Source organism: Cyprinus carpio, chromosome B7, assembly GCF_018340385.1.
Source record: "Cyprinus carpio isolate SPL01 chromosome B7, ASM1834038v1, whole genome shotgun sequence".
In the NCBI taxonomy this organism is placed as follows: Eukaryota; Metazoa; Chordata; class Actinopteri; order Cypriniformes; family Cyprinidae; genus Cyprinus; species Cyprinus carpio.
In genome coordinates, this window is record NC_056603.1 from 23134531 (window position 1) to 23278709 (window position 144179).

At 36.9% G+C, this 144179-nt stretch overlaps 8 protein-coding genes across 22 annotated transcripts in view; 4 read left to right on the plus strand and 4 right to left on the minus strand.

The window, feature by feature from the left end:
• The first annotated feature begins 1834 nt into the window (after positions 1-1834).
• Positions 1835-5061, plus strand: LOC109094274 (troponin I, fast skeletal muscle-like). Of its 2 annotated transcripts, none has more exons than XM_019107988.2 (7): positions 1835-1937; positions 3324-3410; positions 3682-3718; positions 3819-3947; positions 4143-4232; positions 4314-4490; positions 4613-5061. In XM_019107988.2, exons 2-7 carry the CDS (start codon positions 3403-3405, stop codon positions 4700-4702), a joined length of 531 nt encoding a protein of 176 aa, XP_018963533.1. In that variant the 5' UTR covers positions 1835-1937; positions 3324-3402; the 3' UTR covers positions 4703-5061. The 2 variants fall into 2 exon arrangements, with proteins under 2 accessions (XP_018963533.1, XP_018963532.1); XM_019107987.2 differs by having other exon boundaries at positions 1844-1937; positions 3270-3410.
• Positions 5062-5960: 899 nt separating this feature from the next.
• On the plus strand, positions 5961-23679 carry LOC109094262 (lymphocyte-specific protein 1-like). Of its 3 annotated transcripts, none has more exons than XM_042728003.1 (14): positions 5961-6239; positions 8422-8559; positions 9059-9506; positions 9648-9757; positions 10726-10791; positions 10865-11081; positions 12583-12621; positions 13390-13433; positions 14000-14081; positions 14507-14641; positions 15669-15686; positions 16369-16461; positions 16733-16823; positions 22773-23679. In XM_042728003.1, the coding sequence occupies exons 1-13, from the start codon at positions 6181-6183 to the stop codon at positions 16814-16816; spliced, it is 1533 nt and encodes a 510-aa protein (XP_042583937.1). In that variant the 5' UTR covers positions 5961-6180; the 3' UTR covers positions 16817-16823; positions 22773-23679. The 3 variants fall into 3 exon arrangements, with proteins under 3 accessions (XP_042583937.1, XP_042583935.1, XP_042583936.1); XM_042728001.1 differs by having other exon boundaries at positions 5962-6239; positions 15669-15767; XM_042728002.1 differs by lacking the exon at positions 12583-12621 and having other exon boundaries at positions 5962-6239; positions 15669-15767.
• On the minus strand, positions 17673-24858 carry LOC109094254 (mucin-6). The gene is made up of 3 exons (XM_019107949.2): positions 24747-24858; positions 24452-24482; positions 17673-22529 (listed from the first exon to the last, which is right to left on the minus strand). Exon 3 carries the CDS (start codon positions 22519-22521, stop codon positions 18160-18162), a length of 4362 nt encoding a protein of 1453 aa, XP_018963494.1. The 5' UTR covers positions 22522-22529; positions 24452-24482; positions 24747-24858; the 3' UTR covers positions 17673-18159.
• Positions 24859-27417: 2559 nt separating this feature from the next.
• tnnt3b (troponin T type 3b (skeletal, fast)) lies at positions 27418-39980 on the plus strand. 8 transcript variants are annotated; one of them, XM_042728005.1, is made up of 14 exons: positions 27418-27570; positions 28981-29020; positions 29116-29126; positions 29913-29927; positions 30812-30985; positions 32695-32712; positions 33633-33651; positions 33807-33852; positions 33951-34067; positions 34871-35062; positions 35178-35290; positions 35397-35487; positions 37547-37587; positions 39635-39980. In XM_042728005.1, exons 2-14 carry the CDS (start codon positions 29001-29003, stop codon positions 39669-39671), a joined length of 894 nt encoding a protein of 297 aa, XP_042583939.1. In that variant the 5' UTR covers positions 27418-27570; positions 28981-29000; the 3' UTR covers positions 39672-39980. The 8 variants fall into 8 exon arrangements, with proteins under 8 accessions (XP_042583939.1, XP_042583943.1, XP_042583938.1 ...); XM_042728004.1 differs by lacking the exon at positions 37547-37587 and adding an exon at positions 36982-37022 and having other exon boundaries at positions 27419-27570; XM_042728009.1 differs by lacking the exon at positions 32695-32712.
• Positions 39981-40589: 609 nt separating this feature from the next.
• On the minus strand, positions 40590-84368 carry LOC109093831 (otogelin). The gene is made up of 55 exons (XM_042726830.1): positions 84033-84368; positions 83490-83547; positions 82964-83024; positions 79575-79647; positions 78839-78937; positions 78570-78727; positions 77358-77479; positions 75621-75829; positions 74799-74929; positions 74581-74687; positions 74300-74409; positions 73209-73295; positions 72921-73029; positions 71314-71500; positions 70218-70350; positions 69153-69330; positions 68918-69042; positions 68609-68821; positions 67985-68150; positions 65431-65505; positions 65194-65237; positions 64896-65061; positions 56480-56587; positions 56009-56147; positions 55777-55911; positions 55323-55466; positions 55071-55190; positions 54428-54544; positions 54175-54331; positions 53936-53962; positions 53668-53835; positions 53186-53464; positions 52971-53088; positions 52781-52860; positions 49991-52395; positions 49669-49846; positions 49412-49560; positions 49190-49279; positions 48860-49046; positions 48513-48733; positions 48280-48418; positions 47979-48167; positions 47684-47893; positions 47165-47269; positions 46965-47069; positions 46545-46646; positions 46165-46263; positions 45924-45964; positions 45715-45790; positions 45414-45592; positions 45233-45337; positions 44738-44857; positions 44377-44422; positions 41608-41687; positions 40590-41523 (listed from the first exon to the last, which is right to left on the minus strand). The coding sequence occupies exons 1-55, from the start codon at positions 84259-84261 to the stop codon at positions 41323-41325; spliced, it is 9459 nt and encodes a 3152-aa protein (XP_042582764.1). The 5' UTR covers positions 84262-84368; the 3' UTR covers positions 40590-41322.
• A 1884-nt stretch (positions 84369-86252) lies between these two features.
• LOC109094267 (solute carrier family 22 member 18-like) lies at positions 86253-90885 on the minus strand. The gene is made up of 10 exons (XM_019107972.2): positions 90129-90885; positions 89593-89690; positions 89301-89446; positions 89081-89213; positions 88597-88706; positions 88198-88308; positions 87668-87768; positions 87458-87559; positions 87199-87319; positions 86253-86863 (listed from the first exon to the last, which is right to left on the minus strand). The coding sequence occupies exons 1-10, from the start codon at positions 90222-90224 to the stop codon at positions 86679-86681; spliced, it is 1203 nt and encodes a 400-aa protein (XP_018963517.1). The 5' UTR covers positions 90225-90885; the 3' UTR covers positions 86253-86678.
• Positions 90886-94293: 3408 nt separating this feature from the next.
• Positions 94294-126677, minus strand: LOC109092589 (receptor-type tyrosine-protein phosphatase eta-like). 2 transcript variants are annotated; one of them, XM_042728014.1, is made up of 31 exons: positions 126435-126677; positions 116278-116299; positions 115913-116110; positions 115642-115740; positions 109874-110125; positions 109021-109281; positions 108644-108922; positions 108252-108512; positions 107223-107474; positions 106812-107069; positions 106137-106388; positions 105252-105518; positions 104885-105148; positions 102764-103024; positions 102384-102650; positions 101235-101489; positions 100715-100975; positions 100486-100629; positions 99638-99848; positions 99300-99418; positions 98789-98870; positions 98489-98536; positions 98361-98369; positions 97777-97864; positions 97350-97440; positions 97159-97232; positions 96946-97080; positions 96582-96698; positions 95852-96012; positions 95591-95726; positions 94294-95501 (listed from the first exon to the last, which is right to left on the minus strand). In XM_042728014.1, exons 1-31 carry the CDS (start codon positions 126501-126503, stop codon positions 95346-95348), a joined length of 5349 nt encoding a protein of 1782 aa, XP_042583948.1. In that variant the 5' UTR covers positions 126504-126677; the 3' UTR covers positions 94294-95345. The 2 variants fall into 2 exon arrangements, with proteins under 2 accessions (XP_042583948.1, XP_042583947.1); XM_042728013.1 differs by having other exon boundaries at positions 115642-115743; positions 126435-126676.
• Positions 126678-131012: 4335 nt separating this feature from the next.
• The window catches only part of ptpn5 (protein tyrosine phosphatase non-receptor type 5), a 19204-nt gene continuing 6037 nt past the window's right edge, over positions 131013-144179 (plus strand). The window contains exons 1-10 of one of the 4 annotated variants that reach the window (XM_042728016.1): positions 131013-131408; positions 133359-133473; positions 133571-133636; positions 138882-139080; positions 140289-140399; positions 140476-140553; positions 140752-140990; positions 143272-143458; positions 143551-143635; positions 143746-143825. In XM_042728016.1, the coding sequence (XP_042583950.1) occupies positions 138913-139080; positions 140289-140399; positions 140476-140553; positions 140752-140990; positions 143272-143458; positions 143551-143635; positions 143746-143825 (948 nt within the window). In that variant the 5' untranslated portion in view covers positions 131013-131408; positions 133359-133473; positions 133571-133636; positions 138882-138912. Of the gene's footprint in view, positions 131409-133358; positions 133474-133570; positions 133637-138881; positions 139081-139310; positions 139453-140288; positions 140400-140475; positions 140554-140751; positions 140991-143271; positions 143459-143550; positions 143636-143745; positions 143826-144179 lie in introns of those variants that run through there. The other 3 variants (XM_042728017.1, XM_042728018.1, XM_019107086.2) reach the window with 3 other exon arrangements.

The window sequence follows — 144179 nt, forward strand, 5'->3', positions numbered from 1 at the left end:
GACCAGAAGATCTATACTTGTGCTCTTATTATTTCAGTTATTTTGCCTTTAATGTAAATAAACATGCAAACAATATACTTGATCTTGTGAATTTATTTTGATGTTAATTACATTGTGCAAGCTGTCTATTTAATACCGCGTGGTTTATACACATGTTGCTGCTGATTGGGCTGACATGTTTGACATACCCACCAAACAAGAGAAAACGCATCTCAAACCCCGTTGCACACCGTGAGGAAACATGTCATTCAAACCGGAAACCGTAGCAAAATGGTGCACATCGGTTTGAGCTTGAACTTGCCCCTGGTTTTTTTCAACCATTAAAAAAAAAAAAAAAAACCTTATAAAATATTGAAGGCCTGCCTCTAAACCAGGCCCCAGTGGATTATAGCAAACTGGATAAAGCAGTTGAAAATGCCCAACATGGTCTGACACGCCCCACTGATTGAGACACACCCACTAGTGTTCTGCAGAAATACATAACTGCATGATCTTGTGGTTATCAACTGCAAATCATTTGTTAGTTTAATGTCACTGTCTTTACCCATGTGTGCTGTTGACTTTAATCAAAATTTAAATGCTGACCCAACATACTTTATATACTGAAATGCCAGTCTCAACCAAAATGATGGTTTGGATCAAAACTTAACTTTGTCTCAATGTCATCATGCTATCTGGATTGTCACTCTATAATGCACCAGGAGGTGGCATGTAGAAGCAGCATAAGCCAAGTCAGAGTTCAGGTAATATTAAATAGCTATTTTATTATAATAAAATACAGTAAGTGCTCTCTCTTTGTTGCTTACACATATTAAAGCCCTGAAGTAACATGCTGAACCATGAAGTCAAAAATTATCTAAGGGGCAATCCCTGCCCCCTTAAATAGTTTTTTTTTGTTTTACCATATATGAATTTCATGAAATGTCATCTTTTATATTCTTACAATTTTCCAATCAAATAATAATGAGGTTCCTCAAAGACATTTAAAAAATGGTCACTTGGAGTTTTAAAATGTCACCTGGTGACAAACCTCTTGGAGTGATCTGATATCTATTTCAACAGATTGAGGACGTTTAAGACTCTATAGTGCTCTATAGTGAAGACAGCATCAAATGGAATTATATAAATTTTTGCATATTTTCACTGTTTGTGTGTTTTAAAGACTATAATCTTTTTAAACAGACAAGCCAGCATAGTTTTGAAGAATACAAGTGTATTATTATAATAATTACAAAGCAATTGTGAAGTTTATATGTAGTATGCAATCTAAAATGTGTCTGCAGAATGTGTTGAGTGATATTTCTGTCATACAGTTGGAGTTTCCACCTGTTTTATTGCTAAACACTGTTGCTAGAGAGCACAACAGGTGAAAAAACACAGAGATTACAGCAACAGAAGTGATAGTCAGGGTTCATCTTAATTTCTTACAGGTCTTCTTGCAATAAACGCCTAAATTGAAAGAGTGTCAAGTTTCTCTGCTCATTCCAAGGATTTAGTGAAAGATGTGGGTCTGGTGTGTGTTTGCATGCTGTACATTGCACCAAATGTCCCTCAAGGACAGATAAAAATTAAATTACCTACACTGTGGGACCAGTTAACATATACAAAGTCCTTTTTTAATTAAAATGCATATATTTTGGTGATAGGTAAGTTATGTTAAGGGAATGGAAAGCATCATTAGCTCAATATAAGAGTAATACAGGTTAATAGGAAGTCGCCATGATAGAATGATAGAAAACAAATGTGTGTGTCTTGATTGTGGGGGAGGGAAGGAGAGGGGGTGTTGGGATTTGACAATCTCATTGGCTTAAAAAAAGATCTGCTTCCTTAAAGAGAGTGGAGAAGCCGTATGGGAAACCTATATAAACCCAGCTAACATTATAAGCTGATACTCCTTCCCTCTAATCCCCTCTGAACGTCCTGCTGTGTGCTGAAAGGTGAGTCTCTATTATTCTGTCCATCTCTAACATTAGAACAGATCTTCAGAAGATCTCAATCATGCTGAGCAGCCAAGAAATCAGAGCAATAAGATAATAATATGCTTTATAATGTACTGTATATTTGGGGAAGATATTAGAGACAAAACTGGGCTGTTGCCTAATATAATACTGTTTTTAATATTGAAGAGACAATGGATATGGTCTGATGTCTCTTTATGGATAAATTATGATCAATTTAAACTTTAAACTGTAATGTCAAATGCTCAAAAAGCTTTTATTAGACCCCTAATTTGACATATTTGTAGTATTTGTTTTGGGGTCTATTTGAGTTAGCTATATTCAATTCAAATATTATGAATCTCATTAAGCCCATGCTCACAGTTAAATATTTCCTGACTTACTTCATCAGCACCTGTTGTTTAAAAAAAACAGCAGTTGGGGGTGCTGGAATAATTCAATTAAAATACTATAAGATGTAAACAATTTTACAGACCTGTACATTTTACAGTTTAAAATGGTTGTAAATTAAAAACTATTAAATTAAATGAAACTAGTAAACCCAACAGCCAGTTTATTTTAAATCACCATAACCAAGCAGCTACTAAAAATGTTTTGATTTTTTTTTTTTTTTTTAACAAAGACAATGTGTACAGTGTCATACACACAAAAACAAAATACCATCATGGTAAAACACATGACATTAAAATAATGCAATAAAAAGTAATTTATCAACATAAGGTGTAACAAACCATAGTTTTAACAAAATATCAAATGTGAAGCATCATGCAGGAAATTCTGTGAATGCCTAAATGACTTCCAAAAACTGTCCATTTAACAGTTGTTTTTTTTTAAACTATACAATAGATCTGTTTTAGTTTTTCACTATGTAGAGTATGGGAACTTACCGTTAACCAGTTAACAGGTTTTACCATAAATCCTAGGCAATTCTTTTTCACAATGTACGTATTTCCTTCATACACCTTATGATATACGCAGATTTTAGAAAAACAGAATGCCCCAACTCAGTCCACGTCCAATCCAAAATCTTTTTTGGCAAGAAAATTTTGAACTAATAGAGCAGAAAGTATTTTTACAGTTGTGGAGGGTTTCAGCTGTTGAGTGTTGAAGTCGAGGAGATTCTTCAAGAGGCAGCAAGTTGTCTGTCAGCTGTCTCGCCTTCTGTATTGGTGCAGACCTTCTGCTTCCTACAAAGGAACACTAAAAAAAGAGCACAAGACAACTGCTTCTCAAATTCAAACCCTTAAACACCTAACACTTCTGTGGGTCTCGACACTCACACACAGCCATCTCTCTTTCACATTATCCCAGCCAAATTTAGACCTGCTGCCGGACTGATGACTGAATGCAAATTGTTTCCATTAGATTGAAGGCAGTAACACCCCCACCTACCACACACAGGCGTCTTCACCTTCACAGAGGTCGCCACAAAGAGCCCGGCAAGATGTCTGAGTGAGTATTGAGTTACAACATCATAATGTTTGTGTGGTGTGAAAAAGGTCAAGTCACTAAGTCCTTAATTACTGCACTCAGCAAACACATTAAGCATCATGATCATTTCGTATTTATTATGATACATACTACCATTAATGCTATTATTACTATTATCAAAAGTATTTTAGCATGGATGTTCCATCTGTTTCTCCCAACCATAATCACCCCAACCACTAAATGATGCACTGTTCTGCACTCTCTGAAATGGTAAACATTTGCTTTCTGATAGGAAAAAGATGTCGTCCAGCCGCAGGCAACATCTGAAGGTGAGGTCATGTCTTTCGTCATGTGATCTGAGCTATATGAACTGTCAGTGACTCTCTTGTTAAATGCTGTCTATGTTGCTTCCTTGTCTTTGTGCTCCAGAGCTTGTTGCTTCAGATTGCTCATGGCCTTTTAGAGGAAGAGGCAGCGGAGGCTGAGCAGGAAAAACAGAGATACATGGATGAGAACTGCCCTGTACTCTCACTGCCTGGAAGTATGCAGGAAATACAGGTACACACACACACACACACACTTATTTCCATGTTTTATGGGGATGTTGTTCTATAGATGAGCTACTACTGTACAAACTGTATTTTCTTCCCCCATTACCCTAACGCAACCACTAAACCCAATCCTCTCACAAAACGTTCTGCCTTTTTGGGGATCAATGACTTGAATAGGCTATTCATGTATCTTTGTGTAAAGGAGCTGTGTAGGAAGTTGCACCAGCAGATTGACGCTGTTGATGAACAAAGATATGATATGGAGAGCAAAGTGACCAAGTCAAACAAAGAGGTACTTTTGTTCTGTTTTACTAGATAATGTATTTAACTGACGTAACTTCTTAAGCCTAAACTTTATTCTTGATCTCCTAAGATTGAAGATCTGAAGATAAAGGTCCAGGACCTGAAAGGTAAATTCAAGAAACCTGTTCTGAAGAAAGTGCGTATGTCTGCTGATGCCATGCTGCAGGCCCTGCTGGGCTCCAAACACAAGGTGTCTCTGGATCTAAGAGCCAACCTCAAACAGGTCAAGAAAGAGGTCAAGGAGGAGGTGAGCATGCACATAAAATGTGGACAGATAAGAACTCAGAAGACTTTTACAAACAGCAACAGCAGACAAATTACTTGAAGGCTAGTTTTGAAACACTGTACTTTTTTTTTCTGGTGCTACAGGAGAAGGAGGCAGTTGGAGACTGGCGTAAGAACATCGAGGATAAGGCTGGTATGGATGGCAGGAAGAAGATGTTTGAGTCTGAGGCCTAAATATGTTTTTCTCAAATACATTTAAATACATTTACATGATTTATTCGGTCAGGCTGTCTTAATTTTTGTGGTCTTCAGGGTTTTGAGAGATGGTAATGCTATCTATTGTATGAAGTGATGTCACAGTTGGTTATGTATTGTATAAAGGAGGTTTTGATGTATGTGATGGTTGGTTTTGCAGCTGAGGCTTTAATTTGTAAAACAATAATCTGACTTTGGGCCTTTGTAATTAGACCAAATAAATAGATATTCATCAATAAAACCCATTTAAATACTCAAAACTGTACTGAGAGAGTTTGCTGGAAAAAAAAAATTAAACTACAAATCATACAATTTTGCTTTTTCATTATTTCACCAAATGTATCGCTCAGTGAGATTAAAGGACAACAGCAACCCATGACCCCTAGTGGTCACAAGAGAAAAACAGACAGACTATCACACTAATAGAGACTTGCCCTTTAAATGTAGCAAGTATAGTCACACACAGTGATTGTTCATTTAATAAACAAAGCGAGATTTAAATGAAATCTCCCACTGAAAAAAATAAATAAAAAAAATGAAGTGTTCCAAATGCTTGCGTTTTGTTATATTTTCTTTTTTCCTGTCTTTCATTCTTTATATTCTTAAAAGAAAAAGGTGTATTGTATACAGTACAAGTCTGAAGAGTTATACATACTGAATCCTTAGTATTTAAAGTAACCGTTAAACTATCAACACTACATAAACTGTAGGTGTTCACCTGTGATATTGCTGAAGTGTGATGTATACATCTTAGCTGGCATAATTATACATCTTCACATGCACAGCCTTTTATATATGTAGCTTTATACATTATTTTAACTAATATAATTAGTGGCTAATATAATTATCTTCATTCTTCTTCTTCTCCACCCACACATGATTCATTTAGTTGAATTATAATGATTATAATGGATACTTAGGCACGTATCTCTACTTATGTACTTACCTTAGTCTACCTGTTTATTCTTTAGGCAGGTAAACAATGCATTTGGATATAATGGTTCTGAACTGAGTGGCTGACAACACAAAGACTATTAGTCTTCCTGCAATGCTATTGTTTTGAGGTGTGGGTGTGTATGTGTGTGTGTGTGTGTGTGTGTGTGTGTGTGTGTGTGTGTGTGTGTGTGTGTGTGTGTGTGTGTGTGTGTGGTATCATCTTACTTTTCCAGGGGATCATCACATGACTGGTTAGCTTTCTGCTGATTGGAAGAGAGAACTGGAAAAGACAGGAGCCAGAGTTTCAAAGCTCTGAATGAAAAACACATGGAGAGAGACAGAGGAAGGGAGTGAGTGGAACAGAAAGAGAGAGAGAGAGATTGACTAAATCCTGCTCAGTGAAAGAAGGGGAGCACATTCAGGACTCACAGGAAAGGAGAGAAACACACAGTCAGATACCATTTTCAGTCACAGCAAGGCTGCTGGGTTTTCAGTGAGGGGATTCAGTGAAACCCAAAAACATGTCCAGCTCAATCCTACGACGACATTCCAGCAAGAAGGGATTGGAGAAACTCCAGAGGTGAGATGTTGTTGATTTGTTTGCATGTGTGTGTGAATGTGTTTGTCTGTGGCCATTTGGTCAGAGTCTTTGGTCTACAGACTCACACTGGTCTCTTTGCCTTTAAATAGATTGTGCTGCAGTTCATTAAATCCTGTTTTATAAATCTTGACTTTTACATCCTAAATCATGACTTTTAAACTCTTAATGTGCTGATAGTGATTAACTGTTATCTAAGAATGCTGAGTAGCACCGGACAACCATTAGGACAGAATGGATTTATCAGGCAGAACAGAGGGGTCAAGAGGGGAAAACAGAGAATGACTTCTTTCTGCTGTTTATCAGTTCTTCAGGGTGTTTAGGGGGAAGGGTTAAAGTTCTTGTGGATTGTTTTGTGGTTCTATGGTCTTAAGAATGCATGGATGCAGATATAGTGAAACCCAAATCTTCAGTCCGTCTCATAGGTTTTGAGGGTTTATAATTGTGTTGTTATATAGTTATGAGTGATATCATGAAATGATAACGTGTCTGTTCTTTGGATGTGTCTGTAGTTAAAGTAAAATCTGTCCCAAAGCTGTCCCAGATGGCTGTTGTTCACACGGCACATGGTGTGTCGATTCATGACATCATATGAAATGGCAGTGACAGACTTCAATAGCTTCTTTTATTACTGGAATTTTCCTGAGGGTGGTGACATCATCAGATCACCCCCTGCTCTAAATCTGCTGGATCTGTGATACAGAGCAGCGCCCCCCTCCCACTCTGCCCTAAGGACCCAGAGCTCCTCTAAACTGTGCCGGAAAATTTGAGCCGTTCCACCACCCAGCCATTCTCACTAAGTTTGTTCAACAAAGGAAAGGGTGCAGTTATTATCGATATTATAGATTTAGGCTACTCTGCTTTAGTGCTTGCTACATTCATTTACTCAAAATGTTTTGTAACAGATTCAAATGTTTAAGCGGAGCGTGAGTGGTAAAAGAATTTGACTACTCTCAAGTATATGTTTTTTTCTTCCATGTGTCCATGTGTAACATAATGTGGTCACGGAATTAAGATTTACTGTTTAATTGGAGAAGAACATTCAGAATATAGTTTGATTTGTTTTACAGTCATGGGTCTAAATTGGAATCACAGATTGGGTCAGTAAGATTTTTTTTGTGTGTTTTTGAAAGAGTCTCTTTTGATTAACAAAGCAGCATTTATTTGATCAAAAACACAATAAAACAATAAAAAGTATAGTGCATAAAATTTCATGCATCCTTGCTGAATAATAGTAAAGAACAAATTGTACTGGCCCAAATTTTTGAATGGTAGTTTTAAACTATGTTATTGTTTCTTTTCTTTTCTTTTCTTTTCTTTTCTTTTCTTTTCTTTTCTTTTTTTTTTTTCTTTTTTCTTTTTTTTTTTTTTTTCTTTTCTTTTTTTCTTTTTTTTTCTTTTCTTTTCTTTTCTTTTCTTTTCTTTTCTTTTCTTTTCTTTTCTTTTCTGGCTTGGTCTGCCAACCAGTTATAAAGTGCTTAGATTACACATGATAAATGGTGTCAGTATACACAGTTACAGTGCATGCCTCTGTTGCTCATTTAAGACAGGTTATAGAAAATATTAGCAAACAGTGCATCGTTCCCAGAGTCATGTGTAATATAATCTATAAACTTACACCAATATTACACTTTAGCAAACATTTTTTTTTTTTTGTTTTTTTTTTTTTTTTTTTGTTTTTTTTTTTTTTTTTTTCATGTGTAATATAATCTATAAACTTACACCAATATTACACTTTTCATCCACCTCTGCACAAGTATTGTAAATAATCAGTAAAAAAATTTCTCTGCAGAATTAGTTGTGCCATTTGTTTTGTTTTGTTCTTGTAATGTAAGCCCTCGTAAAGGAAGGCAGTGAGCCATATCCTGTCACTGTGAACCCTGCATTTCCTGTCCAGGTTTTACTAACTTCCTGTCCATCTCTGACCCTAACTTCTGTCAGATGACCCCTATCGCTATCATAACCGTGGTGATGTATTATTGTTTGATCAGTTGTAAATTACTGCCTGAAGATTTTCATCACAGTGTAAGACTATACACTACAGTATACTGTACAAGTCGGCACAAATGCAGCATTCATGATTTAGCGATCAAAATTCTGTTCCTGAACATAGAAATTATGAAGATTAATACTAATTTGTGTTATATGAATTGTTATTACGCAGGATCACTGTTCAGCGCAGTCTGGAGGATGCAGAAGAAATTGAGAGAGAACGACGACGGCGTGCAAGATCCAGTTCCTCTACTGAGCCTCCTATGACCCCACAGGACAGCCCTCGCACTGCACAGACTCTGGACAACCAGTTAGTTTCAAAAACCTAAAATATACTACAGTCTTTATCAAATACACAGAAGAAAATAAATTGTGTGTGTGTTCTTGTTTATGCTACATTGTGTGGACAAAATGTCCCCAAAAGGATAGTAAAACATGAAATTTTTGACATTGTGGGGACCAGCCTGCAGTCCCCACAAGGGGAAAAAAAATGTAAAAAGAAACAAACGTGTTTGTGTGTGTGTGTGTGTGTTTGTTTTGTTTCCTTGGTATCTCAACCTCCAGATTCTGGCTCAAGCCAACTTTCTCTGTCTTCTTCTTTCTGAGCTTAATCTGTTTGTATGTGTATATGTGTCAAGACCACACCTATTCTTTTTGATTCAGTCACCTACTCTATTCTATTCTATTCTATTCTATTCTATTCTATTCTATTCTATTCTAACATACTCAACTGTTGTAAGTAGATTTGCTATTCCTATATTGACATCCCATTGAGAGGAAATTCTGAAAGTGTTTCACTGTTTGTTTAGGGGTCATAATGATCTGGTTCCAAGCTGTCCATTCTCTTTGGAAGAGGACGAAGGCTTCAGTGATTGGACACATCTGAGCAGGCGCAAACAGGGACAAATGGAACATAAAGATGTAGAAACACATCTCAACGGCTCCCGTCACTCAAAACCCCAGCTCTGTTCCAGCTCTGCTCAACAAAGTACATTGCATGATATAAATGTGTATGACAGCACCCCGTTTATACACACCCGACCCCCGCTTTCAAACCAGCAAAACCTGGATGAGGATGGTGATGATGAAGACAGGGGTGCCAGAGAGCAGGAAAGAATGGATAACATTAAGGCAGCAGAGAAGGAGGAGGGAGAGACTGGACGGTGGTGTGCAGAGGAGGACAATCCAAGAAGGGTGAAAGGTCATGAGTCATCTTTCTGGAAAAAACAAAATCAGAGCTGTGACATGGATGAGAAGGTATGATATTTAAGAAGGCATTTAACAAGATAGAACTTAAATAATACTGTACTTCTTACCCTTAAACCCTTAACCCAGTCATCCATCAAAACCAGTCTTTCAAGTGCCTAATATATGCTTATGAATTTGTTGTACTTACAGAGAGAAAAGAAGGCAGAGATGAAGATTTCCTACACCTCCACAGTCCTCCTCCAACAGAATGGGAGACAACCCAGCACTAACGGACAAGAGGGGAGGAGAACAAATGACAGGTACAGGCATAGACATGCAAACATTTCTACACGCTCAACCTGTGTATTCGGTAAAATATATACAGTTACAATAAGAAAAGTTAAAATATTGTATATAGAGTTATAGCTACAGTAGCAATTAAGCAAAACTATGCACTTAAACCTTGTGTTTATATAATTATAATTATTTACTGATGTATGTAAGGATGGAAATAGACATCTGAATGAGAGAACTATTGTTTGTTGAGGGATTAAGAATTGAGAATTAGTTTACATGTTTCAAATCATTTTAAATTTCTAAATGACAGCTCACGATGAGCTTGTTCATCTAATTCCTGTCATTCACAATATTAAGCAAATTGCCCAACATCCACCCAACTCCACCTCCTTTTTAAAACTCTACTAGGGATTCAGTAGAAATGCTTTATTTGTATGGCGATTATGCCAGTGTTTCTCAAGCTCCATGACAAAGAAATCATATTTTGCCCGAGATGTGGATGTACATTTTTAATTAACTGTGATGATATTAAAAGACAGTGAAATACAGTGTGTACAGTGAAATAAAGGCACGAAAACACACCTCTTGAACTGCACGCAAACACAAATATTCAGCATGAGAGGTACTCCGATTACCAACAAATGACTCTACTGATTTGATTCTTTGAACAAATCGCTCAAAAGTCTCACAAATCTGGGAGTTGGATTAAATCAATATGAGGAATCAAACAATGAATCAGACAAAGATTATGAATCAACATCTGACATACTGTGTGTGTGACTTCCAGCATTGTAAGAGTTACCCCTACAATGTAATATGCTTAGCACACTGCAGGAGAACAGTTTGAGAAGAATGTGTCAATGACTGGACAGCAATAGAGTTATGTCGATATTGGCTCTGTGTTGAGAAATAACATGAGAAATCAGGTGAGTTTCGCAATTTCCTCAGAACAAATGTCCTTCCTGAGTTTAGCCTGTTTAATCTTTCTCAGAGAACTGAAGATACAGAGCAACATGGACTCTACAGTCGATTCAGCAGCTCTCAGCAGTCAAGAAAGGTAAAACAAATTAGTGTGAGGAAAAATATTTTGTTCATGAATTGTTGCCCTTTCTTAGTCTTGTTGTCTTCAGTGTGTCTGAGGAGGTGTTTGTGAAGAGCATTGAGGAAGACCAGGAGCACAGAGAGACAGGAGATCAGACTCATGAGGAGGTGCAGAGGAGGATGAGAGAGGAGGAGCGAGAGAGGAAGAGGAGGAATGTGATGGAAAAGTTGAAGAGGTTGAGTATATCCAGTGGAGATCCAGAGGAGCCCTTCAGTCCTCTCAGCCCCAGGAGCCCCTCCTACATGGTAAGTATGGCATCATCGTCATTAGACACAAAATCACATTATAATTAAAAATTCATTACTAATATGTCCACACATGCTTGTTAAATAGAGTTAAAATTAACATTAACATGCTTTAGTTAATCTAATCTCATCATTTATAATTGCTTTTAACTAGGCATCATTATCGGACTCACAATTTTATCCAAAGCGACTTACAGTGCATGCAGGTAAGGTATAACCTGCATGCACTGTAAGTCACTTTGGATAAAAGCGTCTGCTAAATGCATAAATGTAAATGTAAATGTAAAGTTTTTAGCTGCAGAACAATATCTGCAATGAATGACGTGTACAAAGGGTGTCCTGCAGGGTTTAGCTCCAACTCTTATTAAACACACCTGAACCAGCAATTCAAGGTCTTCAGGACAAAGCATACAGTATGTGTGTATGCCAAGACGGTTTCCTCATATGACTATGAATGAGATAAACTGGCAATCAGCAATGAGTAAAGTCATGATATCACTGCAGGTGTGGTTCCCATAAAACACAATATTTATGGGACAAGTCATATCAGATTTAATTTTTTTATTTAAAATACATTATTTAAATACCAGTTTGGCCAGCTGTTTTTGAGATTTCAGTATTTCCTCATTTAGGTAGATAGGAGCTGGTCTTGCATGTCTGTAATATCAGCTCTGTGGTGTTGCAAATAGAGCTGTGAGTAAACTAACTTTCTTTGTTCAGACTGACTTTGTTCAGGATTGCTAAAAACATCTAGTCAGGCAGATTGGAGCTAAACTCTGCAGGAAGGGGGTCCAGGAGCAGGATTGAACACCTCTGCAGAGTCTGGGTAGTCTTGTTTGTATGTTCATGTTGGGACAAATGTTTCCAGCATTTGTCCCCAAATCAACAAATGTCTCCGATGATAATAAAACGAAAAAACAAAAAAAAAAAAAACGACATTGTAGTGAGTAAATAGCTTGATGAAGAAAACTTATTCATAAACGGGATAAATAATGCTTTATTTCACCTAATAAAATTTCAAAAAGTCCACTTCCACTCTTTAAATATTATGGTCTGTTGCAGTTTGACAAATAGTATTAGATTGGGGGCAGGGCTACACCTGGGTTGGGGTTGAATGTTTAGGAAATTTATTTGAAAGTTAATTTCACAGTGTAGTGTTTTTTTTTTGTTTTTTTTGCTTTATCATTTGGTTTCATGTTTGTGGCACAGAAAGGCCAATGATGATGGTAGGTCCCCAGTCTGTCTGACATAAAACATGACATACTGCAGAAAACATGTGTTTGTGCATTGTGCCCAGATGTATTTTCCCTCTGAAATTGGATCTGGTATCTTCCATGTGCTGTTTGCGTGACTCAGACGTCTTCCTTGTGCTATGTTTGGTTCTAATCTTTTCCTTGCAATGGTGGTGTGGGTTGAAGGAGAAAGATGACAGAACATGAAGCATCTGCTTTACATTGCTGAGGTGCTTTGTGTGTGTATGTGTGTTGCTTGCTGGTTTCAGGCTGAGGGTGAGGAGTGGCAATCAGAAGGTACAAGCTCGGTGAGTTGCTTACTTTGTGCATGTGCATGACAGCATAAATTGTAGTTAGAGTGTTTATGTATGTCTGCTACTTTGCATCTTCCCTTTGCTTTATAAAGCTGTGACTATAATTGCTTTGTTTTGCATTTGTTCTGTTTATGTCTATAGTCAAATTTCCTTGCATCTTACTTTTGCCGTGTTCCGATAAAACTAATCCTGATATACTGTACAACTCAAGCAATTAGTGATATATTTTTGACAGCATCAATATGCCCCAGATATGTATGTTTGAGAAAAATAATAGTGTAAAAACACATAGTGTATGTTGATGAGATTTTAAAAATACTCAGGAAATGTGTGGCAGGATGACTTTTTTTGGGCAATGAATGCATCCTTTCCTGTTGGGCAAAAATGAATCTTTAAAGATCTTGACACTTTTAGTAGACGAAATAAAGGGCAGCAGGCTACAAGGATTTACAGGATCAACAAAAAATATGAACAGCCAGATACAAACCCCCGAGTGAAATTATGAAATAAATATGCTTACAACATCAGTGGGCTGAATTGCCTTTCAGTATTGACTCAAACTTTTGACAGACTATGTCTTTACTTTGTGCAATCATCAGCCATTACCCAATGAAGTTGCACTGCATTCCTCTTTTTTTTTTCTGTTGCCTGGAAACATTGCACAAAATATCGCCTCAAGTGTTTTCACGCACAGTACTGTAAAGATTCACAAATACTCTGAATCTCTTTATTAATAAATGTTCTTTTACCTTTGATCTACAGATTACTGAGAGGACTGAATCTCTAAACCGTTCCATTAAAAAAAAGTATGTAACTTCGGAAACACACATATACATTGAGATGAAAGAGCACAAGTGATTTACTGCACGACTGTAAAAAACCAAAAATCCCCCTCACAGTATTGAATGTGAGAAAAAGCAAGTGTGAACTGTTGTTTTTCTGTGCTGTGGTATGACATCATGGGTTCATCAGTTTTTTCTCTTTGATCAAAACACCACACATGAATGATTCATTCATGAATAAACAACTGTTTGAAACATGGTTCACCTTTCAGACAGGCAGGCAGACATGACATGACATGTTTCTACCAATGTATTCTTCTCCTATTCACTAAATCTGAAATGATGAAAGATTTGTTTAGTCGTCTTTTGTGCATGTATCAGTCTCAGAATCCAATTTATCACTGGGTACTCTTTTCCACATTGTTCATTCTTGTATGCAGTATAAACAGTTTGCTTCACAGAGCCTTTGTTTATCTTAAACTACTTTATGAGTCATGGTGCTCTTCGTGTCCATGCTTGTTCTGAGATGGTCTGTGTCTTGAAAGAACAGTGGTGCTTTAGGTTTATGTTTCATCCGTTTGTGAAAACAGGAACAGCATAAAGAAGACCCAGCCTCCCACGATCATCTCGAAGTTAGATGGCAGACTGGAGCAGTACAACCATGCCATTGAGGTGAATTACCTTCACATGCACTTGTATAATGTCGGTTTCATAGTTAAACCTGTAAATGCACCTGCACGGCTACATGCTGCTGCTTTTCCATGAATTTATTTGTACACACTCTTGTTATTACCACACCCAGTGCTTACATTCACCTGCTCTGATGTTTATCACTCTGATCTCACTGCTGTGGTGCTTTCAGACACCGTGCATGTCCAGGCACTTCCTCTCTTAGTCATGCTGACTCGCTCAAACATTTTTGTTTTCCTGCCCACCTAACTGTCAGGAAACATGTAAGAGCCCCATGGAAAATGTGTGTATTGTGGAACCAGGTGTTACTGTGCTTTTATTGCACAGAGTCAAGCAGGTGTTTTACATGTCCCAGATAACGTAATATTTCTGCTCATAGTACTGTGTGTTTTGTTGCGTGTGTGCAGGAGTCCTGTAAAGAGGGCAGTGTAGTAAAAGTAATGGACGTCCCAACAACACCAGAACCCGTATCTGCTCGGAAGACGCTGTTTGAGGAGGGAGAAGCCTGGAATCAGAATTCAGCAAAGGCTGCGTCCTCCAAGGTTCATGCAATCACAATGATCATCCACTGTTTATCAAAACATTTTTTATTATGTATGTTAAAGGGATAGCTCACCCTAAAGATTTCCTCAAGTCTCATGTCATGCCGATCCTGTATGACTTTCTTTTTTTCTTTAGAACATTAAATAATATATTCTGTAGATTTTTTTTTTTTGTTCTTTAGCCATACAATGGAAATCATAGACTGCTGCAAGGGGGATGAATTTTTGTAGACCAAAACCTGGAAACCAGTCAGCATTTTCTTAGCAGTTTCTATCATCTGGATGGCAGTGTTTTTTTAAATGTTTTTTTAAATAAAAGCCTGACGATATTTTCACATTTTTTTCTATGACAAGCTGTTACTTGTCTTGAAAAAGAGAGTTACTAACAAACAACTGAATTGTACTTCAGAGGTTGTTGGGGACAGATGTTGTCAGTTGAAAACTCATCTAATCACTAGTCTGCCTTCTCAGCCTCAATGTGTTTATAATTACACTCTTGCAATCTATTATAACTCAAATGTTCAGGGAAAATATCTTTTAAGTTTTGGTAGCTTAGTGAAATTAAAGTCACGCGACTGTGGTGTAGTTTGTTTTAAAAACCTACATTTATCTTTTTACTTCTGGTGAATATATATAGGCTTTAAAATTTATAAAAGTGTGCTAATTTGTGAAGATTGTAATGGTAAACAAAACATGTAAGAATCATAAAATTTTGTTGGTCATCAAGCTTTTTTTTTCCTGCAATCTGAAAGGCAATGGAAACATCCTATGGGGGTTTTGTTGAGGGATTCATTGTACTCTTTTGGTATTATTTTGGACCCCAGTTACTTTTTTTTTTTCTTTTCATAATTGTGTTACACAAAAGAAAGTCATACCGATTTAGAACGACATGTGGATAAACAAATTAAGAGTTAATTTGCAAAAACAGATAACTCTGCTGCACATTCTTAATCATTCTGGTCTGACTCTAAAAAGTGAGTAAGTGAGTAATTGAATAAATAATGGATGGCTAATTTCTCTGATTCAGGATACAGAGGGAATGAAGGTGGGTGTGGCAAATCTAATTAACCAATGGGTGAAAGGAAACAATGATGTCAGCATCAAGAGCCCCTCCTCCAAAGCAGCTGTAAGTTTATATGATACAGTCTCTGAATGTTAATCACATAGTTTCTGAATCCAGCCAATAGTAAATTTCCTTCTGAATCTGTTGTATCCTCTATCTTCTTTTTCTTCATCTTTAGTTCTCTTCTTTACACTTTTCTTGTGTCTGATGTTCTTCTCATCCTTTTCAGGAAGGTAATCATTACCCATCTCTTTTTTTCTCTCTATAGATTCTTTAAAGCTGACTGGATGAGTTTAAGTGGTTTCTCACTCTTTGCACTCTTTCACTTTTTGAGATCAAACTATTGTGAAAGAGTTCTAGAAGACACTAGCAGTTACAAAATGTCTGCTTTGACTTTATTTGTTTAACACTTGCTTATATGTGTTTTCTGGATATAATCAATAGAAAATATAAAAGTACGGTTAAAGTTCATGCTGTGGCAAGTCGTGTGATGAATGGGAGAGATCCCTGAAATAAGCTTGTGGTTTAAAGACGCCATCTAGTTGTTACGACCTGAACAAAGATAAAAATAAAAATTGTTTTTGGATGAAAAATTATTTTTAATGATCTTTAATTTGTGTGTTTTAGTATTATGCCATTTATTATCTTTCTTTGTGTGTGTTAGTGTCAGGATGTTAAGGCCGGTGAGGTGCGTAGCATAAAGTCCATGTGGGAGAATCTGGGAGACGCCTCATCACAGGATAAACCAAATGCAAAGGTACATCATGACTCCTCATGGCACTAAACCATGATCAACCTTACAGAGACATTTCCCTAAACTTATGTTAGGATTTAATTGTGTTCAAAACAACCAGTGAACAACATGCATCAGTTCTTATAATCATCACTCGAATTTGGCTGTTCATTCTAAGCACAAGCTCATTCTCTTGCTCCTGTAAGCTGCTACTATAGATTAAGTAGTACTTAAATCCTATTCACTTGGTTTTTTGAGGTTTTACAAGGCTGTAATCTGACATTGACCTTTTCAGGGACTGGCTGGAAAAAGGTACAAATTTGTTGAGAGTGGGCACGGGAAATATGAGAAGGTCTTCATAAATAACGACACAAACTGAAGAACAAGTAAGAATTGTACTTTCTTTATTAAATCCTTTTATTTAAAATAAAATATAAACTCAGCATGTTCATTACTACACAGACATAATTCATGCTTCATACCCATTCATACCAAAGTAACTAAAATATGATAATGTGCTGTACATTAGCTGCTGCTTATCTACAAAAACAAACACACATACATATAGCTATATTAAAGTACCTTGTGGGTGTACAGGGTAGGGCAGTGTGTGATGATTAACAGTTTAAATTGTTTATTGTGGTTTCTCACTGTTATTGTGCATAACAAATGCACTTCTTTGCTGGTCCTACTTGCATTTATTTAGGATCTTTGTGGCCAATTCTGCACTACTACAAAGAACTAGGTCTCAGAACTGCACCACAGGTGAACTACTCTGAGCTATGTGCATGTGGAGTGAGTAAAGGGCACAGCACGGCAATCAGTTGGGTTTTGCAACAGAGATCCCTGGAGTACAAGGGCTGCCATAATTACCAGCTTATAAAGAGTCCCCCCCCCACCACCCCAGCAGTCCTGGGTAGTATTCTGTAAATAATATTCACATGCCTGCTGTCACACCTATCAGTCTAATCATGCTCAGTGTTTGTGACACTGAACAAGAAATTAATCTGTAAGCATGAAATCACTTGCAACATTTCGCTAGAAATGGATGTATGAAAACATCCAACACTGGTTTTAAGCTTAAAAAAGTGAAAAATAACACATCTGAAACTTTTGTTTTTTAGAAGACAAGGGGATCATGATACATTTTGTCTTATTCCATGATCAACATCTTGAGATTTAGATTTTTTCTTTATTTTACATGTCTTTCCTTCATGTTCTAGTTATACTTTACCACTTTTCCCTCAGACCTTTTTTTTTTTTTTTTACATGAACAACAACACCATGTCATAGCTCATTCTGAGCGGGGCTCTTGACACCGCTCAAGACGTCACTTTCTGAAGCTCTCTATTCTAAACACGTTTGCTCACAGCACCCGGCTCAGGTGACTCGAAGCAAACCTAAACTCAGCATCCATTCCCCAGATGCCAAGCCACACTCTGAGCCACTTTCCTTGTTTGATCATTCTCACCATTACGTTTTCAGCTCTTGCTCACTTCCCCACTCGCCACTTCCCAAACAGCTGCACCCATCAGTCGCCCTCTCAATGCAGGAATGCACTAGGCTTCCATTTCTGCTGACCAGCCCCTTACTGCACTGCTCAGAGCAGAGCACAGTGCATAGCTTGTTTGTCTCACTGTTGTTGATTTCATGAAATAAATTTACAGTACTACAATGCTACATAAATTTATAGTTAAAAACAACTGTACATTTGAAATGCAATCAAACATCTGCTGTTTTTCCTGTAGATGCACCGAATCCTTTGGCTGTTCTGTTGAAGTCTTTCGGCTCTTCACCTTGCTGTTTGCGATGCAGCAGCCCCCTTTCAAAGGCTGTAGCTATTTTGTTGAGAGGTTTCGCAGCCGCCTCCTTCAGCTTCCGGGCATTGAAGCGCGGACTGTAGAGAAGGATGGGCAAGCGGTGGACGAAGGATGGGACTAACTGATCTTCATTCTCTATTTTTTTCCGCTCATCCTCAGATTTGTTGCTATGTATCTGCTTCATAATGTTCTCCTTTGTTGCAAACATATGAAATAGTACAGCATCCCACATTTTTGTTGCCCTGGGCTCATCTTTCTTTTTCACTACATCCTGTCCACTTGATGACTCTTTTTTGTCCCCTCCAGCATTGTCTTTACCACTTATTTTTATATCTGCTTTCTGAGCATTTTTCTCTACCTCAGACTCTGGAAAACTGGGGACTTCAGGTTCAACCACCATGTGCTTTTTCAGCCTTGTCCAGCCACTGAGCTTGGCCTTCAGGCCTTTGGGTTTCTGAGCATCCTTAGCTTCATCATTTTGTCTCTTCTGATCATCTGTTGTGGGCTCAGAGAGAGTCTCTTTAAACTTGCCATCTTCAGAGGCTACAGCTTCATTTGGCCTTTTAGTTACTAATGAATCTTTTGAACACTTTTGAGGTTTTGAGGTATCAGACTTCAACACTTTAACATCTGTGACAAGATCAGCATTTAAATCCTGAGCATGTTGTGGCTTTACATCCAAATTAGATGCATTACTTTCTGTCTTGGATTTTGCAGAGCTTTCTTTAGATGAAGAGAGTGGTAGAGATTTAGCAGCTTTGAGAAGCATGGCGGCAAGACTATTTTCTGCACTTGGAGCTTTTCGGAGAGACTTCATATTTGAAGACGGTAAAGGCTTTTGAGTATCAGATTTTAAGGATTTGGTCTCCACACTTTCCATATTCGATTTCGTGTCTTGGTGTACTTTATTTGATGGTTTGATCATTTGTTTTAAGTTTCTTTGTTGTGTTGTTGAATTGCTTAATTTAGTTGCAGCTTTGGAATCAGTGTTTGTTTTATTGGAGTCCTGTAAATCTGATGCCAAATCTGTAGGTGGGTTTGGCTCTTTTATATTAGCATTTAGGGGTATTAATCCTTCTTTGCTTTTGTCTGGTTTAGAAAATTTATCCATTGCCAGGTGTGTGACTGGGGCTTCAGTGTTAGGTGCAGGTGAAAATATCTGTGCTTCTGAGGGGACTTTGGATGATCTGTTTGTTTTGTTTGAAAGGCTTGGAATAGACTGCACATTAATGTCATGTTTCTGCATCTGCTGACCTTTAGTTTCTTCAGGGAGTGGATTGATTTTAGTAATGGGTTTCAGTGTGGGAGGTGTTGAATTTGGGTTTATTAAAACTGCAGTTTTATTTGCTTCTGATTTAGAGTAAACTACAGGATTATATATATCCGATTTAAACGTATTTGCAAGTTGAGGTGCCTCTGGTTTAGAGTGACTTGGAGGATTAGATATATCTGTTTTAGCAGGAGCTGGAGGATAAAATATGTTTGATTTGGGCAAAACTTCAGGACTGTCTGCATTAGACATGAATGAGGCTCCAGGTCTGGATATTTCTGTCTTTGAGGGTGCTGTAAAGATAGATGCACCTAACTTTGAGTGAGCTGTAGATTTAGTTTCCTCTGGCTTTGAGAGGGCTGTAGGTTTAATATCAGGAGGGACTTTAGTGTAACTTCTGGTGTCTGCAGATGGCATTCTAGGGTCTGTGACATTGGTTGAGTTTGTTGTGAGATTATTGAAACCTTCAGTTTTGGTGTTTATGATATTGTGAAGTTCATTAGCTGTACTGATAGTAGTAGAAGAGTCACAGACAGCGGAGTAAGTCTGATAGGTTTCTAAAGAACACTTGGATAAACATGATATGGTTTTCTGTTCTTGATTTGCAGAAACCTGTAATTGCACTGCTTTCACAGTTGCAGGATTAAAACTTTCTGTTGGATATATAGATCTGTGTGCATTCTCTGACTGCACCATTTGCTGTGGGATATTTTGAACCGACAAGAAGTTCTTTCTTAGCAATCCGGTAATATCTGAGTTTGGAATATTTGATTGTACCAGGGAAAAAGGGTAAGTTGGCATTTTTTTCCCCTCTGCTGTAAAAGGAGGGATGGTGATGTCTGTAGACCCTGAATTTAGTTGTCTTGGAGGCTCTGCTACAGCAGTGGGGTTTATGGCCATTCTTAAAGGTGTAGTTTGAAGCCCATGGCACATTGTATGTTCAGGATTTAAAGTTAGAGGCATTGGTTTTACTCCAGAGATTGTCTCTTGCTCCTTAAGAATTTGAACTGGTATTTCTGAAGTGGAATTATTGATAGTTTGTTTTTTAGTTTTGTCAGTTACTTGTACCTCTGTTTGGTTTGTCATCAAGACTTGTGAGGACAGCTCAGCCACTGAAGTTTGTAAAGCCTCTGAAGATTTCTCTGCATTGAAATCAGATATAATGCTGAACTTTTCTTGAGCTGGAGATTTGGACATGTAATTCTCACATGTCATGTTTTTAAACTCTTCCGGTACTTCAGCTTTAGATACAGAAGAATCACCTTGTGAATTCACCTTGATTCCACCATAAGCAACATATTCAGCAGGTGTCAAACCATAGTATGTTGACTTTCGTTTCGGGATGTTAGTATCATTTTGTAATGGCCTCTGGTTGCCCAAAAACCGTGCTGGTGGTCTTGGTGACCAGTATACAGGCGTACTTGGTGTTTGATAGCTTTGGGAGAGTACAGGCATGGACGTCTCCTGACTTATATCTGTTGGAACAGCCTTGGCTGGTGTCATTATACAGGTTTCTGAAGTTTCAGTTTTAGTCATTGGATACTCCTGTGGAACTGTAGATGTAAGCACCTCACATGCTCTAGAGCCTGACTTACTAGCTTCAGCAAGGGTCTTGGATAAGGAAACTTCACATTTAGAAATCTTTGGTGTCAAGCATTCCTCAGAATAGGCATTAGAAATTAATGGTTTGTGTCCTGTCGTGAACACAACACCATTTGGAATGGAATTCCTTATTTTATCCACAGCAATTTTTTTCAAGGCATCATCATGATCACCAGCTGCACTTTGGGCTTTTACACTAGTCGATGAGGGAGGTTGGAGACAGTGATTTTGAGGTATGGGCCCCTTTTGGTTTTCTGTAGAGACCATTGCGGTGGATAATGTAGAGTTAAATGCAAACAAGGGCTGATTATGTGCAGAAGCCTCCAAAACAGGTCTTTTTGCCCCTGTAACTGGGCTTACATATGTATTTATCTGACTAGAAGGTGTTTGAGCTTCAGACAGTATGCCTGAATTTTGTTTAACATCCATCACTGGATTTTTTCCATTAAATGGTACTTCTTCTTGAAACGTTGAACCCCAAGTCCAGGAGTCCTGAATAGGTGGCTTTGATATCTCATAAAAGGAGGTTTTTGGAGTATAAATCCTTGTTTGTGGAAAAGCAGCTATTTTCTCCATTGTGGAAGTCTTGAAGTGTGACCCAGCTGTTTCCATGACGTGATTATGTGTGAGAGGTGTGTGAGTAATGGGTGCAGGTGCAACGTTTTTATATCCTTCCCTGTTGGATTGGCTCACTGGAACCTGAGAGATGGAAGGTTGTGTCTGGTAACCCGGCGCACAGGCCAATGTCAAATTTGGAGCGGGAGGTCGAACTGGAGCCAAAGGGGGAGCTTGTATTTGTACTGAGGTTTGATAGGTCTGTCGTTCACCGAATGTGCCATGCATCGCCCCTGCTCTTGAGGAACTGGACTGAAGCGTTGGACTGTAGGCTATCTCAAAGGACGTATCTGGGTCAGTGTTTGTGGCCTGTTCTGAGTCATCGTCAAAAAGGATAGATGAGCATGTGTATAGAGGTGCTATCTGGTGCTCCAGTGATGGGGCGGGGTAAGAGTACGACTGAGCAGACAGTGTGGGTGTAGAGCTGTAGTGTGAGCTGTTGGAAGGGTATAAGTATGAGGAGGTGGAGTGATGATAGAATGGGCTGCAGGAGGGATATTGAGAGTCGAGGGTCCTGCTGAAGAGAGGGGTTTCTGGAGTCCTTGGAGGGGTGGAGTGATCACTGTGCTCCAGGTCAGGGCTGGCCTCATTGACTGGCGACAAGTTCGACCTGAATGGGATGGGTGTCTGAGAGGAAGAGCCGATTTTCTTCTTGGTGCTTTTCTTCAGGAGTTTCTGCAGACGGGCATTGTCTCGCCCTGGTTTTGGCAGTAGAGGAGGGGGGTACTGCTGTGGAAGCAGATTAGGCTGACTACCATAACTCAAAGCCATCAGCATTTCAACACCTGCATTAAACAAGCAACAAATAGATGTCTAGTATTAAAAATAGTTAATAAACAAAAATCGGCACACTGCCACTACTGCTCTCAAAAATTTATAAAATCACAATTTTTTGACCCTAAGGTCGTTTTGCCTGACGAAGACCTTAGGGTCAAAACATTGTGATTTTATACATTTTTATGTCTCACTTTATGGGATTTATGATGTCTGTTAAATGTTTTAAAATTATTTGTTCTCTCTCTATTTAGCTGGCTGCTACCACAAAGATGTCTGAAGACGGGATGCTGATGTGATCATTGTCCTTCAGTTATTGCACTGTACAAAATTTAAACCCACTAATATTGAAAACTTGTTTTAATTGTTGCCGTACATTTTAAGTAAAATCAAAGTGGTGCCAAAGCCACAGACCCCTTGAATGACTTAACTGATTAAGAAAATCTTTAAAACTCATATAATCAAGTACAGTTGACAGAAATTATTGTGACAAGTTAAATATTTGGAAACAAAGATGTTGTTTTAAAAAATTATAGGTTTTTAGTTACTTTTATAACATCTCATTTATGTGTCAAACCTTAAATCATTGTTGTCCAATCCTGCTACTGGAGAGCCACTGTCCTGATTTTTGTCAAAACAAATGTATTTTTCCACTTACATGTGTATTATGTCAGAGTTTTTCAATTCAGTAAGTGTTTAGTACAGATGGAGGAACAACACCAGTCAGTATTAAATACAGAATGTAGTCTGGAAGAGGGTATCAGACAATAATCTGAACTGTCGTCTCTGAACACAGTGGCACAGAGTGCTATATATTCATTTACTGAAATATACATGTACTGTATGTTTATTTTTTGGTTTGGTTTGGTTTGATTTTTTTTTTTTTTTTTTTTCAAAATGTTGAATTAAATCTTATCTGTTTATGTAATCTTTTTGTTTAATTAAATTTAGTTCAGAACATTTTAACTCTCACCATCCTGCTCTCATTTTTGTCATTTTTTCCCTCTCATGATTTTTCTAGAATATTTTCTCCATATAAGTGAATAACATTCTGTTAAGTAGCATTACAAGTCCACACATGTAAACCAATCACCAAGTGACTGTGCAGTGGAAGGTGTATTTTTCACAAAAAAAGTTAATAAAACATACATTTTCTGTTAATGTTTTGTCACTTTGTCCATACTCTTTCCTCTTCAGTTCCATATTTTTTAAGAACATACACATGCATTTATAAATATTACAACGACAACAAGTAATTTTGCAGAGAGGTAAAGTTTTCCACCTCTGTTATTTAAGGTTGATAAGCATGCACAACACTTGCATAATATGACAGAAATTACCAAATTTAAATGGACAATTTTACAGAATATCACCAAATTAAAATTCTTGCAAGTAAATACAGTCTGTGACTCACTCTGTCTCTGGGTTACTTTGGTATCTGAATGTATTCTAGTTCCTGTGTGGCAGTAGTGTCGCTGAAATGTGATCATGAGCTGCTCTACATTTTATTTTTGCTGACTGAAAGACTGCACATCCTGCAACCACAATAAGACTGGAAAGATAAACACCCCAGCCTCAGTTCTCACACAACAGCACAGATTACACTACTTTGTATATTCATTAGAATCCATTTAATAATTCACTATATTGCATTATATAACCTCAGTGACCCAATTCCCTGGCTGATTAATAAAACTGCTGTAAGGTCTGTGTGAGTCCATGCTTTCCTTAAGACTTGTGTGAGATAAGCAGAGACCCGAGACATGCCTGATTTAGGTTCTAATTCCCTGTTTCTCAACTTAACAAAGAAAAGACTTCATGATAATAGGTTACACTGTTAGCAATTGGGTATTATAATACATTCAACTGCAATATATATATTTTATATACTTCCAGGTATGATGATAGTGTTAAGAGCATTTGTGAGACTTACAGTAAATCTAGAGAAGATAGATGATGCTGATCTGCAAAAAAGATGACCAGACAGATATGAGATGGATATCAATTACAAATACAAAGAGCATAAAGGCCACAAATTGTTAAATATTATATATGTCAAACAAAGATGTTAAATGACAAAAGCAGCTTTCAATGGATTTGAAGCAGGCACTTTGATACTTTAGTCAGCACAGCAAGCCGAGGCCTGATATCTCTCACAGAGCCATGCACCAGTAACAGATCCCACTCACACAGTTCATGAAAGCATTGTGCTTTTTGTTTTTTTTTACCTGTGCAAGAATTGCTGTGTAAATAAGTGTGCAGCTACAGGGTCCAACTCCGAGTGTGCTGGGGGAAGATTAGTAGAACAGAGCAACAGGACATGGTGACCTACCCCTTTTCCATGCCAAAAATAAAACTCCTCCGCCTGAATTCAAGCTGCGCTCTGACAGCCAGTGAGCTGTAATCAAGCAGGGGGTTTCCACTTCACCTGAAACCTGGTGCATGCGTTAGGTTATCAAAAGTCTGTTTCTCTTTAGCTATCTTTGCATGCATTTTTGAAGACCACATGGAATTGGTATGCTATGGTAATATTGTTAAAATGTCTGTCAAAGTCTGCTGATATGCTTTGCATGAGTGTAGATTTAGGTATGTATGTTAGAGATACATCCCTACTAAAGGTAAAACAACACTAAAAAGAATTTGTTTGTCTTTCAAAACAAAATGCAGCCATATTATTTGCCTTTATAAAGTCACAAATTTTGAAATATTATCAGCTGAACCAGCAAAAAGAAGCAAAGTCACAGTGTATGTAAAAGCACATTTAATTTTAGGGTGTATTCACACCTGTCTTATTTGGTTCGATTGAATTGAACTCATGCGGCTCTTTTGAGCAGGTGTGAATACAGCAATCGTACTCAGGTGCGGACCAATCAACCATACCAAGACCCAGCTGAAGAGGTGGTCTCAGTCCAGTTCAAAATAAACTCTGGTACGGTTTAATGGATGGACCAATGAATGGATGACCTTAACACATGTGTGATTTTGTTTACATTTTGTGGATAACTTATAAAAGGGAAGTGTGAAAGCAAACCAAACAAACAAAAAAAACAACAACATTGTATTTGGTCCGGATCAAGCAGCAACCTTCTGCTCTCTCTTGTGAAGCCAACAAGGAAGTGACTTAAACTGTAATTCGTCAACTGGCCGCTAGAGGCGGGCTGCAAAAGGGAGTCAATCCCATAGACTCCCTGTGTTAAATTAGCTTACAGCAGAGAAAAACGTTTACAGCCTGGTTCAAAAAATGATTTTGGTCTATATAGCTAATTTTGCCCTCCATGACAACTGTGAGGGGGGTGAATTTTTTTTATAACTCATCCGATTAAATTATATTAAACCTTAAAGTTGTAAAGTTGCATAATTAAGGGTGTGGCCACCGTCAAGCCAGGTGGCCGTGATTTCAGCAACCAGCTCCCTCCTCTTTGCCCATTTTCGATTATCTGGTTGTGTGGGGGTGTGGCGCGGTGACGAGATGGCAATGTGGGGCTCCACCTACTTTAGGCTTCAAAACCGCTTTACGGAAACCTATGGGTGACTTCACGGACACTAGTCCATGTTTTTATACAGTCTATGGTCAGGACCAAAGCAAGTGAACTAGTGGACTTTCCTGGTGTGAATACACCCTTAGACTACAAAAAGAGATTTCTTATCATTGTTTGGACATTTGTATTCAATGTACAAACTATGGTGGACAAGTATAAATTCTCAAATCTAAACAAGAACAATTGATATGCTGTAGAAGTTTACAGCATACGACAAAAAAATCTGTATAGTTTGATATTAAAATCTACCAGTTGTATAAAGTCCATGTAGTAAATCTATGTGTAAAGTTTTACACATAAAAATAAAGTAGGAGTTCTCAACTCTGGCCTTTGAGTCCGCGTTCCTGCAGCGTTTAGCTCCAGCCTTTATCAAACTCATCTGCCAGTAGGCTTGTTCAGCTTGAAGTGGATCTGAGCAGACTGATCGTTGTATGACATCATAGTACTGGGGGAGTAATTCAGTCAAGAGAATATGCTCTTGAATATGTTCTGAAATCGCTCTCGCAGTATATCGGTCATAAACCGTTGAACACACCTAGTAACTTTCTAGTAATCCTGAAGAACTTGATTGGCTTGTTCAGGTGTGTTTGATTAGGTTTAGAGCTAAATTCTGCAGGAAAGTGGACCTTGAGGGACAGAGTTGAGAACCCCTGCAGTAGTCAGTGGCCAAATATGAGCTGTTTTATTTGAAATAGAGCTGGTCGCCACATGGGGGCAGACATGTTGAGATCTAATGACTAGCCAAATAGTTCTGGCTTTATTTCAGTCTCCCCTGAAATTGGGCCCTTTCACTTGTGGAATAAAAGAATTGTGTTTGACAGTTAATAGCCCATTTCTACACTGGCACTTTCATTTATGTGGGATGCTGCATCATGCAAAACATTAAACCCAAACATACACTTAATAAAGTTTTCATTTCACTGATTGGTGTACACACTTCAGGCAATTTAACTGTTGATTTTTTTTTTTACAGCACATTCTTTCTTTGGTCAAACTTGCTCCACACAGAATCGCTATTGTGGACAACAACAAAGATGTGTACAAATAATCATCCAACTTAACATAGAGAAAGAGCTCAACTAATTTAGTTTTGTACATGTATTGTATCATCAGTCCAAAAGGACTGTGACATCTTCCCTTTGCCCTGCTCCCAACAGCATCCACAAAGACATTCTGTGTCCCTCTGTTTACAACAGCCAGATTTCTAAAAGAGCCTCAGACCCTTAGCATGCTCTCCCTCTTAACTTGGGCTTATTTTTGCTTGCCTTGTGCTATGACAGATATAGCGATTGGGTGCCTCAGCTTTCCAAATCTGATCATCCTTTCATCCAGCACATACTGTGGGTCTCCTTATGGTCCAAATTCCCTCCCCCCACATTAGCTCCTCAGCCAATGAGACTCTTTAGAAGATCAAGTATCAGTATAAGTCAAGGACTTAAGAAGTTTCAAGGTTCGCAGAACCTTGCAGCCCGTCTTCGCCATCAAGACATTCTCTTCTTTCGGCTTTTCTGAGGTAAGAGTTTAAAGGTTTAGTATCTTCAAAAGAGTAAAGACAAGGCTGAGTGGACATTTCTTTCCCTTTGCTCACAGCTGACGGTGCTTTTTTCTTTTAAACGTTAAGGAAGTCGTTCAAGTTGTAAAGAGTTTTTTTTTTTGCTATATGGTGTTATTTCCTGGTGTTATTTCCTGGTGTTATGTTGTAAATTATTCTTGCAAAAGACGAACTTGACAAATGTGAATGGAATATGCTAACAGATTTCATCTCAGCTGACAGCCTTGATCATTTGAGGGTGGGTGTGGGCACTTCTGTAAATGGGATGGTTCTGTCTCAGTATGGAATTTTGTAGATCGCACACTAAGGTCAACACAATGCAATTTAGGATTTACACATTGTTGGCTTCCTCTTTGTCCTCTCCAGTAGATCACAACTAATGATAGCAATGACAATAGAGGCTTAACAAAGAACAGCTGACAACAGATAGTAGCACAAAAAGGGTGGTAGCATTAGAACAACGCTCTAATGATTTCTCAAACATGGACTAGATAGTTGTCATTTTGACACTAATACAATGGATATCATAACTGTACATTATATTGGTTCTGTTTTGATGTTGCATTCACTTTTGGATTCATGTCAGAAAAGAAACACATAAATTATCTGGCATTTCTTCTTTTAATGGCTCATAATAATGTAAGCAGACAGTCATGCCCACATAAGGCAGGGCTGACAGGACCAGAGCCTCACTGTCAAAAAAGAGAGAGCGCTGATGCTGGGAAATCTGATCATGTGTTAATCTCCAAACGCTTCTGCAGCTGTGCTGGAGATATGAGTCACAGCACACACACACACACACACACACATTTCTGAAGCTATATTAGTGAGGACATCTGGTATATGGAATAGTTTTTATACTAAGATCATGATATTTATTTTATCATACCCAAAAGCTCACAGCACATACTTTTTGTTCTTATTTTATTTGAGAGGAAATAATTTTAAATTTGGCCATAACAAACCTATGCACACATATTTGTTTTTCTGTCAGATTTTTTTTAAACATTACCTCTAAATTTAATTACATGAAATCACGTTTTAGAATGAAGACATTATTTAGTATGTTTGTTTCTTTTGCAGAGCTTTCTGTTGAAGATCTGCTCTAAGCTCTAATTCTGTCAAATTCATTTTGCTCTGCTTTGATCATTTATCATTTCTAAGTCAGACAGACAGTACATTTTCAGCATATTCAGACATACAGCTGTTTTCTACAGTTAACTGGATGAAAAGATGTCATAAAATGTTACGAGTTACCTAAAATATTAAGCATAGCATGTTAGTCATGTCAGTGATTAACCCTGTCACACAATGGTACAAAACAAAGTCTAAAGAACAATCGCAAACATTCTCTCCGTCTGCTTCGTATAGGTCTAAAGCTCCCTGTCATCATGTCCGACACAGAGGACGTGTAAGTATTCTGACATTTGATGTCATAAAATGTATATTCATGCTCTTTGGTCAAGACAGAATAATAATAAATCTTCTTTCCTTCTGTTCAATCAGTGGGGTGGAGGGTAAGTACTGAATTTGAATACTTCTTCTTTTTCTTCTTCTTATCATTATTGCTGTTAATTTGTAGAAGAACATATGCCTTAGCCAGGATTTTCAAATCTGTCATGTGTCCACATGTGTCCACTTAACATCTATTTCCATTTTATTTTAAATATTATGTATATGTATTTTTTCAGTCAGCATCAGTGTTTTCTTGGTATGTCAGCAGTTACTTTAACTATATTTAGAAACAGTGAGAGCATTGGTGATATTTTTTTGCAGGTTTGGCTTTGCTCTATTTAGCATTATGAATTAATTCATAAAAAACACATATTTCAAATATATATCCAATGCAAGAGTGCCCTGAATTTGCTTGTAATGACTGATATCGTGCCACCTGCTGTTTGGCATCTGTTTCATGAATCTCATGCCAGCATACTGCCTTCTGCCACTGCCACAGAGAGCTTTTTTAAGAACATCTCTGGAGGCTAACATGTCAAACGCATGCAGTGGCTGGGGGCAGTATTAATGATGCTCATGTTACTGGTGTTCTCTGAGGTGAATGCTCATGTGAGGATACAAAGGCCAGAGATCAGACCAAATGATTAATTTACAGGAATAACTGGCCATATGGAATGTGATTCTGTACTGAACTGATCAGAGCACTGACTCCACAGAACACCAAACAAAAAAGGCTCGGCATGCATTTAATGTATGATGTAATTCCAATTCTAATAGTGTCAACAACAACAAAAAAGCATTTTGTAATTTTTGTATTCCTCTACTGCTTTCTTTTCTGGCATATGAAGAGGTCGAAGAAGGAGGTAAAAATAATAAACAAACAAATAATTAAACACCACCACTACAACCAAACCAACCTAGAGGATTTGAAAATTAACTAGTTTTTCAAAGTACTAATTCAACACAATGTTTCCTTATTCATTAAAAAACGCCTGACATTGTCTGTAGTAAGTTGTAACTAAATCAAATAAAATAATTAACCGAAAGCAGAAAATCATTTGCTTAACTAATTTTTATCTAATTCAAGAACCTTTCAGATGTCAACCTTTTCATTTAACTCATCATAAGGTAAACTAAAACCGTAAGCATATTAATCATATTTATGGTGGGAAATCTAACCAGAGCTAACCAACATGTGCTGCCCCCTACAGCTTGAAGAGTGCCATGATCTTTGATGACCTTTTAAGCAGAATTCATAAAGCAGATTGGAATATTCCAGTATCTGGAGACCTGAAGTTCTAAATTGTGTAGCTGCTGAAAAGGTCATTTAAAAAGGTCTTTTTTTTTTGATGCCTTGTCTATGTTTTTCAGATATTAGTATGTGGATTTTATCTGAGCATAAGGTGTGAAATTGATTCTAGTTTATTTTCCTATCAAGCACAAAATAGTTAGAGATGGCTTAGATTATTAGAATCAATGGCTTTGGCAAACAGGGGAAAAAAAGTCATTTCTTGTGGGTTTTATATTTGGCATGTCGACTCCTGGTGTCTCAAGGTCTCATCATTTCATAACAGGTTCTCACCCTATGTGCAATCCCTCAGCCACCTATACATTTCACACATGACTTTCTCTCTCTTTCTCACTTTAACCAATACATAATCTCCCATTTTTGAATGCTCCCTCCTCTGCAACGCATTAACTGTTGATGACCTTCCTTCCCTTGGTTGCTTGCTGCATGTATTATTAGCTGAAGAGGTAGTAGAGGTAGAGGTAGCCCCAGAGGCAGCTCCTGAACCGGAGCCTGAGCCTGAGCCTGAGCCTGAGCAAGAACCAGAGCCAGTGCCAGAACCAGAGCCAGAGCCAGAAAAACAGCCAGAACCAGAGCCAGAACCAGAGCCAGAACCAGAGGTGCATGAGGAAGGTATGTGGCATGAATATTCATTCATCCTTCCCATTTCCCCAAAACAACTAAAAACAGGCAGCGCACCTCATCTGCTACTTAAAAATCAACCACATTAATGTAGTTCCCCAGTAGTACCCTTCCCCCCAGACCCAACAAAACTTTAACCACTACTGGCGGTACCTCCTCTTCATTCAGGCCCACCATGAGACTGATGTGGTACTACCAAATGGTGACAGAGCTTAGATCCATGCCATTTCAGTCCCTTGTGGTGCATTTGAATTATTTTTCAGAATTGGACAATTTCCACCCTTTATGAACAAGGAATATATTCCAATTCGAATTCACTTGCAGACCAACAGGGAGTGAGCTGGAACGATCAAATAGTGCTCGTCATATCTAAAATGCAGCTTTCTGTAGGGTGGATGCAGGAGGCCTGCAGTGTTGGGAAACGAATACTAACTTAGCCATCTAAACAGTGTAGCTTTTTCAGTTATGTAAGTTTTTTGTGTGTGTGTGTGTTAGGGTACACTTTTTTTCTTCTCTATCATACCAAGTTAGAAAGCCATTCAAACAGTTCTTGTGAATTAAGATTCGGACTCAGTAAGTGATTAAAAAAAAACAATGCACTGGTCTTTTTTACGATACTAAATTGTTGTTCTTTTTTTGTCCGTTCAAGTTACACTATTAAGATCCTTATTGTTTTGTGTCATAGATTTATAGTAGATCTGCTTTTATTGCAAAAATGAATCAAATCATTGGATCAGATTTAATTTGTATATTTAAAAATATATACATATGCTGCCCACTTGAAATGCTTCATTGTACTTCCTTTATGTAGGGTAGCCATCTTAGAGTAGTGTGACTGTACATTAACTATTGTATAGCAGGAGTAGCTTCCCCAACACTAGAGGCCTGAGCTGATAATAAATCCCACTACAGCTCCTGCTCTTGCCAATTACAGTGCAGCAATGACGCTTAACAGATCACTGAAAACTCTCTGCACTTTTCTACATTGAGAACTGTCTCTGAGTTGCCGCCAGCAAAATGCTACTCTAGGATGCTTCTTGAAGAAGAACCTATTCTATTGCATGCATTATAATAATTCTGCAACAAATGCAGCTGTTTCAGTTGCTATGCTGTTTTATAATATTCATGGAATGACTATTAATTGGTCAGTATATTCAAAATGATTTTCAAAGGGACAAAATGGGCTATAATAACTTATTCTTTCTATTTGTACTGGCTTAACACTGGAAAGGCTCTCTTTGGCACACTGAGCTATACTGAAACATTAAATATTCTAAGGTTTCTTTCTGATAACTTTCAAAAGCAAAATGCTGAAAGTGTCAAACGAGATGCCATCTATTATTAAGGTGCTTTTGTCCACTTTGAAATACCAGTCAATGTTTTATGATCATATGTATGCTAATAGGTTGGTCATCAATATGTTGTTATTTAGCTTATGTTCTTTTAATGACTTGCTCATATTGAGGTGTCCCATTGAAAGTGATTACCTAATTCATTCATCTGAATGTTTCTTTATTATGATTTTTTGTTTAATTGATTTCTGTCAATGTATCCTGATATAAGTTGGCACCTCAATTTGAGTGTCCGCTCAGCTGAACATTGCATCTGAGCACGCAGCCCTGCTTAGGGCAGCAAAAAGCACACAAAGCAACATTAATGTTCTCTATTTTACTCTTGCTTTCAACGCTTCATGCATGCAGAGGCCTATGAAGAGGAAGGTATGTTTGTCATTTTCTTGTATTTGTTATTTCTGATTAGAAAGAAGGCATGGGGGAGGGGTTAATGCCTGCAAGGAACACATAGAAATCAGGTCCGAAACCTTACAACATTAGATTCTGAATGGGGAGACACAGTGAACTGGCCTGAAGTGTCAGTTGAAACTTACCATAAGTCAATAACAAGGGTGAAAGAATATGAAATGCCGACATTGCTCTGTGCTTTGCTTCTTTTTGCATGAATGTGCCACACCAGTGGAGGAAGGAGGACAAGATTATAGTTTTTATTTCCTTCTGGAAAATATCTGGTCTGGAAGTGGCTTTTTGCTTGTGTTTTTGGTGTGAAGGTCAAGCCAAATAGTTTCAAAACATTGCAATGGCTCAAACATCTCATCTAAGTCACCTGCAGCCTAGTCAGCTATATAACAAGCTCTGATTTAGATGCTGTTAGTCAAAAGAGATGGGAAAATGAATGAAGGATAAAAAGATAAAAATCTTTTCCATGAGGCTTTGTTGTTATGTTCATTCTTGGAAGAGTGAGAATGGTCCACTTGCCAGGAGTTCTGTGTCTGTTTATACTCATGTACTTATAAGCACCTAACGATCTGAATTCTTATGCAATGATTCTTCTATATTTGTTTTGATCACCTACTGTATTTGTTTCACAACTTTCTAGCTAACCCAGTTTATTAACATTACTGAAACGATTGAAATTAATGTATGTAATTTACTTTGTAAACATGCATTCAGAAGTTACGTACATCATTCTTATAGCTCAGGTAAATAAACCAGCACTGAGTTGTTACTAAGAGTAACTCCATGATCATGGCTAACAGAATTCCCACTGATTGTTGACTGTGCTCGTTTTAAACTCTCTAACCATGTTACATATCCCTCTCCCTTTTTTTATTTTTTCATAACAGAGGAGAAGCCCAAGTTCAAGTAAGTAGAATTGTCCACTAAGCACTTTTTTTAGCCGAGCAGCCAATTCCAATGCTGCGATGCAATACAGCATCCTCTGAGTGTTACTGAGGATCTGGGGAAGACTGAGATACCCAGAATCCCACTAAAACACATTTTGCTTTCATTACCTTCAGACCAAGTGCACCAAAGATCCCTGATGGGGAAAAGGTGGACTTTGATGTAAGCAAGTACTTCATTGGATACATTATATTATAATGCTATGTATTAAACATTGTAAGATTACATGTTTGAGGTCATATTTACGTGTATACAAACAGGACATCCAGAAGAAGCGTCAAAACAAAGACCTCGTTGAGCTGCAGGCCCTGATCGATGCCCACTTCGAGCACAGGAAGAAGGAAGAAGAGGAGCTTATTGCTCTGAAAGACAGAATCGTGAGTGTCAGCAATCTGTACATTATCCCACTAAATAGATGGATACTCAACAAATAAATAAATACGCTATGTGGACATTAAATATTTAAGTTGAAATTATCTTACCTGTATCTTATCTTAAAGCTTCCTCTTAGAAAAAACAAAAAAAACTATTAGACTATAAACAAGACAATTACTGCAACAATATTACAGTAATATTAATACTTATAAGAGCCCATTTTCACTAACCAATAACTGAGACGTAAGATGGTGTTAGTAGGAAACTTGAGAGCGATTTTTCAGTGTTTCAAGTTTCTCGCGCCAATTTCATTTACCTGGATCAGTCTAGCTATGAAATAAAATATATTGCTATAGAATGTTTTTGTTATTTGAAATAATTCTTAAATAAAATATAAGATAAAAAAAATTGTCTCGAATTAAGTTGAAAAATTCTCGAAAAACGTCTAATAATTTGAATTTCTATTTTCATGTAATAAATCAAAACAAGTAAACCTGTAACTGAAATAAAAGATAAAACAAAGCTAAATAGATATATTTAAAAATGACAAAGGCACATCAAATTACTAACATTAAAAATGAAAACTGAATATTAATAACATTAAATATTAATAAACACTATTGTCTAATAGTATATAAATAATACTAAAATAACGCTGGCCTAGATGAGCAGAATGATACAGCGAATAAATGAAAGCTATCTGACAGCTGATATAATATCAGGACGCTACTGACCAATCAGAATCAAATATTTCAGAGCACCGTGTTTCAGAATATTATAATGGACACATTTAATGCATGTGCAGGAGAAACGTAGGTCTGAGAGGGCAGAGCAGCAGAGGATCCGCGCTGAAAAGGACAAGGAGCGTCAGGCAAGACGTGAGGAAGAGAGGCTGAGGAAGGAGGAGGCTGATGCTAAGAAGAGGGCAGATGAAGACGCCAAGAAGAAGTCTGCCCTTTCTAGCATGGGCTCCCAGTACAGCAGCTACCTGCAGAAGGTTTTTCTATCAACCCCAACTCTGATTCTGTCCATCATCACTCTGAGTACAGAACTCTATATGACCATGAAAAGTAAATAAACCTAAGTGTTTTGTTTGCATTTTACTAAAACAGGCTGATTCAAAGAGGGGAGGTAAGAAGCAAACTGAAAGAGAGAAGAAGAAGAAGATTCTGGCAGACAGACGCAAGCCTCTGAACATTGACCATCTCAATGAGGACAAGCTGAGGTCAGCACGAATACATCTCTATGGGAAAGACAACTTGTTCTGATGAAAACTTTGAAAGTTTGTGTGTGTAATCTAAATGTGTTTTGGTGCTTATGTGCGTTTACAGGGAGAAAGCTAAAGAGCTGTGGGACTGGTTGTACAAACTGGAGGCTGAGAAGTTTGAGCACATTGAGAAACTCAAGAGGCAGAAGTATGAGGTGAGGGAGCTGTCCAATGACCATTTACACAATACAACATCTGTAAAATTATTTTACTTTATATTTCATCATGGCCTACATTTGTTTTACTAGGGGAGATGCACTACTTTGTCAGCTGTACCCTGGACAAGTTATAGCAAGTGATAGCTGACCCAAAAGTGAAATCTCTGTTAAAAAAAAAAGAGATGTTAGACAGAATGACCATCTCAATCACCATTCATTTTCATTGTAAAATGTACATAAAAATGCAAAAGGCATTGAATTCAGAGTTGTCTGAGATGCACATTCTGCCAGTCAGACAGGTTTGAAATAACATAAATATGAGGAAATGATGACTTTCATTTTTGGGTGAACTATCTGTTCAGTGAACAAGCATTATGTTAAAACACAGTTTAGGTACAACTATAAAATCAGTCCACCTAGCTGCTTTTAGCTGCTCAAATATAAAGTCAATGCCTTGTCAATTATTTATACAACAGTTAGTTATGGCCCTTGAATTTGATTCATAATTGATGGGGATTTTCAGTGACTCTTTCTGCAGGTTATAAGGATACGTCTGTTGGTGGTGACAAGTCTTTATGAGTGAATCATTAAATCATTTATTCAACTGATTCATTCAGAAACTAAACATCACTATTGTGTGTTGCTTGGAGACACAATACTCTCTCAAAAATAAAGGTGCTTCGCAATGCCATAGAAGAACCTTTTTGTCTAAATGGTTCCATAAAAAACCTTTAACATCTGAAGAACCTTTCTATTTAACAAAAGGTTGTTTGTGGCGAAAGAATGTTCTTCAGATTATAAAAAAGATAAGAAAGAGATGATTCTTTGAAGAACCTTTGCCTGAATGGTTCTTTGTGGATCCAAAAATGTTTCTTCTATGACATCTCTGTGAAGAACCTTCTAAGCACCTTTATTTTTAAGAGTGAAGTTAATTCTGCTTCGGCTTTGTTTTTGCTGCCGGAAAAAAAAAAAGTTAAAAGATGTGGTCACATTGCTGGCAAAAACATTATCTATATATTTTTACATTATCTATTGTCAATAGTGTGACGTACTGTATGAAGCAAAGCTCCCACAAAATTCACCCTTAATCCAAGTAGCTTTCTGTTGATCAACGTGGCGAATTTGAGCGACCAACCTGAACCCAGTGTGAAATCTGCAAGGGGACAAATCTTTCACCCCTCAGTGAGAAATTCCTGATCACATGGATTCCTATTGTTGACTATATTTCATAAAATGGTAATTATGACTGCCTCTTAAGTAACAGGCAAAATTGTATCTAAAATGTAATTAACTATTGATTTATTGAACTATATAAAAGCAATAGTGCATGTCTCTCATTTGCATAATTAAATCGCTATGGCAGTTTGACATAAAAAACGTGAACACATCAGTCATATATTTGAGAGCAGGTCTGAGTGTGTCTGTACAGGTTATCTAGAGTGTGTTTATGTGCGGTAGCTCAGGTCTCAGCTGTGTTCTGGTGTTCTGCAGGTTACTACCCAGCGTCAGAGAGTGGAGGAGCTCAGTAAATAGTGAGTAACTGGAACTGTAGGAAGTTAAGGCTTTGTTCAGCAACAGGGACGTGACGGCATGGTCTGCATGCATGAGACTCTCTGGTCTCCATGGCTTCTGGGAAACAGGTCGATTCAGACCACAGGTGAAAGGTCAAATGAACTGTGTTGATCTCTTTCAATCCAGCAGCTAAAGCAAACCACTGTTCCAACAACCTAGCAGTAGAGATGTGAATCATGTTAAACTAAAGTTAGTCAGCATCTGAGCTTTCATATTCCAAGATGTTTCTCCTGCAGGTAAGTGTGTGTGATTGTTTAAGCTCAATACCATCTTGCTAAGGGATTCTGCACAACAGCACAAAACACTATGCCCACACAATGCTGCTCCATATCAGCTCTTGAGGTCGGCACGTCCTGAGCATCAAGCCAGAATGAGTTGTGTGTGTTTGTCAGCACTCGATGATAGAGGACAACTATCCCAATCCAGGACCCTGTGGTTGAGGTATGATCTGGCAGGTTTAAAAACGCACATGTGTTGTTTTCAGGTCATCTCTCTCAGAAACCGCATTGATGAATTGCAGAAGCAGTGAGTAGCACTTCCTCACCACACACACAGCGCACGGATGGACTGACTACTGCCCTTCTGCCTTTACTCTAATATTACTATCTAACTTTACTCTAATATCATTATCTAATCATTTTCACACCCCATGAAAACTCTCAAAGACACTGTCACACACAAGCTGCCAGTCATATTGGATAAAAAGTTAGATAACTGTCATAGATAACTATTGGCAGCACGACTTTACAAAACATGTCCTAAAACTTGATATAGGGCTGTAGTCTTGTAGCTGATGTAGAGATGGTAAGTATTTGGGACATTTTTGTAGCATTGTGACAGACTTACTGAAGCGTGAAGCCTTTGAGAGTGAGTTTCTGCAGAGCTGTATGAGTTTTGTCCACCATAGTCAGACAGTGTACCCTCATTGCAGTTTCCTCATACAAGCTCCCCTGAGTACATTTACATGCAGAGTTTCATATCAGTAAGACTAAAGCAATTCTTCATCTGTTTTAAATGGCATGTAAAAACTTTAGTCTGACTGAAATCATGCCAGTCTGGTTTTTGTGAAGTTAAACAACCAAGATAATGGCTTATACACAAATCGAATTAGAGTTTGCCATGGCGAAGCGCAACATGCCTTTATGCTTCTTTCAAGTTTGACTGCAAATTCGTACCTTCAAATTGAGCATTATTACGACATGTCACTCATTCGAGTTTAAAACTTAACACAGAAGTAGCAAAAACAAAAGAAAGTAATTTTAGGCCCATAATGCAGCACTTATTTATCCATCGTATGACAACTAAATAGTTTTGTTAATAAAGAAAATGATAAAAGTTGAGCGATTGACCTTACACCATTTGCTACAGACTTGATTTCCAATCACTGATCTCTATTTGGATTATAGATATGTGATATAATCTATATTATAGGTCAGTGTTTCCGACGTTGACACGGCAATTTCGTCGTAACAACTCTGTAACATGTGTATCATCTAAAATTCTGTATTTCCCCTCTTGTAACGATTTCGCTCAGTCATTCATGTGCTTGTAACTCGTAATTGACTCCAAATATTCGCTAATGCATTGTGTCATATATGTGACCCTGGACCACAAAACCAGTCATAAGGGTCAATTTTTTTTTCGAAATTGAGATTTATACATCATCTAAAAGTTACAATATTGAGAAAATCGCCTTTAAAGCTGTCCAAATTAGGTTCTTAGCAATGCATATTACTAATCAAAAATTAAGTTTTAATTTTTTTATGGTAAGAAACTTACAAAATATCTTCTTGGAACATGATTTTTACTTAATATCCTAATGCTTTTTGGCATAAAAGAAAAATCGATAATTTTGACCCATACAATGTATTTTTGGCTATTGCTACAAATATGCCCGTGCTACTTAAGATCCAGGGTCACATATATACTTGGACAGACGGATGAAGACTGTAACTGGATTATAACTGTGCATGTAAACGTACTTGATTTCTGAAGTGATTTACAGACAATGAAAAATAAAGCTCAGTCTTATATCGCTCAACGTGCAATACGTAGCATAGCCTAAGTTGCACAATAAAGTACTTGTCTATTCCAGATCCGGCTTATTTTTCATTGGTGCCAGCAAATCTGAACATGTGATGAATGTGTTTGGTATACACGAGGTAATGAGTGGTGTAAATGTGATGTGAATCAGCTGCTGCGGTGATAAACATTTAAGACTAAGACAGGCCTGTTTAACAAACTGACAGAGCTCAGAGAAAGAGCGGTAAGTCCTGCATGGAGTGAACGCGATTTCAGTTCCATGTGCATGACAGACTTTGTGTGGACACAGTAAGTGAGAAGAACATCCTGCAGGACTGGACTGAGAAAACTGGGAAACAATAGTATTTGGTGATCTCTGTTAGTAAAAATAGCACAATCACATAGTAAGCATTGAATACTTCAATTTGAGAAATGACATTTAAAAAAATAAATGGATCCCTGTCCTGTATGGTGTTTTTTCTTCTTCATTTTTCTACTAGCATGCCAGTTACAGTCAGCACCACTAACTCACTCTTTCTTTGCTGTTCAGCTCCAAGAAGGGCGCCGCTGCTCGCCGCAGAAAGTAAGCGTTCATGGAGAAATCTACACTCGTGGTCAAGACATGCCTGCTCCCTACATCTCCGAACTCTGCCTTCAATCACCAGGCATCTCTTATCCCACCCAGCGTTTGCAGTTTACCAGAGGCTGTCAAAGGCGATCTTCCACACCCCGCGTGACATTAACACTGTCCGGTCTTAGCAGTAGTTGCAGTAGGAACTTCCCCCCTTGCTCTGTCTTAAGGCTTTCACCTTCCGTTTTTGTAAATAATGTTTGGCTCGCCAGCTTTATCTGTTGCATCTGGCAGTTCAATAAAATTATTCTTCAAGACTGATAAACTAGAATTGAGCATGTTTCCTGATTATACTGAGAAACTCGGATGCTGCAACACTGAATCAAACTGAATGTGAACCTTGTAAGTCTTCTGTCCTACTTGACATGTTCACAGTGGGCTCCATGCTTTGGATGCCCTGTCTGTATGTATTCATATTGTTGCAGATTGATGGGTAATTGGCCAATGACAATGTGGATATGTTATTCACTCCAAAAAGGATGCTTCTTACCTATACATGGATCTAAATGTCTTTATGCACAGTTAGATCTTTCAAAATCATAGTTCTGGTTTTTAAGCCAAAGAGTCATACATACCTTACAGTACGGAAAACAACGTCATGACAATGATTATGGGCTGATAGCACCATATGAAGGGAAGCAGACAGGAAAAAAGTCTTAAAAAATCTTCCAAAAAATTGAATTAAATAAAATAAATACTAGTTTAAAAAGTGAACCAGCAGGTGCTGACATGGACCACAACCAGAAACCATTGAAACTGCAGTTTTGAAAAAAAGAAAGAAAGAAAAAAAAACACTACAGAAACACAAAAACACAAACAGACACTCTGCACCTTTAAAAAAACAGTCTTAATTTTTTTTAAGATTTTTTTTTTATTGAAAATGAAAATATACATACAGTATAGTACACAATTAAAAACTAAGCATATTATGTATATTGCAATTCTTCAGCAAGTAAAGTGTTATGACCAAGAACCTAAAGAGGGCTCCACAATAAAATATATCATTCTATAAAATATTATAAAATATTCCAGTCTATACAGAGGTATTCATTATGACCATCCATTTGCAATACTGTGGACACAGATATAAAAACAGGAACTTCACATATTCAGTTTTACGTCTAGTATCTCACAAAAAAGCTAAAGCTGTTCTTAAAATGTGCCATACTGTATAAAGCAAATTTATGTTGACTTTGTAACAACTTAAACCAGATCACAAAGCTAAATTATTTTGGATCAGCTGAAGTGCTTCATCAATAAAAGCTATGCATAATTCATATGTATTGTACGTGAATAAAATCGTGTATTTTGAGTGAAGCAATTGTTCTTATATGGTAATAAATAAATAAAGTGCTCAAAATACAGCATAAGATCAATTATTCAATAAACACGTGATTGTTTATAACATGTTATCAAATCATATAATATTCAGATCATTAAGTAGTAACGCTACCTGTAGAAAAGCATCTAAATACAATCAGCAAATCTTTATTTCAGTGTGCTCTGTGGTACAATTCCATATATACAGACCAGGATGCAGATTTGATGGTCCTTCGCGTTCAAGTTGAATGATAAGTAACACTTTCTGTTATTATGGTTTATAAGGATTATGACCACTGGCAGGAACAGTCCGTAGGCTCCTGTATGGTGTAACTAACCCACGTGGAGTTTCCACTGCAGTAGAGTTGGACTGAACGCCGCTGCAGCCCCATCTCTCTGCAGCACTTACAGAAGCGTGCATATGTGTTGATGTTGTAGTTGTAAATACTTGCAGATGGACACTTTCCATCACATGACACTATGTTGATCTGTGAACATGAACATGACCTGTAAGCTGGTTTACAGCCAGATTAGATCTCGATTATAATGGGTATATTCTCAAATGAACTCACCGGTCTGTTACTACGGCAGTCATTCTTTCTAATTGTCATCCTTACTGTCACTTTCTGACATGACTTCCCGTCCTCTTTACCTACACATGAAAAGTCAATGGATTATCTTTTTCATCCTGTATGACAGTTCTAATTCATTTAATGAATAACTTCTGGTCTCACTATGAGGATTAAGTATATTCTGATGTAGATTCTCATTTAAAGGGGTCATGAACTGAGAAAACAAAGTTCCCTTGATATTTTGACATATAAGATGTCATTGTATTATAAAAAGATCCTGTAAGTTTCAGAACTCAAAACTTTCTTGTTAGTCTAAACACATCTTGTATTGAAGGCTGTCTGCCAAAACGTCAGATTCTGGAATGTGCCACTCTGTGATGTAATAGTGTGGATAAACACTGCCTCTACAGAAGAAGATCAACCCCTGCTTCTACATCAGTGCCTGTGCAGCCCCGCCCACTGATTCGTGAAGGTAGTGTAAAACAAGAGATGCTTGAACTTTATTTTTAACAAAGTTTCAGACCGTGTCAGTAAGAATTTGGTCCTTTGTTCACTTAATTTCACTGCGGATTCATTTACAAACAAGGCACGATTTGACAGGATTTATAGAAAGAAACAAACTAAAAGACAATGCTGTGCCAACTATTTTGTATCCGACAGTAATGTTGAACCACACAAGTGAGTAACTGTTTATTATGTACTCGCTATTGCTTTGTCTGTTATTATAGATCATTTGATATGAGAATTTATGCGTTTTTTAACTTATGAGGAATGAGGAATGTAGGCTGTCAAGCATACACACGTGTTATTCAATCATAGCAGTGAGCATTTACTTCCAGGTCTACAATCCGCCACGCCTATTCAAACAGAGCGTTGTGATGAGGGGGGTCAAAAAAAAGAACAGAAAAAAGCCTATTGCTTCTAAATTATGTTTTTTGATGTAAAAATTTTGATAGCATTATAAGGGGACCTCAGAGATCAGTACAAAATAATAAAAAAGGCAGTTCATGAACCCTTTAATTGCTTGTTGTTGCTAGACTTCCTGTCCCTAAGATGATGTTTAAACAGCTGAACTGCTTACCGTCAATTTGGGTGAAGAAAAGTAATTGACAGCAGTGCACTGCTCAAGAACACTGCTGGGATGCCACTTTAAGTGACATCACTGGATGTCTTTGCCTCTGGTTATAAAGTAATCTTTGGATTCAGCACATGCTTGAATATGCATTAGATCAGGGTTATTCAAATCTTGCCCTGGAGGGCCAATGCGGTGCAGAGTTTGGCTCCAACCCTGATCAAAGTCACCTGCTTGTGTTTTTTTAATGATCCCAAAAACATTGATTAGCATGCTCAGGTGTGTTTGACTAGGGTTGGAGCCAAACTCTGCACCGCATTGGCCCTTCAGGGCAAGATTTGAATAACCCTGCATTAGATAAATGTTCATTTGAGTGTTGTTAAAAAGCGTAATCTGTCTGAAAAGGATGAAGCTGAATATTATGAGGTCCTTTATGTGCATTAAGATGAATCTTGATGGGCTATTTTAATCTGGCATAACACTGCAGCTTACCTTTGAATTTTCCATATAAAAATAAAAATTTATAGTATGAACGGTATTTTTTAAAATAGATTTTATAATAACAAACAGTTCACATTTTTCATCCTCCCCAAAGATTAAAAGTTTCAACTTGTAACTTCACAGGATTTTAATAACTTTTTCTTGTGATGAATAACTGAGGGTAGAAATAATACTATTCTTTCCCCACTTAGCTGATAAAAAAGTAACTACTATAAAACTACTCATCTACTGAAAATAAGTGATACATATGAATTATTTGTACTCAAGTTCAGTGTCATTCATTCCACCACCAGATGAGCCCCAATACTTGATTTTCCAATAAAATACACAGATCAGTAGTGAGCAGAAACTGTAATGGTTTGAGTAATGTGGCAGAGAAGGCAACAACACTGGAAGGAGTCAACAGATTTAGAAAACGCTTTGTATTGGTAATGTTGCCATATCACCCAAAACATTACCAAACACCCCATTACCCCAAACTACACATACTATGTGATCAGAAGCTACAGCCTAAGCACTCTGAATCATGCAGAGCTACAAAAACTCTCTAACTGGCCACTACCAACAGTACATTGTTGGCAATCAACAAAGCACTGCCCGACAGAGCGAAATGGGGAAAGATTTACAGTAGCTGCTTCCAAGAAACATCTGGGAGAAAAGTGACTAGAGGTATAAATGACTTCAATGAGCAGTTATCTTCAAATCTGTTGAGATTCCTGTATTGTTTGAATAGAGGGAGTACATTGTTGGAAATCAACAATGATGATGGCGAGCCTTGAGGTCTGATGTTAGTATCAGGTACCTTGTTCACAGTTTGTGCTAACTGTGGGTTTCAAAGGGCTAACAGAGAAGGGGAACAGGGAGTTTGCTGCGCCTGGAGAGATTGTTACAGAACGTTACACTCAGCCTGATGCCAGAAATGAACTTTTTGTTGTTGTGTGCATATCAGTACTTTTAAACAATTCTCAGTTGTTCCCAGGATTTATTGTTTTTATGGCAGGTCTATGAATTTTGCTCTTTAGTTTGATGGTACAGAACAAAAGTGCCATGTTTTGTTTGTTGTTTTCATTCATACGTATTGATTGCAAAAGACTTGTGGAAGAAACAGATTGAGCTTTTAAATGTTAAAATTACCTGCATGTTTCTTGTTATAACAAGAGCAGAAATGAACAAAGGAATGTAATCTCTGTACTCACATGTCTTGCAGCACCCATCCATGTAACTCACAACGGTGCCCCCAATCTAATACAAAATGAACATTTAGAAAAATGAAGCTGGGTTCAAATAGAAGGGACCTTTTTTTTGCTAGACATGTTTTGCAAACTGTTTATTACAGCACTTATTGTTTTATATCTTTTGTCATGAAGGAAGCTGTCAGTATATTAATGAACCACTGATTAATCACTGAATCAAGACCAGCAATGTCTCATGAATGCATTATGTATTAGTTTTATATAGTATAGTGCATCTCTGTGTCACATACATGTGTTTGTGTGTATCTTAACTGAACCTTGATGTATTATTTAGGTTTATGTTAATCAAGAGGAGAGAATTTACCTTCATGCACTCAGTTTCGTTAAAGGGCGGACAGCTGTAAGGGTGGGAGACGAGCACAGGTCCTGACAAAGTGTCCGTACAGTCAAAGCGCATGCAGTCAGACACCCAGCTACGCCCTGGCTGGAGAGGGAAACACACAAAATACAGTACATTAACATCACAGCAGAACAAACCCAATAGGAATTCAATGAAATTTTGAAATATAAAAATGATTTCAAAACAGCATGTTGGTAAATAATATCTCATTCTACAAGGATGCATAAAATTGGTCAAAAGTGACAGCATTGACATTTACTGTGTAATATTACAAAAGACACTATTTCAAATAAATGTTGTTTTTTTTCACCAAAGAATCCTTAAAAAATGTATCATGGTTTCCACAAAAATATTAAGCAGCAAAAACTAATTTAAACAACTGATAGAGCCGTTTAGTTCTGTGCAGCTTTTGCACAGGTTTATGAGTGGAGGAAAACATGAGCTTTTGCTGAACATCACCTTGTACATAGTTACAGATCCATTCTCACTCCGGATCAGGCAAGAAATGTTCTTACACATGCCACAGCAGCTGCTGGGCTCTTTAGGAGGGATGTATATCTGATTCTAGAGAACACATGACACAGTTAGGAGGTATCTTGTGTTTGGCTTGTGTGTGTCTTTGTGCATGTGAAATACTCACAGGCTGGCAGCGTGCAGTGCAGTTAGTGCCAGTGGCTCTGAGGAGATAGAAACCTGTGGCAGAGTCCAGTGTGTGTGTGCACTGTGTGGTGTAACACACACCCTGATCACGATGCTCGACCAGTGTCTGCCCCGGCCGCATCACTCCCCGTTCACCATCCACACACACCGCCTCTCTCACTACGAATACACACACAAAGAAATGTACACATACCAAAAACAGAATATATATGTAGAGATTTCTTTCATGATATTTTCTAATGTATCTTCAGAGCATTTCAAACAGACGGGTTTGTTCTCACCACAAATGAATCGTTTGCAGGCACACCGATTTTCCGGATCAGACAGAAATGCTCTGTTTAACTGCATACTTTCTCCCTACAACACAATACATCTGATATCAGATATGAACCAACCAGTCAAACAAGAGCATGATCAGACAATTAATGGAGTAATAAATGTATGCAAAAAATACAAGGTCATTTCGATACAGTAATTTCTGCTGACTCACCAGAGCACATTTAGGCCGAAGGACTTTATCACATGCACATTCTAAGAGAGAGAGGAGCTTTATTCATTATCAGAAACACACACACATTTAATACAGATTCACAGACACTCACAAACACAGACAAGCAATACATAAACAGACTGTCATACCCTCACACTGATATCACATGAACAAAGATAATCTAATGTACAGTAAGTACTTCTAAACTTAGAGCACATTATCATTAGGTTGTTGGGCTTACCACATGTCTGTGATGGACAACACTGATCTTGAATCCTTGTGGAAATTACTGTCATGCCAACTGGACATGTGATGTCTAAGCATCTAGAGGTCTCACACACTGCACACATATACACACATATAAACACAGTTACAATAACACTTCACTGTTTGAGTTAAGTTGGTGTTTTGAAGGTATTTCTTTTTGTGGAGATTGAGGGTTGTCAACTTTTATGTGACTGTTCATTTACATACATGTTAGTTTAGACTACTTGTGCTTCTGTGGATAAAGGTTGTTGTTATATTTATTTATATATTCTACTGTAATTGGCTTACCATAAGCTCACAACTGGGAATGAAAATGGTAAATGTCGGTATGTTTAATCATGTGTTTGTACTCACAGCAGTGATAAACTGGACAGCAGCGCTCTGTGCTGTTTGTGTCCACAATCAACAGTTCTCCATCTTGACACACTGGAGCTGCCTCAGAACATTTGTCACACACTAACACAATAATAAACACACAATAAAAAAAATCATTAGATAGGCTGAAATCAAATAATGATGACAGGGTGTAAACTAATTTTAAAGGAAGAATTTACCCAAACTATTACTTACTATTTACTCATAGAACATGACTTCTATAGACTTGGAATGTAATGAACAAGTCAAAATAACTATATTGTATAATATAGTGCTATAGTATATTATATTATATCTATTGTACAAGTCCTAACAGTTTCTCTCTTTTTATTCAGTGGAAGAATGCCAGTCATATGGGATTGAAACTACATGATTTTAACATTAATTGTAATGACTTACTGCAGATGTGTGCCAAACAGCAGCTGCCTTCAGCACGAGTGGCGATCAATGTCTGATCCTCACGACACACAGGAATGTCCAAGACACACTGATCAGGATCACACTCTAAAAAAAACAATAAACACAAATGAATTTGTATGCATGCACAAGTACACAGACTCACAGACACAAGCTAAGACACAAAATATGTCCAAACTCACCACATAAGTATTCTGGACAGCAGGAGTCCTGCCTATGATATGACACCAACTTCTCCCCATATTTACAATCCATAGGAGCCGCCTTACACATGCTCTGGTTACAAACTGTCACAAAACAATTAAAGGAACATTTCATCAGCATTTACTCACCCTCATGTCATTCCAAACCTGTATAAGTTTCTTAAGTTGAGCACACACACAAATACATTAATATATGAGATACAGTAATAAGAGTTATACGCATTAAAACATACAATGCCAAATAGTGTTGGGCAGTATCACAATTTTCATTTTAGATTTAGTAATTTGACTAGAAATTCAACTCCAGAATGTTTTCAGAGATTCTATCACCATTTAATAATATACATTTTTTGGAAAATCTACTGACATAAACACAAAAAAATTAAAGAGACGTCATCTTATTTTAACTTGATGGATGTAAACAGTATATTTTTATGAATGTACAGTCATTCTGCCCAGTCCTTCAGTAAATACATTTGAAATGATTGTGTAACAAACCACAGGCTTTTTGAGGGCAGCAGCTGCTGTCTTCTGCCAGGTTGACTGTAATCTCTCCTGTACGCATGCAGACTGGCTGAGGGATGTTACTGCAGTTATACTCCACCGGCACTATGCTGTCGTTTTCACACTTGTACATGCAGCAGCCATCCAGTGAGGCTTTCCAAACCTCCCCAAGAGCACGCGGGGTTTCAAAACTATCAGTACATGCTGCAGACACATATCATAACTTGAGTAAATTAATAACAAGGGCTAAATGCCTTTAAAAAGAGAGAGAAACAGACAAGGAGCATACCACACTTGCTGGGTGGAATGCATAGGGCAGAATAGGGCCGGTGTAATAGAGTTCCCTCTGGACACACACAGCCCTCTGAAAGGCCTGTGCATTGCTCTGGGACAAACTCAAAATCTTGGTTTGGGCAAGATGGGGCAGTGCAGGCAGGCAGACATGCTTGGTAACGCAGATTTTCTGGGCACATGAATGCTACACAGGAAAACATTAGAGAACATACCAATAAATGGCATTTAACACCATATACATCTGTGGAAATCATTGTTACTTAAAGCTGTGTTGATATGCCTTGCTAACTACATACGGCAGAAATCAGAGCTCCTCCATTCCATGCAGATGTTGAATTTGTGGCAGGAAGCAGCATAAGCAGCCAAAGCAACACACGGATTATTCACATACTCCACATCTCTTACCCACATCTCACAGAACATTGCTGGAGGGACCTGCAGTGCAAAAAACATTCAGGAAATGTAGTCAATAATCACAGGTGTGTTTGCAGGTTTGGTATTGGTGGCATGTGCATGTTGTGTGCCGTACATAAGGATGGCAGATGGTGAAGGTACGGTTGCTCAGCATGCTCATGCACTGGGAGCAGTCGCCCGTGGTGCAGTTGGCCTCCCTCCATCTGCCGTGACTGACGTAGCTGGTGGTGTTGGGAATCTGCCAGCTATCGATAAACACGGCCGGATCCTCTTGCTCAGGCACAACTGTACCGTTAGACAGAGTCAGATCATTCAGAGGATTACCATCACAACTACCTGGACAGGGTGACAAAGAGAAAGATGAGAGAGGTGGAGGGTGAGGAACATGAAGAAAGTAGATGGCATTAAAATATGACATGATCTTTTTCCAGTATGTATAATCTGTGGTTATTGGTTTCGTACCACACAAGCCCATTGTGGGGAGTCTGTTGTTATAGCTGTCCATCTCAATCACCATCATGCCTGTAGTGTGGAACCACTGGATCTTCATACCAGCTGGGCTTCGGATTAGATACATGTTTCCTGTGTCCAGAATCTCAAAACCAAATTTCTTAAAACGTGGCTTTGCATACCTGGAGTTCACATATAGCTGGAAAAAAAAAAAACCCATTGTATATTTTGAACCTCTTTCATTCATATATATCTGCCAGGCTGGAATAATAATAATTTTCTTTTTATAATCTATTACCACTACACAAGTTATTTCAAGAATTGCAAATGATGGATACTCACGCGTCTCTGCAGACGATTGATGAGCACTTCGTTGGATTTGTGAGTAATGTTTAAAGCTGCCAGACACAAACTGGTAAAGTTCCACACAAGCTGGAATCAAATAGAATGATATTATGACTTTGATATATTTTTTCGGTTTAAAAAAGGACACATAAAGAGCACTAGAGTTGTGAGGAGCTATCCGGAAGGTTAGTCGAAACAGTGGAGTTGTGCATATCTTACAGTGTCATCTGGTCCAGAACACTCTTGTACAAGGATGCTGACAGTCTCATTGGGAAGCTGAGCCACCACATATAAAGCAGCTTTATAAATCGCAACACTTTTTCCATCAAATGTGATCAGATTAAGATCGGGAAACACTGAACAACGACCTACATGCCAAAATAAAAAAATATATATCTTAATAAACATTCAGTAATTCAACAAAATGACAGAATAGAAAAGATCATAGTAATGTATATCATGCAGGTGTTACTCACATGGACAGTCCCATCGTGGACAACACTTATCACCATTGACCAGTACGGCAAAGCCAAGCAGACCACAGTTTGGAGGTGTAGGATCATATGGGCAGCTCTGAGACTTATTGAAGAGGAGCAACTGGCCACTGACGCAAATAAGCTTTGTACATTCATCCACAACCTCTGAATATGGAGACTACAGACAAATACACACATATTATTTAGTTTAGCATGTAATAGCTGACTTTGGTTATCCGCATATATATAGAAACATTTGTTCATAGCACCACATAATTAAAGACAGCTAATACTATATAAGAGTATTTTATAATTGACTTACGGTGCATACTCTGCTTGGCTCGTGAGCAGTAGTTTTTAAATCTGCATGTGTCTGGCTCGTCATCCAGTGCTCTGTTTCTATCGTGTAGGGCAGGGTGGTCATCACAGATGAGCTCAGTGTTGTTTGGGCAGTGTCCGGAGCAGGTGGCATGGCTGTGACTGTGGTACGTTCATCCACCAGAGGGTGCTCAGTAGATGCACTTGCACTGGTTACAGGTCTACTCTCAGTGACAGTAGAGGAAGTAGGGGGCTGTGTTGAAATGGTAGTCTGGGTAACACTAGGCACTGGAGTTGTTCCAATTGATGAAATCAGTGTTGTGGTCGGACCAGTTTCAGTGGTGTACTCTGTAAATCCAAAGGTGTATTCAGTGATGTCAGGAATGTGTGTTGGAAGTGTGCTAGAAGTAGCAACAGGCATACTAGAAGAAGTTCTGTCTATGGAAACAGTGGTCACTTTATCAGTAGAAGTGGTTGCAGGTGTTGTCAGTATCGTTATATTCCTAGTTGGAGGTGAGATGCTGGTGGTGGCCACAACTCGTGAAGTTTCTCGTCGTGTCGTAGCCACAGCCACCCGTGAGGTCAGGACTGGTGTGACACGGGTTGTGAATTTTGGAGTCATTGTGGAAGGAAAGGTGCTGGAGGACTCATGGACCAGTGTTGACATCTGGGTTGTCGCGGTGGTTGACAGCACAGCTCTGTCTGTGTCAAGAGAAACCCTAGTTGTCTCAGTGACAGAATGAATACTCAGAGGTCTAGCTGTGGATGTTTGAGTGGTAGAAATAATCTCTTCCTCAGCTGAAGTAGATGTAAGCAGAGGTGTCTCAGAAGTGGAAGTTGTTTCTGTGGTTTTTGTTGGGGCTCGAGATACTGATGTTGCCATTGTAAGTATGGATGGTGAAGCTGGAGAAATCTCAGGCAGTGCAGATGTAATTGTTGGAGTTGGAGTCATAGAATAAGGAGAATGAACTGGTGATGTGCTGACTTTGTCTGAAAAGAGAGCAGTGGTGGAAACTAAACTCCAGTGAGATTCTGTAGGGCCCAGCGTAGTAGAAGCAGAGACATCTTTAGAAGTTGTCTTGTCAGTAGGTGACACATGTGATGTAAGCAGTGTTGATGTTTCTTCTGTAGGTGCTGAGGTGAATGGGATACTGGTGTAGGTGGTAAGTGGTGTCTCTGCTATCTTGGCACTGGTTTGGGTTGTTTCTGGTGATGGAGTTGATGTGGTTTGGATCACTCTCCAATCCGTCTGTAATGTTCTATCAGTTGTTGGAAGATCAGGATAAGGATATATAACAGATGTTGGTTGATAGGTTGTTTTTGCTGTGGTTTCTGTTGGCACAAATGCAGGAGCTTGAGAGGACACTGTGGTGATGAAAGCTGTTGAAGCTGCTGTGGGCACAGACACTGTTGTTTTTGAAGTTTCGGGTTGCTTTGAGGTTGATGTTGAAAGAATAAAAGGTGTCGTTTGAGTTGAAGTTGGTGTTGGAAAAGCAGAACTTGTGGATTTTACTGTAATGTGAGTGGTTGATGCTTCAATATCTGTAGGGGAAGTGGAAATGGTAGTGATGTCCAAAGGCCTCTGTGATTCAGAGGTGCTCTCTGGGGTCTTCACAGTGTGTAAAGACGTTGGAAAGGTCAGTTTTTCTGTGGTGACAGAGGTACTTGATTCTACTAATATGGGTGTTGTAGTTGATGGTGAGGTGGACTTTGTTGTGCTGATGGTTTCAACAGAAAACTGTGTACTGCCACTAGAAGTCACAGAGGGTGCTGTGGTCTCTTGAGTAGATATAAAGGCCTCTGTGACTCTGGGGGTCTCAGTACTAGAGGTGAGAGGAGAGGACACTTTGACTGTTGGGGAAGTGGCGTCTGTGGAGCTTATGCTGGCTGAGACTGGAAGCATAGGTAGAGTGCTTACTCTGGTCAGCTCCTTACTTGAGGTAGATGACAGAACGGGACTAAAAGTCAACGGTGAGGGGATAGCTGTGGTACGTGTGACAAGTGTCAAAGACTCTGTTGGTGTGCTTGTTGTAGAGGTCTCTGAGAGAGTTTCTGAGAGAGATATTGGGCTAGTGTGCACTGTGGTGGAAGAAGTGGAACTGTGGGTGATGCTTGGTGCTTTAGTAGTTCTCTCAGTGGAAGCCAGTGGGCTTGGGGAGGAAGAAGTTGATGTTGTTAATGTGGTAATGGTTTCCACCTCCCCAGGTCTGAGAGGAGAAGATGTAAGCTTTGCAGTGCTTGGCATGTGTGCTGTAGGTGTGAAAGCAGTGGTGCTAGACTCTGACACTGTTGAAGAAGTGAGTGACATAGACACCGCTGGACCACTCAAGGTGGAATATTCTGAGGAGGATGTTGATGATATTGCAGTACTGGGTGGCGTGAATGGAGGAGCAACAGCAGACTTAATGCCTAAACACAAACACATTATTTATTAGATACTGCACAAAATATCTCATTTAAACTGATATAGCTCATTGTGTTACTTTAAGCTAGATAAACTGGAGCTTGGATTTACTGTGGCAATAAAAAGACAAAAAGCTTAATCATTTTTAAATTGCTCCATTTACAGCTAGTGGACAGAAATATTTTTTTCTCAAAGACTGTTAGCATTAGTGCTGGTTAAAATGGCATTTATGAAGCTGTAACTGAAAGGTAACATAAGCTGTCTTAGTCAAATCATATGACAATGATTGTGGAAGTAAATCCCAACCTATCATTTACCTCATTCAAAAAAAAATGTCAGTGATTTTATTTTATACCAGCAGTGTTAGAAGTAGCACAAACAGTAGCTTACAGTCCTCCACAAAGACACATCTGTGAGTGACCTCATCTAGAACCATGTGACTTGGACACTGAGGGAGGCATCCCTCAACCCTATAGAAAAGTGCATGTCAGCCATATCACTTTACGCAATTTAGATTCTTGTAAATATTTGCAAAAAAAATTGCGTGCGTGTTTGCATGCATAAATGTGTGTGATCTTACTTCAGGATACTGGCACAGCTCAGACCTGATGGGTCACTGCATGTCCTGAAGCACGGACTCACACATGATTCATACCGCCACTGACATCGAGGACCCATTGGATAGTGTGGTATGCCCCCTGTAGTAAAAGTAATGATTTGAAAAAAGCAAGTCGTAATATTTCTGTGTGATTATAAGCAAAGTTGTGCACATACAGTAAGTAGCCACATGCTGACCTGTCAGTTTGAATAGAGTAGCTCGGCGGTACCGATCGGAGTGACTGTATTTCATGAGTTGGAGTCTGGACAGCATGAAATGCAGAAAAAACCCTGGCTTTGCCAGGGACTCTAGCGAATCAAAACCTGAGATCCAGGTGTCTCTATGAAGGACAAATGTAGCTGCATCCCAGAATGCCTCAGCTTCTTCCCACTTCTGCAGTCTCAGCTGGCCACTGCGTTCTGCTTTTAAGAAGTAGTTTGGTCTGTCTGCCGCCTCAAATGACACCAGAGATGTGTCTGCAGCATTAACAACATACCCATTAAGAAAAGCAACATATACAGTATATACACAAAAGAATTTAATACATCTAAAGTAGGAGATTTTTGCTTCAAAATGTTTAGATTTGGTCTGAAATGTGTATGCTTTACTATACTGTATATTTCCAAAAGTGACTTTAGCATTTTTATGTTGATTGTGTGCTTTTGTCTGTCTGACTGACCATGTGGTCTGGCTTTGCTGATGCCTGGTGTCATCATGAACAATGTCAGGATCTCATCGGTACTGGTCAATTCTCTTTTTGGAAACACCAGTCCACTTGTCTTATTGGCTGCCAACAGTGTTCCTCTCTCTCTGTAGGTCAACAGCTTCAGTGGCCCTTTCCCTAGAGCTATGCAGACGTGCATTTCCACACACACACACAACTGTCAAAATTACAAATCTCTCAGACAAATACAAATATTATTATCATCAAAAAACTACAGATGTACCTTTGTTGTAGTATTCACAGTCATAAGCTGTAAGAGGAAGAAGATAGTGTTACTTGTTATACAGTACCATAAAAAACAGTCATGTGATGAAAAACTGTAATGTAGATCGCTCAGTTCCTTCTTCCTCTAGACTATCATTGTCTTTTAGAAGAATGTTCATTCACCATTGTATATCCAGTTATTGATTATTATCACAATGATTGATTCTAGGAATATTACTGGGCTGAGGTGTGACTCACGGCAGACAGAAGGGGAGCGCCAATCGATGGTGACGCCCTTTAGGCAGCAGCGGTGAGCATATGCTGCAACACTGGTGCAGAAACACTCACAGTCTCCTCCACGGTTGCAGCCACAGGTGTCCACCAGGCAGTTCATATAGAACCATGTGACATCTACCTACAGAGCATCAAACACCTTTAAACACAGAAATCCTCTCCCACTCACTTGTACATTTTGACTCTGTGTGAATGCTGTTTTCTGTGATCAGCTTACCACAGGGTGGCAGACTTGGAACACTTCACTGAGCAAAATCCCACATTGTCTTTTTGCAAAGGGCTCTCGAAGAGGATTCAGATTGCAGGGGTGCCTTATATCAGGGCTGTTCACACACTAATGGGACATTCACACACAAACAGACACATTCAGTGTAAAGAGTTTGATTAGAGTGTTTGATATGTAGCTACCGCCAGATTTGAGATATTCTGAAGGGCAAAAACACCTTTAGTCATCTAGCAAGGAGAATTAGATAAAAGTGTGCATTTGTGCATACACTTCTGGTCAATAGTTTGGAATAATTAAGATTTTCTAACGTTTTTGAAAAATCACTCACCAAGGCTTTAAACAGTAACAGTACAATATAAAGCAACTGCTTTCTATCTGAAGCCATCAAAGGAATAATTTACATTTTAAAATATATTAAAATAGAAAATGGATTTAAAATTGTAGTAATTTGGCTGGGATATAAATGTTAATTTCACAATATTATTGTATTTACTGTATTTAAATGACAAACATTATTTTGATCAAATAAATGCAGCCATGGTAAGCATAAGAGACTTTTTTCAAAAACTTAAAAAGTCCTAATTATTCCAAAAGTTTGACTGTTGGTGTATGTGTGTTTATCTGTTTGTCATGCCTCTGCCGCTGTCCAGCTGTTGCCAAACTCCTGTGGTGTTGATGAGTCAATGTTCTCTGGTGTTCTCATCTCATTCGCTGTCTTCTGATCAAAGTTCCCACAAAGACCAGTAAGCTTGCCCTAAAATAGGCAAAAACACACAAATACACACCGCTTTGCAAATGATTGATTCACAAAACTACTAAAGTTTACACTTACTGCAAGGTCAGGAATCAGTTTCATCTTCTTTGTGTATGTTTTTTTTTTTTTTACCTGCCAGCGTGGTCCAGCTTGTATATGTACAGTGGTTTTTCTGTCCCACAGCACTGTGAGGTCTTCTCCAAGCAGATGCACAATGGTATAGTATCCTGCTTGCCAGATATATACTTTCTGCCTGTCGATCACACTTGATGGGTTCTGCATGTGAAATATATCCATAGAATATTATCAACCATTGTTAAAGTACCTAAGTGGTTTCACACCAAACCAGTGTTTCGAGAAACAGAAGACTACAGATGCAACACCATCAGCACTATGATGCATTATGACCAACAGTATGATGCATTAAATATATATTCTGCCATTCACTCCAGGGATTTACAGGAATGAATTGAATATGGTTGGGGCACGTTCAATTTATTAGGTGACAGCTGTAGACAATTTTTTTTAATTCAGGCATAATTACACTATTTTATGGTGTTATACAGAAAGAGAAAAGCTCACTCACGGGTTTGCCAGTGTCATCATCAAACACAATGAAGGAGCGTCCCAAAGAGATGAGGAGGGATTTCCTGCAGATCACGCCACTCTCAAAGCAGTCAACATTCTCTGCTGTCACAGTCATCATTGCATCTAATGAGCTCTAACACACACAGGAGCACACATTAGCAGTCAACAACAATACAGTTTTATAAGAATATGAGATATGTGAATATCTGGATCTGTAGCTAAAATTTCACCTTGACCAAGTACACCTTGCATGCACCAATATAATCATACAGGAACCCATCAAATGTTCGGTAGTGTCGATCTCCATAAGCCGTGCACATTGAGGGACATGGGCGGAACTCACACTGAAACGTGCCGTGCTGACACACACTGCAAAATAATATCCTCAGACCTGAGAAACACTTTCTCTTCACATTTTCTCACTTCCCTTTTCCCTAGAGAGATGCTAAGTGAATAGGTTTGTGCAGAGTTTAGTGACATTTTATGTCTCTACCAAATTTGCTACAATAATATCTGTAAAAACACTGGAAAATTACATTGTTATGAATACTTTTCCTCATATTCATAATCTAAAACAATGAAGTGCTAAAATCTTATTTTATATAATATTTATTGTAGTATGTAAAGATGTAGTATAGCAAACTGACTGGTGTAAAACACATAGAAATGAATGCACAGAATGCGAGTTAATGTAATCTCACCACTGATGGCAGGGGGATGATACTCTGTCTCCTGGATAATATTCTTTCCCTTTCCACAAACACGGACATGCGTGTGGCTCGAAACATTCATCACCATGCTTGAGGAGCCTGAAATACACACATGCATAGTGTATCATGTCTGTGAACATACTAAAACAGCACACAGGATGCATGTGTGAGTTTGTTTATGCATGTAAGTACGCCATGCAAGTATAATGCAAGAGATTCTGCCTGAGACAAGAATATTTGGATGGGTGGAGGGATGAAAGAAAAATCTGACTGGTGACATGAGAAAAGCAGCCTATTCTCATTCTCACAGATCCAAAGAGCTACTCTCTCGCTCTCTCTCTGATAAAGATCTTGTAATATTGCAGTGAATCATTTCCATTGGCCTGAGGGTCTCTGAGAGTTCCCAGCACACTGTCCGTTTGAACTGAGTAAACTTACACCCCAGATAGACAGGCGTTAACAGTTCTCTTTATCCCACAGCCAGAACGCTGGATCACTTACTGCCATCAAAGAATGCATGATCACCTGCTCCTGTTCTGCATGCATTAATTAAGAGACAAAGAGATGGATCCATAACTAAACAATCATGTACTCCATAGCTCAGCAATTATCGTCATGCACCAGTGACACTGTTCTCTCTGTACAAAGCAGACTTGAGAAAGTAAAACCATGACTCAACAAAAACTCAGAGGTATGAAATTACAAAAATACTGAAAAGGAGGTTTTGTGTTCATAATTATAATAATTGTTTTCAAATGACTAATTAAAAAAAAAAAAGCCATTGCGTGATGAGTAAACTGAAATGCCTTATGTTGGATTGAGTACAATTGATGAGGTAGAATTTCATGAATACGAGTTTGCTGTCCTTAACATGCATTGACTGTCAACTTCTCTTTATTTTACTAGATTGAAATTTGGATGGAAAAGGAGCTGAAGTGATTGTTCAATATTGAGTATTCTGAATGCAAACAGTCAGTCCATCAAACAAGAATCATTGATTTTAGAGCAGACAATATTCAAGATCAGTACACACATAGCCTATGTTGCTTATTTCTTTTAACGCCAGTAAATAGATGAATATTTTGATGTTTCTGGTTGAGGGTTAATGGTGGCACAGGTATATTCCAGCCAAAGGCTCAGGTGAGATAGATGTTGATATGGGATAAGTTTTTTTAAAGTTTTTATATGTGCATGGTTTGAGATACACCAGTTGTGTGTACATCCTTGCACAAGCCCAGATCTCTCACGTAAAATTTGTGGTTGTTGATGATTATTATTATTATGATACTGAAAATACAAAAAGTTTTTATTTCTCATTTTTTTATTTTGAATTTAATTAAATGTTTGTTTTGTTTGTTTTTTTTTAGTGTGTATTATGTATGTTCATTCCTTTCAATACCTTTCTATTATTTATTACTATATTAATAAATTTCATTTATTGATTAGGACCACACAATCTTTTTTTTTTTTTTTTTGGGAACTGAAAACAGAAACTCAAGAAAAGGTAAACCAGACAATTCAGTTCAAACTAGTTTAGTTCAAAGTCAAAACTGGAAGTGCACCGATAAAAAAGCAAAGCACAATCTCTGGGTGAAAATGCAGTGAGTACTATTATAGTTATGTATAGACTCAACTGTGGCATCTCAGACCCAGTCAGATGCATTACACCTGAAAAGAAGTAGAGGTCATCTGCATTGATTCCTGACCTTAACCCCTTAACCCTAAACCTGACCCTAACCCTAAGAGAGAAAACAATTGTTCAGAAAACATCGGTATTCACACAAGTTTAAGGTCTATAGAATAGCACAGCAAGAGCATAGGAACATAAAGATGCCTTTCTTTTCTTTCTTTTCTTTCCATCTTGACAAATGAAAATGCGCTGATTTAGAAGTATGGACTACAGGAATGTCTTTAAGCAGCTTATCAGTTATTTGATCCAGCTGTGCACCTGTTTACTGCGTAAATAAGCATCGCTGCTATTAACCACTTTGCTTGGGGGTGGAGGAGTGGGTAATTACTCCCTCTCATTAGTGCAGGAATTCCCCAGCTCACAAAAACACTCCTATACCTGCTGCTCCCATGAGGGACAAGGGTATCAGCATCGCCCTTAGCTTAATGGACAAGAGAGAAACAGGGTGAGGAGTCAAACCCATGCTGAAACATCTTTAACAAAACTTTGACATTAAAGTTACAGCAAAAAAAAAATCCACATTGTGGCCACTAGCAGATTTGAGGTGCGTTTTCTAAAAGCATTGTTGGCCAACCAATTTGTTTGGCACAGTCACATGCATCGAAACATGTTTCCTCAGATTATAAACTAAAGTGAGAAATGTGAGAACTTTAGTAAAAGAATCCAAAGTAGAAGCACACCTGAGAGATGTGATAATGTGTAATAATAAAAAAAAAATGGTTATTCAGTAATTATTGGACTAAATTTCTGGGCATGAACAGGTGCACTGAGGAATTCAACCTGCTTGTAAGGTCTAGCTCACGTATCAAACACAGCTACACCACAAACACACTGCGCTCTGAATGAGACGGGCTGTGACTGCGTATGTATGTGTCTGTGTGTAAAAGAGTATGGCTGCTGGAAAGTCCCAGTAAAAGGTCTAGAGCATCCAGAAGACTCATGACAGTGTTCCAGAGGGCAAGCATTCAAATACTTTACATTCTGCCTTTTACAGTCACTCTAGATGCTTTCAGATGTACGCATTATAGCAAACTGACAATCAGCTATGGATTCCTTCTGCATCTCTTTTTGGAATTAGCTAAATAGGTAAAATCATAGGTAAAATGTCTAAACATTATTAAATCAATATATATTTGAGATGCTAGATTACATAAGATATCAATAAAAAAATCTAATTAAGTGAGTTTAATGTAATGTAGTTAAAAAACATAACATTAATTCAACAGAAAAACATTTAGTTTAAGTATAAATGCAATTCATTTTGATAGTTTATTTTTGTCATTTTTACGTCTCCAAATAAATGTATCATGATTTAAGATCATTTAGATATTTGTACTGGAAGCAAGACAAAAAAAGTTTTTTAGAATTTTTTTAAATATATTTATTTATTTTTTATTTATTTATTTTTGCTGTGTAATATGAGTTTGCCACCCATTTGGACATTGCTTTTGTTAATTTTTATCCCATATTCAACATCCTGCTGCTATTATACCACTCAACTATAATGATGTTAGACCACATGTATGGCACATTTAATAATTGCCAGACTTATCAATAATCTCATCACTACTTCACATAGTGGCATAAGGGGCCTTTGTGCCATATTTAAACAAGAATCATTGATTTTAGAGCAGACACGTATTCCAGATCGTTCAAAGATCCCCATAGCCTATGTTGCTTATTTCTTTTAACGCCAGTAAATAGATGAATATTTTGATGTTTCTGGTTGAGGGTTAATGGTGGCACAGGTATATTCCAGCCAAAGGCTCAGTTAGATGTTGATATGTGGATAAGTTTTTATATGTACATGTTTTATATGTTTTATAAGTTTTTATATGTGCATGGTTTGAGATACACCAGTTGTGTGTACATCCTTGCACAAGCCCAGATCTCTCACGTAACATATAAAGTAGTGCATGCTGATAATTATTATCATACAGACCCTACAAACACACAAACTTTACCAAGCAAAACCACCTACTGGAGACTTGCCAGACCCTACAAACACACAAACTTTCTCATATATTGAATACCATTAAACAAATGTTCAACTTGTATGTTTTTACTGAGTATCAAATATGTTCATTCCTTTCAATACCTTTCTATTATCAACAACTTATTAAAAAAATACATCTAATGATTAAAACGGACCACACAATCTTTTTTTTTTTGTGAACTGAAAACAGAAACTCAAGAAAAGTAAACCAGACAATTCAGTTCAAACTAGGTTAGTTCAAAGTCAAAACTGGAAGTGCACCGATAAAAAGCAAAGCACAATCTCTGGGTGAAAATGCAGTGAGTACCATTATAGTTATGTATAGACTCAACTGTGGCATCTCAGACCCAGTCAGATGCATTACACCTGAAAAGAAGTAGAGGTCATCTGCATTGATTCCTGACCTTAACCCTTAACCCTAAACCTGACCCTAACCCTAAGAGAGAAAACAATTGTTCAGAAAACATCGGTATTCACACAAGTTTAAGGTCTATAGAATAGCACAGCAAGAGCATAGGAACATAAAGATGCCTTTCTTTTCTTTCTTTTCTTTCCATCTTGACAAATGAAAATGTGCTGATTAGAAGTATGGGACTACAGGAATGTCTTTAAGCAGCTTATCAGTTATTTGATCCAGCTGTGCACCTGTTTACTGCGTAAATAAGCATCGCTTACTATTAACCACTTTGCTTGGGGGTGGAGGAGTGGGTAATTACTTCCCTCTCATTAGTGCAGGAATTCCCTAGCTCACACAAAAACACTCCTATACCTGCTGCTCCCATGAGGGACAAGGGTATCAGCATCGCCCTTAGCTTAATGGACAAGAGAGAAACAGGGTGAGGAGTCAACCCATGCTGAAACATCTTTAACAAACTTTGACAATTAAAGTTACAGCAAAAAAATCCACATTGTGGCCACTAGCAGATGTGAGGTGCGTTTTCTAAAAGCATTGTTGGCCAACCAATTTGTTTGTCACAGTCACATGCATCGAAACATGTTTCCTCAGATTATAAACTAAAGTGAGAAATGTGAGAACTTTAGTACAAGACTCCACAGTAGAAGCACACCTGAGAGATGTGATAATGTGTAATAATAGAAAAAAAAATGGTATCTTCAGTAATTATTGGACTAATTTTCTGGGCATGAATAGGTGCACTGAGGAATTCAACCTGCTTGTAAGGCCTAGCTCACGTATCAAACACAGCTAACACACACACACACACACTGCGCTCTGAATGAGACGGGCTGTGACTGCGTATGTATGTGTCTGTGTGTAAAAGAGTATGGCTGCTGGAAAGTCCCAGTAAAAGGTCTAGAGCATCAGAAGACTCATGACAGTGTTCCAGAGGGCAAACAATCAAATACTTTACATTCTGCCTTTTACAGTCACTCTAGATGCTTTCAGATGTACGCATTATAGCAAACTGACAATCAGCTATGGATTCCTTCTGCATCTCTTTTTGGAATTAGCTAAATAGGTAAAATCATAGGTAAAATGTCTAAACATTATTAAATCAATATATATTTGAGATGCTAGATTACATAAGATATCATTAAAAAAAATCAAAATTAAGTGAGTTTAATGTAATGTAGTTAAAAACAACATTAATTCAACAGAAAAACACAGTTTAAGTATAAATGCAATTCATTTTGATAGTTTTTTTTTTGTCATTTACAAATAAATGTATCGTGATTTAAGATCATTTAGATATTTGTACTGGAAGCAAGACAAAAAAGGTTTTTTAGAATTTTTTTTTTTAATTTATTTATTTTAATTTATTTATTTTTTGCTGTGTAATATGAGTTTGCCACCCATTTGGACATTGCTTTTGTTAATTTATATCCCATATTCAACATCCTGCTGCGATTATACCACTCAACTATAATGATATTAGACCACATGTATGGCACATTTAATAATTGCCAGACTTATCAATAATCTCATCACTACTTCACATAGTGGCATAAGGGGCCTTTGTGCCATATTTACACCAGCCCAGATGCCAAACTATCGAGTTGCAGGAATTTATTAAACACTCATGACAGAATCTCAGCCATGATATTTCTTTCCCATGATGCTCTTGACTAATGTTTTTCTGTTTAAAAGGTCAATAAGTCAGAAGAAGGTGAATCACACACGCACAGGCATCTAAAATATCACATCCCCTCTGTGTGCAGTAGAGACTCGAGTTGCTCTCAAGATACATCTGTGACCTCACAGCCCTTTCACTACATGGCTGATGAATTTTCATGAGAGTTTTTCTCTTTGTAGTGAGAGTATTAGATTGCCTTTTAATTCAGTGTTGGGAATGTCTGAGGATTCACAAACCAAGTGTTATACTCATCCCAACCACAAGTGTAAAAATAATTATAAAATCAATCAAATGTGCAAAAAAGAAAAACAAAAAATCAACAGCAATTAATCTCAGAGAAGAAAGCATTCAGCACCCAAATCAAATATGTCATGAACAAAAAGTGAGCAGAGAAAATTTCTCACAAATAATATATAAAACACAGAACATGGCATATTCCCAGACTCTCTCTTGCTGGTGTTGGTAAAAGGATAACTGAGACAAGGTCTTATCATGCTGTTATGGCTGAGGATGGCTTTAGGAAGTTAAGCTTGTGATATGGCACTTAACCTCAGTTTGCTTGTGTAGACACTGGCATTAAATGTATCAGATGACAAAAATCCATCTATAGAGCAAGAGTCGTGCTCTCTGAGGCCCCTTTAGTTGGAACGTGACGCGAGGGGGAGAAAAGAGGGGAAGTGTGGGGTTGAGCGACAAAGAACTCTTTTCACCTGCCGTAGACAGCAGCAAAGGTTCCCACTGAGTCAGTGGAGACCCTTTAACTGATCTGTATCGACATCATCACCTGCTCCGGCAGACACCATCCGAGTGAGACCTCAACATGTAGAGCAGAATGTCATCTGTTCATGAAAGTGCGCCTGGGAGTTTGTGTGCTTCTGAAAATCTACACTACTTTGCTTGGAATGTCAATGGTCTGCATCTGCCAGGTTTTTAATTATGTGGAGGAAATATTTGAATGGAATTTGATTAAGAACATTATGTGACACAGATAAGCTAAAAAAATCCCAGTGTATGCATGCATGTGTAATGGAAATGAGTAGTTCCTGATGCTACTCAGGCGATTCCACCCACTAAGCTTAGCCATGGATCACTGCCCCATCACACACGTAAATACACATACAGCCATTCACCTACTAAATCCTCTACATCACACACAAACATGGAAACATCTGACCTTTTGAATATATAAAAATAAAACTACAAATACAGACCAAGAATAAACATACTCTGGAACATTTCGAGAGTCTTGTAAAAGTGCATTTGCATTTGGGAAACATTAAATAGATGACACCAAAAGCAATCACATGAATACTCAGTAAAACTCAAATTCCTCCAAAAACATCCAATTGAAGAAGAGAGTAGTAAACGGCACAGTAGCAGCACACTTACAAAAAGCACCATGATAGTCCCATGTTTTTTGGACATGCTAATACCAAAGTAAACTTTCAAGTGCCTTCACAATAAATTACATCAAAAACCCATATAGCATGAATTTGCTTAATTAACATTTTTATCTTTATGTCTCTATATTATACTTTATCTTGACTATATTTTATCTGTATTATAAATATGTGTGTTGGATTCAACAGACACAAGTCAAACTAAAGCAAGGAATCCTCTATCAACTATACATATATAGTACTTGTATCTTTCATTATAAAGGAGAAAAATCAATGTTAATTGGAGGCTCTAAACTTGTCATTTTGAGTCCCTTCTGATTGTTTATTGGACATGCTTGCTTTTAATCTAGGTATTTTTGTCCTGTATGGAAGCCCATTTTCTCTATGTGATGATTGGGTGAGCTCTCAAATGGGCGAAACTTTGCAACAAACAGCCAGTAATTCAAACAATAAAAACAGAAATATTGGGAAATATTATTAAAATGTAAAGTAACTATTTTCCATTTTTCTATACTTTAAAATGTCATTTATTCCTCTGATGGCAAAGCTGAATTTTCAACTGATATTACTTCAATCTTCATAAATCATTCTAATATGCTGATATGCTGCTCTAGAAATGTTTCTTATTGCTGAAAACAATAGGAAATGTGTTATTACTCTTGTGATTTTTCAGGATTGCTTGGTGAATAGAAAGTTCAAAAGAACAGCAGCATTTGAAATGAAAATCTTTGGTTACACTTTAGTTTAGGGACCAAATCTCACTATTAACTAGTAGCTTATTAGCATGCCTATTACTAACATACTGGCTGTGTATTATTACTTATAAAGCACATATTCTGCATGACCATATTCTACATCACTAATCCTACCCTAACTATTAATAAGCAGCAAACTAGGAGTTTATTGAGGCAAAAGTCATAGTTAATGGTTTGTTAATAGTGAGAATTGGACCTTAAAGTGAAGTGTTACCAAATCTTCTGTAACATTGATCTGAAAGTGTTACTAAAAAATACTGTAATGATCCCAAACCTTTGAACTGACAGTGTTTGAAATAAGTCTTTCGTAACACATTCAGTTTAGCGTTTATAATCTTGTCTCTTGCCTACTGCCATTTGTAAATATTGCGAGGCTCCAGTTGCCACTGGTATATAAATATATGGTCTAACATAGTATGTTTTTGTAAGTTACAACATACACTAAGAATGAAGACAACAAAGACCTTACTTACCCTGCAGGACAGATGCAGCCAGGCACACAAGGCTCATTGGTGGAGCAGGTGAGGTTGAGCAAATACGATTCACAGGTCTGTTCACAGGCTAAACCTTTATTGGCCATGTGTCTGTCTACTTGGTTCCCACAGTCCTCGTAAAACTGCCCTGGTGGACACAGGGTATCTGAGAGAGGAGAGAACACACACTGAACTCCAGCACAGTAGATATGAAAATTCAAACAAACTGAAACACTACAGACATTCAAAGAGTTTCACACAGATAAACGACATCAGGATGCTGAAATACAACACTCACCAATCATTGAGCTCTGGGAAACAAGTTTTCCATCTTGGCAAATTCTGTTGAGGTAAAAAAACAGAAAAAAGATTTTAACTGATGTGAGGCAGTGAGTCTTTTGTACTGGACTGCTGTGATATCTTTACCAAACCAATGATAAAACACAAAACACTAGTTTTTATTGGGAATGTGATACAGTATAATGGACAGTTTGACAGTGTGGTGATTTAATATGAGTGAATAAGACAATCTTACTGTACACCTGATGATGTCAAGATCACATCTCCAGGAGAATAGTTAGCACCAAGAAAACTGCATGGACATTCACTCCTGTACCACAAAATATAAGAAAAATATCTGACTCAGAATTAAAAAAATTATGTCACATGCAAGGAGAAAATATAACTTAAGGTGCATCCCAAATCGCATACTTATGCACTATTCTATGATGTTTTGTAATATAAAAAGTGTGAGTAGGGCGTTCACACTGAAAATTCCAAAATGAAAAGGTGCACTTTAAACACCTGGATGTTGCACTTAAATAACTGAAAAAATGAAGTATGGAATGTTGGACACTTCATGCACTCAACTGTCGCAGCTTTAATTATGTAACGAAGAGGGAGGGGCTATCAGACTCCAATTAAAAATGACAAAATAATCTGGTTGACTACATAGTGCATAAGTACATAGTGTATGAGTGCATAGTGTATAGTGCGTCATTTGGGACGCAGCTTTTCATTCTAAACAATTTAGTTAACTAACACAATGTCTTCTTAACCTAACACTGAAAGCCACAATGCTGCTTAACAGTGCAGCCAACCACAAGATATTTACTGTACAGCTGTAAGGAGTGAGCTATGAGACAATAAAATCTCTCTCTGTTTTAGAGAGTTGAGCCAGTACAGTAGTTGGGTTAGAGTTGAGAGACTTCAGGCCACAGTGCAGCGGTTGAGTCTGTAGTAGAGTATGAGGCCAAAGTCACGTCCCTGACTTTCTCTCAGCCTCTGCCAGCGTGAGTGCTGTAACTCTAGCACACGCTGAGTATGTGGCAGTGGGACACGGGACATTTAAGGGAAGTGAACCCATGTGAGGGTAAGGAGGCTAAAAGCGTTATACAACACCTGAGGTTGTCAGGTCCATAACATTTTACAGCCTGCTTGAATGAGGACTGCAAATAACTTCACTCTCTCACACACACTAAATAACTCTAAGTCACAGAGCTAGTGTTAGAAAATTCGGAGGGTGTTGATTTTGCTTATTTTTCAGAATTTCTTTCACAATTCAGAGTTACTTTCATAATTTTTGACACTGTCCATGGATAACCTCTAGTATGTGAACAAAAAATAATTTAATATAATGTACATAACAGATGTGAATAGAAAAAAAGGTGGAGTTGAAGTGTTGGATGGAAGCTGTTTATATAGCATTGTCAGTGTTGTGCAAGTTACTTTCAAACTGTAATACATTATAGATTACTTGTTACAATTATTTAAAAGTAATTCCTTACCTTACAATATTACTGTCTCAAAATTGTTATGTGTTACATGACTCCTGTATTACTTTTGAGTTACTTTCACCAAAATAACTTACAGAAGTAGAATGTAAAGGGTTAGTTCACCCAAAAATGAGAACTGGCTTGTGTTTTACTCACATTTGAAGCATCCTAGGTGTATATGACTTTCTTCTTTCAGGCAAATCTAGTCTAGGCTATTCCAAGCTCTTTCATTGCAGTCAGCGGTTGTTGAAGTTGAACAGTTCACAAGTCATCAAATAAAGTGTGCGCATCCATAATAAAACATTCTTCACATGGATCCGGGGGGTGAATAAAGGCCTCCTGTAGCGAATCCACATGTTTTTGTAAGAAAAATATCCATATTTCAAAAGTAATAAACTCTTTTCTATCACTTCGGCCATCTGTGATACGCAGAAGCCGTACCGGCGGATGACGCAGCATGTATGCGTTGTGTGATTAGTGACAAATGCGGAGAGAGAACTAAAAACGCCGGTCATGAATTAGAAGTACAATCCGAAGATATGCAAAAAACAAAAATGTTGGAGGATTTCGATATAAGCCAAGAGGAGACTGGTTTTCTTTTGCTAAAGTAAGGAAACTTTGCTTCCTTTGCTCCTATAAACAAACTTGCGACACTAGCATCTCTCAGAGGTGCGCACACTGAGCATAAATGTTGCGTCATCCGCCGTTCCACCATGACAGATACCAGAAGTGAGAGAAAAGTGTTTATTACATTTGAAATATGGATATTTTTCTTACAAAAACACATGGATTTGTTGTGGGAGACCTTTATTCACCCCCATGTGAAGCACATTTTATTATGGATGTGCACGCTATTTGACGACTTGTGGACTGTTCAACTTCAACACCCGCTGACTGCAATGATATTTTACCGAGTAAAATATTACTGAAAAATGATTAGTAATGCCTTACACTACTGCGTTACAGCAAAAATTTATCTGTTACTGTAATGCATTACTTTTGTAATGCGTTGCTCACAACACTGAGCATTGTGTTTTTGACTGACAAAATTAGATGAACATGATTCTCATGCACTTTCATTTGGATCTCCATTCAGTTCTAACTATGCAGCAAATCTAATAGATAAGCACTGTTTTAAAATTTATGGAGGCACAGTTCATTAAAAATCAACATTCATTCATAATTTAAGTACCTCTGTGTTGTTCCAAACCCAAAGAACTATTTTGAAGCAGTTCATAGTGATTGTCTGCTAAGCTCCATAAAGCACTATAAAGCACCATAAAGCAGTCCATACGACTATATTTGAACTTTTACCGTGGCACACAGGTGTGTGTATGCATGTTGAAGTATGTTCCTTCCGGGCACACGCAACCCTCCTCACACTCCTCGCCACACGGCTGAGGGAGAGACAGAAACAGGCAGCGACGCTGACATGACGACACACAGACTCCATACTCCATAGAAGACGGACACGTGATGGCTGCAAAAACATACACATAGGCCATATGCACATACATTTTTACGTTTAGAATAGAAATAGAATAGAAATAGAAACTTTAACTTTCCATTCATCATAAAATCACAAAAAACATATCGCGATTTCCACAAAAAGCAAACCCGTTTTTTCAATCAGCATTCATAATAATAAGAAAGGTTTTTTGTGCACTAAATCAACATATTTGAATGATTTCTGAAACATCATTTAACACTGAAGGTTGGAGAAATGGCTGCTGAAAATTAAATTTTGCCATCACAGGGTAATTAAAATAGAAAATAGAAAATTATTTTATATTTTATTAGTATTTCACAATATTATTTTTACTGTATTTTGATCAACCTGGTGAGTATATGATGCTTCTTTCACATTATACATAAAAAAATCTTACTGACCTTAAACATTTGCATGGTAGTGAATGCATGTGTAAGTGTCAGACTGACCACACTCAGGCAGGTGTGAGCGGAACTCAATGATGACCCCGTGTCTCCTGCAGGTGCGGGTGTAGTGAGCGAGGATGGAGCAAAGGCACGGCGCTCCACATCTGCAGACGTCTGCGCGACACTGTAGCTGGAAACCCACTGGACTTACATACTCATGACAGGCAGAAAACACTTCTTGCGTCAGCACGTCACACTTCTCCACTGCATAAGCGGCTGAAATCACAGTCAGACGTTCAAGCCATACAGATCCCCTCAAAACCTAAAGCTTAAAAAGGCGCTAGGTTATGCATAACAAGGTGAATGTGTCACCTGCTTGCTGGTGTGTGTCACAAGGGTCCAGCTGGGGTAAGCTGGGCCGCGGCACACATGCTGAAGACACACGCCATGCATTTCCAAACAAGTATGGTGTGCTTTCAATCATGCCAGAGGGTGCACTAGAGTAACACATCAACAAAATTCACTTACAAATTGAAGAAAAATGATTGAGAATAAGTTGAAAACAGACAACAGGGAGAAAGAAAGCAGGAAGTAGAGTGAAACCTACAGGAAGTCATCCTGAATGTTGCCGTTAAAGGTTCCACAGAGCCCCACAGTATCATCTCTCCACTGCTCCTCCAGCTGCAGGTACAGCCTGAACTCCCTCCAGTTATACTGCAGCCGCAGACCCTGCGATGACTTCACCTGAACAAACATGGACGACAGCTCCTGGATCTGAAACACATCTGACAAGATACCACTATTTTAAACACATGAAGGACTGTGAATAACAGAAACACATTTTAAACTTTTTTTTTCATTGTAGCATGTGGTTTTTGTGTATAGTTCACCCAAAAATTTCAATTGTTATCATTTACTCATATACTAGACTTTTTTCTTCTGCTAAACATGAAGATGTTTTTGGTAACAAAACAATTTTGGGTTACTACTTACTTTCATTGTACGGACAAAAACAATATCTTCTTTTATGTTCCACAAAAGAAAGAAAGTCAATCAGGTTTGGAAAGACAAGAGTGTGCATAAATGATGACAATTTTTTTGTGTCAACTATCCCTTTAGAGAACTACTTTAAAAGTAAAACACAAAACCAGGCATTATGGATGGACATCAGTGTGGTGGATGTGTGTCTGCATGCAGTCTACATGTATCGTATGCAGATTCAGCTGAGGAACACATTCAAGGTAATACCACAAAACAAAGAGATATATTAATCTACTAATATAAGAGTATGTGGCAGTAGCTGTCACTGGGATGGTACTAAAATCACATCTCCTAAGTTTTTAAACGTACCATTTATTGTAGGGACTGATGTGTACCTGTAAGGTACTAATATGCACCCTTTAGGGATAAATAAGGAACAAAGGTGAGAGCTTTTGTACCTTTATTTCAGAGAGTGTACCATGGTAGGAGTAGCATAACATGTAATATTAAGTCATTTTAAAAAATATACCATGGTACTGAAATTCATGTATCTTGGTATTTACATAGTACTCCAAGGTGCTTTCAAAAATGTCAATGTCTAAAACCCATGGTACTTTTTGGTACATTTTTGCAATTGTTGTAGCACATTTCCATGTCAACATCTCATTACAGATCAGCTGTAGTACATTACCATCTGAATATGGCAGTGAGATCCTGAACTGACTGGCCAGAAAAATCTCTCCACTATGGCTCATTGTGATCTCAGTACGTGGATCTTCATCAACCATCAGGTTGATCGACTGAATACAAGCACCATCCAGATTCTGCAGACATAACAAAGCAAAACAAAATCAGAGAGTCAGAACGTCCCATACCAGCACACACAACATCAGCAGCTATAGAACTACTGCATCGAACACAAAGGATGAATGTCTGCACAGGGACACAAACCTATCGGTCCATCTGTTTCAATTTTGACTAATTCAGTAATCATGTCGTTTAGGAATTAAGCATTTATGCTTGTGAATGAGTTACTGAGAGCTGCTCACAGGAGATAAACCACTCGGACTCTGAATTGCTCCATTCAGGGAAATGATGGATGCTACCAACAGGTGCCTATGTGAGGATCTTTCACTGGCCGTTTTACTGAAATACATCTCTCGCTCTCTCTTCTCTCTCTCTGTCAGCAACTACAAAGTCTCTGGCTCTGTCATTCAGAGGCTCAGATAAGCAGAACAGCTTGTTCAGAGTCCAGACAGTGATACTATACACCAGACTGCTCTCCGTGTGTTGAATTTCAGCATCCGCAGGTCTGGGCTTCAGGAAAGGAAGGCTTTGAGGGAGAGAATCTCATCATGTTTTGTATCATTTCATGTTTTATCTGTCAAAGCTAAGCAGGGCCTAATCACAGTACAAGCGCATCTAGGGCTTTGTTTCATCTCGACCTAAAAAAATGAAACTTTAGGCTGTGCAATTATTTGTGCCTAAACTACTGACTAATTTATCTATTCCAGCAACTAATTTAACTAACAGACTAACAAGGACAGCTATTCTAACTGCTAATATGCCAATAGCTTGACTAATCACACAAATCTAGAAGCTGTAATCTTAAGTCTGTCTACTGAAGCTGTGTTCCAGCCCCGAGATTACTCTTTAGATCACCACACTAGAGCAATTCTGGAACGTGATGAATAAAGCTTTGGCATGCCTTAAGTCTTTTCTCTGTTGTGTGCTAATACTTGAAGCTTGTGTTGGTGTGGAGAGCATGAAAGTACACAGGGACTTACGGCTCCACAGGGTGCATTCTGAATGGTCACTGTGAACTTGCCCGAGTTTCTGCTCTTTGCTAAAACGTACTGGCACGTAGCAGGAAATGTGTAAATGCGGCCATCAAACGACTGGAAGAACATATCTCCTGTCACAGAGCACTCCCCTGTTAAAAAAAGAAGTACATCACCGTTCAAAAGTTTGGGGTCAGAAAGATTTTTTTAATGTCCTTAAAAATACAATAAAACTGTAATATTGTGAAATATTATTATAATTAAAAACTACTAATTATATATTCAAATGTAATTTATTCCTGAATTTCTTCAGACATCATTTTAATATGCTGATTTGCTGCTCACAAAATATTTCTTTCAATGATCTATGTTGAAAATCATTATGCTGTTTAATATTTTTGTGAAAACTGTGACTGTGATTTTTTGATGAATATAAAGTTGTTGTTGTTGTTTTTAAATAACTTTACCAATTTAATACATACTTTCTAAATAAAAGTATTAATTTACTTTAAAAAAAATCTTACTGAGGCTAAACTTTTGAATGGTTTTCGTTAACATATTGTTCAGTTTATCAGGGTAAACTCTTGAAATGAGTAATTAAGGAGAAGTATTTCTTCTAGAAAAAGGTATTTCATTAAATTACAAGCACTATATGAAGAAGGGAGAATTAGATTTGTTATGTTTGACTAAAAAAATTTAAGGTTTACTCCATCCCAAAATGAAAATTTTGTCACAGAAGAGCATACGCCATCTGCGTACTGTTCAGATTTGTCAAAATGGCGCTGCGCTGATTTGGAGAGACACAGAGGAGAGGAATTGTTTAATAAAGTAGTTATTTTTGTTTTCTTCGTGTACAAAAAAGTATTCTCGTCATTTCATAATGTACAGTTGAATCACTGATGGCAGATGTACTATTCTGGCAATGCTTTTCATACTTTCCTGGACCTTGACACTGTTATTTATTTGGCAGTCTATGGGACAGTCACAAGCCTCCCTGTTTTCATTCAAAATATCTTAAATTGTGTTCCGAAGATGAACCAAGCTTTTACGGGTTTGGAACGACATTGGGGTAAGTGAATAATGACAAAAAAAAATCTTTAAATCTATACGATCAAAAGATAATAAAATTGCAATAAGATACAGTTAGTATAAGTGAAGTGAGAAAAATATGGTTTCAAAAGAAGAGAATGAATTTGCAATAAGATACAGTTAGTATAAGTGAAGTGAGAAAAATATGGTTTCAAAAGAAGAGAACGAATACTAAATACAATATGGACACATCAGATGCAACCGCCTGTCCCCTGCTCGTATCGAGCGATTCCTAACGGTTTAATTAGAATAGAATGATTGGGATGTTATAAAATTACAATAGACATCATGGTGCAATTATAAAGATTTTAAAAAGTGGGGAGTTGTTGTAATTTGAGTTAATTATGAGACAAGTACATGTGCCGATACATACATTAATGCAAAGACAAGCATCAATGCTTCTTCATTCAACCAAGTACACTCTTAAAAAAAATAAAGGTGCTTCAAAAGGCTCTTCTATGGCATCGTGAAGCACCTTTATTTTTAAGAGTGTATGCATTGCATAATATGATATAATGTCTGACCAGTTGTTGCAGTCTTCCTGTGTGACATGTCCGGAGGGGTACAGCATGCCATGGTGCTCACAGGGACAGTCTGATGCCTTAACACACACCCCATTCTCGTAGATCAAATCTAAAGACAGTAAAATGATTTCATTATTTGGAAGAAAAAAAAAAAAACACAAATGAACACACATGTAAAGCTTGTTATTAGTTAGACACCCCAAGTTTTTTAGTCAGGCCCCTCAGTGGCCCTTCCTATTACATGTAAAGCTTGTTATTAGTTGATTTAGTGTTATGTTTCTAGCTTGCTGTCTATACACATGTGTTCGATCTTGCAGTGCATGGGACAGCAGGTAATACACTCTCTGAAAAGGAGCTCGGCGGGGCAATCAACACCTACAGCCAAGAACAACACATACAGTACTCTCACAATATGCATCTTACAGCAAGTGCGTTCCCCAGCAAAAACAAAAAAAAAAATTACACTTAAATGGTCAAAATGCAAAAGAACTTAAATATTTGACAATGATAAACTGTACAGCTTGAATATCTTCAGAAACAAATTAAGTAATACAGCACTCAAGATTACTTGAATGAGTTAGTGATTTTACATTTTTGCTTCATGCCAAAAAGCTGTGGAAAAATTACTGTATGCATGACCTTTTATAAAATGCAGGCAACAGCAATATTTCAATAAATTGTTACAAATTAATAATTTGTGTGTGAATGAAATTTTTTAATATGTTGTTAAAAGTATTAACATTTGAATATGTAAGATTTATTTTATTTATTTTTTTATAGAAAGTAAGAAATCAATACTTTTATTTGCAAGGGCATATACATTGTTCAAGTCACAGTAAAGATGTATTATTGTTATAAAACATTTATATTTAAATTTATATTTCAATTTTATTTTTTTCTTTTTATTATTCTATTGATTAGTGAATGGTTGTATTGTGTATTGAGGAATACATTAACATTTAAAAAAATATTATAATATATTATTATAAAAAAATGACACATTTATAATTATATTTGTGTGAGCTACTTAACTTTAAAAAAATCTTCCCAACCACAAATGTTTGTACCATACTTTATAAACAATTCACACACCAGAATAATCAATTCTTGGTGCAAACAATTCTTACACCGATTGTTCACTGAGATAAACTTTAGATTGTTAAAAGCTGTCAAACAATGCAGCAACCTGCACATAAATACAGGTTTATTCTGTATGGTTACAGGTGTGTGTACAGTATATTGGAAATTTAACATCTGAATACTCATTTAGAAAGAATTTAGACTCAGAAATATGTGTTACTATATTTACCATACATTTAACACCGAGACAAAATATACTCAAATATCTCAAACATTTGTGCTTTTGCAATGTAACCTACTGCAAACAGGAAAGTGTGATCTCCAGTTATGCAGTGGATGTCCAGCATGGGCACATGCTCTGGCATACTCTGTGAAAACCTGGCACACATTATCACCATTGGGACCAGACCTGCACCAGGTAAAAAACATACATACACAAGCGTTTCTTAGTGCAATAACACCAACAGCATAAGTATGTTTAAGATAACACTTTGGAAAGTAATGTCAGTAGTTTTGCAATGTAGGTTATAATAGCTTTCCAGTAGTAATGTCAGTAGTTCAGTGTTATGTCAGTACTTACAGGCAGAGGTCATTGGAGCAACTGGCCATGTATGAATATGGACTGACAAACTCATGGCAAGACTGGAACGGTTCCTTCAATAGGGTGGCACAAACTTCCTCCACTTTCTGCAGTGAAGAACCAGAGTTCTTATTCACCAGGTGTATCATGGTAAATGAGGCTTTGGTTGGTGTGGGACAAGTATATACAGTATGCATGTGTGTTTTTGTGTGCTGTACCAATAAGACACGAGGATCCTGCATGGCACATGGTGATGGATAAAGAGAAGGAACAACAGGACACCTGCCCAGCTGTGGCTCCTCCTCTGCCCAGCTGTTTCCAAACATAGCCAAATCCTGTGTAAAAACACCTGTAGAAAACAGCAATAAATGCATTTATGCACAGTAAGTGATGCATAATGTGTTTGTGCTTTTTTTAATCATCGTCAAGATTTTTAAATGTACACTGAAAAAAAAATGGTGTAGAAACAGTTATCAAACAGAAATTGCTAGTACTTTTCACAATTACAAAAATGCATTAACACACTGAAATAAATGTGAAATTTTGCAAGAAATAATATTTTCTTGTAAAACATTTTCTAATAATCTTTGTTTTATTTACAACTTCGGTGGTGTGACAGATGCTTTTCAGTGATGTGACAGATGAATAAATATATTCTCAAAAACTGTATACATAATTACTTCATGTCAGCTACATTAAGCTTCATCAAATATTACAGTATTTGTCTGATTTTCAAGCGAATAATTAATTATGATTTAATTTTAATTGCTATATATAATACTGTATATCATAGGTATTAACTGGAATTATGTGAATGAGTAAAGAACAAATTTGTTAATAAACAAAATGGCCTGTACTAACTGTACAATCATTACGTTTCTTACTGTTCAAAAGATTTGCTGTTTTTCTATATTGCCAAATAAAATCTTCAATTTCTAATCTTGATTTAATCTTGCTGATGTTGTCCCTTTCCATCACAGTTTTTTCTTTTTTTTTTTTTTTCAAATGCCACAATCAGTAACAAATTGAATAAAACTTGCCATAGCTGGTCTTCAGGTCATCCTGAGTGTCAGCATTGAAATTGCCACAAAGTCCACAGGTGTGTCCTACAAACTCAGGACTCATCTTGATGTACACGGAGCCAGTGAGTCCCTGCCAGGCCAGCGTGAAACCCTGTGGCTGTGACACTACAATGTAGTCAGAGATGCGCTCCAGCTCAACATCGTGGATGTGATGGGGCAGCTGTACACTACAGAGAGAGGATCTTCAGTTAGAACTACACACACATAAATCATTGAACAGATTCTTTAAAAGAATCACTGAGATAGCACAGGTCAGGTTGAGGTTAAGTGACGGGGTGTTGTTAGTGTTATCTTGTGCTGTGTTCAACACTATAGATCATGACATACTCATAGATCGATTACAAAAGTATACAGGTATTCAAGGGCAGGCTTTAAGATGGTTTGGATCCTAACTGTCCGATCGCTTACCACTTTGTTTACTTAAACAGAGATTCATATCAATTATCACCAGTAAAGTATGGAGTGTCACAAGGATCTGTCCTAGGTCCTCTGCTATTTTCAATATGCATGTTACCCCTTTGGTAATATTATTAGAAAATACGGAATTAGTTTCCATTGTTATGCTGACGATACTCAAGTATATATCTCAACAAGACCAGATGAAACTTCTAAATTATCTAAGCTAACAGAGTGTGTTAAAAATGTAAAAGACTGGCTGACCAATGATTCTCTCCTATTAAATTTGGATAAGACAGAAATATTACTTATTGGACCAAAAAGCAGTACACAGAATCTCGTAGATTACAATTTGCAATTAGACGGATGTACTGTTACTTCCTCTACAGTCAAAAATCTGGGTGTTATATTAGATAGCAACTTGTCTTTTGAAAATCATATTTCCCGTGTTACAAAAACGGCATTCTTCCATCTTAGAGACATTGCCAAGCTATGAAACATGTTACCTGTTTCTGATGCAGAAAAGATTTCATGCATTCATGACCTCTAGACTGGACTATTGTAATGTACTGCTATGTGGTTGTCTTGCATCCTCAATAAACAATCTACAAGTAGTCCAAAATGCAGCTGCTAGAGTCCTTACCAGGTCAAGAAAATATGATCATATTACCCCAATTTAGTTTAAATCTAGATTAAAAACACATCTCTCCAGCCAAGCATTCTAATAATGCATCTCAAAATCTTGTACCTCAGTTATATCTGATCAAATACATATTATTATTCCTTAGCTTGGGTTGAACATATTAGTTTTGCTTGGTTGGAACAGCAGCTACAATAATTACTGTATGTCTCTATTTGTTTCTCTGTTTCTGCTACGGGATTGACATTCCTGTGGTAACTAGGAATTACAAAAGCTTCAGTCTGGATCAAGTCCTTACAAAGACCTGAGATGACCGAACACCTGAGAATAGATGATGCACACCCCTCAGAGGACCTCAGATGATGCCAACCCTGAAACAACATACAGAACTACCGAACTTTGCTACAAGTTTGATTGCAACATTTAATCATTGCTGTAAAAAATGTTCATTGTCTGTTTGATTATGTCATTAACTGAATTTTACCATACATTTCTGCCATATGTACATCAATTTGACACAGTCACCACTGAGAAGCTACTACTAAATATAATTTAGAAACATTATTTTCTGTAAAGCTGCTTTGCAATGATTTGTATTGTGAAAAGCGCTATACAAATAAACTTGAATTGAATTGTTGCTGAATGTGAATGTTCATTACCTTTGACCCTTGAAAGTAACACTGAAGTTCTGCAACCTAATCTCCCCCTCCCAAGGCAGGAAGAGGCTGATTGAACGTGTGCAGGAGTATGGGAAAGAACTGCATTCTGGGTCATTATGCACCTGCAGATGAATTGTATAATATAAGAATCTTGCCATATTAAAAATTGCAAAAAGACCCAAAACGAAGCAAAATTTAAAATTAAAAAGAATTGCTAAAATCAAGCGGAAGCGAACCAGATTATCACTAACATAAAGTGTCTGCAAATACAGTGTGAAGCTCTTAAGACGCTTCCTCTCCACCATCAAAGAGTAGAGTCCTCTTATCCAGAGCAGCCGGGCCAATCCTGCTTAAGTTCTGCATTACTGTCGGCCATCCCTTTCAGTTCATTGATAAATGATATTGGCACTTAAGCTAATGGCCTAAAGAAACTCCTGGCTGAGTTAGCTCACCTCCTCTGGATTCCCATCAGTGAGTCTGGGAGAACAAAGCCAATTCTGTTTTGGCCCTGGCCGTAATTACTGTATTAAACTGTAATGGGAATAAATGACCATAATAATGAGATCACTTTCTCTATGAATGCCAATAAATATTTTCCTCAGGCAAGAGCTGCTCAGTACACACACACTTAGGGCATCTCTGATGCAAAGCAGAGAACAGCAGCCTGCTTAAAACGAACCACATCTAAAGCTTAAACTCTCTCGTACAAAAGCTGTCACTGGGTCAGTACCTTTTCAAAAGATTCACCTTTGTACATTATTTACCCCTAAAGGATACGTATTAGTACTTCAAAGATAAACAAAATTATTTATTAATACATTTCGAAAAGGTGCTGCCCTAGAGACAGCTTTTGTACCTTTATTTCTAAGATAAAGGCAATAAAGGTAACAAAGGCAACAAATAACCATTTGGTGAAGGACATATTTTCTGGTAAATAGCTATAGGTGGTTATGTGGTAGATATATACTGATGAAGGATTCTAAGCTGAAATGCCATGGAAGATATATCTTAAAGATAATAAAACGCAAAACGCTCTTCACCACAAATGTTGCTCAATCCCTCTTTTCATTGTTGTTGAATGGTTATAGGTGACAAAAGTATATTGTAGCAAATGTTAAATATTATTATTATTATTATTATACTATTATATTATTATTATGATCAAAAATAAAGCGAAATAAATATCCTTTTATAAACATTATAAGAGATCACCTGTATATGTACACTTGACCGAGTGCTGTCTTCACAGTCTCTCAGTAATGTGTAGCTGCATTTTCCAGGGAAGTAGTAATAAAGTCCATCAAATGTTTCATAGTTGTATTGTCCCCATGAGCGACATGTCATTTCTCGCTCAAAGCCTAGGTTGGGAACTGAAATATTTTATATATTATTTGTCATGCCAAAACTCTCAAAATGAGATTAAATTGCATGATCAAATATTCTCAAAATGAGATTAAATTGCATGATCCACATTACAGTACCTGTCTGGCAGTGTGTTCCAGTGGCCTGGTATAAAGTGCAGTTACAGGAGTCTGGATGGACACACCAACCCCCATTCAGACAAGGAGATGTACAATCACCTGTATGACATAAATAAAGCTCATTAAATAGTGTGTGTTTCAGTGGATTCAAGTGTGTGTTTGGTATCTGGTATCTGAAGTGGTCACTGAAGCATTAAGATGAATCCCGCTCTTGTGTGTAATGATGACACTCATCAGCCTGTTGAACAGATGTCTAGTGAATGAGGGGGCAGCCCCTTTCTCATATTTCAAATGAGCATAATTCTTATGGTCTGGAGTTTGTAATTACAAGAATTAGGTTTATGCATCACAAGCTTGCACACAGTAATTATTAATATGATATAATAGCTTATAATTATTACTAAATGCAATGCACATCACTAGTAAATTCTTGTTCACCCATATTAACACACACATTAACAAACAGTTCCTTACAGATGAAGCCCTAATCATATGTGCAGGTGTCAACAGCAAAACATGCAGGCAAAGAAAGAAAGAAAGAAAGAAAGAAAGGGAAAAAAGAAAAGAAAGAAAGAAAGAAAGAAAGAAAGAAAGAAAGAAAGAAAGAAAAAAAAAAAGAAAGAAAGAAAAACAAAAACACAGAGCATTGTTTAACAGGGGGAGTGTGCACAAAGACCCAAAATATAAGAGAGCACCGTGCATCCTGAAGTATTGTAACATTCAGTTCAGTTCTTACCGGTGGCTCTGCGGGGTGATGGCTTCTGTGCTTCTGTTTGTTCTGTTGATGATGTGTTGCTCTCTAAGGATCTCTTTAAGGAAAAATAATTTAAAAGTTTATGTTAACACATAGTTTTGTCCATGGAGTTTGTCAATTACTGAAAAGTTATTTCCAACCAAAGCTGAAGTTCAGCTAAATATTCATCCTACATTCAAATGTTTTACAAATGCATTAAGTGCAATTAAAATATAATGTGTATGACTCATTAAAAATGATTATTAAAATGTTTATAAAATATGTAAGTATATTAATGTTGTAGTATGCATACAAAGCATTTTTCTTTTTACAATATGTAACAGGGAACCCCTGGTCTGTGGCTCTACCCACCAAGGGGACCTTGGAAAGACCCCTGTATTAAAGTATGTTTACAAGAAGGATAACTATGAAGATTTTTTTAACAATCACTATATAAGCCTCTTAAAAGCCTGCTGCCTCATATGAGGACATTATATTTTTATGATTTTCTCTGAGACTGTACATGCCACAGTTGTATTTATTTTTATTTTTATTTAGTCTGGATGTCCTGTACAGAGCACATTCAGGGCTTTTCAGAGATACCACATGTTTGGATGTTTCACCATGACCACTCCCTCTCCTTGGTTATCGAAAATGTCTGAAATTAATTTAGTGACACTCTTATGGAAATATGATAATATTTTGTAATTATCATTTATATCTGCCTAATTTTTAAATTGTGTGTCATAAATCACCATCTCAGGAAAATGTTATGGGGTTTCAAATAAAAATATGACTTTCTGTTACGGAACAGTATGTTGATTTCATGCATGTCCTCATATGAGGACACCGGGACTAAAAGCATGTTTATTACGCATTTTGAATAGGGAAAGAAATTATATTTCAATATTCCTATGAAATATTATATATTATTATGAAAATCTCGTCAATTATTACTCCCATTATTACACTTCCTTTTTCATTACATTTTGCCCCAAAACACATTAATATGCAAATTAGATTAAGTTTATACATTGTATATAATGAGAAAACCCGTTTATGGTCATTTTACACACATTTTGCAGAAAGAAAAATGGTATATCGAATCATTCCATTATAACATAGTTGAGAATCATCTTTATACAAAGTTTGGCATAAAAAAAATCTTGAAAACTAAAAATGTATTGATGATTTAAAAAATCTGTTGTTTTTTCCTATGAATGTTCATTCGTGTCTTTTTATTTTTTTAAAGAAATTGAGTCCCGATATCCTCTACCGAGGACATAGCATAACTTATGAATGAAATATCTATTGAAAAAATATATTTTTTTACATTATTTTTAATGTTCTAAACAATGTAAAGACATTGGAAAAAAAACCTAAAACTTTTTTCTCGGGTCTTAGGAGGTTAATGAACACACCAGTATACTATAAAATTCTGCTGGAGTGCCTTAATGCAGGAAAGATTCTTAGGCTCATGATACACAGGAAAAAAATTTAGCAATTTTTGAGCAGTGCTGCTTGGGCACTTTCCCATTGAGAATGGGTAACTAATCTCTATCTGGATTGGTTGTGGGCCCTGTGTCTCAAAAGTTGCACAGTGTATCATCAGCCTAAATGGCTGTCAATGTTTTTTCATTCATCTGCTTTAGAAAAAATAAATAAATCAATAAATAAACATTTTGAAAGTGATTCCAACAATATCCTTCTTATGTGCCATTATCGTTATAGTTGTGGCATGGATTATGCTATTCTTTTCAATTTAGAAAGATTTTTAAAACTAGATCTTTATTGTACTTGGTGTGAACGGGCCTTTAGACTGAAAAAATAAATTACATAGTCAAAAAGACATAGGCCTCACTTTAAGATTAAATATAAAGTAGTTTTTTTTTGTTAGATTATTTTGTTATTATTGTTGTTTTTTTTTAGTTGGCTGACTAAACTTAGGTAAAAAACACAAAGTCTATCCTTCAACTACCTTTATTTGTCCTTTAACAAACTTTAATCAGATTAAATTAAGACCTCCATGAACTAATTTAGGCCTATCTGGAGACCCAGAAGCCGGACGCCAAAGGCCAAATCTGAAATTCCAGTCAAAGTCTTCATCTAGTAATAAATCATTGTTCGCTTGTACAGAACCTGGAAGTATGTGCTGCGCACAGCTTGGATAAGAGTTTATTATTACCGCCGGAGGGGGTACATGAGAACGATTAGCGATTCACTTCACTTCAGAACTAAATCATTTTCTTATCTGACCGAAACCGTCTCTATTCTGCCGCATTTCCCCATCACACTTGATATCTGAGAGTTCAATAATTTTATGTAGCTTACGAGGAGATGTATTCTGACATAATGAACGGGGCCAGTGTGTCTCAGTGAATAGCGGCTCTGGGGAACAGCTTTACCAATCCTGAGCGCCCAGCGGACACCTGAAACCGCTTTACTGCCTCCGAAATGACGGCTTTTGTCCCAAAGAGCTCAACAAAGCCAGCACTGGGGGATGTGTTTTCAGTGTGCGAATTAAACAATGAATTTCAGGGGGTTCAGCTTCTTTTGAAATAAAATTCACAAGGAATTTATCATGGCGCAGTCCGTCGCGTTCACCTTGTGCATCCAAGACAATCAACCAAATGCAAAATACTTTTAAAACCAAAAACACATTTTTTTTTGTTAGCCTATTGATAGGCCTATAATCTAGGCTATAATAGAAACAGTACGACAGTATTCTATTTTGTCTATTTTATTTTGTATAGCCTAATGTCAAACGCAAAGTGCAAACGAGCACTTTAAATAAAATGAACCCTGACAAACGTGTAGCCTAATTTAACATTTGTGACTAGTACTAAAACGCTTGAAACCCCTGTAGAAAATAAACGTAGCCTGCACACGCTTGCATTCTGGTCCTCCATAATTTAATTAGGGGGTCAGGCTCTCAAATCCGTACATAATTTGCACCTCCCTTTTTCTTCTTCAGTTATTGAACACACTGCGTCGGTGAATCGGTGGTAGTAAAGACTGATGTCATTGTTGTTCAATCATATGCTCTTTAAAAAATCGTCGAATCACTGAGCAAGGGGAGAAATATTACATTTTTATTGACATTATAATAATCATTTTTAATAATTGTAATAGCCTATCACATATTGTAATTTAAACCGCATTCATTTTTAGCATAGGCCAACTTTAATTGGATCCTAATTCATTCAGACTGGCTATTCTGACCAAAACTTGTTTAACAAACTCGACTTTCAAGCTCGCTTTTATCATAGATCAAGAAAACACCTTTTGCAAACACCTTGTTTTTCTGTAATGTTATGCATTTAACCTCATGGCATTGCATTTAGCGCAGGTTTCCTGTGCGCTCTCTCAATGCATCGCTTCAGCTCTCCTACCTGCTCCGTTTGGGAAGCGGGATCCCATTTCTCCAGCATTATCCTGCTGCTCTCGCTGCTGCTGGGACACACAGAGAACAAGGAGCGGTTTGTTCCTCACACACAGCTAATCAGCACTTGTGTTAGACAGAAAAGCCAGAGACTCACAGGCGTTTCGACTGAGCTTTGTCAGCCTGTTTCACAACTGTTACAGACCTCAGGACCTTTCATGTGATTTCATCAAACATGCGTAAAATTAGCGCGAGTTAAGTGTTGGGTCAGGATGTCAACATTTTAAAGATGCTTAAAATGTGCAAATAATGCTTACCATTACCAGTAACAGATGTAGGTTATATATAGGCTATATATATATATATATATATATATATATATATATATATATATATATATATATATATATATATATATATATATATATATATCCTTTATAAAAAAAATAGATATAGGCTAATACATATAAAATAAAATGCATGACGCACATCGGATAGACACATAAATGTAAATAATAGGCTAATAGGCTACTCACTTTTCAAGATCATGCTGTTGTGTTAAATTCAGACTTTCAGTGCCCCACGTGATATGTGCTGAAAATAAACAAATTACAATCACATTAGCGCTGCACTATTCGTTCATTACTATTTTTTTCACATATAAGACTTTTCTGTATCAAAAACTTAATAAACGCTCATTTATATATAATAACAATATATTTACATTATTATACATTATATTTAAAGTAAGCTTTTTAATACATTAAATTAAGAATCTTTTTATCTTAATCTTTTTTTTTTTTCTTAAAATAGAAATTAAGAGAAGAAATGATTACCAGAACATATTTCTGCTCACCTAAAGTTCTTCAATTTCAGATAAGATTATTTAATCATATAGACTATTATCTTTATATATATTTCTGGAAATGTTTATGTAGGCTAGTGCAATACAACTCGTTCCTTGACAATGATAGGCTATATAACTTAATTATACAATTTAATTATCTAAATGTATTTTCCTCTATATAATGATCAGTTAATCGGAGCAGAAGACATCAGTTCATCGTCATGATGCTTACCTTGATATATTAGGATAAAGAATAATAAATAGAGTAAAAAAGGTTTCTTTCCGGGAGTTAAAATAGGATCCATCCGTGACTCATGTGAATCACTTGAAATGGAATGCGGTTCTCCCCTCAGTCTTCCACCGATGGGCACTACCGACGCATATTCCCTCTGACTGCAGCTGCTCCTCGCGCGCATCTCAGGTGCTGAGGATAACACGCGAGGCTCGCCCCTCATTAGCATAATGTATGCTAATGACCATCACTAATGCATTCCCACAACTACAGAGAGAGCGAAAGGACTGGAGGTTCCGCTGCAAGAAGAAATATTTCTGTTTTTTTTATATATATATATATATTTACTATTTTTCTATTATATTTCTTTTTTCATGATACACTGAAAATGAAAAGCATTTTGCTCAAAGTGCTGATGAGTCCTGAGAAATAGTTAATGAAGGTTTCAAACGATTCGTTCTCCTAAATAAATAAATAACTTCTCATCCTCATTTTGTGACAAAACCGTTTAATTTCATTTCTTCTGGAACACAAGAGAAGATAGGAACTTGGAAGTATAGTATGGAGACAGATTAGTCTCAAATATAATTCACGCAAAAAACACGATTCACACATGCGTAGACAATTTCACATGCATGAAACCTAATTCACGTACACACAAAAAAAATTCACGTGCGTGAAAAAAAAAAAATATATTCACAAAAAGCAATTCACATGCGCAAAATAAAATTATATATTCATAAAATACATTTCACAAATGCAAAAAAACAATTCGTAGATATACAACTGTGCACAAAAACCTTTGAATGTTTAAAATGTACGAGTGTCTGAATGTACAAATCGTCATTTACTACGGATCCACTCGGATTTGTGTGTGTGTGTTTTTGAGACTTTCCTGGCAGATCTCTCTTCCCACGTGGGTCTGTCGTACTCTTTAGCCAATCAGATGCGAGCTTACCATTCAACCAATCATATCATAAGCCACCGAGAGTGCATCAGAAGCTCGCAGGCAATCGGGGAGACGTCAAGAGAGAAGCCCATAGAAGCCCTGGGGTTACATTTTAAAATACTATACAAAAATAATTAATCAGAATACTTACTCCTGCTCACTCACGCCAAAGAACTCCCCGCTGAAGCTCGCCGTCTCTGCAAGATTAACGATGGCAGTTTTCATGCACAGCTACTAGAAGATTTACATCTGTCAGACAGGTTGCTGACGTCATCAAGCTTAGTTTGAGTCTGCGCGTCAGAAACGGGAAGTTCTAAAAATCGCTAAAAATGGGCTTCACTTGTCTCAATTGAGTTCCTATTGGGTCGCTGCCTGTGTCCATTTCTTTTACTGTCTATGGGAATTACTGATGTTAAGGCTTAATTTCCGTTCTAATTAATCCATATTGCGCAAAAGGTGCGCAGAATCGTGCTCCTTGAATGCACTCTCAGTGTCTTATGATATGATTGGTTGAACGGTAAGCTCGCATCTGATTGGCTAAAGAGTACGACAGAACCCACGTGGAAAGAGAGATCTGCCAGGAAAGTCTCAAAAATACACACACACAAATCCGAGTGGATTCGTAGTAAATGACGATTTGTAGATTCAGACACTTGTACATTTTAAACATTCAAAGGTTTTTGTGCACAGTTGTATATCTACGAATTGTGTTTTGCATTTGTGAAATGTATTTTATGAATATATAATTTTATTTTGCGCATGTGAATTGCTTTTTGTGAATATATATATTTTTTCATGAACGTGAATTTTTTTTGTGTGTACGTGAATTAGGTTTCATGCATGTGAAATTGTCTACGCATGTGTGAATCGTGTTTTTTGCGTGAATTATATTTGAGACTAATTTGGAGGTCATCGCTGACTTGTATGAAAAAATGCAACAAAAGTGAATGGTAACTGAGGTGGTCAGTGCATTCTTTTTTACTTCTGCCTAATAAAGAATATTCTTGGTATCAGTGATGGGAACATAATGTGCAGTTGGACTAATACACGTGCTGTGAAGCTAAACAAGGAAAAGAGTGGACAGATTTCACTCAAGATGAGAAAAGGGGTGCGGTCTAGCATTAGAATAGTGTCACAAAATAAATTTTGCACATTTAATCTTACAGTTTGGGTGACTTTGAAGAACTTAGCAGGAGTTGGAGTGCAGACAAACAAACAAAATAAATACAAAACAAACAAACAAAAAAATAACAGATACAGATAATCAGAAACAAAATTATGGCTTTTTAATTTTGTTCTTTTTCATGCCATCTTACAACTGCAACATCATTATAATGAATAATTACTGTATAATATGGGATTGTTAAAACTAAATAATGCCACACAGATAAAATCATACTGCACTTCTTTCTTTGTACTGACCTAGACATTTACATGCCAGCTCCTTTTTAAAATAAGAAACTTCATAAAACTATCCTGAGCTAACTTGTGAAATAAAGTGGAGTAATCTGACAGTAACGTAAGATATTTTGAATGTCTGTAGTATTAACAAAAGATATCATCTGGGTTATTTGTGACCAAGTCCTTCCCCAGTGTGTGAGGAGGTTCGTTAAATGCCCGTGGTTTGTTGTAAACTGCCCTCTCTCACACAATGTGGCCATGAACAGGACAGTCATAAACAACACCTTTCACAATTTTTAAGGCCTGTTTGGCTGTGAGCGCCCTCCAGTGTTTAGCAGAAAGCTAAAGACAGCAGCATTAATGATACACTGGATGTATCCGAAAGATGGTACACCATATGCTTCATAGAGGAATCCTCCAATGGTTGGGCCAACAGTTCGTAAAAGAGACTGCACCGATGCACACAGACCCAGCATGGTTCCTGAACACACCACACACAAGGCACACAGTGCTTGATTTTTTCTTTCTTTCCAAGTGCTTTATACAGACCAAATTATATTTAATAACAACAGTGAAAGCCAGTTTTACTAAAACAAAATATTGTTAATATAAACGTGTGAAGGATAAATTAATAAATTAATATATTTATTATTCTAACAAAAAAACAATTGACACAATTTTTACATTTAGTGCATTATGAAAACATTTGCACGGAAAATGATTTGTCAGACATTGTGTATAATGTATATGAATACATATGTATTATGATCATGCACAAGCGCATCTTGTTCAGTCTAGCATGTGTTTGTGGATTACCTGTGTCAGATGGAGACACACTCTTGGTCAACATGCTGTCTGTGATGACATTGAAGACACTTAGAGAAAACATCATTGGTATCACGATTAAACAAAAATGAAACACGTTGGTCATCATAGCCTGAAAAACAAAACACACATATAGTTAACACACACACAGTGAGACCAGTCATATAATCCAGCTTCTATGTTTAACTGACAAAACTGTTGTGCAACTAATTTGAAACAAAAAATGAAATTGTTTGCAATATCATCTTACCTGTGCAAGGCCAACTAAACTGGATATCCCAACAGAGAGCAGCAATAAAGAAGACTCTGAAAATCTAGACGTAAGACGCCCAATTACAGCACCTTGGATCACCTTAAACAGCAAGACACCAGTGTCACTTAATGCCTCAGCATACCAGTGCTTAAATCCAAAACTATTTATATAGCATGTGACTGATAAGAAGTGTGCATGTGTTTATACCATTTGTACTATACCAAAGTAAGCCATCAGATAGCCATTCTGCTCTGCCTTCAGTTGGAAGAAGTTTATGGCAATGATGGAGAACATAACTTGAAATATACCTATATACAATAAAATCAACAAATAAAAATATGTAAAACAAAACAAAAGGCAGCATTTAAAGTCATGATGAATCCGAAGTAGGGACAGATTATTTTATTCTGTGCACAGAGAAAACAGATTATCAAAAGTGGGGGCTCTATTCATCGATTTTTTGATTGGATGGAACTAAATGACTAAATGATATGCTAAGTACAGCATACATCACCAGAGAGAAGTCTGTTGTTTCACTGAAAGATTTGAAAGTTTGGACATTTTAATTAAAATTTAACTGGTCAGTTTTTAAACACATTGTATGCATTAACTAATCATTCACAATAAGATCAATAACGTGCATTTAGAAAATAACTGGTGAAATTTCATTTCGTGTCCACTTTAAGTATGTTTCCAAATTAGGGATGTTTCAGTACGTTTAAAGTTAAATTGTTCACCTGCTGGCAATCCAGAAATAATCTTCACTGTGAAAGTCTTTGCAACACCTGGAAATTTCATCAGTCTCGTGATTTCCCCCAGATTAAACACAGAATTCGATGATCCCTTCTCTAAACAAACATAAAAATCGTTATATATATATATATATATATATATATATATATCTATATATATATATATATATATATATATATATATATATATATATATTATAAAAATAGAATTTTTAGTAATTCATCAAACTATTGTAATGGTGAAATAAATATATACAAACTTGATTTAGATATACAATAATCAGATTCTTAATATAAGACTTTTATACAATAAAGTTACAAATGTCTACTGTAAGAGCATTCCTTCTGTGTCTAGCTGAGTTGTGTGTTTGTTTATGTCCATACTGTTACTCTCCGGCACAGTGTGTATTTTGGTCTGTTTAGGGATGAAGTTCAACACCAACAGCAAAGAAACAAAACTTCCGACAGCTGCAAAAGATGCTGCAAACTTTTCCCTGCAAACCACACAAAAACACATAAACCACTGGCACTTGTCAGCACCGATCTTGTAAAACAATCCTGTTTTACTAGATCAGTGCTGCTTTCATTTTATCTTCACGTGATAAACAACATGATAAGATTTTGTTTTTCAGTTTTTCCAGAGTACAAATGGTAAAGTTTTGTATTAGTGGACAAAATGACTCAAAAGTAGTTTCTTTTGAATTTGTATTCATCAAATAATCCTGAAAAAACATTTTCATGTAAAGCTGTATCCATGTTTAATGTTTCGTGAGCGCTAAATAAGATTATTAGAATGATTTCTGAGGATCATGTGTGACTGAAGACTAGAGTAATGCCAGCATAGTGTAGGTGGTGTAGTGTGTCCTACCCAAAACGTGTGCTGAGGGTCCCACCCAGTGATGATCCTGCAATCATGCCAATGCCAAAGCAGAGGCCGAGTTTCCCAAGAGCATCTGCTCGCTTCTCATTCTCTGACAGATCTGCTACCACCATTTGAGCTCCTACACACAAATACAAATGCACTCAAGTACCTGTATACTGTGTGTTTGAGTTAGGTATATCTGTTGGAGTGTATGAGCATGTGTTACCTGGCAGTACGTGCATAAAAACAGCAGGTAGTTTATGCACGAAAAGCATAAAAGTGTTGTCTGCCACCGCCAACAGTAGGAAATAAACCACTGATGCCAAGCAAGACACAGAGAGAGCTGCACGTGCTCCGAACACATCTGCAAACCTGAAAACAGACATAAGACACACCTATATTTTAAGCCAATAACTGAAGACATTAAATAAATGAGTCATTCTCATTAGGCAAACATAATTACAGACATTTATCCTATTTCCATACACATCACACGCAGATGAGCTCTGACTGCTTGCCTTCCATAAATAGGGCCTCCAAGCAGCTGAATCACTCCAACTGTGGTCTGCAGATACCCGAACCAAATAGTATCGAACCCGAGCCTCCTCGCCAAATACTGTTCCACAGAAGACAAAACTGAACAAGCAGGGCAACCCATCCGTTATAACTGCTATATTTCTGTCTGATTAGCTGAGAGCCTGGATTAGACTAGAATGGGCCAAACAACATGGCCAGCTTTAATCTGCTACATTACATTTACCAGCGGCAAAGAATGAAGAATATCACAAACATGCAATGCAGATGAATAATAATTAAATATTTACTCTCGCTCTATATGAATATAATATTATGCACATAATAATTTTTAATAGAAGTTATATTAAAAATATAAAATTGAAGTGTAATTGGTTCAGATTATCAAATAGTTTGTTTGCTAAATGTGAGAACATAGCCAAAACCCCTGCAGATATACATTCCAGGGCTAAGCAAAATCGATTCAAAAGCGCTTTTATTTAACATTTGATCCCAAATGAAGTCGGAAAGCAAGACGAACCGGTGTTATGGAGAACTGGAGGAAGAGCCAGGTGATGTCCAGAGCTGCGACGAGGTAGGTTATGTAAATTACTTTCTGCTTCGCAGCCGGCTCCATGATTCAAATCACTGTATTAGATCTCTGCTTTGGGCTTTTATTCCCCGATAGTTCTCCTTCCGCACGATCTGCTCCTTAAACGGGTAAATTAAGAGCATCTGCTTCCACTGAAACTCCGAACTATATAATTTCAGGTACACATTATAAACCGTAACGCTTTACGGCTTTATCCCGCTGTAGCAGCGGTGACAAAGCGTAATTTGATGTGAGGGAAAGGTTAAACCCAGAAACGCGCAGAGCTGAACTTCAACCAGTCCTCAAACTATCAACAGGTTAAAGGACTTTGAGCCGTTTCAGTTTCGCCGAAGCTCTGCTCACTGCTGTGGGAAAGAATGGGTTTATACGGGTTTAACAAAATAATCCAATACTATTATTATTTATATAGACGTAAGAATTTGTGTAAAGATATAAAAATCTGCAGTAGTTTCATCTCCGCAAAAGATCACGGATCATATTTATATTGGGAGCGAGTAGGCCTATGCTACTGTCCGACTACACGTTGTTACAAATAACAAGTAACAGGATTAGGTTACAAAGTGTAAAGCGTATAAAGGTGTCTAAAGTGCTAAAATAAAACCATTAATAGTCCTCGCCATTTTTGTTGTGGATAACGCACATCGAGGAAATTCCTCCTCCTCTCTGTGTCGTGAACACTGGAGGCGTGACTAGACTAGCCGTCTACAAACCTACTACAATCGACATCGTGACTAAACCGAAAAATTATTGCAGATGAAGACAACAGAGAGACTATGGCAAGCCGTTTTAGCATTTAATGTATGATCCGCACCAGTATCTATTTTAACGTTACTAGTACTTATTTTTTGGATACTATTATATTTTCCATGAAGTACTACTTATTAATAACTAGTGCTTAATCTCTAGGTACTAGTGCTTATTCAAAATACTAGTGTATTTTGTAAAGTTACTAGGCTACTTACTGTTTCCTTTTCTCTTTTAATTTTATTTTACATTGTTAAGCACTTTTGATAGCTTTACTATATTTAAATTAAATTGACTTAATTACTTACTAATTCATTAGATACTAGTATTTACTGATTAAATACTAGTACTTATTAGATACTATTCATTAGATACTAGTACTTATTTCAATAGTGACTAGTAACTATTATATTGTTATTAGTAACAAATTTTAAATTTTTGCCATTGACTTCTATGATGATCCTTCATCATAGTTGTTTTGACTAGTATGTACTCCACTGGTGGCTAGTACTTAATTTTAGATACTAGTACTTGTCCATTAGATACTAGTACCTATTAAATAGATACTAGTACTTGTCCATTAGATACTAGTACCTATTAAATAGATACTAGTACTTGTCCATTGCAGGAGTGCAGTTCCTGAGATGCCCATCTTTCTGAGGGTGGACAGGAGGATCTGGTGGTTAACTGTGTCAAAAGCAACAGACAGATCCAGCAAGATGAGTACTGAGGATTTGTAAGCTGCTCTTGCCAGTCTCAGGGCTTCAGTAACCGAGAACAGGGCAGTCTCAAGCTCAGTGGACACTTTTGAAGCCAGATTGGTTGCTGTCCATGAGGTTTTTCTGTGTTCTGAGTAAGTACCAGCATCTAAAAAATAAGTACTAGTATCTAATGAATGCTTACTAGTAATATTTAAATCGATACTAGTCACTATTGCAATAATTACTAGTCAGAAATTAAAAGATGATATCAAAAACAGAATAACTAAGACTCCCTGTTCATTTGGAGATATCTTCAACCTCATAAAGAACTAGTGAGAATGTATTTGGAGATATCTTCATTTAATAAACAGATCATTACATAAACATGAGTACCTCTCCACCGTCCAATCAGAGTCCACATGGTATAACAATATATTAATATGCAGAATTTGATTGTTAAGTAAGGCTAACTGGTTTTGCATGTTAGCCTATCCTGCTACTTGGTTACCATGACAACACAAGAAAAGAATACAAACCTATTGTCCAACAAAAGTATAATGAAATGTTTTAGTCCAAATTCACTTCACAACATCAGTCGAGTCTTTGAAATAACTTATTTTTGTGATCTGACATGGTTTCATTAAACAGAATGAGGCAGAAATCATGCCACTTTATATTATTCTATTCAGTGATAAAGGTTTCACTGACAATTAGGCAATATCCCGTTCATTATCGCAGATCGAATCACCTGCGATAATGAACGTGATATTGCGTAGCTTGTCAGTTATCTATGGTTCTGTGTAGGGCTGCAACTAACGATTATTTTGATAATCGATTAATCGGTCGATTATTTTTACGATTAATCGATGAATCGGTTTATGTACTTATATTTTAGTTTTGCCCATTTTTTTTCCCAAGTAAATTATTAACAAAGGGTCTTTATCATTCAACATAGACTTTTTAGAGATTTTAAACATTTTGCATTGTCATAATCCTCATCAAAAACATACCTGGAGTTGTGTTTTATTATGTGTTAGTTATCCTTTGTCAAATCTGCAATCAAAACACTGACCCATACATACTCTAGCAAATTTCACAAGGAGATTTCAAATAATGTTTCACCATGGCAGTCCTTCGGGCTCCTAAAGTAGTTTAACATCCCGAACAAAGCTTATTAAGGAATCTTTCAGAACATATTATCACGAAGAATAAGAATAAAACAGAATTAAAATTGCAGTAAATTGCATTTTATTATTTACCTGTGAACACATAGCTTATACCTGGGAAACAGCTTTATAGCTTATGCTGTGAAATTGTAAACAATCCTTCCAATAAAGTGCCAATGGCATGAAACCTGAATGGAACTCACATTTTAAAGTAAAATCCATCAGAAGGTTGTCCAGAAAAAAAAACTGGACACACACAAAAAACCAGCTGCGTGAAAAAGAGCAGTGAATGCTTAGAAAAAAGTGCATTTCAAATACATTTAAACATTAACCTCTCTCAGTCAGTCATAATTAGGCTGCAAGACTGAATTATGAACTGGTAAACGACAAGCTTTTAAATGTTAATTGTTAAAAAGCAATGTTATCGCTTTTACGACTAAACATTTGCAAACAACATTGTACTGCAGAATCTACACAAATAAAAGTCTTTTGCACACTGTAATTTTCATCGGATTTAAATATGTATCCTTATAACAGTGCACCAAATTCAAAAATGTAATAAAGCGATAAAATGTTAAACAAACAGCTTATGCCTGAACTGACAGGAATTCGACACCTGTGGGAAAATGAGGCAGAACACTATTCACTCATTATTTGAGAAAAACTTTGCATTGCAGTGCAAAAAGGTCAACATGTCCAAATGTTCAGGGCTTAACAGTTAGGGCTTGCTCTCTTTTTGCTCCCACACTTTGATGACTTCGTCCAGATTAGTTTTATCTTCCGCTTTTTTCTTTTTCTTTCTCGAGCTTACTTGCCGCCTGCCTCACCAATCAGCTGAATGCTGCAGAACGCTGTGCGGGAAGCACGTGACATAAAACGGGGCCAGCTATTGGCTATTCGCTACTTCTCCCTGCTGTATGGCTGAGTAAAAACCTCCGGTGGCTCATTACTGCCACACTTTGGTCACCGCGATTTAAAATATGCACGAAATGAGCCGCTTACGGCAAATAAAAATTATTTAGCAACGAATCGATTACTAAATTAGTTGACAACTATTTTAATAATCGATTTTAATCGATTAAATCGATTAGTTGTTTCAGCTCTAGTTCTGTGTATTAAATGCCGCGCCATCTGAAAGCAGGTGATGGAGATTTACTACTAATCATGGAACCGGCTTTACTGATGAGATGCGCATGACAATCGCACAGCCCTATTAGTAGCTAAAGAATAAGCACTAGTACCTAATGAATAAGTACTAGTACTTAATTGAAAAGATACTAGTATCTAAAAAATAAGTACTAGTACCAATAAAACAGATTCTAGTACTAGTACACAAATGTTTGATTTTCTGTTTGCATGGGACTTTCAATTGATTTGTATTGTTTTCATACAGAGCTAACTCTTTTTATTTTCTTATCTATTTCTTTTCCTATCGTTACATTTAGTCCCCGATTCCCACCCAGACAGAAATTACCAGAGTAGTGTGGAATAAAGTGCATCTTTTTAATCTCAATATCTATCATGACCAGCAGAGTATCAATGAACAATTTAAAAAAATCTGTGCAGAAAATGGCAGACTATTAAAACCACACAAGCAAAAAGTCCCTGGAACAACACTGTGTGAAAAAAATAGTTTGAAAGTTCAGTTTGAACAACATATATTATGTACAAATATAACAGTTTAAGTGCACAAACATGATACAGAGTCACACTCTGTTAAAACATTTTGTAATAAATTATCAGTAGACATATACTAAACATTGACTGACCTCATTCTAAAAGGAAAACAAAAACATTTACAATCCAGGATTAGACAGGTCAGCATGTATCTTTACTGAAAATAAACAATTCCAAAGATAACCAAAGAGATTGCTACTGTTCAATGCTAATGAATTGTCCTTATGGTCCATTTAAGGTCAACCTTTGGCCCTTGACATCTGGAAATAATAGATATATTAAAGCCACAAACGTGAGAACAGCATCCTGGCACAACAGCTCCGACACAACCTACAGCATATCTCTTAATGGATAATGTCACTGCACATTGTCAGCAATTTACCAGCCTACTGGCTCATTACAAGGTTAGTTGCCATGTTAAATCAAGGAGAGGTGTTTTGAAAACCCATCTTGTCTTTAATAATGCTGCAGTGATATAGCAACATACCACTGTCGAATGATAAAGTCCCATGTGACATGTTCACATGTCTATATTTCTATTCATGCTTAACTTCATTTCACTTGTAGTCTATGTCTGAGGATATGGCGTTTTTATAATGTTGGATGTACTTGAACAATTATCAACTTTATTTTATGAAAACTCTCACAAAACATCCCTGCAACTACATTTCTGTATTTGATAAAAACTGTCAAATGTTAATAAATGTAAAAATATTTCTGCATACTTGTATACCTTTATAAACAAAGTTCTTAATAAATACATATTTGTATTTCCCTCTTTAAATAAAACTCAATTTAAAAAAATAAAAGAGAAAAGTTTTTTTTTACAGCAGTGCAGCAAATTATAAGGTAGACAGTCAGGCCTTATGGTAGCCATTTTTGGCTTTTTGTAAGGGTTCAAAGTTCTCATAAATATTGAGTGCAGCTGTGTTCTGGTAGATCAAGTCTACATTGTTTCCAGTCCGAGACTTGATGATGTCCATGGCGCACTGGTTAAGAAACACATATTGATCCTGCAAAAGCAGAGAATGTAAAGGTCTGCCCATTTACAAATCATAAGAGCATATATATAGAAAAACTCAAAAACTGGTAATGAATGTACCTCTGTTTGAACCATGAGTGGTCTGTGCATGCGTAAATCGTGGATGATCCCATATACATCTACTACACCTTCCTGCTCAATCTGAAAGATTAACCGATCAATGGCAATGAAGGTTCCCGTGCGGCCCACACCAGCACTGTAATATGAAAACAAAAAATATGATTAAAATGACATATTTCTTTATGGGAGTATAATAACAAAATGGTGTTGAGTAGACCTGCTTGTATATATTGAAGAAGAGTTCAGGAACTATTCAAGTACCTGCAGTGCACAAGTGTGGGTGAATGTCTTGAGTACTGGTCCATGTGTTCTCGGACCAGGTGTCTGAAGTTGATGAGAAGCTCAGTGGTCTCAGGAACTCCATGGTCTGGCCACGCAGTGAAATGGAAGTGATGGACTGAACGAGACTCTGCTGTTTTCACCTGTTATGACAGGAATAATTTTTCCCTTGGTGACACTTTGCATGAGGCATCACAATATAATCGAGACAAATTGCAAACATATTACCAAAAAGATAGCCTAATTCTGACTTTAAAAATATTGTAACACTTGTATAATATATATATATATATATATATATATATATATATATATATATATATATATATATATATATATATATATATATATATATATATAATATCTCATTTAAAATTAAATGTATAATAAATTCTTAGCCTATATAATATGTATAAATAAAATGCATAAATACAAATAGTATTGGCACCAATGCAGTACATTTTTTTATTATTTATTATATAATAAAAAAAAATAATAAACTTGCTATGTGTACTGCGTTAAACTAACAGACTTGTTATAGCACTTGCATATAAGCTCTTTTGTTGATTTTGATTGCATCCATTGTCCTCATTTGTAAGTCGCTTTGGATAAAAGCATCTGCTAAATGACTAAAGTTAAATGTAATACATGGGGTATTTAGTGTTAGTTCAAATAGCACCTGGGTCTAACTGTAACATAAATATAGACTTACATTTTTCACTTCAAAGTCACGTAAAGTCCAGTCTTCCAATGGGATCTCGGAAATATTCATCACTGTCAGATTGCTAAAACGTTTTGTCTCTGCTGGCCAGTATTCTTCACATTTTACCTGAGGGACAAAAGATTGTGGCAGAATTCATATAAGCTCATTAGTTCAATACCTGAGATGAGGTATTACAAATGATCTTAAAATGCTGAATGAGCATATGAACATTGAATATGTAGTGGTCAAGTGATTTAGGCTTTTAAAGCATGATTTGTAGCATCATCGGAAAATAAAATTAAGTAAAACATAAGGAATGAAGGCTCTTACAGGTGAGATCACAAAGAAAGTGAAGCATGAGTGTATACTGTACCCGTCCTTGCTCATTGCATTTGGTGAGCATGACAATAGTGTGCACGTTTTTCTCCCAGATCAGTCTCCAGAAGTCATCGACAGTGCAGGGCAGTGGTCCTTGGGCTGCGATAAACTCTTTCTTTGAAGAGTAACCCTGGAAATATCACACAGTTAATGTTACAATTGTGGAAAGAGCTCAATGTCATATTTTTGTAGTTTTCCCCCTTCCTACCGGCATGTAGTTGGCATTGATGTAGTCATCAAATGGGCTGCTGAGCACAGAGAGCTTGACACGAGATGAATCATCTGTCAAGAACACATGAATTATTATGAATATGCGCTACGTGTCTAGAACAGAGTGGAGGAAACTCAGTGTTGTGTAACTTCACAAAGGAAAACACTTGTGAGTCCTGTGGTTCTTACATGGCAGCACATTGTTATAACGATTCTTGGCTTTGTTTTCAGGGGCCTGTGCAACAGTCTTTGACTGATTTATTCCAACCGGCCTTAGATTCTACAAACACACAAATACATACATTTATTTAAACAGTCTCTATTTTTGTTTTGAATGATTTTATTACATCACAAATATTTGAACATCTGTAAAAAGCATTTGTTTCTCTGTCAATAATTCAAGAAGAGACGCAAGTGTATGTCACACATTTATGAATGAAGAGGAACACAACACAGTCAGAGCAAACAAATCAGACACAGTTACTACTGTATTTGAACCACAAACAATGGTTACATATTGGTAGTATGGAATCTAGTTGCAATACTTGTGATACCAATTATTATTTTGAGTTGATCAGTTGTAAATAATATACAGAGAAGCCAAAGATATAATCACCTCAAATTCTTCAGCAAATCCACAAAAGGAATCAGCTCTTTGCCGCCTATAGTAAGCCTCATAATCGTCCACGTTTATTGGATTACTCCTGTGACACCATTAAATAACCCATGATAAAAAAAATATGTATTTGAAATATACAGTACACAACATAAGATTGTATTTATTAAATATTTATTAGCATAATGCAAAAAAAATTATATAAACATACACTTTACAGAAAAAGGGCAAGGTTTAACTTGTTAATTACACTAGTTAAACTGTACTAACAATGAATGAACAATTACTTTACCGCATTTTAATAATCCAAGTTAATGTTAATCTAAGCATTTACCAACCAAAAGTTGTATCTTAACATTAGTTGCTGCACTGCAGACTGTTTTTTGTTCATTGTTAGTACCGGTTCGGTAATTCATTAAATAATGTAAAAAAATTAGACCTTATTGTGGCTTTGTTCTGGGATATCATTATTGCTACTATGAGACAATATTTCATGTTCTTTCCCATATCATGAATAATTTTTATTGAAGCTATGTCATAATTTTCAGTCAAATCATAAATACGTATGAATTATGATTACTTACACTTTGTTTCTGTAAGAAAACAAAAGAAAAAAATATCAAAAGGTTACTTTTTACAGCTCAATACTTATTTATTCTATTGTTTGTTTCCAATGTGTATTATGCCGTTTTGAGGAGACCTGTATACTAACCTTATAGAGTGGATAGGAACACTAGTAGAATCATCTTTTCTTTGCTTCCTGTGATATTGAGAGCACAAATGTAATTGTCTGGTTGCCACTGTTTATTAATACTTAAAAACAGAACTGAGGAACATTCTGTAAACAAGCAATACATATCTTTACGCACCTAAATTAGATTAGTGAAACGGTGGGGACACAATGGTAATCTTAAATCCTCTAAATCTAACATCTGTATCACTAACTCCAAATCAAACAATTAAAACACTCCAAACATCAACAATCATGTATGAAATCTGTAAAATGTCTTACCCTCTACAAACCACAACCACGATGATGATTACAACAAGAAGAGCAGCAACACCGGCTCCTGCAGCTGCTGCTCCAATTACCACTGAAAGATGGAGAAAGAATAAAGCAAACTCTGAAATTATTTATAGAATTCATGTATATACTCTAGAAATGCAGATAAAACTGCTGGTGCTTATGTATACATAAGTCAGGTACACTCCTTAGAAGTAAGACTAGGATAAGTAAAGGCATCCAAATGATGAGTTCTTGTTATGTAAGTGTTTTTAACAATACAAGATTTTTAATGCTAAAAAAAAAAAAAATCTTAGAACCCCAGCTGTAATCTCCTCTAATTGTTTTCTCTGGATGAAAGTGTGCTTGTCAAATAGTAGGCTTTTACATTTGATTTAAATGTATGCTTTTGAAGAATTCTGGGTATTTGAAACACATCAATAAAACTCATGTGGCATGTTACTTTGAAAACGCCAATGCAATCAAGTTAAATATTGAGAGAAAGTGTCCCAGTCTTTACCTGGGTTCTCTGGCAGTGTGACGGGACTTTGGTAAAAGTCAGACATGGAGTAGTATGAATTAGAAACATCCACTAAACTGTTGTTTATCTCCAGACGAGTGAAAGCAATGACAGCAAAACTGCAAGAAAGCCAAACACATAGCAGCATAATGCAGAAGACGACAACAACCAATGCAATAGTGCAGCTGATGGAGCTATGAAAGACAGTATTAGGAACAAAGAGCAGTAGTTCAGTTTAATTTAGTGATGGAAATGACCATTACATTGTTATAATGGATTCTAATGTACTGTATGCAGCACTGAAGTTAATTCAAAGTTTGGGAAGTATATTGACTTACTTGTAAGTGTCTTTTGCATTTAGTTCTCCATTTTTGTAACCTTTCCACATAGTTTCATCTCCAATGATGACTGTTTGTGTCTGTACATTTCTAGAACCTGTTTGACCCTGTTTCCTGATAACAGCCAGGAATGTGCTGCACCGTTTTGCTTTCCAGTCCTCGTAGGTTTTCATCAGGCATTGATCAAACTTTTTACTCTTGTCCAAGCAATCTACAGGAGGCAAAACCAAAGATTTGACAATCCAAATTCCTCTTTTTGTTAAAAAAAGAATAATATACATTTATTTGCATACGTTATTAACTTTAATACCCCCGTATTTCATTATATATATTGATAAGCAAAAAAAAATAACAATGAAAAAAAAATATATTTAAAATAAATGCTGTTTTTTTTAACTAATTACACATATGACTTTTCCACAAAAACATAAATATTTATCAGTGATAAAAAAAAGTTTAAGCATACAATCAGACTATCAAAATGATTCTTCTAAAGGATCATGTGATACTAAAGACTTAAAAATTTAGTTTCGCCACCACAGCAATAAATTACATTTGAAAATATATTCAAATAGAAACAGTCTTTTTTAAATTGTAATAATATTTCAAAATATTAAAAGTTTTACTGTATTTTCTAAATGCAGCTTTGGTGGACATAAGAGACATCCTACCAAGTTTTTAAAAATCTTACCAACCCCAAACATTTTAACGGTACTGTAAATTTTATTATTTTTTTCACTACCCAGTTATTAAAGAGACTAATGGAGAGCCATTTTGCTGAGTAATATGTAACAAATACAAATCTATGAATTCAGAAAACATAAAAGTCTCAGGTTTATATGACATACCAATAGTGCCGGAGTAGACAAGCACACCATAATAGAGCACAGGACCGTTCGAGTCATTAAAGATGTCCGACTGAAGATTCAAAGTAAACTTGTTGTATTGTAGCTCAGATATACTCACTGCTTCTATTTTAGGTACAACAGGTTCTACAAACACACACAAACAAAAAAAACATTATGTGATATGGACCAACATATAAACACAAAATACAAAAGAAGTAACTTTCCTTACCTGTGATTCCAGTCATACAGGTGATCGATTCCACAGTGCTCTCTTTCCCACAACCAGTTGTCCAGAGCATGACTTTGTACTGAGTGTTGTACTTAAGTCCAGTGAAGGTGTGGGTCAGACTGGAGGTCGTATTTGTGCCAAAGGAGTTCAGCTTAAATTTAAAGCCTTTGTAATTACCAGGAGGAGGGCTCCATGAGACGTTAAGCATGGGTAAGGTTAAATTAGGACCCATACAGCTCACATTCTTCACTGGAGCTGCATCTGCACAAAGTAAAACACACCCAAGACAATATTATTTGAATTAAGACATTTAAAACAACATCTAATGAACTTCACCAGACTAAAGTGTTTCATGATTGTTGTATCAGCATTTTTAAAGTAGACATGTCTGTGCGAGCTGGAAAACTACACAACTACACACCACAGGAAATAACAATTCAGCACTGAATGCTGCAAATGGCTTTTTTCATACAGTTGTGCTTTAAAATCATGTATAACAGTACATCGTGTTTGTACTAACCTGTGCATGCTTGCCGCCACACAGCTTCTCCTTCTGTGTTGTCAGAAGTGCTGCTCTGCACACTGATGTTATAGCTTGTTGAAGGCATCAGATTGTATATAGTCATGTTGTTATTTATAATGGTTGAGTTTTTCTCTTCCTTCTCACTGTATACTCTTACTACATATTTTGGGACCCCTTCCACTTTTGTCCAATTTAGAGAGATGCTATTTATTGTTGTGAAACCAGCTTGTAGGTTTTGGACAGGATCAGGCTCTGAAAACAGATGCAGGGAGAAGCATGAAGACTTTAGAGGAGAGGAAACCCCATCCCCCCTCCATCCCAACAGCATAAAATGTCATGATTTTGTGATAATGGAACTTAAAGTCATTATTTACTGACATGTCAGTGGTATGGACTACTTTTTAAGCACACTTTGGAGCTTGACAGTTCGAGTCCTCCAGTCCTCTCATTATATAGAAGAAAGGATTCTTTTTCTTAATTCATCTTTTGTGTTCCATAGAAGAAATAATAGAAGCAATGGTAAAGTAAATGATAACTGCTATTTTTAATATGTGAGTGAACTATTCCTTTTTATTTGTCCTTTTAGGATCAGTGTACTTGCAAAATGCATAAATATTCCATACACTACTGTTTAAAAGTTTGTGGTTGGTAAGACTTTTTTTCAGTTTTTGAAAGAAATCTCGTATGATCACCATTCATTTGATCAAAAACACAGTAACAACAGTAATATTGTGAAATATTATTACAATTTAAAATAACAGTTGTCTAGTTTAATATATTTTGAAATGCAATTTATTCCTGTGATGGCAAATTTCAGCACCCTTTACGCCAGTCTTCAGTGTCACATGATCCTTCAGAAATCATTCTAATGTTCTGCTTTTCTTCTCAAGAAGCATTTTTTATTATTTAACTGTTCAGTTTAAAAAACCTTAATATTTTTGTGGAAACTGACACATTTTATTTGTCAGAATTCTTTGATGAACAGAAAGTAAAAAAAAAATGATAATTTCGATGTGCCCTTGCTCAATACTGTTGGATTCATTTCTATAAAAAAAATAATTTAACCACAAAATGTGTACAGTATATCTTGGACTATTATTTCAATGTAACTGATCGGTTCTGTAATTTTGAAAGTGCAGAACTTACTGGTGGTTACATGAACTCTGATAGGGTCACTCTGGAAACCCATCGGGCCTACAGTAACCACAGAAACATTATAGGTTGTTCCAGATCGCAAGCCGTCCAAAAGGAAAGTGTTATTAGGAGTGAGATATTGACTGGTATTATAGCTGGGCCAGTAGGTCAGGTTGTAGTTGAGGCTGCCAGCTGTCATGCTCTCAGCTTCATCCCATTGAAACAACAATGAATGACTGCTCTTCAACAAAATCTTAATCTCTCCTGGTCTGTTTGGATCTGCAAGACAATTTGAATCTATAAACACTACGGTCCACTACGGCGCATGCTTACGAAGTCACGAGATGTCCTAACACATGAATTCCTAACTATGTTTGGAGTTGAATACTCACAAGTTGCCATTATTACTGAATCAGACGTTTCCCGGAAGGGTTCTTTCACAGTCGTGAGTGTGACTGTGAAGACAGTTGCTGCTTTTAGTTGACTGAAGGTGTGATTGTGTTCAGTATTACTGAGAACTTTAGAGCTGCTCCATCCTTCACTGCTGATGTTCAGAATGTACATGTCCAGCCCACCAACAGGATGAACCCACTTCACCAAGAGTGAGTGATTAGAGCGTTGATTATCTAGTTTGGGAATCACTGTAGAGGGCTCTTTAAAAGAAAAGAGAGAGAGAGAAATGAAAGTAAAGTGGTCAAAAAGAGAGTATGTTCAAGTTCGAGTTCACTTTTATTGTCATTCAGCCCTGACATGGGAGAATTAAATGATGTATCTCTCACAGATCCGAGCAATAATTCATATAAAGGCATTAAAAATATATAAACAATATATACAAGTCAATTTTTGATTACTGATTAGTATATTGAGTACAATTACAATAAATCAGACAAGAATATATAAGACATATGTTGTAAGACACATTAGAAATACTCCGGTATTGTCTTCCCAAAGGCAATGATACAAAAAGTGTATTAGAGGGGTAAGTATGTGAATCAGTGATGCGAGTGGTTACGAGTCATCCAAAAATATTTGTAATGATATTCGGGTCGCGGTCGGTCGGGTCGTTTGAAAATAAAGATTCCAATTAAACCTTTGTAATTTATATAGTACTAGACACAATTTTGAAATACATAGGCCTACACTTTATTGGCTGAATAACTGGCGCGAAGATGACGCATGAGCTCAGTCTAGTGATGGGAAGTTCGTTCTTTTCCGCAAACCGGTTCTTTCGGATAGTTCGATTCAATAAACCGGTTGAAAAAAACGGTTCACCGGTTCTTTTACGCTTGACGAAATGACGTCATTGGCGATGACGTAATGGCGTCAAGTCTATATAACATTCAAATATATAAACTCAGTAAAAAACCAGTTAAAAAAAACCTCATAATCATGAAAAGTTTACAATTAAGTTTTGCAACAACGCACCCAAATACAGTAAAAAAAAAGGGGGAGTCGTGGCCTAATGGTTAGAGAGTCGGACTCCCAATCGAAGGGTTGTGAGTTCGAGTCTCGGGCCGGCAGGAATTGTTGGTGGGGGGAGTGCATGTACAGTTCTCTCTCCACCTTCAATACCACGACTTAGGTGCCCTTGAGCAAGGCATCGAACCCCCAACTGCTCCCCGGGCGCCGCAGCATAAAATGGCTGCCCACTGCTCCGGGTGTGTGTTCACAGTGTGTGTGTGTGTGTTCACTGCTCTGTGTGTGTGCACTTCGGATGGGTTAAATGCAGAGCACTAATTCTGAGTATGGGTCACCATACTTGGCTGAATGTCACGTCACTCACTCGTGTTCACTGCTCTGTGTGTGTGCACTTCGGATGGGTTAAATGCAGATGTCATCAGCGCAGAAACCATGATCCACTTACTATACATAATCCATTGCGATTTATTTGTTATTAAATAAACTTACTTTCGCCAGATTGCCCTTCATTCAAGCCCTCGGTTTACCCGCGCTCATAACATTAGCACAGAATCAGTTCAGAATCAATCACCAAAAGAACCAGTTCGGTTCAGACGCGAGACTTGAGAACAAGAACCGCTCTAACCGGCACGCTGCAGACAGTTCAGTATCATCAGCTGTTGCGCTTCTTGTCCAGTGAGTGACTAAATAATAAAAATATTAAATGCGCGTCCTTGAAAGCACGCCGTTTTCTAACGCAGCCTATTTACTTTAACTTCTTAGATAATAATATCAATGGTATGATGTTTCAGATGCGTCATCAGATGCGAAATTACATAACATATACATATATTTAATTGTTTTTTCAAAATTATCGCTAGGGACAGTTTGGCTGTCGCTGGACATTGGTAGGGACACGTCCCTGGCGTCCCCCCTAATTCTATGTCCCTGCACTACAATGAGCATTTACTACTTTTAAAATATGCGGGTCGGATACAATATTTTCTTTTTCTATTTCTGCAGTCCGAGTTGAGGGCGGGTTAGTTGAAAACGTCGGTCGGGTGCGGGTTGTTTATACATTGACCCGCGCATCACTGGTGTACATGAGTACATACTTGTTAAGACAGAGACGGTCTTTGGTTGTCCCAGAATGCCGCAGGCAAAACTATACACACTGAACTGACAAAGGGTGCCAGGCTGCAAGTCTGTAACTGTGATGTTTTCAAATAAAGTCGACAAGTTCCGACTATTTTCTGTGCAATTGGACACGAAAACTTGGTAGGAAAAGCCACTGTGGTACTGCTGAGGACGGTCCCAGCTCAGCTTCACGGCAGAAACATTCTGAACAGCTTGGATTTCAGAGGTAACCGGAAACGGCTCTGGAAAACAAACATACAAATGACTGTAGAGCAGGTGTGATAGCATGATATATGTAACATATGTATTAAGTACTGTGTTGCCATATACATTGTGGTTACTTACTGCTGCAGACGGTTATAAACTGGGGATCAGACTTGGTGTTGCCAGCTGTCTGTGTGGCAATGCTGATATTGTACTGTCTAGCTGACTGCAGTGACAGTAGCAGCACACTGGTGTTACTCACAGTCCTCTGGTCAGCTGTGCCATTAGGGTGTGTGATGGTGAGCAGGTAGGAGTAACCGGATTGCTGAACATCAAACTGCTGCCAGCTCAGATTTATACTAGTCTCTGTATATCCAGTCACTTTTAAATCAGTTACGGCAGAAGGATCTGAAAACCATTCACAAAAAACACAAACACATCATCAGCAATGTTCTGTTCAAAAATGGGGCATACAGCACCAAGGGTCCTATTCACTAACAAACTGCATTAACCACCAATATAGCGTACAATAAAAAGTTCCAACATACAGGTTCCTTAAAAAGGCAGTTCTCCTGAGGGTGCAAAAAAATCTAAATATTGAGAAAATCGCCTTTAACGTTGTCCAAATTAAGTTTTTAGCAATGAATATTACTAATCAGAAATTAAGCTTTGATATATTTACAGTAGGATATTTACAAAATATCTTCATGGAACATGATCTTTACTTAGCAGCCTAATGATTTGCAGCATAAAGGAAAATTGATCATTTTGACCCATACGATGCATTGTTGGCTATTGCTACAAATATACCCCAGCGACTTAAGACTGGTTTTGTGCTCCAGGGTCACATATAAACATTGATCAACATACATAGAGTGAATCAAATTTGGTAAATGGAATCTCAACCATAATTGCTTGGCGTGTGAGAATCTTATTAGTTTTCATGGACAAGGCCAGCACAACACTAAGTCAGATACCTGTCTACAGCAAGCAACATGGACAGGTCTACAAATGTGCACTGCTTACTTGTATATGTCGTGAGATACTTAGGAGAGCTGAAATATCCCATTGCACCTACAGTCCTCACACTGATGTTGTACTGGACACCTGCAAGGAGTCCCGTCAGAGAGCTGTAGTTTTGGCTGCAGTTCAGCGTGCTGTTGCTGTATGATAACTGGAAGTAGTGGGATACAGAGCTCATGTTAAGTGGTCGAGCCCAGCTGATGTTCAGTGAGTTTGTGCTCCGCACTATCACAAACTCGCCAGGAGGAGTGGGCACTGAAATGACAACAATATAAATTACACCTGTGATACACATACAGGCATAGAGCACCACATGTGACATTCTCATATACTCATATGTATGTCACTTCAAACCGTTAGTAACACATATTGTGCAAAAAGTATTAGGAGACTTATGCAATTTCTAAAAACTGCACAGTCGCGTAAACAGTGCAACACGCTTCCTTGAAAAAGACACACTTAAGTACTATTTTCAGTGTAATATGCCAGGTTCAAACAGATTAGTCAGCTCTTTGTTTCTGAAAGCAAATGCCTTACTTCCTTTTCCCCCACTCAAAAGTGCTTGCAAATCAGTATATGATGATACAACAGTATGTAGTGTGTGTTTTATTTTTGTGTAGGGCTTGTACATACATAATTCATAGTGTGTGTTTGTATGGGGCTTGTGAAGGGTCTTACAGGTGGCATTGGATACACTATTGCTGTCCTGCATTATGGGTCCACTGATACTTGTGACAATGACATAGTACTGAGTTCCAGGTAGCAGGTCTGAGAACACCACGGTTGTCGCATTCGTTCGGTTTTCTGTCTTTAAAACAGCTTCGTTCAACAGGATTTTGACATTGTAGAGACTCACAGTGCTGTCAGGTGGTCTCCACTCCACTCTCATGCTCTGAGTAGTGCCAACCGCAGAAATATTGGATGCTTTACCAAGCCCTGATAACACCAAATGAGAGGAGGAAAAACTATTCAATAACACAGACCAACAGACAAAACTGTAAGCAACACAGATGGAAAGTTATGATACAAAGCCATTAATGGATTGCAGTATAAAAGGAACAAGTTTGAGTATTATGTGAATTGTAATACCTGTAAATGCAGAGATGGCTACAGAATCAGAGCTCATGCCATTTGCTACAGTTTGCACAGTAAAGGTGTAGTTGTTCCCAGCGACAAGGTTAGGGACATTTGCAGTCTCATTGTTACTCTGTATCCATCGTTCGCCATTTACACTCAAATTATACTGATATGAAGGTTTGTAGTCACTCTGACGAGACCATGAAAGGCGCATCTCAGTGGTGCCAACAGGAGAGGCTATTAAATTAGTCACTGGCAGTGGCTCTGAAAGAGAATGCACATAGTCATATTTTGCACTTATTACATATTAATGCACGTAGTATATGCATTAATATGTAATGCATGTAGTATAAAATAATGAATATTCATTTTGAGATTTGCTATAGGCTACTTTTCAGTGTTAATACATTATTAGTGTTTTTAAAGATTAATTGGTATCAGTCTGGTATAGGGACCAATTCTCACTATTAACTAGTTGCCTAGTAGCATGCATATTATTAACACATTGGCTGTTAATTTGTACTTATCTGTATTGTTTATTTGTATTGTACTACCTTACTAACTATTAGTAAGGAGCAAATCAGGAGTTTGAGGCAAAAGTCATAGTTAATGGTTTGTTAATAGCGAGAATTGGACTTTAAAATAAAGTGTGACTGATAAACTTAAAGTGAGCTTAAGATGAAGGAAAAAAAAAAATCAAAATGTAATAATAAGATAAGCGTGCACAAAAATAATTCCTAAGTCGCCTGATTAATGTCTATGTTGATAAAAATCGACAAATAACCAACATGGTATGGTACCAATATATTGTATATTCCTAGTATTAGGCATATATTAAAAAAGGTTACCACTTATTATATAGTCTATATACACAAACACATGAAGAGGGATAGCAGCATTGTAACATTAAAGCATAATGGGAAAATGCCCATTACTTGCGTGAAAACATCATTACACAAAACTTACACTAAAATATTTAACATTTTACTGTATGACAGTACATCTACAGTTTGGAGAGAGATGTGTAGTATTTACACTCACTGGTATTACACTGTATGAGTTGTGAGGGTCCAAATATGTTGGCAGCCATTATGAGTGCTCTGACGCTACAACTATACTGAGTCCCAGGCTGCAGCGGAGTAATCTGATAATTGTTGGATGTGGTACTGAGAGTCTGATCAGGTGAAGTTATGTTGATATTGTAGGAGAACAGGCTGAGGGTTCCAGTAGGGGGGAGCCAGGTCAGATTAACTGAATTGCTGCTGACAGCAGAAACTGACAGATTTTGCACTGCATTAGGAGCTGTGGAAACACAAAAATTGCTTATGCAACCATACACCTTGTAAAATATACTGTAAATCAACTGTAGATTTAATTAGCAGTTTTTACCATTAACATCTTCGGTAAAATGCATGCTGTGTGCTTTACAGTACCTGTATATGCAGTGAGGTTTACATATGAGCTCCTGAGACCTTTTACTCCTATGGTGACCACAGTGATGTCGTACTGACTGCCGGGTAATAAATTTGTGATTGTCACGTTTAAAGAGTAGGTATAATTCAAAGTTTCAAGGTTGACCCCTGGCTGGTTAGATTTATATGACACTTCATAGGACACAGTGACTCCATCCATTGATAAAGGTTTCAACCACAGCAAAGAAATAGACACATTGGTCTGTCTGCTCACTTGGACAGCTTCGGGCGGGTTAGGCTCTAAAGGGAAATATCACACAAAAATACATAATGGTTCTGCAGATGTGTTTGATGTTATGGTGATGGAGATGGAGAGTGTGTGAAGTGTTCTGACTCACTAGTGGCAACCAGCACTATGTTAGAGCTGTTTCTCAGGACTCCACTGATGGTGGTCACAGTGAGGTTGTAAACACGTCCTGCCGTGAGGTTACTGATGACTGAAGAGATGGTGAGGGTGGTATTGTTGAGGGGTGTGTTCAGCTCGACACCAGATAGACTCACCACATACGAATTTACATAACCAAGAGGGACTGGCCACTCCACGGTCAAACTACTGTTACTCGAATTCAGCACAGTGATATTCTCCACTTGTGCTGGCCCTACGCAAAGATAAACAGACATTCATTAATATACATGCACGACTGTTCAAAAGTTTGAGGTCAGTATTTTTTCTTTTTTAAAGAAAGGTTGTCTGAATTGATCAATAGTAAAATGTTTATAATGTTAAAAAATGTTGCTTTTAAAGAAGTGCTATTCTTTTTAACTTTCTATGCATCACACTTTGCACAAAAAAATTAAGCATCGCAACTATTTTCAACATCGATAATAAAATACATTCCGTGAGTACCAAATTAGCAAATTAGAATGATTTCTAAAGTATCATCTGACACTGAAGAAAATTCAGCTTTGCCATTATAGGAATCAATCAACTTGAAAATATATAAAAATAGAAAACGGTTACTTTAAATGTTAATAATATTTCACAATATTATAGTTTTACTGTATTTTGATCAAGCAAATGCAGCCTAGGTGGACATAAGAGAATCTTACATAAAAAAAAAGAAGTCTTACTGATCCAAAACTTTTGAACGGTAATGTAAGAGTAAACACACAAAGCTTTGATTTACTCCACAATACAATAAAGGCACCTTTAAACTCCCTATTCTCTTCTGCTTATACTGTAGTACTTACTTGTGTTTTGGGATATCTCAGTAGCACGCCCCTCAGTGCGGTTATCAGAGGCCACTGAGGTGACGCTGAAGGTGTAGTTGGTGCCGGGTGCAAGTTGTGAGATTAATATGGAGGTTTGGTTAGTAGTGAGAAACAGGTTTACACCCCAAACTACTTTATAATACAGGCTGATGCCATTTTGAAGTGTCCAGTTCAGGTTCACTGAGCTCACGGTGATGGATTGCACAGACAGGTTACTGACAGGCTCAGGGCCTATCAGTGCAAGAGAGTGGACATGGACGTGTGAGAAAGTAGACATGGACACCCAAAAATAAAAAGTCTGTCATTATTTTCTTACTTCAATAAAACAGACATGTTTAGCAAAACATTTACGCTGCTTTTTGCTATACAATGAAAGTGGATGGTTACCAAAAGCTGTCAAGCTCCAAAAAGGAAACGTTTTCAAATGTAAATTGTGCATGCACATATTCCAATGCAATAACCAGTGAATTTGGCATAAGTTATGTTAGAACTGTCTTAATGCACAACCATTTGAATATGCATATGCACAAGTGAGATGTGAGAGTTTCAACGGAGGGAAAAATCTAAACATTTCTAAAGTTTTGGTTGATTCCTCACACAAAGCGATCATACTGTATGATTAAAGAGATTTTTTGTGTCCTTTCTGGAACTTGACAAACTCTGGCCATCATTCATTTCATTGTATGGAAAAAAGCCCCAGACATTCTGTTAAATATCTTATTTTGTGTTCAGCTGAAGAAAGAAAGCCATTAAAGAACAACATGAAGGTGAATAAATGATGACAGAACTTTCATTTAGAAATGAAGGTTTTCGGTAACACTTTACTTAAAGCCTTTAGGTATAATGCATTAAAAAGGGTTATTAAAGGGTATAATACATTATATTTATTCATAATCTGTGTTGTAATACATTATTTCTTGTCATAAATAATTATAAACAAATTTAAAATGCACCGTGTAACAATTCATTAATAAGTGTTATTATACAGGTACGGTGGCCGAGATTTCTCAAAGTGTTGCAAATAGAAAAAAAACCACCTGCAAATTAAAAAAACGTCTTCATCAATTTGAGAACACATGTGCTGCAAAACTCACACCACAAACAAATAAAGAAGCACACTGCAAAAACAGAACCGCACTGCTAGCAAAAGACAGTGCAAAGAAATACTCTTTGAGAGAAGCAGTTAACCAGCGGAAGTTAAAAGCAGATCAAAAGTGTATTTATTTCTTGTCTCAGTGTTTAGTGCAGTTGTCATTGCTAGGAAAAGCTTGTTTTGTTTACTGTGTTGAGACGTGCTGAAGTTGCGTTTAGTCTCATACTCTATGGCATACCTTGTCAGTGTCATGCGCTTTCTTAGCCCTTTGTTGTGATAAACAGTAAAATGTGTTCAGCTGAATTCAATTTCCATTTTGTCAAACGGTATAAAAAAGGTGAGTATACCACTGCAGCGGTCATGGCAGCCTTCGTGTGAAGACCGAAGAGTGTAAAGACCATCGTCTCTACCGTGCGACTACACTGGCAGGGACACCTGCAAGGGACATAAGTATTACTTTTGATTCATGCTCTTTTCTACACCTTGCTTCACCTCTGTTTCAGTTTTTATGACCAACTCTTACTATGTGTTTCCATATCCCTACTATTACTACCATTCGCAAACCACGCGTCACACACTGTAGGCAGCGCAATCCTAACAACTTGCGCACTTTGCCTAAGTCTGCTAATACACTACTTTCTTTTTCTATTGGTCTCTGGAATTGTCAGTCTGTAGTAAACAAAGCAGATTTTATTACGACTATTTCTTGTCATTCAAGACTAAACCTCATAGCCCTGACAGAGAAGCGGATCAAACCAGAGGACACTGCTACTCCTGCAGCACTCTCCAATAATTTCTCATTTCACACTCCCTATCTGACTGGAAGAGGTGGAGGTACTGGTCTGCTTATCTCTAATGATTGGAAATGTATTCCTTTAATTTCTCTGGGTATTAACAGCTCCTTTGAATCACATTCAGTCACTATTACGCACCCTTTTAAAATCCATTTTGTAGTTGTTTATCGACCACCAGGACCACTAGGTAATTTCTTGAATGAATTAAATGTGCTGCTCTCAACCTTTCCTGAGGATGGTACTCCCCTTGTTATACTTGAAGACTTCAACACTCTGCTTGCCTAGACAGTGTTAACTATGGCTTCTCACAAATCAGGCAACCAACCGGACCTTATTTACACATGACACTGCTCCACTGATCATGTGCTGGTTCCTCCACTGCATACTTCAGATCACTTCCCCCTCACTCTTAACCTCAACATGGTTCCTGATACAACACATACTTCTCCACATGTCATCTATTGACTTAACCTATGCTCATTCTCACCCTTCTGGCTATCTGCTATGGTTTCATCTTTGCTTCCACCCCTTAAACAGTTAGAATCTCTTGATGCTAAAAGTGCTACTGATACTTTCTGCTCCACTCTTACATATTGTTTGGACACTGTCTGCCCCTTGTCTTCCAGGCCAGGCCTTACCAAAATTAACAATTTGTCTAACTCTCGCATGCTCTTTAAAACATTTTCCTCCCTCCTTTGTCCTCCTCTTCCCCCTCCTTCATCAACTCAACATCAACAGCTGACAACTTTGCCACATTCTTCTTTAATAAAATTACAAACCTCAGTCCACAATTTTCCACACCACAATCTGTCAAGCACATCTTACCAGCAAACATACACTCGTTCACATCCTTCTCTTCACTCTCTGAGGCAGAAGTCTCCAATGTGGTAGTTTCTAATCATCCTACTACTTGTCCGCTTGATCCTATTCCATCTCATCTCCTTCAAGCCATTTCTCCTGCAGTTGTACCTGCACTCACTCACATCATTAACACATCCCTTCAAACTGGTGTTTTTCCCTCAGCATTTAGACAGGCTCGTATAACCCCACTTCTTAAGAAACCCTCCCTTAACCCATCTCTTTTAGAGAACTACAGACCGGTTTCACTTCTTTCTTTCATTGCAAAAACAATTGAACAAGCTGTGTTCAAACAATTCTCTGCCTTTTTCACACAGAACAACCTCCTCGACAACAAACAGTTTGGTTTCAGAAGTGGACATTCAAGACTGGCAAGAGTGGATTCCAGCTGGATCTGTCCGCTGCTTTTGACACGGTTAACCACCTGATCCTCATGTCAACCCTACTGATAAAGGGCATCTCAGGAACCGCACGCCAGTGGTTTGAGTCTTACCTCTCATATAGGTCCTTTAAGGTATTTGGAGGGGTGAGGGGTCCAAGTTGCAACATCTAGCTACTGGGGTGCCTCAGGGCTCAGTTCTTGGACCACTTCTCTTCTCTGTCTACATGGCATCATTAGGTTCTGTCATTCAGAAATATGGCTTTTTATATCACTGCTATGCTGATGACACTCAACTCTACCTCTCAATCCATCCTGATGAATCGACGGTAGCTGTTCGGATCTCAGATTGTCTAACAGACATTTCTTGCTGGATGAAGGACCATCACCTTAACCTTGCCAAGAAAGAACTGCTTGTGGTTACAGAAAACCCATCACTTCATCACAATTTCACCATCCAGTTAGGCATATCAACCATAACTCCTTCAAAAACAGCCAGAAACCTTGGAGCTATGATTGATGATCAGCTGACTTTCTCAGACCACATTTTGCATGAAAACCGGGAGGCCTGTGACTGTCTCATAGTCTGCCAAGTAAATAACAGTGTCAAGGTCCATAAAAGATATGAAAGTCGTCGTCAGAATAGACCATCTGCAAAAAGTCTTCCCGTTGCTTCATATAACCCAGATTGTCTGATGGCAGTTGCGAGTATTCTGACGATGACTTTCATACCTTTTATGGACCTTGACACTGTTATTTACTTGGCAGTCTATGGGATGGTCACAGGCCTCCCAGTTTTCATCCAAAATATCTTAAGTTGTGTTCCGAAAACAAACGAAGCTTTTACAGGTTTGGAACAACATGGGGATAAGTGATTAGTGACAAAATTTAAATTTTGGGGTGGAGTATCCCTTTAATAATATTTGCCACCACTGGCTCTGCACCCCTTTACCTAAATTCATTACTTCAGACTTATATGCCCTCTAGAAGCCTGTGTTCTGCAAGTGAACGTCACTTTATTTTGCTATCTTAAAGAAACACAAAATCACTTTCACGGACTTTGAAATTAAATGTTCCCTCCTGATGGAATGACCTGCCCAACTCAATCCGAACCTTCACAAGAATCGGCTAAAAACACATCTCTTCCATCTTTATTTGACCCTCTAACTCTAGCACTCTCTTATCTAATCCTATTTTTTTTTTTTATTTGTCCCTTTTAGACTTGCACTATTCATTTACTACTGGTTTTCTTAAAAAAAAAAAACAAAAAAAAAAAAAAACAACAACTAACACTAGCTTTTCTAATCTTTTTGTATTCTGTCGGTTTTCTTTTTATTTATGATACAATTAACAAAAGCAAAAAAGGCCTCTAACACTAGCTTGCTCTATACGTTTTCTATTCTATCTGTTTCCTTTTTATTTGTTATATAATTTAAAATAACCTTGCTACGTGTATTGCGTTAAGCTAACTGATACTTTGTTATAGCACTTGCATATCATTGCTCTTTTGTTGATTTTGATTGCTTCCATTGTCCTCATTTGTAAGTTGCTTTGGATAAAAGCGTCTGCTAAATGACTAAATGTAAATGCAAATAGGCACAGACCACCTCGGAAATGTTTAAGGGAACTGCAAAGTGACAAACATGGCTGGTACATATTTAGCAATGTTTGCTCTAAAAGTTTAGATTTTTATTTTAACATCCTGCTCATGATTCCTAATAGATTTTTTTGGGGATATTATTAGCCTAAATAAGCTGACGAAATACACAATTACTGTAACTGTGAAAGGTTATGTAAGCTGGCTAACTTACTTTTACAACTTCCCTTACAGAAAAATTACCATAGCCTATGGTTTTACTATTAAAATGAATTAATTAATAAATACATTATATAAAAAATATACTATAGTTACTATAGTTTGACCATGGTATGCACAAATTAACCATGGATTTACTACACTAACCATAGTTTAACTATGACATTTGTACATTTGCTCTGGTTATACAAATGGTAATCAATACGCCAAAAAATAAAACATGGTTAATTTTTGTTTTGTTAGGGTAATTTTGTTGTTGTCAGTGCTACTTGTGCGTTTCTTTATTTATTTGTGTTGTGAGCATTTGCAGCACATGCGCTGTCAAACTGATGAAGATGTTTTCTTAATTTGCTAGTGCTTTTTCTATTTGCATGTGTTTTCTGAAGTTGCAGCACACTGAGCTCTCTCGGCCATCGCATTATTATGTATTAACTGTGGTTAAAATTATTCATGAAATTGTACAATGCATTACAAGGGGCATTGCAAGACATAATTAATGCATTTAAACTACTTTTATAATGCATTATACATTTGTAAAGTGTTACCAGGTTTTCTTTTAATGCAATTGCCTGTAACTGTATACATTTATGTTTTTAGAAACTGGGCAGTGTCACATATCATACATGTGTTTTTAAATTTTTTTACGTTTACTCAAATTAAACAAAAATGCTACTCTATAAAAATTATGGTGTTGTTTCAGCTGTCTAAAACACACCATATCCAAATATCTTTCCTATTTTAAGTTAAGTTGATACATTATAAAGTAAAAATATTTTTTATTATTGATAGTGGTTGGCTAGGACTTACGGAGAGTAAAAGACTGATTGATCAGTGGAAACTGGCCTGTCCAGTTCAGATACACTGAGGTGGAGCTGGGCTGTGTAATAGTCAGACTGCTGGAATAGTCTGCTGTGAAAGTAGAGAAATATTGAGAATGTGAGTGACTGAAAGAATGAGAAAAATGCATTATATGGTGAATGTGATTGAGGGTGAAAAAGACAGAAATATTATTTTCATCCTTTCCAGGCAACAGTGGCCTTAATGTTCAAAGCCATTATTAGAAGTAGTAAAGACTTACTGGTGGAGAGGTTTGCGCAGCACACAACTGAACAGTTGATCCTGAAGAAATACGTTTTTCCAGGCAGCAGTCCAGTTACCGTGATGCTAGTCTGAGTGCTTGTAATGCTGAAGTTCTTCACACTGCAGGAGGAGCTGTCTCCTACAAACATAGTGATGTCTGAGGTTGTGGCGTTTGTCTTATTTTGGCACTCTACACCTAAATAAAGACATAAAACCAGCATATGGTAGGTAAATGGCCAACAATATACGATGTTGCAAATCACATCAAGTGGTTTAAGCTTAAAAGTACTGATAAATATCATTGATACAGACTGCACAAATAAAGACCTATTTATCAGGAAAAGTGAGTTTATTTATACTTACAGTCAGAGTGCCCACGAGGGATCTGGGGAAAAAAACAACAACATAACTTTGTCAGATGTATTACGGTTTCATTTTTCTTGCTGATTAGCAGCACGAATCCAGAGCAGTAACAAGCTTAAGCAAGTTTCAAATTACAAATAAAGCACGACTTCTTTGACAACTTCCATTGTGCAATATCTGTTTCAGATATAGATCTATTATTTGCACCACGGTGACGTCAGATGAGCTCTATATGAAAAAAGAGGAAGTATACACAGTAGTATAATGTTACTTGAAAAAAAAAGTGAAGTTAATTATTAATGCACATGTTGAGTCAATGCTGTGTGAAGTCCAAGCAGGCCTGACAGATCTCTTTACATGCATTGAAGCTCAGCTAAACCTTAACCACAAATCAAAACATCATTCTTCCTTTGAAGTGGATTATTTGGCCATTGGGGAATTTAGAAACACATGCATAAGCCATATTTACCCACCACTAGTGGAATTATTTGGGCCAGTTAATTACTTTATAAAGCTAAAATATATTTTTTTTTCTAAAAGGACCAATTGTGCTACTTGGAAAAGCTAAAATATACAATACTTTTGTTTTGATTAACACTTTTTGGTCACCACTTGATTCCCATACATTAATTTCTTATTTCACATTGTTGATGAGTTCAGTATTATTCTTAAATGTGGAGAATAGTAATAAGGATGAGAAGGTGTATAAAATATATAGATGTAAGTGCCTGGCATGATATGCTTCTACATTTCTTTATTCTGCCCATTTCCCTTTCCTAGTTCTTCTGAGCAATATTTTCATTGGCCTATTATGAAACTGACACCCACTGCCTGGCTATGATTGGTTGCTTATCTGGGACATCTTCATTGTCAAATTTGTAAAGGAAATCTGCTTGAGCCACAACTTCCGTATTGGTAACAGCAATACGTTCATAAACACATTTTTAACTGTGTGGTTAGATTCTAGTCACTAAACAACGTGTAACAGTAAGAATGAAAAGAAAGAATTCAAACAACACATAAAAACATTTTATCTATATCCAATCCATCTAAATCATTTTTTGAAATGATTAAATCTAAAAACTGTGGACAGCTTATTTTGTTTATAATAACTGTTACTGGTGTTAACAGCGTGTAACTAATACAGCCTCTTTGATAGTCCTTATCTGAGTTCACACATGACATAAAACAAGTGTGGCATGCCTGCTGACGCCACACATACAAATTCTTATCAATAAGATAAAGACACAATAATTAAAAGATTATAGTCATAATCTAGCATTAAAAAGCCATTATTACCAGTAAATGGTAAACCCTAAACTGCCAATTATCAAACCTCTGTTTTGTTATACAAAAAGGATCAACAATTAAGAGAGAGTGGGGTAAGATTAGAATTTTTTTTCTTATGTGGTCCTCTAGATAAGGTAAAATGAGGCAGAAGTACAATCAAAGTATCTAAAGTAGGATGTATGCTATCATTTTAAATGATCAGAATATATCTATGTCAAAGGGTTCTAAAAACATGGATTCCTTAGGTAAAAAAGTGTTCCCGTGGCTCAATTTGCCCCAGGTTAGGGGTAAGTTGATCCAAGTCAGTGGGTAAGATACACCATCTGGGTGTAAACTATCCATCTGACTGAATCTGATTCAAACCCATATGAAATTTTCAAATTTCCTTTTACAAAAAGTTGTGTTTCTTTTCTGAAAGTTAACTTAACCAAATAAAGTTTAAATTTCAATCTTTAATTGCATTTCTGAAACAATGTTAAACACCAGAGTTGTAACCTTACCAAAAACAGACTAAATGGTGAGTTTGTTGAGTAAAATTAAGCAAAAACTGAATTAGAATGAAGGAATAATGGTCACCGAAACTAACATGTTAGTCAAAAGAATCTTGGCATGGTAGTTTTTTTGGGGGGTTTTTTGCAGTGCCAAACAGACCATTAGGGACAACAGGTGGAAAGATATATCTGATTATAATGTGATTAAAAGCATCTTCAGCTTCTTGTCAGAGAAGGATCTGGTGAACTTTTACACTGTCCCTATCAAATAAACTACAAATAATATGTAGATACAGTGGGTAAAATAAGTATTGAACGCGTCACCATTTTTCTCAGTAAATATATTTCTAAAGGTGCTGCTGACATGAAATTTTCACCAGATGTCAGTAACAACACAAGTAATCCATAAATACAGAAGTTTCAGAGATGAAGTTCTGTGTAATAAAATGGAATGACCCAGGGAAAAAGTACTGAAAATGCTTTTTATTATTTATCACTTTGTACAAAAAACTTTGCTGGTAATGACAGCTTCCAGACGCCTCCTGTATGAAGAAACTAGTGGCATGCATTGGTCAGGTGTGATTTTGGCCTATTCTTCCACAGAGTCTTCAAGTCTTGAAGGTTTCATGGGCCTCTTCTATGAACTCTGATCTGCAGTTCTTTCCATAGATTTTCTATTGGATTCAAGTCAGGTGATTGGCCGGGCCATTCTAGCAGCTTTACTTCTTTCTCTGAAACCAATTAAGAGTTTCCTTGGCTGTGTTTGAGTTTATTGTCTTGCTGAAATGTCCACCCTTGTTTCATCTTCATCATCCTGCAGATTTTTATCAAGAATGTCTCAGTACATTTTTCCATTCATCCTTCCTTCAATTCTATGAATTTTGCCAGTGCTACACCGTGATGTTTTGGGGTGGTGTGCAATGCCATTTGACCTCCAAACATGGTGTGTATTATGGCATTCAAAGAGTACAATTTTTGTCTCATCTGACCAGACTATATTCTTCCAGTATATCACAGGCTTGTCTAAATGTTGTGCAGCAAACGTTAAACAAGGGTCAGAATGCTTTTTCTTCAGCAATAGAGTGTATACAGGCCACGGTGGTTGAATGCATTACTTATTATTTTCTTTGAAACAATTGTACCTGTTAATTCCAGGTCTTTTCTGAAGATCTCCACAAGTGGTCCTTGGCTCTTAGAAAACTCTTCTGATTTTTTTTTACTGCTCTGTCAGAAATCTTGTGAGGAGCACCTGGTCGTGGCCGGTTTATGGTGAAAAGTTGTTCTTTCCACTTCCGGAGCATGGCCCCAACAGTGTTCACTGGAACATTCAGAAGTGTAGAAATACTTCTGTAACCAATGCCATTAGTATGTTTTTCTTGAGAGTCTTGAAAAGGTCTTGAGAAAGCTCTTTGCTTTTTACCCATCGTTGGTCATGAGACACATTTTTATAGGCCATCAGTTGGGACTAAACCAGCTAATATTAATTTCCACTGACTAGGGGCAGGATTGTTTTCTAATTACTGATACATTTCTGCTGGTGTCTTGGCTTTCCATGCCTTTTTGCACCTCCCTTTTTTCATGTGTTCAATACATTTTTCCTGTGTCATTCTACTTTACTACACAGAACTTAATGTCTGATCTTATTTGTTTTGTTTTCTTTGTATGTATGGATTACTTGGGTTGTTACCGACATCTGGGGGAAAATTTTATGTCAACAGCACCTTTAGACATGTTCAATACTTATTTTACCCACTGTAAATGATAAACTAAACCAGTTGTGTATTATCACATTAAAATCCCAGTAGATTTAGCTTAACTTCAGTGCCTTATGGTGGGGTAAGTAAAAACGCTGGCTCTACTTCTCCTACAGCATTTGGCTCACTTTGCCCTATAGCTGCCATTTTGGAATAAACTTACTAGCTTACCAATTCAAGCTAATATTTAGCTAAATGACTTTGCTTTATATGTTGCTAATTCACCAATATGCATCATAAATATTTTTAGACCTGGATAAAATTGCCTTTGATGTAACATCCATAACATCTGTTATGCACACATTTTAATTTGACTAGCCAGAAAAAAGTCAATTTTAAAGTAAATGGGTGCCTTCTACTCCTGTGTTTTTCCTTTTCACAGTCCAAGATACAGGGGTCAATCAATTGACAAGAAAAAGGATGCTGGTCTTTTTGAACACACACAATTGAAGGCTACAAGAACACAAGTTCTCATTTATTGAGTGTACCAGTTTGAACAGGCATATACAGAGTCTATGGTGAAGTTGAACTATGCTTTTTATGAAGGCTGACTTTAAAAAACGCTTTAAACGGTATACAAACACTGTTTCATCTAGGCTATGGCTTTATTAATTCCTGGTAAGAGAAATGCGGTGTTCTTGATTTCATGTCAAAGCCAAAATAAGAGACATGGCAGAAAGGAAATTAATTTGTCCATTAAGGAAGTTATTATGTACACCTCAAATAATAATAGGAATAAGGAACTTATGTGCAGATGATATCTAACTTAACTTAATCATTAGTTTCACGTGTTTAGTGATGCTTGTAAACCACACGCTTCACTAGCCAATGGAGACTTTTCACATTTCCGGGTTCGTCATAGTTGGGTAAACTTCTATGAATGTCAAACAGAAACTACATTAAAAAAAAATTATTTTTGCATTCTCATTTGTTTTAACAGCAAAAGATAAAATCTATGATAACATTTCTATATTTCCCAAAAGAGGATACTAGTGACTACTAGCTTTACGTCAAATTTTTTGCATTAAAGTTTTACGTTTACGTATATTATAAACTTAAAATACTATTTAAAATTATCTTTAATAATTTTAAAGAAATATTTTTAGGAAAATATTTTTAACACACCAAATAAATATATGTATGTATGTATATATTACTTTAAACATTACGGTAACGATACTAAACATAATATTTTTTCAAAGGATTCTACCAGAAAAAATAATGTTAAATCTCCTAAATTATTTAATCTATGACACAATGAATTTAATATTATGAAATGTGCACATTTATTTGAAGTTGATTCTCAAAAGCCTGTGATTTTGAGTAAGTCCTGTTTGTATTTGACTTTAAATTATTTTGTACAATTAAAAGACTGTATACAGCCAGACAGCTCAAGTAGGAAAAAAACTTTACATTAGCAAAGCTACCGCTCCCTTAACAAAGCATCCAAACTCTTAGTGGTATTACATGCAGCGCTCCATAACGAAGTTCTACTCTTCTGCACAATGGTAACGATAGAAACTTCAACATAACAGAAAATTTCAAATGTCAAACTGAACATTAAATATCAAGATGTTTCCCATTACTCAAAAACACATAAATTAGCACTTAATTTCAATATTTACTCTCCATATTCAGCCATATGCAAAGCATGCTGGGAACTAACAAACACCACCAAAGAAATAAAAAATAAAATAAGAAAATCATGTAAAGTTGAGCTAATTCTATTAAAATTAGCCTTCTTTCCTTAATTTTTTTTTTAGTTTAATCAGTTCCTCAATTCAAGTTTCCTTAAAAAAAATGAGGAAAACATATTTCTTGGTTTTATAAGTGAAAAGTTCTCAGTATTTTCTATACAACACTGAACCACAATTTTTTTTTTATGTAAAATACACACTATTTTTAATCACCTTATTTTTTTCCCAATGAAAATTACAAGACCCATGATTAATTTTTACCACGTACAGTATACCCAATGTGTTCCCCTAATACCTGCAGCTTACAGCTGTACTAATGAAAAAGACATAAACTCTGGAAATGAAATAGCTTTTTTCCCCCCATTTGTATTTAATAGTGCAATGCTCATGCTCACACACTCATGTTTCTATGGATTCTTTTCTTATCTGCAGCCCTACAGATCAGCCCTTCCACTGCCCGCAGGAAAGAGGCCTTACCCAGAATTCCCCTTCATTTCCGATGACTCTAGTATATAATATACAGATATTACACTATGAAATCAAACTAGAAGAATACGTCAACTATACTTCCAAACAATTTTTAACAACATACACAAAACAAAGATATATACAGGCGTTTTATGTTATATTAGAATATTATTTAGTTGGAGCTAAAAGTAGAATTCATATTAGGCCTGTTAGTCCAAATTCACAAAAATCGGACAGATGTGATTTTAGTCAGACTAAAGCATTTACCATTGACAAGTTATTACTTTGGTCCAGCTTTTAAAGTGCATGTGACCAGACTAATGGCACTTAAATTTTGATCAAATGAGATCTAATTGTGCTTGGTAATACACAGCTGCAAACGTAGTTTCAAAAGGGAGTATAAAGTAAATGCTGCATGGGGAGTTTCAGTACCGAAAGCAGGTTGAGACATTCAGTCTTTGAGGTTAAACATGTTTCAGCAATTTTCCTGGCGTCAAACTGAAGTTGTTCTCTGAGAATGTCCAATACGTGTCAGAATATCACTTAAAAAAAAAAACCCTCAAACTTCTTCATTTCGAATTGAGAGAGGAGCGGTTTCAGCAACACCCCCTGCTGTGTTAGACGACTGTTCCCATCAGAGCTCAAAACACACACTTCACAGAGAGCATCACCACATCTGTCAGTAGAAACAAGTGTTAACACTTTATGAGTGTTAATAGAGTGTTTTTTAAAAAGAGGGTAGCATTACTGTAATACAGTAAAGTCTGTCACACGTACTAGTGTATGTACACAGAACATTGGGAAATCAAACACTAAACAAATGGTTTGTCATGTGTTTATGCTTCAGTTCCACTCCACATTTGCATCACTACAGATTGTATAAGAGCCCTGCTCTTTCTACTGAGCTACAAGGCCTTTTACAGCATACTAAATGCATGCAAATACACAGCGACAGACACTGTATTTGCATGTTGCTGTTACTTGTCCATCTGGGCAATGCACAGATAAACCTACAATCTTTCCCCAGCTATGATGAAAGGTTACCTCACATAACACACCTCTGAGTGGGTGTTTTAAATTTCCGTGTGTGTATGTCTGAGAGAGAGGTGCATGTACAGTATGTCTGAACTTCCGTATAAATGTTTTTTACTAAAGACCACCGAGTTTTTCTTGACAGAGTTAGTTAGAGAAGTGAAGGGTGAGATACGTTGTGTAGATAGGACAGGAAATGAGACATAGACAGACGGACACAACTACATGAATGACAGTCTATAACTGATAAGAAAGTGCACTCAAGTATTTTTACAGAAGAAATGCATGCAATATTCATCTAATGACCCGTTGTACACAATACTTGTCACATAAAATACTGTCATAATTGTTGTTAATTAATTATACATTGTATTGTCTTTCCTTTGCAAAAGAGTAGCATAATTCGACAGAGCAGCATTCTGACAATACAAATTTAATGGCATATTAGCATAAAAATTAAATGCTACATTATCTGTTTATTTATGACTTACGCAATTTTATGACGCCTGACACTTCAGTTTGTGCGCATTTCAACTAGCTGTGACATACAATAACCCATTGAATGTGAATGAATGGACCAAAATTTACATTGAACACAGAACTCTGTGAGTGTGTCTGTCTAATCTATTCCACCCCGGAATAGGACAGAATCCTTCTACAAGAGGGCATTATATACAACTGGACACAAGCATTTTTGGGAAGGCACAGAGATGAGCTTTATCTCACAGATGACTGAATTTCTAAACTTGGGGAAATGTACTAAAGTTCCAAGCTTTAGAAATGAAGCACGTTTTCAAGCAAGTTGCACAATTCAGGCAGAGCTTCTGTTTTATTTACTTTCTAGTTTAAACAGTGAGCACCACTGAGCCTTAAAGCTACTCAAAAATGTAGCTAGTTAAGCTATCAAGAAATGTACAGATATAGTAGTATAAAAAGAAATATAATACTTCATATTTTACATAAAAAATATACATTATTGTAGGCCTGTATTAAAAAAATAACGTAATAATGTGTGTGTGTGTGTGTGTGTGTGTGTGCGTGCGTGCGTGCGTGTGTGTGTAAATAAATTATATGAGTGGTTTAAAAAATAGATAATGTGAGGACACCTAATTTTAATCTACAGCCACTTTATACTGTAAAGACAGCATTTCCAAAATGTAAACAAAGATAAACATTAACATTATGCACTAAAAATGAGCACATAATAAAACATCACAGTATGTTTAAAATATTAACATATTGTACAATACTAGTTAAAATAAAAAAAATAAAAAAACATTTTGTGACGGACACACACCATATGTGATATATACGCATGTACAGAATAAATCATAAAAACATGGCGATAAAGTACTGTTTTTGATAGTCATTTAGAAATGTTATTTGTTTCAATTGTACTGTATTATGTCACTGAGCTTTACTCAGTTGCTACTTCAGAAACTACATCATCTAATTTAGTTAGTGAACTATAAAAGAAGCAAATCCATTCACAAATTTAACACATTGTTGTGATTTTAAACGGCTGACAGAAATACTACACACAACTTGACTATGGAAATATTGTTAGGGCAAATGCAGTGCTGTGGGAATTTTATGAGTAAAATATCTTGTAATTCACAATGGTTTCAGTTTTTTTTTTTTTTTTTTTACTGTACATAATGCACACCAAATTCCAACAGAACAGAATATTCTATTATGGAAGACAGATAGATGAATACAGCAACATAATAAAGTTAGTATACAAGGAATTAGTTCTGCTTAAATAAAATGTTTTGAATTTATATTAAAACAAACAAACAAACAAAACATAATCACATAAAGAGCAATATTACGTTTAGCTCAATATTCTGGGTATAAATGTTTGATGCTTGAACAGAAAGTTCATAAACTTAATGAAACTAATACACGAAATAATTAACAATAATAGAATATTTCTCCTATGTCTACTTTTATTTATTCATTTTTAATTCATGTGTATACCTCAGCGTGTGTATAATATGCACATCAAGTTATTCATCCATACAGCCAAAATGGCCTAGTGCATGACAAAAAAAAATGAAAATACTTCTTCAAATAGCAACACCACCCACAATAATGGTTATCACTATAGATGGCTGTAGTGATTAGAAATGAGAGGGGGAACGGTGGGGGTAGGAGGTGGGGATCTAGACCGTTTTCTTTTCCCAGTTCCGCATGTCCACGTCGCAGTTTCCCCTTTTCTCCTCTACTGCCCACAGCGGTTTATTCTTCCTAAATATGCCGGCCATTATTATCATGAGACTTTCATGTAAAACACAGTCCTTTCCTGGTGGTGTTAATTGCTGCACATCAAGGAATAATGCCATTTGGCAAGCACATTTGGGCAAGAGAAGAGAAAAGGTTTCCTCTCTATCAGGCAGTGGAATCATCATTTGGTTTCTTGTTAATCAGTGCAGGCCATTCCTTAAAATAACAGGCCTTATCTAAGTTTGAACAAAACGGTCCATGACGTCTCCACCCAGTTACACCAGCAGCTAATAAGGTTATTGGTGTTTAACAAACATAAGTTTAACAAAGACACTACTTCAAAGGTAACCTCATATACACCAATACATAAGAAGCATGGAGAAATTTGGGTCAGAATCCTGTATCTGGGTGAGGTTATTGAAAATAAGAGAAACACTTCAATAAAGCACTGTCAGGACAAAACCTATCTAAAATCCTGCTGCCACACCAAACGCAAGATCACTGAGATGTGATGAACCTAAGAAATTTGCATAGATTACGGTTGCACTTCTGGTTAAAGAGAGCATAATGGAAAATGTTCACACAAGCTTAAATTCAGCATTAATCATTAAAAGCCGCTGATCATCGGATAGACATCTTAGAACAGTCATGTTCATTAAGCTGATAGCCTAGGTGGAAATATAATTTACTAACATCACTATTGTGCACTAATCTGCAGCTGTGCATGCGGTCAAGAGTTTTGGGGAAGAGTCTTATCTGTAAGTAGGAACAGAAGTTATTGACAACTTTTTATGAACCATGACAAAAAGTGTCAATTTGCCTATATTTCCCTTTCAAATAAACTGAAGATAATATATTTCTTTTTATTATTTTAAAAAGAAATATATTTAGGCTAATTCTTTTTAGTACTTTTTAGTGTTGTTCTTGATATCGCATACAAAAGCTTGTTAGCGCATGTCATATCGTGTAATTATATTTAAAAGTAAAACAAAACCGTTCCAAAACGACGTTAAACTCTTAAGAGAACTTCAGAAACGTAAGAGGTTCAGTTGCACAAGCAAGCATGATTAATTTTAACAGAGACACGAAGCTGCTGCTCTAAAGAACCAGCTCTGAAGAAGGGAGACGATCTGCGGATCTAAAGATCAACACTTAACACGACGACTACAAAAAAGGTAAAGAAAATGGAAAGAACTTACCGAAACGAGCACAGCAAACAAGACAGTTGCACGGAAGAAACTGGCTTGAAGTAAAAAATGTTGACCCATAGTGGCAAAAAAACAAACCGAAAGATTTATGTCATTTCATAATTTGGTTAATTTCTCACAGACTTTGGTATCTAGAAGAACTGTTTCTATCGCGCAAGATGAAAACGCTGCTGAGGTGCGATGCTGCTCATTCTTGCTTCAGGTGCTTCTGAACTTTTCTCATCTCTTGACTCTCTCTTTCTCTTCACTGAGTGATGGGGGCGGGACGAAACGATTAGCCCCGCCCCCGTGGTGTCTTCGGCTTTTACCAGATATTAACTTTTAGAACATCACCAGCGGACGTTCACCCTTTCTAAAATCCTTTTGCAGGCGTCAGAGCAGGCAAGGGAGGTTGAACCTTCACAAAAATAACCTTTGCTGTAATCAGTTTACCACGAATGTGTGTCCAGAATTCAGATGCATCTAAAACTTTTTTCTATAACCCTTTAAGTCAAGTTTTAAATGTGTGTCCAGAATTCAGATGCATCTAAAACTTTTTTTCTATAACCCTTTAAGTGCATTCACTGAGAATGAGAAAAGACTTTGAAATAGCTAATTGCTAAATACAAACCCGATTCCAAAAAAGTTGGGACAATGTACAAATTGTAAGTAAAAAAGGAATGGAATAATTTACAAATCTCATAAACTTATATTTTATTCACAATAGAATATAGATAACATATCAAATGTTGAAAGTGAGACATTTTGAAATGTCATGCCAAATATTGGCTCATTTTGGATTTCATGAGAGCTACACATTCCAAAAAAGTTGGGACAGGTAGCAATAAGAGGCCGGAAAAATTAAATGTACATATAAGGAACAGCTGGAGGACCAATTTGCAACTTATTAGGTCAATTGGCAACATGATTGGGTATAAAAAGAGCCTCTCAGAGTGGCAGAGGCATGGGAAACCATACTGGATTCCCATGATCTTCGGGTCCTTAGACGGCACTGGATCACATACAGGAATGCTACTGTAATGGAAATCACAACATGGGCTCAGGAATACTTCCAGAAAACATTGTCGGTGAACACAATCCACCGTACCATTCGCCATTGCCGGCTAAAACTCTATACGTAGGTCAAAAAAGAAGCCATATATAAACATGATCCAGAAGCGCAGGCGTTTTCTCTGGGCCAAGGCTCATTTAAAATGGACTGTGGCAAAGTGGAAAACTGTTCTGTGATCAGACGAATCAAAATTTGAAGTTCTTTTTGGAAAACTGGGATACCATGTCATCCGGACTAAAGAGGACAAGGACAACCCAAGTTGTTATCAGCGCTCAGTTCAGAAGCCTGCATCTCTGATCGTATGGGGTTGCATGAGTGCATGTGGCATGGGCAGCTTACACATCTGGAAAAACACCATCAATGCTGAAAGGTATATCCAATTCTAGAACAACATATGCTCCCATCCAGACGTCGCCTCTTTCAGGGAAGACCTTGAATTTTCCAACATGACAATGCCAGACCACATACTGCATCAATCACAACATCATGGCTGTGTAGAAGAAGGATCCGGGTACTGAAATGGCCAGCCTGCAGTGCAGATCTTTCACCCATAGAAAACATTTGGCGCATTATAAAGAGGAAGATGTGACAAAGAAGACCTAAGACAGTTGAGCAACTAGAAGCCTATATTAGACAAGAATGGGACAAAATTCCTATTCCTATATAAACATAAACTTGAGCAACTTCTCTCCCCAGTCCCCAGATGTTTGCAGACTGTTATGAAAAGAAGAGGGGATGCCACACAGTGGTAAACATAGCCTTTTCCCAACTTTTTTGAGATGTGTTGATGCCATGAAATTTAAAATCAACTTTTTTTCCCCTTAAAATTATACATTTCCTTATTTTTTTTATTTGATATGTCATCTATGTTGTATTCTGAATAAAATATTGAAATTTGAAACTTCCACATCATTGCATTCTGTTTTTATTCACAATTTGTACAGTGTCCCAACTTTTTGGGAATCGGGTTTGTACAATACTAGCTGTCAGAGTGCAATATAAACTGTGGTTTTAAGACAACAGGTCAAGAAAAACTGAAAATGACGGATCTTAAAACAAGTGAAACTGAACGACAGGTTGACAGAATAGTGACTTGTAGGATGGAAATAACTGCATATGCATAATATTTATAATGTTTGCACATCATTAATTACCAAGAATATTTTAAGATATTAAAGATCAATTATCTGTGTTATCAAGTAGGCTAATAAAGCCTTTGTTTTATCCATCAGTATTAAACCATGCAGTATATAAAAGCTTCCTCAAAAACAAACAAACAAAATCAAAACTGCAACACAATAATCAGTTATCACTTACAAAACCATATGAAACAGTATAGGTTTAAAGAATCAACATCAGTCAAAAAGTTGGCCTGTGTGAACTCTGTTTAAATGACAAGTGAAGCCTAAGCCAGACACTAGTTGCTGATTAGAAAAATGACACAACATTAGGGCTACAATATCATAATACTAATTATTTTTTGTTAGTGGCAATTTTGTGAGTAACCTAAGAAATCAAGACTAGCAGCACCCTCCCATGACAGATTTGCACCTCACAGCATTTCACACAACACTTATTTCAAAGCTTGCTTAAAAATAAAATCTTGCTAACCATCTAAATATTAATAGTTCTTTAAATCTTTGTTATAAAAAAACGTAATTAGTTCATTGTGCATTTGTGAGTATTGTCTGATTAGCAGTGTTGTGAACTTTAACAGTATTTTTGTTGCAAAGTTCATTGAACTATAGTGTCATAATACTTAGCCCAGCAGTTCAGCCTTCCTGTTTGTCATTTCAAAAAGAAAGCCTCATAATATATCAATCCAAAGGCCCTTCCAAGCATCAGATCACATTAGGAAATAATCCAGATAATCAAGAATTCACTAACTCCCCCGCCCCCCACAACTGTAAGTTACTTTTTGTTTCAGCTGAACAGTTCAGCAGCAATCTTGATGATTTGGTACATCAGCCCCATAACAGTGTTTCTTTGTAAATGCTTGTGGGCGCAGTTTGCTCTGCTTTGTGTTTCACTGTTCCCTGTGTTGCAACAGTTTTTCTTTTTTAGGGGGGCTCTCAGTCCTGTTCAGTGAACTATGCAGTCTCCTGGGTAACAGAAAGCAAGAAAGAGTAGGCCAAACACAATGACTAAACAGGAAGTGGTCATACATACAGATCGCTGGTGGATGAAACACTGAAACTCTTATCTCCCCGCTCACAATAGAAGTGTCTTTTTTTACCACAATGATCACAGCACTAAACGCTTTTTAAACTCTAACTTCCTTTGCAAAATATGGGTGAAAATTTCTAGTGTTAAATCTAGTCTGTAAAAGCTTGATTACATATCTTTCGAGCCTAAGTGTAAATTTTAACAATGTTTTAAACAACAACAAAAGCTAATTAGTGTTGCAAAACTTGCCACAACAGTTGTAAGTGCTTGGCTTTAGTATGTTTTTTATTTTTTTTTATTGTTATGCGGTTGTAGCTTGTTCTGGGTAATTATTTACTGGTACAGAATAGTTCAGTTATGATATTCAGGTTCCTCATTCAATGTATATCTATGCTATGTAATTTTCACATATAAATCTATATAAGTAATAGCACACTGCTAAATTTGAGGACTCATGGTGCGGAACGAGGTTAGGGAATTAGGGACATGTTCAAGTATCAGCAAAAAGTGCATAACAGTGTGTGTTTGGGGATACATTTAATATTATGTGGAAAAGTTTTAAATGTCATCTAAGGGAAACAGCGAACCAGTTCTTGAAAACAGAGGATCTTTGCTTTCCAATGAAATAAGCTTGAACATAGGATTTATTTGTATAAGTTTAAGTAGACCTAAAGTTAGGTTCTGTCAGGACAGTATATATGCCACCCCTACCACAGAAGCAGAAGCTATACTAACCACAACCAACCTATCTGTCTTTTTCTCACAGCAGCAGCCATACCAGCTTCCACCACTCCAACAGTAGCACCAACCACACCAACCTCCGTAAAGAAATACCACCTAAGCAACAGAAATAATTTATAATTATGAGTTAGATTCACACAGCACTTTAGAGTCTCATAATCAACGAGATACCAAAATTATACAGTAATAGAGTTACCCAAGGCCTCCAAAACTCATGCTGCATTTGCGTATGATGACCACAGGCGGCGCTGTTGACGTGTATCAACCCTGGACTGTAAAAGGTATCAACAATGCAGGCTATAGTTAAGCACCACTAGATGGAAGCAGGTACTTGTAGAATATGCAGTCATTGGGTTTTGAAGACATTGAAAAATATGAGAAATAAGGAACTGAAAGAAAGAAAGAAAGAAAGAAAGAAAGAAAGAAAGAAAGAAAGAAAAAGAATTTTGTAATTTTGTCAGATTCACAAACTGTGACAGACCCTCTTTTCGGAGGTGCAAAACATCCAGTACGTGCTTGCATTTGCTTTAGGAAATGACGCAGTTGCTAATGTGAGTGCTGAGGGGACTGGAGAGAGGAGAGGGCACTAAAGCGCATCCTTCTCCATCCCATTCTACCCCGAGACACGTTGCCTAGGTTACATCTCCAGCTGCCACCTGAAGCGAAGCATCGCACCATCCGCCTCGCGAAACAAAAGACAGTACTTCACACGTCAACACCTATTGAAAAGCACACAAAAGGGATCTCACGAAACAAAAATATACTCGGAAGAGAGAGACGGAGCATATTAAGCCACGCACGCACTCAGACCCTCCTCATTTAGTGATTGTCAGTGGAGAGAGGCGGGCTCATATGGAGGAGGGCCGCTGCTCGGCTCTGCAGCGACTGCAGCGTCTCCCGCTGCCTGCTCTTCCTCCGCGCGCGTCTCCGCGAGCGCTGTGATGTGAATATTAATGATGCTGCGCGAATCTCCGCGCTCATTTCCACAGCTTTCGCCCATCTGAGAGGTAAGAGCGCATCCGTGTTTTCCCGTCTTCGGTGCGGTTTGCATTATTATTCAGTGTCCATCTCATGCCGTGGAAGCGCGCGTCGTGTTTTTGAGGATGCTCAGTAGACGCAGTGTTGTTCTCAATGAAGAGGCGAAGCGAGTCAATGAGCGAGGTCTTTCTGTATGGAGCCTGTACGCATATTTATACTGGCTGTTTCGTTCTTAAAACTCCCTCACCTTTGGGATGTGTCATTCAAGCTATCACAAGTAAACAACTGGTGGTCTTTAGTTGGTGAACACAGTGACTGGTGGTCAGTTGAAGGAAATGGTCTTTATGTTTATGGGGACGAAAAACAGATGTACTTGTCAGTATGTTTATAGACAATTTCTCAGAACCCATTGGATGGATTTTTGGGAGATAGAGGGATGCATTTGTGATCCTTAAATGGCATTCAACAAGTGTAGACTATCTCATTCTGCTATGTGCCTGTTATTCTCCAGATAGGTTACCATCCTGTGTGTGTGTGTGTGTGTGTGTGTGTGTGTGTGTGTGTGTGTGTGTGTGTGTGTGTGTGTGTGTGTAACTGATTGCTTGCCTATGTGTGTGGGGGCTCTATGCAGTCAGACTATTATATTTTGTTGGAATAATTCAGACTTTGGGTCAATGTAATCTATTAGTGCAGGAATTATTTTTAGAGGTTTGCTTTTAGTCAGTGTGTTAAGCCAATGAGACTTATATTGCATGGGGAGGGAGACTGGTCCAAATAATCCTCTGCCCATGATTTCAGTCTCTCTCGCTCTCACTCCCTCTCTCGCTCTTTCTCTCCCATCTGTGGCCCTGTCTTTGTCATTTCTTTCTCTGAAATGTATACAACCAGTTAATCACATCAGCTATGCGTTTCAGAGGTGGAGAACGAGACGGAGAGGTGGGTTTTTTGGAACTCCCATTCATGGAAATCCAAAGATGCAGCGCAATAATGGGCCCAGTCTGCAGAAAAAAAACAAACAATGATTTAACTCATCCAGCATAAAGCGTAATCCTCTTATAGGGGAAAGCACAATGAAACACCGGCCCTATAGTGTAGTGCTGCTGTTAAGCAGGTAATCTCTCTCTCTCTCTTGCACTCTGTTCTCTTTCATCAACAATATTAATATAGAAAAATCAGTATTTCCATTAGTTAATTAATTGCAATTATTTCTGACACATACTCCTAATGTGTCCGAAATAAAAGGCCAACAGTAATTGCTGTCCATTGTTGTTGTTAAAAGTGTTGCTGACATATTAACTTTGTTTTAATCTCAGACTATAGTTCATCATAATGTGTAGGATGTAGAGTCTGCCTTATTTTACAGTGTGGAGGCCGTGGAATATGTCTATGTTTAGTTTATGCTGTTAATGTGTGTTCGTGTGTGGAGTTTCGGGTTGGCTAGCTAGAAATTGTGGCTTTAAAAAGCTCAGTAATGAATTTGCATCTCAGTGGAAACTCTGCGAAAAATGGATTTCGTATTTGTTTCAAACACAAAAGGGAGGAAATGCCTATAAATGTTGCAGGAGCCAGATGGGAACTGTGTTTCTCCTTTTTATTCCACTATGGATTGTGACTGCTGCATGGGTCCTTTGCATGTCTGTGTGTGTGGGTGTAAGAGTGTGTATATCTGTGTGTGGAGCGGGGTGTTGATTGTGGTTCTATATAAACCGTTTGCTGCTGAGTGTATTTGTTTCCATGGTTACCCCCATGCCAATGTAGATCACGTCATCACCAGGCCAGACCTCTGCAGCTATTGTTTACTGATCGTTGAGGAGAAGACTAAATGTGTGTTCGGCTTTTAGATACGTTCCCCAAAGACCTTAAGTTCTTCATTGTTTTTTTGTCTAGCCTGTTGCTTATACTGCGTTTGATTCCTGGATGTCTTGCTTGGATTCATGTTTGCTGCTATATTTTGACCACCTGTCATTTTGCTGTGATAGACACACATGGAAGGCTATTTATTCGAAACCACTCAGTGACTCCTGTTGGTTGACTTGGCACGCAGCGTCCTCTGCTTGTATCGCCATCTGTGGCGCTCCGTACAGAGCTGCATGAGTAAGAATGATCATCTACTGCTACAGTATATATATTGACATTTTAATGCAATGCAAATAATTTCTATTTTCCTCTTTTTTCTTCTCACTACTCCTAGTTTGTTTTAGGCCCCGAGAGAGGTGTTTGTCACTGTCATGTGAGCCTAACTTTGCTTTTTTATACAGTAAGTTTTTTATTGTTTCTTTATGAATTATGTCTGTTTTTATTTTATTTTATTTTTTTCACAAAGAGAATATTTTGGATTGTGGTGTGGTTTATGATTCTTTTGTATATACACATCACTAGCACACAAGTGTTTTTAGTTTGTCTTAACAAAAGTCAAGTTTTAATAATAAAGATACGTATGTAAATATATTTAAATATAAAAACAGCTAAAATAATAGTAATAAGATATATTCATTTAAGTAACAAATTCATTATTGTTGTGTATGTGCAGTGTAGTTCATTAAGAAAGGAACTGAGGTTGTAATTTTAAAATCTGATGTTTTACATGTGTGAAAATTAAAAGAGCAACACATATTTTTTATTTATTAGGCTTAACATAAATTAAGCTAAGTTTAATTTAAAAAAATAAGTTAACCTTCAGTAAGAAGAAGCAATACTTTTATTCAGCAAGATTGTATAAATTGTTCAAAAGTGTCAGTAGAGACAGATAAATGCTGTTCTTTTGAACTTTCTATTCATCAAAGAATGCAGCAAAATTCTATCAAGTTTTCTACAAAACTAATCAGCAGCACAACTATTTTTAACATTGATGATAATAATAAATGTTTCATTAACATCAAATTAGCTTATTACTATGATTTCTGAAGGATCATGTGATACTGAAGATTAGATTATACATTTTAAATTGTAACTGTATTTCACAATATTAGTGTTTTACTGTATTTTTGATCAAATAAAAGCAGCCTGACCATAAGAGACTTCTTTCTGAAACATTAAAAAATCTTACAGACTCCACACTTTGAATAATAGTGCTGTGTAGTTATCACTGACAAATGAATGCCGTTTGTAAAATATTAAATTCTGATGTATTACATCTATAAAAATGAAGACACCATTATATGAGGATAAATGAAAACATTCAGGCTTATCATAGTGATAAAAAACACTTTTGCTGAGTTATTATTGAATTCTTTGTGGAGAGTAGAGGACACAGAGGTTATCAAATCATTTAAGAACAAAAACATATAGTTTTCCTTATTAATATTTAGTTCATGGCCCATTTCATCCTTGGTTTCATTCAGATACCTGCCTGCAAAGGCTGTTTTTTCTTCATCTCTCCGTTATACAGTTTGTGGCTGGGATTTGAATGCCGACTGAGCAAGTGGCATGAGATGATTATGCTTAGGTTTGATGAAAGACAATCTGTGAAGGGTGTGTACTTGTGTGTGTGTGTGCGTGTATATCCTTCAACACAGCGATCTCTTCTCTTTATAGCTCATTCTGATAATTCAAGAGCATCCAGCTGCAGCATGAATAGAGCATAGGAATAAATAAATTAATAATATTCATCAGAGAAGAGAGGTAAAAGAAGAAGGGGGAGTTAAAGATGGATAAAGGTGAAATGGATAGAAGAAAACAATTCACAGATGAGGGTCAGAAGTATGCAGAGAGTGGGGTAAACATTAAAGAAAGATGAAAGCAGAAAGAAATAGGGAAACGAAGAGAGGAAAGGAGAAATCCAGAGACGAGAAGTGATGAGATGAGGGTCAGAGAGAGATAAAGGAGTGAAAGAAAGGGGGACGGGTGTGTTTGTTGCTGAAGTGACTGTTTTTCTTGTAAATGCAGCCTCAGTGTTTGTGTTTGTGTGTGTGTGTGTGTGTGTGTGTGTGTGTGTGTGTGTGTGTGTGTGTGTGTGTGTGTGTGTGTGTGTGTGTGTGTGTGTGTGTGTGTGTGTGGAGCTGGAGTATTGATCAGAGTGATCCACTCCAGCACTGAATGTTGACTCTGCACTGTCTGACTTTTTGCTTGTACACACAGTACATACATATACAGTATACAGCGGGTAAAATAAGTATTGAACACATCACCATTTTTCTCAGTAAACATATTTCTAAAGGTGCTGTTGACATGAAATTTTCACCAGGGGCCCGTTCTTGGTAGGTCCATAACTCAGTTAGCTGGATTTGATTGTTGACGATTTGGCATGATCTTGGATTATTTGTTTCTTCAAAGCTCATCCAGGAGTTGCTGTTATAGCAACAGGTCCGTAAGCTTAAACCTGCTCAGGAGCAGGTTTATTTAATATAAACAGGATTAGAGTGCAAATTTTTAAGCAGAATTGATACTTAAAATCTCTCTGCTACCACCAATACTTTATTACAAGAGTATCCTACTGATCCAGGGACAATAATTTGAAATAATAATCATTTAAAAATTTATTTAAAGGTAATATAATAATTTTGTGTAGTCTTTAATACTATAGACAGTTTTGTTCACTGAAAGATTTATTCATCATAAAATAAATACTTCATAATTGTAAATACAGATAATGTAGAGTCGTGCATTAATTTTAGTGATGACAGATATTATGGGAGTGGCTTGATGGAGCGGAGGAGATGCAGATAACATGATCTTGACCCTTAAGAAACTTTAATTAATGCTGTCACGTAGCATATCTGTTCAAATATAAAATTAAATGAATTGCTAATTACTGCATTGAAATATAAATGTAAAGCCTGTACAAATATTAGAAATCATGAATATAGATAATTAGGAATCATGTAAAAAAAATTAAATAAAATAAAAACAGTGCACATTTCATTTATCTATTATAACATTTATGTAGTTTTGTTCGCTTGGATGTTTCCTTATAAAAGTCCAGAAATTTGTCAAGTTTTTCTTCAGGTGTCTTATTTAATTATATGATGTCATTACATTGTTGTCTTGCCACCAGCCAATCAGTGCATTGCTGATCGTGGTTTCGAGTTTCGATACATAACCCCTTTTATACCAACCCATGAACACACAATTATCTCAGATATCCCAATCCAGCCATACTAAACATCATCAACAGGTGTGTTTGAAGAACCGAATTAACCAGATCCTGATTATAAAGTAGAATGACACAGGGAAAAGGTATTGAACACATAAAGAAAGGGAGGTGCAAAAGGCATGGAAAGCCAAGACACCAGCAGAAATGTATCAGTAATTAGAAAACAATCCTGCCCCAAGTCAGTGGAAATTAATATTAGTTGGTTTAGTCCCAATTGATGGCCTATAAAAAGGTGTCTCATGACCAATGATGGGTAAAAGCAAAGAGCTTTCTCAAGACCTTCGCAACCCTAATGTTGCAAAATATACTAATGGCATTGGTTACAGAAGTATTTCTATACTTCTGAATGTTCCAGTGAACACTGTTGGACCATAATCTGGAAGTGAAAAGAACATAATTTCACCATAAACCGGCCACGACCAGGTGCTCCTCGCAAGATTTCTGACAGAGCAGTGAAAAAAATTATCATAAGAGTTTTCTAAGAGCCAAGGACCACTTGTGGAGATCTTCAGAAAGACCTGGAATTAACAGGTACAATTGTTTCAAAGAAAATAATAAGTAATGCACTCAACCACCGTGGCTTGTATACACACTCACCACGCAAGACTCCATTGCTGAAGAAAAAGCCTGAAACAGGTGATGAAGATGAAACAAGGGTGGACATTTCAGGAAGACAATGATCCCAAACACAGCCAAGGAAACTCTTAATTGGTTTCAGAGAAAGTAAAGCTGCTAGAATGGCCCAGCCAATCACCTGACTTGAATCCAATAGAAAATCTATGGAAAGGACTACAGATCAGAGTTCATAGAAGAGGCCCATGAAACCTTCAAGACTTGAAGGCTGATTGTGTGGAAAAATGGGCCAAAATCACACCTGAGCAATGCATGCCACTAGTTTCTCCGTACAGGAGGCGTCTTGAAGCTGTCATTACCAACAAAGTTTTTTGTACAAAGTAATAAATACATTTCAGTAAGCGTTTTCAATACTTTTTCCCTGGGTCATTCCATTTTATTACACAGAACGTAATCTCTGAACTTATTTGTTTTTCTTTCTTTGTATTTATGGATTACTTGTGTTGTTACCGACATCTGGTGAAAATTTCATGCCATCAGCACCTTCAGAAATATATTTACTGAGAAAAATGGTGACGCGTTCAATACTTATTTTACCTGCTGTACATACATACACACATTATGGTAGTATGGTAACTATATATATACTTTTTGCTTTTACAAAAAGTACACACACACACACACATATACACACACACACATATATATATATATAGATATATATGTGTGTGTGTGTGTGTACTTTATGTAAAAAAATATAAAATATTAGTAAAGTTCTTCAAAACTAAAGTTTTAGAATATTTACATTTACATGAATTAATACAAAATATTTATTATATTTTATAAATTAAAATGGTCACTGTTTAGGACAAAGATTAATGTATCGCAAATTTTATTAATTTTATTTTCCTAAATTAACTAGTATTTTACATATCATTTATCAAAGTAAAGCATTGTAGGTACTTTTTAAATTTAATGTAATATCTATTTAATATTCCAGCAAAGCCTTTGACTAATGAATTGATTACTGGGTTCCATTTTCCTTTTTGCATGGACCTATTTATTATGGATTTAACAAAATTGTATTGGCTGGTTTATTCATTGTTGAATCTCAGTTGGAATTTTGTTGAAACTGCTTTAAATTTGACAAAGCTGTGATATTGTACACCTTTCATTTTTGAAAAGTGATAGTCACTATCAGTGCAGAGTGAAGTGTTTAAATATTAAACACAATGTGTCATAAGCATTTCTGCTGTGAAAAAAAGAAAGTGATAAATATTTGATCAGCAGTAACTCTCAAATGATGTGAGAATAAATCAGTTTAAATGAGCTGACTTCAACTTGTGCCTTAACATGCTTTGAAACCCAACAAAAGAATATGGTTCCATATGGTCAATGGTTCTCATTTAATGAACACAAAATAAAGCAGAAGATAACAGTAATCATGCAAAATTAGATGGTGAATGTAATGTAATTAGAGTAACGTTACTCACTGCTGTTCAAACCTCAAATCTTTTCTTAATGCCAACCATTATGGATCTTGTGATAAGACAGTGCTGTTCACACTGTATATGGCATAACACCCCATGTTAGCGTTATGTCCACAGCACTGTCTCATTTGCATAGTCCACCTCTAAATGTGTCATTCCTCCCACAGCAATGGCATGAATTATGAGACAGTACTGCAGAAGCTGTAGTGTACTACTCCGTGATTACATTCAGCTGCATTGCTGTTTGTTCCTGTTTGCACTGAATTAGATGTTCGTTTTGTATTCGCTGTGTATTTTTACATAAATTGTATTATCTTCTAACATGGTTTTCTCTGTGTCTGTTTCAGCTGTTTAAAGACAGGACATTTTAAGAACAGCATGGCAGAAGCCCCCATTGGAGAGGACGCACCCAAAGAGAAGGAGAGTGCCACCCCTCTTACCCACGATCCCCTGCCAGGGGTTGGGGTTGCTCTGTGGGAAAGATTATTGAAAGCAAGTGTTACAGCTGGTGCTTTCCTCCTGATGTACACACTGTCTCAACTCACAGTGAGTTTATGCAAATTTCTCAAATAATTTTTTGACACATACATATCACACTTTATGCAGATGTGCACACCATTAACTATTCATTGATTTGTATTGCTGTATGTGTGAGAGTGTTTCAGTTATGCCTATGTTCTGGTTTTGTCTATAAGTGGCACATTTGGCTTTTAGATGTAATTAAGCAGTTGATCTTTTTGTTTGTCTTTGCGTTTGAATGTGTTTGTGCATACAAGTATAGAAAAACAGGCTGTTCCGGGGTCTGCTGTGATCGACCCTATAGTCAATAACTGCACCGTATGCCTTCCTGTCTGACAAACTGCCAAACAGCTGTGCAAGACTTATGTAGACACATAAACTACCGTTCAAAAATGTGGGGTCAGTACCTTTATACTTTTAATATTCTATTCAGTGAGGCTGCATTATCTTGATCAGAAGTGATAATAAAATAATTTAATGTTTCAAATAAATGCTATTCTTTTGAACTTTCTATTCATCAAAGAATCCTGGAAAATGTATCATGGTTTTATCATGGTATAATGCATTATAATTATTCGTAATGTGCTTTGTATTACATTATATCTTGTCATAAATAAGTATAAGCAAATTTAAAATGCATAGTGTAACAATGAATTGCTAAGCGTTATATTTGTATTAACTGTGGTTACTATTATTGGTGTAACTATTCATGAGATTGTACAATGAATTATAAGGTGCATTACAAGGTATAATTAATGCATCAAAACTACTTTTATAATGCATTATACATAAAAGCTTTAAGCAAAATTTGCAGCTTTGCAGATTTCTGAAGGATTGTGCAACACTGAAGACTGGAGTAATGGCTGCTGAAAAATCAGCTTTGCAATCACAGGAATTAATTACATTTTAAAAAAAACATGAAAATAGGAAACAGTTATTATAATTTGTATTAATATTTCACAATATTACTGTTTTTACTATTTGATCAAATAAATGTAGCATTGAACACAAGACACTTCTTTCAAAAACAATACTAAGAAATCTTGCCAATCCTAAACTTTTGAACGGTAGTCTATTTGCAAAAAATAATCATTTATTAATTTGAAACACATTTAGTCATTCATATCCAATGTCTCATATCTTTCTTTGCCACCCCTAGTTGTTGATATGTAAGTCACTGTTGTGTTTTGAAGGGTTGGTGTGTAATAATAAGTGTGTTTTGTTAATGTGTTCAGGGTTTGTGGGTCCTTTACATGCTGAATGGATACATGCCTTTTCCAGCAGCACATAAAGTTTTGGATCTCCTTCAGTACCTTCTCTCCACCAGTGATGCCTATGATCAACAGGTAATAGAGCTAGAACTGAAATATCTTCTCTGATGTGAAAGAGAATTTTATATCATATGTTGTTCATCGTCTGCAGATGGAGATATGGAGGGTGGAAAGCTTGTTACCCCTCATTGCTACACTCTTCTTAGGTGTAGTCATCCTTGGTACTGGAGTGAGTATGTTCTTTATGTTTTTGCCTTTTTGTTACTCGGAGCTTTAGTTTCACCTGTTTTTAAAATAACTTGTATAACTGCACTACAGCATGCGCTCGTTGTAAAGTGTTGCCGCAGCTGATTTGAAACGAGCATGCATTTGTTCCTTTGTGTAAAGCTTGAACTTTCCTTTCTCCCCCCACTTGCTGTCACAACAGACGCTGTTCTGCATTAAAACCCTGGTGCCTGGCAACCCATCTTGCTTCCCTGACGACCGTCGTCAGTCCATGAGCAGGCAGCCCTCCTTTACATATTCAGAATGGACAGATGCTAAACAGGAGGATTTCTACGAGCTGGATGCTGTTCCGGAGACACCCGTGTTTGACTGCTTTATGGACATGAAGACCGAAGCTGACCCTGTCACTCTCTCTGTCAAACCTGTAGGCTTGCAGGAAAGGTAAGAAAATCACATCTGTATGCATTGCATTTGATGTATATTACATTGCTGGATTGGCAATCTGATATACCGAGCATTTTCCCAGCGGGTCAATGCACTTTTGTCCGATACAGTGTTTTTTTTTCCAAGGACTGGCTTCAGCTATGTGCAAGTATGCTAAAAGACAGTCAGTTCCCTTCATTGATACATTTATATAAACCCCCATGCATTTTGAGCATCGTGAAAAGTGAGCTTGCTGTGCTCTACAGAATTTTCTTTGCTAGCGCATCTATTCTTGTGTCCTGACTCTGGTCTTTGTTAACAGAGTGTCTTCAGAAACTTTTTGAAGGCATTTTTATCTTATATCTTTGTAAGCACAGCTGCTTTGTTTACAATGGTAACCAAGATAACGTTTTATCACTGCTGTTCCATAAGCGCCACCTGCTGTCAGAGAGTAAATTTGCATTTTTAGCATATCTTCACAAAGCAGGAGTCAGAACATTCTGTTTGCTTGAAATCTTGAAATTGTACAACCAAATTAAAATATATAAAAAATAACTGCCCATGCATCTTTGGTTTGTGATTAAAATTCAGTGGTCGCCTCTAATTTCTAATGGCAACAGACTTTTTAAGGCCAGTTCGGCCTGTAATAGAGTAAATAAACATCTTATTCACATACTCTTTCATTCTTTCTTGTCTTTTGCTTAAAGAAAAAAAATACACACATATGTGAGCCTGGACCACAAAACCAATCTTAAGTAGCAACGATATACAGTATTTGTAGCAATAGCCAAAAATACATTGTATGGGTCAAAATGATAGATTTTTCTTTTATGCCAATCATTAGGATATTAAGTAAAGATCATGCTCCATGAAGATATTTTGTACATTTCCGAATGTAAATATATCAATTTATTTTTCAGTTCGTAATATGCATTGCTAAGGACTTCATTTAGACATCTTTACATCCGATTTTCTTTGCACCCTCAGATTCCAGATATTTAAATAGCTGTATCTCTGCTAAATATTGCCCTATCATAACAAACCATACAATAATGGAAAGCTTATTTATATGATGTATAAATCTTCATTTTTATGACTGGTTTTCTGGTCCAGGGTCACATTTATGTATACAAGGGTGCACATAAGTGGTACACAGTTGCACATGCATGACCAAAATAAAACATACGCTGTGTAAATTACTTCAGACCGCTCATTTTTTTACCAACATGGTTGACAGCTGTTGATGCACAATTACCATTTTAGATCGACACACTGTAATACTGTATAAGATTTCTATTCAAACTGAAAGCATAAGCAACCCACCAAAATAAAATATTGCTGATTTGAAGTTTGAAAATGATGAAAATTCAATAAAAAAATAAACATCAACATTTTGTTTTGAAAGGTGCTGTATGTAGGCTTGACACGGAGTGGTTGAACTAGGTATTGCAGTTCAAATTCAAAATATTGGAGAGGGTCTTTTTCACCCGGCCCCTCCTCCTCAGACTTGACACACAAGCAGGTTGCCAGATTGATGACACAAACAGGAACAAGCGCACTTGACGGTGAATGAAATGAAATACACTGTGGTGCCGAAATACAATTGGGTAAACTGGAAGTGGGCGGGTTTCACAAACCAAAACTGACGGCACAAAAAGAAAAAAAAAGATGTTAACAGCATATATTTATTATGGTATTTTTAATGAGCCATACCTCTATCATAAAATATATAGTAGTACAGGTGGACCAAAAAATGGCCTATTATTATTTATTTTTTTTTTTTATGTCACCCAGTCCAGCCCCTGTCTACATTCTATGAAATATATTTATGTTGTTGACCAAAAACTGGGCTGATTTTTGCAGTCCAGCCCTGTTACATTTTAAATATTCTTGTGCTTTTAGTTCATGAGCCCTGTTACATTCTATAAATAATTTGTTGTTGTTTGCTTTTAGAATATTCTTGTGATGGTTGATGGTGGAAAGGCTAACCACTTGTGTCAAGTTAAACATGGAAAAGCAATTGTTTAATATTTAATCGCAACTTTAAATAAATATTTTAACACAGATGAATTCTCTTATCATGTATTCAGAATTTCATATCCTAAAGTGCATAAATCAGAAACTACTATAAAAAGAAAAGTAGTCAAAGTAGTCGTGACCTGTTTGCACTAATTTGACTAATTTTAAGTTTTAATAAAGAACCTGAAAAGGCTTTAGCCCTTGAAAAATTCTGAATGCATCTGAATTTATATTGTATATTCAAATGACATTGTCACACAAACTCTGTTGTGATTTTCAGGAGAGGTTCTAACGTGTCGCTGACGTTGGACATGTGCACCCCTGGTACTACAGAGCCCTATGGAGCGCTGCTGTCCCCTAGAGAGCAGAGCACACATGAATACCTGCAGAACGCATCCAACCTGCTCACCCCCGAGCAGCTGCACAAGCGTGCACTGGACGACGCTGCACTGCAGGCCGAGTTCTATGTGAGTGCCACTCACAGTAACATTCACCTACAATATAAAACAGTGATCGTAACATGACAGCACTTCTCATCTTGTGCATCTGGTGGAAACAGGAAACACCCATGAACTTCGTGGACCCTAAAGAATACAATTTTCCTGGCGTGGTGAGGAAGAATCGCTACAAAACCATACTACCAAGTGTGTATTAATACTCTGTGTATAGTAAAATGTGTAAATGGCTGATGAGGTTTGTTCCTAATGATATTGGCATGTCTTTGCATTTGTAAGATCTTAACTCTAAATTGCAGACACACATAGCAGAGTTTGCTTAAAAGCAAAAGAGGAAGGTGATTTTCTCAGCACCTACATCAACGCTAATTATTTGAAGGTGAGTATGTGTTAGCGTCAAATGGAAATCTTATTTTGCATATTGATGTAAGCTGTGATGTGTTCATTTTCAATGAACCAAATAAATTAGTTTGTGATGAAACAACCACGTTTTTAGAGTTGTTAATCATTTAGCATTGTCCAAAAATGGTTTCATTTGTTTGCTATATTTCTGTAACTTTCTGTCATTTGTCATCTAAGTTAAGGTAATAAATATATGAGCCCTATGTCATAGCTTTGATGACTCACAAACTATTAGGAGACTGCATAATGTTTGAAAAATAATAATTTGATGTGGTTTTGCAAATGTGTGCAGTATTTCTGATCACATAGAAATGTAACAGGCTGAAAAGTT

Bases quoted from the DNA above. Each gene is read 5' to 3' on its own strand.
- LOC109094262 (XM_042728001.1), top strand. From the start codon at position 6,181: ATGTCCAGCTCAATCCTACGACGACATTCCAGCAAGAAGGGATTGGAG. The intron at 12,622-13,389 runs GTGAGTTGCTTA...TTTGATCTACAG, and splicing joins AATCAGAAGGTACAAGCTCG to ATTACTGAGAGGACTGAATC. The intron at 13,434-13,999 runs GTATGTAACTTC...TTGTGAAAACAG, and splicing joins AACCGTTCCATTAAAAAAAA to GAACAGCATAAAGAAGACCC.
- LOC109094267 (XM_019107972.2), bottom strand. From the start codon at position 90,224: ATGGAGCCGGCTGCGAAGCAGAAAGTAATTTACATAACCTACCTCGTC. The intron at 89,447-89,592 runs GCAAGCAGTCAG...GTCTGTTTTCAG, and splicing joins GGAGGCCCTATTTATGGAAG to GTTTGCAGATGTGTTCGGAG. The intron at 87,769-88,197 runs GTGAACAATTTA...TATTGTATATAG, and splicing joins TATTTCTGGATTGCCAGCAG to GTATATTTCAAGTTATGTTC.
- LOC109093831 (XM_042726830.1), bottom strand. From the start codon at position 84,261: ATGCTAATGAGGGGCGAGCCTCGCGTGTTATCCTCAGCACCTGAGATG. The intron at 70,351-71,313 runs GTAAGTCCCTGT...TTATGTCTGCAG, and splicing joins AGAATGCACCCTGTGGAGCC to AATCTGGATGGTGCTTGTAT. The intron at 45,791-45,923 runs GTGAGTCAGCAG...ATTGTGTTGTAG, and splicing joins TTCGGCCTAAATGTGCTCTG to GGAGAAAGTATGCAGTTAAA.
- tnnt3b (XM_042728005.1), top strand. From the start codon at position 29,001: ATGTCCGACACAGAGGACGT. The intron at 34,068-34,870 runs GTGAGTGTCAGC...ATGCATGTGCAG, and splicing joins TTGCTCTGAAAGACAGAATC to GAGAAACGTAGGTCTGAGAG. The intron at 35,063-35,177 runs GTTTTTCTATCA...TTACTAAAACAG, and splicing joins ACAGCAGCTACCTGCAGAAG to GCTGATTCAAAGAGGGGAGG.
- LOC109094254 (XM_019107949.2), bottom strand. From the start codon at position 22,521: ATGCTGATGGCTTTGAGTTATGGTAGTCAGCCTAATCTGCTTCCACAG.
- LOC109092589 (XM_042728013.1), bottom strand. From the start codon at position 126,503: ATGGGTCAACATTTTTTACTTCAAGCCAGTTTCTTCCGTGCAACTGTC. The intron at 100,976-101,234 runs GTTAGTACAAAC...TACTTTGTGCAG, and splicing joins GTGGCGGCAAGCATGCACAG to ATGCAGCTCCAGTGAAGAAT. The intron at 100,630-100,714 runs GTAAGGAAAGTT...GTGTGTTTGTAG, and splicing joins CTGTATGACTGGAATCACAG to AACCTGTTGTACCTAAAATA.
- LOC109094274 (XM_019107987.2), top strand. From the start codon at position 3,304: ATGCAAATTGTTTCCATTAGATTGAAGGCAGTAACACCCCCACCTACC. The intron at 3,948-4,142 runs GTACACACACAC...CTTTGTGTAAAG, and splicing joins GAAGTATGCAGGAAATACAG to GAGCTGTGTAGGAAGTTGCA. The intron at 4,491-4,612 runs GTGAGCATGCAC...CTGGTGCTACAG, and splicing joins AGAAAGAGGTCAAGGAGGAG to GAGAAGGAGGCAGTTGGAGA.